This window comes from Cryptomeria japonica, chromosome 10 (assembly GCF_030272615.1).
Source record: "Cryptomeria japonica chromosome 10, Sugi_1.0, whole genome shotgun sequence".
NCBI classification, from domain to species: Eukaryota; Viridiplantae; Streptophyta; class Pinopsida; order Cupressales; family Cupressaceae; genus Cryptomeria; species Cryptomeria japonica.
The window spans coordinates 332,624,410-332,768,588 of record NC_081414.1 but is presented as its reverse complement, the minus strand read 5'-3'; positions in this window follow the sequence as shown (position 1 = coordinate 332,768,588).

Genomic DNA, 144,179 nt, shown 5'->3' with positions numbered 1-144,179 from the left:
GAACCGGACTCCAAAGAAACCGAGTCTGATGAACAACCAAAGAAGGCTAGACAGACCAAGAAGATGAAGAAGAATGAATCGGCAGCATCCACACCAGTAAATATAGATATCTCCTCTTACAAACCTTTGACACATTGTCAAAGAATAGTAAAGAATATTAGGAGAAATTTACTTCATGATTTAATAGATTATTATGATGAATTCAATAGTGAGGAAAAAGATGAAGTACTGCAGGAAATCATTCTTTATTTATGTAAAAATGACTAGTCACCATCAGAGATTAAATCTCAGACATCGGATTCATTATTTAAAGCATTGGATAACAAATGGCGCATTGCCATTGAAAAGGAACAAGAGATTAGGGAGAAATTTTTTGCATAGTACTTCCCCAAACTCTCAAATTCAGAATTGTTTGATGCCTTGGATCAAAATAAAGGTCTCTTCTTCACAAGGAGAAGAAGACTCTGGTTGTTGGAGGGGAGAGTTGATGATGTAGAAAAAGATACACATCAGCACATGGCCCATGCTATCAGCTCTCACAAAGAACGAATGGCCAACCTCCAAGCAGAAAAGGAACCAGTTATTTCCAAACCAGATGAGGTTTTTGATGAGGAAGGAAACTTGGTGGAAGAACCAATCAACACCATAGATGTCGATGCCCTGGATGTAGAAGATGTCACTTAGGACATACCTTCTGAGGGAATTGAATAGGGGCAATAGGCCAATCAAGGTGGTGAACAAGCTATGGACACACAGCAAGAGACAAAAGAATAGGAAGAGAAAAGGATGAAGGATGAAGATGAGAAACATAGGAAAGAGGAAGAGAAGAGAAAAGAGAAAGAGGAGAAATAGAAAGATGAAGTAAAGAAGAAGCAAGAAGATGACAAGAAAAAGAAAAAAGAAGAAGATAAGGAAGAAAAGCGAAAGAAGGAAGAACAGGAGAAGAAAAAGAAGGAAGAGGAAGAGAAGAAGAAAAAGGAAGCAGAGGAGAAGAAGAAGAAGGAAGAGGAAGAACAGAAGAAGAAGGAAGCAGAAGAGAAGAAGAATAAGGAAGAGGAGGAACAAAAGAAGAAGGTAGAAGCAGAGCAGAAGCAGAAAGAAGAAGAAGACAAGAAGAAGATGGAAGAGGAAGAGAAGAAACAGAGAGAGGAGAAAGAAAAGGAAGAGAAGAAGAAGAAAAAGAAGGAAGAAGTAGACAAGACCATTGAAGCAATGAAGACCACACAGATGGAAACTCCTAAGGAAACCGGTAGCCAAGCCAAACCGGCTGCTATCTCAAGCCCCATTGATCTCCAATTTGCAAGTGAGTCTGAGCTTATGCAGAGCATCAAGGTTGCCCAAGAGCGCCTTGAAGGAATTCAAAGGAAAAGAGAACAAGATATTATTTAGGCGGTTGTAGACACACTTACCGGTTTAATCCCCGGTACTAATCTTCATGACACTGATTCATCACTAGCACAACTCAAAATTTTGTGTACTATAGTGGATGATCAGGTACAGAGTCTAGAAGAAGTAGCAGAGGCCAATGTAAAGAAAGAGCACCAAAAGGCTCTTAATGTTGCTCTAGTGAAGAAGTTGAATGAGCTTAGGAATGAACTGCTAAAGGATCAAAAGGACATAAGGAATGCCTTGGATGAGGGAAACTTGCTACTCAGCAAAATCTATCATCCTCATCTGTTCTGTGGTAATGTGCTAGCCAAGAAGCAACAACTTCAAATGGACTTACAGTCCTACTTGGGCACATTCAAGACTCCTTATGACTCCTTTGCAGCATATGGGTAAACCGTTCATTGGTTCCAAATCCAGTTAGCCAAGATGGAGCAAGAGATCAGCATAATGTCTAGGGATTTGCAAGAGCTTCAACTGGTATTACTTCCACGACTGCAAATTCTTCAGAAGTGTTATCTGAACCTGGATGCCCTGACAGTCACACAAGAACTGAGCACAATAGATGCCATGGAGGAACAGGTATCACAGATGCAGACAGAGAAGGAAGTGGCAACCTCCCTACTTGAGTCTTGGTCCCTTTCCATGAAATAATTTTTGTAGGACTATAAAGCGGTTTTTGACAAGTATCATTCATTATTGTCATAAACTCTTATATATATATATATATGGACACAGATTTTTTAGTAGTACTTTGTCATTGTTGGCAAAGGGGGAGAAGTATATCTAGTTTTTGGTTTTAAAATTTTGAAATTTTGATATATCAAGGGAGAAGTATATCAGAGGGAGAAGTATCTATTTTAAAATCTTGATATATGTTGTGCTATATGTTATATGCTCTGATGATTATGCTCTGAATACAAAATTACTATACACTCTATTGATTAAGGGATAGTGTATATGCTTAGGGGGAGCAATTTTGTTAATGACCATTTTTTGTTGTAAAACACTTAGATGTCAAAATTTTATTTTCCTAAGTGTTGCCATCAATGCCAAAGGGGGAGATTGTTGGCATTTTTGATGATTACGTTGTGATTGTCATTGATGGACACACACTTGTATTGAGATCCCCTTTATATGTATGAGCTTGTACTCAACCGGTATTTGTTGCAACCAATATGTTGTATACTAGTCTCTAGACTAGTGATTTTGCAGAATGTGTTTCCCGGTCTGAAGCAGCATGTTGACCCCAAGCGGTTCACAGATCACAAGCAGTACGAGGGAGCAAAGCAGCACAACACATTCTTACCATTCTTCATTTGTGACAAACTAGCAACCGGTATTTTGTATGAACCGGTAATACTCTGTGATGAGTTACCAATCCACCGATTGTTTGATGGTGCGGACACATTGATGGTGATTCTTGTGTCATGTTAATAAGTTTGTCTAGATTCATTGAACCTAGGAAATTGTAATGTAATCCTATTGGACCGACATGAAATCAGATTCCTTTAAAAGGACATCATGTCTAGGGTTTTAAGTTGTTGCTGAAAGGGTTAATGCTGAGCTAGGGTTTGAGGTGGAAGTTGAGTTGTTGTGAGAATGATCTTATTTGAGAAGATCAAGTTGTAACTGTGAGAGAGAGAAGAATGAAGTAATGCTGGAATGCATTAGCTGTGAGCAATACTGGATCTAACCAAGTAGTTTGGGCTATTAGATAGATCAAACACTTGTTGATTACTCACATCTTTGACAAGTCTATAGCCCTTAACCGGGTAGGCCTCAAAGCCTTTGTAAAATCCTCTAACAAGGTGGTTCACACATGTGAATCTAAAATCCTCTAACAAGGTAGTCTTTAATCGGACTTATCTCCGAACAGAGATTGAGATTCCTAATAGGATCTGTTCTGGTGAAGAACATTGTAAGACCTTAACCAGTCTGACCTTAACCGGTCTGGTTTCTATTCTGCAGATAGTGACTTGTGAGTTCCATCTCACTGTGGTTTTTCCCAGTTGGGTTTCCATGTCAAATATCATGTGTTATGGTTGTATTGCTTTTGTGGGTGAATTCTTTATTTGCATTTTGGTTTGCATGTGTGGTAGCCGGTTTGACTGTCAGACTCCTTTACTGGTTTATCTTTAGACTATGTAAGTGTTTTTGTACAGTAGTTTTTGGCATACTAATTCACCCCCCCTCTTAGTATTCATCAGGGAAGTGGTCTCCCAACCCTACCAATTGGTCCAAAATTTCCTCCATGGACTCTCAATCGACCTCCTCTCCGACCAGGTCTCCTACCACCTCCATCTCCTTCCTCATCTCCCTCATCTTCAACCTCTTGAGAAGATCTAAGCTCTCATCTCCATCTCCATCTCCTAATGATAGGATCACTTGAATCATCCTCCTCATCTCCTAGACTGAGAGGAGGGTCTGTTGGATCAGTGATATGAGGAAAAGGGTGTGAAAGAATGTATTGAGCATAATCCACTCTAACCCTGGGATACAAAATGTATAATCTCAAATCATAAGCTACCATAGGAGCAACCAAAAAATTTGCGCATGTTATCTCAAAAGACAAAGAAGATCCCCAATCTTGCCTATCCTTGTATCATCGTGCATACATGGCGACACCAATAGGCATGTGTTGAACGATACCAAACTGTCTCAAAATGCGACCAATCAACTATGGCTCAATAGTGTATGGAGTACAATCGATCAAATATCTACTCTGCAAAATATATGGTAATGTTTGCGCATCCTCCATCCATGACTTACACTCAATATAGGGTCTCCAAATGATGCTATCCAGTGAATCCAAAACCCAGTGCCAATATTCCACCTTATGCAGCTTATGATGAGTAAGGATACCTACATATAAATGATAACTCAATGATGAACCAACAGTACCAAACGGGTACTGAGAGGGGGGGTGAATCAGTACAAACAAAAATACAGTCCAAAATTAGTTTGACAACCAATACTCCAAATGACTGGCAAGCAGTGATACTAGCTGAAATAGAGTGCAACCAGTAAGACCCAGAATAACTAAAACAATCATAAACCGGTCACTCACTAAGCTTTCCTCTTAGCTCAATACTATAGTACCATTACACCCTCATGCATGAACAGGTAAACTATCATCTGATCTTCTCAATAGTTAGTTTAGTGTTTTATAGACAAGCATAAAACACAGAACCATCATATGCTCAATAGGTAATAACAAAGCATCACAAGATAAAAGCATCACACATGACACATATTTTTCACGTGGAAACCCAACTAGGAAAAACCACGGTGGGGATGAATACCCACAAGATGCTTTTTGAACTCTTTAGAAGTCCGCTCTGTTAGGAGCCTTGTCCGGTTAAAGACATTACAATAGGTTCTACTAGGAACTGATCATGTTAGGGATCACCCAGTTAAGGGATGGCTACAATACCCAGTTAAGGGTTAAACCCGTTTGGGGTTACCTTGTTAAAGGATTTCTAGAACTCAATAGCTAAAGGATCTCTAGAGCTCTATAGCTTCTCAGAACTCATTAACTTCGAGTTACCCGGTTAAGGGATTTGAATCAAGCTGGTTAAAGCTACCCTATTACGGGATTTGTATCAAGCCAATTAAGGCTACCCTGCTAAGGGATTTCACAACTATTGAAGTGGTTAAAGATCAACAGGAATTACAATGATCTGGTATTAGCACTCAATGCTAATGCAGATCCATTTTGGCTCCTCTTCACCTTCCGCACATTCACTTTGTAGGTATCTCTTCTCTTCTTTGGTCTAGCAAGAATCACGTATCACTTCCCTTGGATACACACTCACAACTTTTGCCAACAACCTTAGAAAGAAACACAACATCAACCTTATAGGAAACATACAGGTTGGTAGCAAAAACCCTAAACCCTAAACCTATTAGGTTAAGCAATTCAAGCAGTTCAATCCTGACCATTGAATCATACTGCAATAAATGCAACAATCTTGAATCGATCTCAAGACATTCTCCATCATCCATTATCCACCGATTTCATGGCGGCTGATAACCCATCATGCGTTATCATCATTTGACAAACTTCACACATTCCCGAGGTAGATAGGAATAGTCTTCTTCATGCAAGATCCTTCACATGCACAGAGCTTACGTGGCAACACGACCTGTTCTTCATTATACTATTAACTCTTCACACAAAGATCACCGATTGAGTCACATAGGCTTGAGGTACTCCAACCGAAAATCATGAAGTGGAAACTACCTACCAACCGGTAGTCACACAATGCTTCCATGTGTCGGTTCCCATAACTACATGTCAGTTCATCTTGAACAAATATGCCGCTTCACTTTGGCATATATACCAGTTCACACATATGTCAGTTCTCTCTTCTCACATATCACATATGTCGGTTCACTTCATATCACATATTGACATCAATGACAACATACAATATCATTATGTCTTCATACCGGTTCACATAATGCCAACAAACATAACACCCAACAAGAGTCATAAATCTTCACATATTGCCAACAAAAAATAGACATATGTTTGCCTATCACCATGAACTCTATGATGGATAGGCCGAGTAACAACAATGTGCTCCTACACCAGATCTGAAACAGTGTATATCTTATAGACAGACTAGCACTGTCATCAAAGACATCCTGATGAAGATCATGATACAAATGAGCAAGCATGCAAACACCCCACACATATCGAGTCTGATGTTGCATAATGCTCTGTAGAATCTCACCCCAACCAATAACAAAACCTCAAGATCTCCTATCTGGACAGATGAAAGCGCTAACACTTGGAGTAAAAGTGTGAAAACATTTGAATGTGCTAACCTTTTTCACGAAAGCACAAACACTCAAAGCATAAGCGCTAACATAACGAAAGTGCTAACATACATCACAAAAGTGTGAAAAAAACAAACAATTGCGCTAAATTATCAAAAGCGTTAACATAAAATGCATATGCGCAAACATACAAGACAAAAGCGCTAACATAAAATGCATATGCGCAAACATACAAGACAAAAGCGCTAAAACAAAATGGCAAAAATCAAAAAAAAATTAAAATAGCCTAACACGTGCCGATAAACAAGGAAATTTGTACGGAAAGTTGCAAACAAGCTTGGGATAAGATACATACTGGATAACCATACTCAGGAGGTCGTTGATAACATCGTACATGCTCAAATCAATGATTCTTAAATGGGATAACCATTTTACCAGCTCAACAAGAAAAAAAATTCACTCCACAAGCTAACAAGGATGCAAATTAGGATAAAATAAACCTAGGTTAATTTTATAATTACCATTTGAAAGGGTAATTAATGCTTTTAAGTGGGGAAATTTTATTTATTTTTCACAAATGAATTTAATTGAGGGACCTTTTCAATTATCGTGAGATTAATCATTCAAAATTTTCAAACAATTTTACAATCAATCTCCTGAGGGGGCACACAATCAGGATTTTTATCTCCACCAGGCGCATTATCGAGACTTGATTTAATCTTTGAAACAATGTTGTCTCAACATCATTTCAAAGAGGGGGAAAATGTATACACATAAAAATGGCTATGAGCAATTAAATAAATATTTTATATTTATTTAATAATTATTCTTCTATTAAATAGCTAATTTGAAAAGATTGATTTATTTAATTCATTTCATGTCCTTTTATTAATTAATTTAATTTAAACATTTTATTAATTAATTCGTTATATCCCTTTCTTCTAATCAATTAATTAAATATCTAATATTTAATTATTCCTCTATCTACTATTTTATAGTCTCATTCATTAAATATTTTCTAATTATTCAATCCCTTTTCCAACTCACCTTCCATCTCCACTTCATCTTTCCTTTGCCAACTCATCCATCATGTGGCTAAATTAATTCAACAAAATAAAATAAAATAAAATCATTTATTAACCACTTATCTCCAATTTCCAAAGTAAATGAAATATTGTGTGCGTACACATATTTCCTAACTTTCTTCTATATTCTCTCCAACATCCTCATATCTTAGGAGGACTTGAGTCCACTTGTCCTCTCATTCCTACATCTTCTCCAACTGTCCTTTATCCTCTTAGGTCTTCAAATCAGTCAAGGTGAGATGAGTGACACTTGTCTTCTCCTTCCCCCTTTCTCTCAACCTTCAACTTCTTGCGCATAGCCATCCAATTTGCAAGATTCGATCATGACCCTTGATCTTTGCCACCTAAGCTCATGCACTCAAAAATCTATAAAAATAGGTCTCGTGAGCCATTTTGAAACTAATAGAATAATAGCTAATCATATAGTCATTCTAGGAGTCTTTATCTTGCATCTGTGAATTTAAGTTTGAAGCAATTAGCAATTTTAGAATTTCTTTCATAACTTAATACCATGTTAGCTTAAATCATTTGCAAATGCATATCATAGTATCAGTTAACTATTAGTCCATTCTTCATATGTCATCTTGGAAGCTACCAGTGCTTGTCTGAGAGAAAATTACCCGCAACCAAGAATAGTGGAGTTAGGACACAATGAGGTGTAAATCATGGAGGGTATAATCTTGTTTATTTCATTTACTTCATGTTACTTAATTGGTTGAAGTTAAGTTTCCTGTAGCTTTCATTTTTATATTTTATGATGGACTAACAATTTTCAAGACATTTCTTTGGAGTTCAACTTTAACCTCAACACATAATATACAAGATTTTATTTTATTTTAATGAATTTTGGTGTGGTGGCAAATGGCCATTCTTGAGATGTACACCATTAATGTTCCTTGCTATCAAGTTTCCATCCAACTATCATGTCTTGACTACTTTGGACTCATTTATCTCATGAATGTAATATGGTCCTAACCATCAACCTTCAGCTTCCATTGGATTTCAAATTTTTTTGCCATACAACAAAACCAAATACCCCATTATGAATGTCTTCAGTCTCAAGTTTTGGGCATGCCATGCTTTCTACCTCTACCACTCCAATTGATGGTTATACATTGCAATCTATATGAATTGATCTAATTTGTCCAAATATTCCATCCTATGTGTCAAAGAATCATCATCCTCGAACTACAAAGTGAGTGTGGTATGCATATTAGGTATATGAAGTACATTGGTACTATTGCATCCATACCATACATAAACTGAAATGGAGTGAATTTACATGTCCTCTAATATGTAGTGTGGTAGGCTCAAAGTATCGCATTTACTTTTACATCCCAATCTAATCACATCCCCTCATACATCTTAATCAATTCTTTTATGATTATGTTGTTAAGTGCTTCGCTTATCCCATTAACTTGCAAATGATATGGTGAACGCTTACTGTGCACTATCATGAAATCCTAAAGTAGTTCATTGATCATACTTTATTCATAAAATGATTCCCTTGATCACTTACAATACTTAAAGGACATCCATACCTTGCAATTATATTCTCATATAGGAACCTTGTGGTAGTTTTTGTTGTGCAATCCTTTATTGGCTTTACCTTCACTCACATTGACAAATAGTTCACTTTGGTATGATGAATCTTTCCTTTAAATGTCTTTTTGAAGGATCAAACAGCTCATGAAATCTATAGCCCATTTCTCAAATAGATTTTGTGCTAATAATGGTTTTAGTGGAATCTCATCACTTATGGTCGGTCATCCTACTCTTTGGAAAATACTGCAACCTTTTACATACTCTTTGGCATCCTTGTGTAGAATTGGCCACCATAATCCGACAAGTTGTACTATCCTAGATGTGTTGTCTCTATCATTTTTTCCTCCTACCATGTCTTCATGGGTCTCTTTCATAATTGACTATATCTCATTCTTGTACACCACCCTCCCCAAGATATCATCTATTCCTAAATGTTGAAGTTCTCATTCAACCGATGTGTATGGTTCAACCTATGCACTAATGATTTCTTGTCTTGTGGTCAAATTTCTTTGATAAATTATCCTATGGAAAGAAGTATGACAATCCCTTCTATCTTCTCAAGTACTTCCTTCATGTGAAACAAATGTGTTGTGATGCCTTCTATCTCCTTAGGTATTGTCTTCAAGTGAAACAGATGTGTTGCTACTTGGAAAACTAGTCTTGGCATATTTCCCAAGAGAAAAGCCCTTGCACACCTCCTTCTCTTTTATCTTCATCTCAAGAAACCCCGCCACTATTTCTTTGAGCACATTAAGTGCTTCACGGTGAAGATGAACCATCCTCTTATGCCATAATTCTCCTAGCCCTCTACAACTACTCACGAACGCATGTGTTGGATCAAACTATAATTGAAACAAGTTGCCATACCTAACTCCAATCACTTTTGCTACCTTGTAATTCTTAGGATGGATATAGACTTTTACCCCTTCAAAGATCACGATGTAACCCTTGTCCTCCAAAGTAGAAACAAAGATTAAGTTCTTTGTCATGCTAGTCACATACAACACATCCTCCACCAATAGAGGTTTTCCAGAATCCCTCTAAAACTTGATCGCATGCCAACACCAATTACATGGTACTTGGCATTGTCTCCAAGCTCAATATAGAAATCCAACTTCTTCTCCTCCAACTTGGTGAAACATTCTCTGAATCTCATCATGTGGTAAGAATCCCCACTATCAATATACCACACACTATTGGCAATTGAACTTGAGAGACATGCAATGAGTAAAAACTCTTTCTCAAACTATGTTGCAAACTCGTCCACCTTTGTTGTAGCAACAACCTGCTTCTTTTGCTTATCCTTATTTTTCTTACTTGGAGATTGGCTAGCATAGTGACCCATCTTATGGAAGCAATAACACTTTATCTTACTCAAATATTTCATCTTCCCATTCTTGGAAGAAGACCTTCAATTTTCTCTTTATTGAACTTTTGCTTACCCTTGCTTGCAAGAGCAATATTTTCTTCATTTTCAACTTTCTTCATTTGACCTCCTCGATGAGGACTTTCACGGATCTCCTCCTACACAAAATCATCCCAAAGCCTCACCCTATCAGGTAGGTGATCTTCGCCAACAACACACTTGAGAAACACTTCCCAATAAAAAACTATTCAGGGCTATCTTCACCAACTCATCATCAACAATTGTCTCTCCAACAATAGCCAACTCGTCCCTGACATATGTTGACTTGGACAAGTAAGAGGTCACATTCTCGCCCTTGGACATCTTGGTGTTATGCAATTTGTCCTTGAGCATCATCTTACAACTCTGATAGTCACTTTGATAAAGTTTTGTGAGCATATCCCACATTTCATTGGTGGTATCTTTCCTAGATAAATGAGGAATCAAATGATCTCTTACCCCATCAAGGATAATCCTTTGAGCCTTGGCCTCCTCGACTTCATGTATATCTAGGGCAATAGGATCATTTGTTGGTGGAGTCAATTTTGTACTAGCATAGATCCATAACCTGTTCTCCTTGAGAACAAATGTAATATGAGCCTTCCACTGTAAAAAGTTAGACACGTCCTCAAGCATGTCATCATATCAAACACTAGATGTTATTGCAAAAATAAAACCCTTGAAGAAATTGAAAACTAAAATCTGAAAAAACTGTGAGACAAAACCTGGCTTTGTATTTAGATTTTAGAGCTCTAATGCCATGTTAATTTCTATAACCCAATTATAGATTCAACTACTCAACAAATTTCACAGAAAAGAAACAAGAATAATGTTTATCTATCTAATTTGTAACAACCAATACTTTGGGTAAACTAACAGTAATGAATAGCAAAAGAAAATTCATATGAAACCAACCACATGAATAGAATAATAAAATAACACGAATTTACCCAAGAAACCCCAATGTGGGGAAAAACTTGCAAATGTTGGATCTTATGTTCAGTCCCAAGAGTAAAATTACTTTTTCAAATACAATCCTAGATTGCTACAACAATCTTACATATATAGCCCTGCTAATTTTCATCAACATGCAAGAGAAGAGAAACTTTCCTTACATGATGTAAGAGAAAAGCAACTTGCCTTACAACTGGGACTAGTACTCACACATAAAACCGCTCTTGGTGTTAACCTCACAACTCTAGGAAACATTCTATTTACATAATAGAAAACATGTTAATGTTGAACATCCAACTCAAGCTACACTTAGGCAACTTCCACACTCCATACCTTTCAAGCTACATAAAAACCAACAATAATAAGTATTAAATATATTGTTATTGAAATATATATAAACTGAAATTATTCTTATTGGATGACAACTTTTACACAAAGTTAACTCAATATATACCTTATAATCTTTAAACTTTTATAATAACATTAGTAAATGCATTCTCATACAAAACAAATTCTGATATATCAAATCTATTCAATTTTATGTTCATTACACTTGTACACATAAATTGACACTTGTACACATAAATTGACATTTATTTATTTAGATTCTTTAGAAAATGATAATCAATGATTCTTTTAATAAATTTGATACACATGCACCATCATCTATTGCGTCATTTCTCTACATTATCTTTAACTTATTCAAAAATCTACTTTCAGGAAGGGACAATGGAAACAATCATCCAGAGTCTTCTCTTTGAATGATTTTAGTTGCATGAATCTACCTGTAAATCATAAGCCTCCTTCCATCCTTCCTATGATTTGACTGCAACTAACATAACCCAATTCAAATAGCACTTGCACAAATCATGATATTGTCTTCTATTCACTAACATGCCACGACTCCACTTGGATTTGGTTTTTGGCTACCCTTTTATCTTTTCAAGATTCCCAGTAGATATGGCTGTAATTCTGTAAATTTTGTCGTAAGATACAATCAAAATTTTATAGACTATATTACATCAAGGGGAGATTTAAGTATGCTTTTGTAATAATAAATCTAAAAACGGATAGCATGTGTATTGCAGATGATCTAGTGTATCAAACGATAAGTAATTGGAGGGATTGAAGGAATGACAGTAAGATGGTACTCTCAATATGAGCAGCAGATGATGACCCGGTACCTTTCCCTAGTGCATCTATATATTGCTGTCAGGTACTTACTTTCACTTTATTATCTGATTACATGACTTCCTTACGAATAGCATGTGATTTCTTGCTCACCCAATCTTTCAAACTTGTCTGCTAATTTGTACACAAAATGGTACCATGAAAAAGAATTACAAATCTAGAAAATATATTGTTTGTTCCTTTGATTTGTTGTGGTTTAATAGCAATGAGAAGGCAGATCATGAAGATTGAGCATATGAAAATCTCGCAAAAAAGTTGTATGATCATGTAGGGATGTGCCATTTGTGTGGTGTATAGCATCCATCTTTCTATTATGAACTTTAATGGAAACCAAAAAGTCCATTAATAACTTTCACATGTACCAATAGCCACCTACTTTAATAGTTGGACTTTAATTGGAGGAGTGGTGACACTTTATTGGCATCCATAGAGTACGATTATTGAGACATTTGTGCGTAAGTATTGGCTATTTTTGAGGTGGTTGTAGTGCATGATTATTGGAGCATCTTTAAGTATCGACGACATTTTGAAATAACCACTTTTGACCCTTGCCCGTGTAATGGATCCCACAATGTGTGTCATTACTACTCAACAACCATAACAATAGCTATAAGGAGTAAGTCACATGCAATGACAATTAAAAAAATGTTGAAATCCAATGTACCATCTAGGATTCGAAGGTGCACAAAATTAGCTATAATGGTTACTAGTACGCTTCCCCTAACATGATTTATTATTTAAAATGAGGCCAACTTACTTCATAAATGAGGTGGATGTTGAAACGTTATAAATATTACATATATTAAAGATGGTTTTTAATAAATTATTATTATTATATATGTTTATTTTTTAAATTATCAAAACATTAAAATGCATAATGTTTATTTGTTATTTTATTACAAAATATGTTCTCTTATAATTGTTTTTAGTCAAATTTTGAATAGTTGTAATCTTTTTATAAAAGAAATGTATAGGATGATCAACATTTTAAGTAATACAAGTTAATTTAGATAATTGGGTTTCATTTAAATTCGTTTGGTTCATATGATTTTGATCTTTCAAAAATATTAATATCTATTTTAATCAATGCAGTTGCATTTCTTTTCTTCTTGATGACATTAGATTTGTGTGCAAAGAAGCAAAATTGATGTTAATTATTGTGATCAATCTCCTAAGACAAGATGATGTAAATATAAATGGTTTTCTATGATGAAGTAATAATGTTTGTTGTACTAGTGGAATTATTGAGTAAATCTAGATTAAGCTATAAACATTGTGTTAGATACTCTCTAAACTTTTTATCTAATAAATCATGTATGTGGACTATGCTTACTCCTTATGATCATTTCTAATTTAATTGTTAAATTGAGTTAGATGTCATATCTATTTAAGTTCTAGTCAATGAAGGAACAAATTATCAAAAAGGGAGACTCAAGATAAGCTATTATTTTATCGTTCTTTTATTACTTGATTTGTACATACAAATTGGTTGTAATAGTAATATGTTTATGTTATTATCTTGCAATATTGGTCTTTCCTAATTATTATGATACTATAAGGTCAAGATATACATGTCTTGTTGCTTTCAAATAAATCATTATCCAATGAGAACATTAGAAGTTTTAATTTATGCTACATCACAACTACATCATCTCTCAAATCATAATTTTCTTAGGAAATGCACAAAATAGATGTTAAAAATTTATTCATAAATAAGAATCTTCAAAAATGTATTTACATGCCTTACCCTAAAGGGTTAGAACAACCTATAAAATAAATTTTTGTATGTAAACATAGAAAATACCTTTATGATTTAATGAGGTCGTAAATCTTAGTATGAAATAATCAAGAAAATCATCCTTGATCACTTGGATTCTTTATTCTCTTAATAATTTTTTTGTTATACTAAAATATTATCAAAATCCTTATAGTTGTACCAAATTGAATGAGTTAAATCTGTATGAATAATCTTAAATTTTCAATCCATAAAAATACAAATAATATAAATTAAACATCTAAATGGTCAATACACGACATCTATGTCATCTATTAGGTTTGGTTATATCTTAGGACCATTATTATATTGTGGTATCACAAACAAGATACACATGAGATTTTCTTTAAAGGTTAATATACTTGACTATAAGACAACTCTCATTCTTATCAAAGTGGATATTAAGTTTGACCCAAACTATCCATGTGAAATTGCTAAACTTGCTTTGTATAGATAATTATTTAAAATTTAATTTTCCATACCATATCTACACTAAACATTATGAAAATTGTAGAGCTAGAATAATGTCATAAGTGTTGAGTTAGTGGATTCCAATAGAATCCGCTTTCCTTTTCCACTCTATTCTACCTAGCATCTTTTGCTTCTCCATTATATGGTATACCTCCTTTCTAGTGTGACACAAGCCATCATAATAGTGATGGCTAGAATAAAAGTGGTATGCATTGCACATCATGGTCCCAAGTAAGCCTCATATATCTTTTGGCTCTCCTTATGGCTACATGATAATTATATAGGGAATTTGATTCCTTTCTTTTCAACTCATTTGTTAATTCATGCTATATTGATGTAATAAAATCCCAAGACTAACCTTGCTATTTTTTATATGCTATCCACCCTTGAACATAATGTGGATATTCCACCTTGTTTTCATTGCCTCTTTTGAATATCTGGTCTACTAATGAGTATGAACCAAGTATTGAGCATATGGTCTCAGTTGAGATTATGAACTTAAGGGCATTGTCACTAATTTTACCAACTCCATATAATATCTCATTTTATATCCCTTATTGGCTTCATTTTGAATAAAAAAAGATAGTGGTGTGCGCCCTTGGTCTCCTTGTGTTGTGCAACACAGTGCTCGGGTTTGTGACATGGCTTAACCACCTCCTGTGGATTCTATAAGTCTAGTGGTTGTATCGAGCTTTAACAAGTCGATCTTTTGGTGCAACGGTAACCACACTTGTAACAAGTGGTATCAGAGCTTGGTCACAAGGTCAAACCCCTCGCTTGCGTTGGGGGTGGATTTACAAGGTGTGCACCCTTAGTCTCCTTGTGTTGTACAGCGCAACGCTAAGGTTTGTGTCATCGCTTAACTGCCTCCTATGGATTCTATAAGTCTAGTGGTTGTATTAGGCATTAACAGGTTGATATTTTGGTGCAACAACAACCACACTTGTAACAGATTGTGCCATTAACTACAAATCACCTACATAAAGAAATGAATTTATTCTATATTATAAGGCACTACATAGTTTTTTAAGTAGAAATCATAGATAGAACTCTAGAGTTTAGGGATAGATGATTTTAAAACATTGAATATTATCCGGGGGTTAACAAATCTAAAAGGTAGGCCTTTATATAATCACATGAATTAAAAAGTAAGGACTTGTTCTCCTTAAAAAAAGTGAATAAATTTTGCAGGTGTCCTGCAATACATGAGCTGTGGCATCATAGTAGCCATTTGATCTATCTTATTTTTCAACCTTCTTATCTCCCTATCCTTTGCCTATATTTCTTCATCAAAATTTTGATGTAGTTACTCTTTCTCTTCCTTCCATTTTTGTGTTTGTAGCTTTAGTTGTTGTACTTTTTGTCAAAGTTGTTAAGTGATTATTTGATAGGAGAAACTAGGAGAAGTATTAAAATTATATTTTCTCTATTCATTTCTAATGTTTTTCTCTGATTCCTTAGAATCCATCTCTTTTAATCTTTCCAAACTGATATCTTACTATGGGCCAACATCTTGTATCTCAATTTAAACAATAAAATCTTGTCTTCACCTCTTTTGCATATATATTGCTTGTTCTTCCTCATGTTGCCCTTTTAGCTACACAATTTCTTATGATTCATCTTCTTCAAGCCAATCAGGAATTATTTTATCGAAAGAGTTCATGTGATTGTTAAATGAGATTATTGCCCCAGTATGGAGAGGACATTCTCTTTGCACAAACATATCTTCTTTTTCGAAGCTAGTCTCAAAATTAATAATGAGTATATTTTAGCTATAAGATGTAATCATCTTGGATCCCTCTTTGTTTTTAGGCAATGATATTTGCTAGAGGTCTTATAAAGAATCTTCTTCTGTTTAGTTTTCTTTTCACCCCCTTTTGCAAAAAAGGGTATATTATTTTTCCTTTCCTTTTGTATAGGAATAAATTGGGTTCTTTATTTTTCTAACACAAGAGAGAAAATTGACCTACTCTTTCTTTTTCTAACAAAAGGGAATTTAATGGATTTTGTTTCTGTACAACAGGGGCAAGAATTGATTTCTTCTAATTTTTTGATACAAGAGGAGAGTATGGAATTTTTTTTCTTCCTTGTAGGAGAAGAGAAATTCAACTTTGTCTTCTTTGAAATAGGAAAATATTTTTCCTTTTTCTTCTTCTCTAAGATAGAACATGATTTTGGCTTCTTTTTCTTATTTGAAACACCAGAAGCTTATGCCAATTTCTAACTCATTGTCTTAGCTATGGTAGTAGGTTATGGAGTTTAAAGTGACTCATCCTTACTAGGGAAAGATGTATATTTAAAGAGTATGACTACTCAAGGGTTTTATCTTGTGAGGTTTGCAATGAATGAGACATAGAGACTTCAGGTTGGTTACTACTTTGGCCTACCTTAGATATTCTTTGTATGGTATACTTTGAATGTTAAGGCTTACCCTCAAGGTACCGCATTGACATGCTTGACCTTTTTAATTGCTAAAAACTCTTCCCAAAACATGTTTCGAAATTGAATATACAAGCTTCTTTTCACTAGCAACTAAATTAAGAAATGGTGAGAGAGATAAGTATCCTTACCTTTTTTAAATTTGGTACATTAGTTATTCTACCTCTACCATTTTCATTTCTCATATGTAAGAGAATACAAGAATATGAGAGTATGAGAATACGAGTACGAGAATACGTGTACGGGAAGAAGATCACAAGAATATTCCTTTATGGTTAGGGTTATTCTTTGTTAGCCAACTTTGTATGTTGCCCTAAAATTACATGTTATAAGCGGTTGGAATGCATAAGGCATTGTAATTGTTTTGTACTAATTTACTAGATAATAAGAAAAGATTGGACGACTATATTTGGTGGATGTAGCCCATCTTGGGCGAACCACGTTAAATCTCTCTGTTATTTGTATTATGCATTTTTCTTCATCTTTTATGTTTGTATCTGCATATAATTGTTAATTTGTATTTTCTCTGGATCTGGCTAAACCCTAACATTCATCTTCATGCTTGATCGAGACCTATTTATGCCTCCTCCAATGCACCAAACTCCATATTATCATACTTTACCTTGATGGAACCCCTTGTCCTAACCCTAAATTAGGGTAGTCCTCACTAGGATCATGGCGCCATGCCATGGTCCTCCTCAATTGGAACCTAATTTGAACCCTTGGCCCTATCTCAAATTTTAGCAGGAAACTTTTCTCCATGTCAGCATCTGTCAAAAAATTAACATTATTGACGATAGGAAAGTATATAAGGAGGTCTTCCCCTCTCATTTGATCATAAGGCAATAAGGTGGAGATGATCATAAGGCAAGGAGACTACATTCAAGCATTCATCATCAAGCATTCTTCGAGGTTGCATATTGGAGCAACATTACATCATTCATTTGCAAGCATGTGTGTGTGATTAGGGTTTTCTCATGTTCATGCCATTTCATACAACATATGTGATTACATTCAAGAAGCAAAGCATCATTATTAGTCATTGCAGATCTAAGGTATACCTTTTCATTATTTACTTCAATATTTGTAATATTTCATTCAAGGTTGATTCCAAACCGGGGTTTGACCAAAGGCAAACCCTTATTCCCAACATATTTCCCTTTCCTTTTGTGTGGAGGAAGCAGGTGTGTAGTTGTACTTCTAGAATTAATTTTTATTTGCAGACATGAAAAAACCCTTTTCGGCCTACGGAAAGTTCGGAGGACTGATAGGAGGGCAACCTGGTCTGGACACACGGTCCTTGTAACTTTTGGTATATTTTGCAAAGCAGCTCCGAATCATCTCAAACTTCTCAGATCCAGGTGCATGATGAAATCCTGAATTATAGCTCACTGTTTCTGCTTACTTTGTCTTCAATTTCTACACTTATTCAACTTACAAAAAAGGGTCAAACACATTCCACATACAATCAATCTACTTAGTATTCAGTCCTTGTATCATTTAGGATTGGATCTAGTGGATTCATCTCCTCTTTTGAATGTAAAGTCCTTCAAGTGAAAATTGCCTTAGTAATTTCTCCCTTCCATTTGGTGAATTTGCTAAGCTCAGATTTTCCACTTTACATTTTGGTGAACCTGACTCCTTACACCATTAATTCTGATTTTTGTTTTCAGATTTGAGTGTATGCAATTTAAAATTCAAATTTTTCTTTACAAGTTTGATTTCCTTACAAATTTTAAAAATTTAGAGGTTAATTTCACTAAAACCCTAATTTTTAAATTCAAAATTGAGCTTGTGATTTGTTTAGTATGGATAAATTATTTCAGATCTGAGTGTTCTTCAATTTCAAAATTCAAATTTCATCTACAAGTCAAATTTCACAATTAAATTTTAAAATTAAGTGGATAATTTGAAAAACCCTAATTTTAAAATTTTTAAAAATTGAGCTTGTGAGTTATTTAAATTTTGAATTTCCCTCTTCAAATTTGGTTGTTAATTTCAATTCAAATTGAAAATTGCAATCTTGGATCAAATTTCAATTTTCAGTTTAAATTTTATAATTAAGTGGTTAATTAAAAAGACCTCGATTTTTAAATTTAAATTAATTTTTCAATTTCCAAATTCCAATCTTAGATCTATTTCAAATTTAAATTTTCAAATTAAGTGGTTTTTTTCTATAGGACCCTAATTTTTAAATTTAAATTAATATTTCAATTTCCAAATTCCAATCTTAGATCTATTTCAAATTTAAATTTTAAAATTAAGTAGTTCTTTTTACAAGACCCTAATTTTGAATTTAATTTTCTGGTGGACAATTTCAAATTTCAAATTTAAAATTAAGTGGTAAATTAAACAAACCCTAATTTTCAAATTTAAATTAACCTTGTGCATTTCCCAAATTTGCATTGATTCTTTCAACTCCCAAATTTCAACATTTTAAATTTAATTTTAAAATTAAGAGGATCTTATTACAAGGCCCTAATTTTAAATTTAAATTTCTTGTGGACAATTTCAAATTTAAATCTTAAAATTAAGAGGTTAATTAAGAGAGCCCTAATTTTTAAATTTAAACTAATTCTCAAATTCTAACATTTCAATTTTCAATTTTAAAATTAAGAGATTATTTTCACAAGACCCTAATTTTAAAATTCAATCTATTTTGCATAATTTTAATTTTAAATTAAGAGGTTATTCTGATATAATCCTAATTTCAAATTTCAATTTCCTAGGAGGTTCCATAGTTTTTCACAATTGTTTTCTCATCAATTGGCCCACTAAATTGAATAATCATTTTTCTAAAATTTTCCATTATTCAATTATTTTGCAAGTTCCAAATTTCAATTTTCAACTTTCATCTTTCAACTTTCAAATTTCAAATTTCATTTCATATTTTTCAAAATAAAATAAAAAAACAATTTTTTTTCTTTTTTAAATTAGAAAAAAAAATAAAAACAATATGGTTCATTTATTCTAAATCTTCCCAGTTTAATCACCTTCTTCTATTTTCCCAATTAAATACGCAAATTAATTAGTTTGTGTATTTAAATTCCCCCTTTCATTAAATTTGAATTTAAAATTCGAATTTGAGCACATGGATTCTACTCCTAACCACCTAGCCTAACCACATGCTAATCTAACACACTCAATCCAACTAAGAGTTTTACAAATCCTATCCCCTCCAACTTCTTATCCTAACCATCTTTGGAGTGTCTACCCTCTCTTAGAGACACGAGGCACTTATGCCACATGTCTCTTATCTCCATGCCACTTGCCCCTTTGTTGGCATATGGTTGGAGATTCTTTGCCACTTGTCTCCTTAGGAAAGACAAGTGTCCATCTTCTAAACCTCTTTCCAACTTCTTTGATCTTGACCGTTGATTTATCTAGACTGAATCTACACTATTGATTCTTGCCACCTCACCTCTGGTTATGGAAATCATATAAATATCCCCTCTTTTGGCTATGAGAGGACCCTTAGCATTTTGAGCAATTTAGCATTCTAGTAGTCATTTCCAACATTTTCTCAATCATAGCTTAGTATTGTTGCATCATAGCATATTAGCATAATATCATTATAACTACATGGCTTTCATGGTAGCTTAATCATCATGTAGAATGAGCATAGAACTTGCATTATCTTGTAGATCTTAACTTGCATAATCAATGCCCATTTCTTGAGTTGTCAGTTTGTTGAAATCATGCATCTGAGAGCCATCAAATGAACTGACAAAGTCCTCAAGATCAAGGAGTGATGAGACGACATTAGGGAGTGTTTTAATTGTTTTGTTTTGTTTCCTCAATACAATGTTTCATTGAGTATGTGTGATTTTTATGCTTATAAATGGATTGAACACAATATTTTACACACATAAAGCCAAATTTTTTAACAAGATTGTTTGTAAGAAGTTTTCTTGACAGGCTTTCATGAATTTGTAGAATAACATTCTAGAAATAGACATTAGCTCTAACAAAATGCAGAATGGTGCTCTCACCCACCGTTTTAGCATTTACATCAACTAAATGGGCATTCTTCTGATATCTTGCATTGCAATGCAAAGGATTTGCTTCTTAACCTTCACTTTATCTCTATTTTAGCACTTTTGGTGTCTTTTTTAGCATTTCTGGTAGCTATGTTAGCTCTTTTGGTGTCCGTTTTAGCATTTCTGGTAGCTATCTTAGCTCTTTTGGTGTTTGTTTTAGAGTTCTAGTGGCTGATTTAGCTCTTCTGGTGTCTGTTTAAGTGTTTCTTGTAGCTGTTTTAGCTATTCTGGTAGCTGTTTGGCATTTTTGGTAGCTATTTTAGCTTTTCCAATACCTGAACTAGTGTTTTTGGTGCCTAAAATAACATTTTTAATCATTTCTACAACGTTTCTGGTAAATTTAGTAGCATTTTTTGCTAACAAAGCAACATTTCTAGTTGATAGAACAATGTTCTGGGTTTCTAGAACAACATTTTAAGCAAATCATTTAGGATTTTGATGTTATGTTTAGCATTTTTTTGTTCTACCTTTTTCAGACTGTTAGTTTCTAGAATCTGACTTGTGGTTCTTTGTTTTGTAGGTACCTAATTCATTGTCCAACACCAGAGTTATAAAACCTTTCATCACCAAAGATAAAAATATAAACTACTAACATTTTTGGTGCAACTACGAGAGATTGCATTACTTGTTTTTATTAATGTAGGCATCTAGACTAATTAGGAAAGAAAAAGAACCATCATGTCTTGCATGTCTTCGATGATAGGTGACTATGCTCTCACCTTCATGAGGTGATCAGAAAGCCAGAATCACTACTTTCCTTTTGTTAGACAGATCTGATATCGGGAGTAAACTGAGAGGGGGGGGGAATCAGTTTACTATCAGTAATCAGAACTATTGCATATCAAAACCTTTAAACCAGAGCACAAAGAAACCAACACAATAAAGGATAAAACATGAAAGCACAGTACACACAACACCAATATTTTTGACGTGGAAAACTTGGTAAAGGTAAAAACCATGGTGGGAAACCCTACCCACAATCAGATAATACTTGTGCAGTAGTATGTGAAATAATTACAATGGGAATTGCACTTGCAATCAAGCCAACCACCTAGAGCTCACTGCTCATCACAAAAGAGAAGTCTCACTGACTTACAAAACATCAGACTACAATCCAAAAATAATGAACTGTGAAAGTAGCATCTCCTAATAATTGATACAGTTTCGGTTAAGCATAGATGTCTACCCTCCAATACCAAAACCTTCTACCAAATGATATATCATTTTTTCGCACACAAACCTTTCTCTAATAATGTAGACATAACCATCTATCCCACACCTCTTACATATTACATGAATAAGTCACCTATAAATACAGATCATCAACCTTATGATAAGGTCGACTAAACCCTTAGCCCAAAAACCCATAATAACAAAAATTACATTACACGATATCACTAGACCAATATTATGATTTACATTACATAGCATGGACCTAATTCAAATATCCAAACAATTATATCCCTGAAAATTTTGTTAAGACCAAAATCCAGCACATTTTACCAACCAGTAGAAACCCTCGGTGAAGTAACACAAAAAGTCTAATCAGATCCAAATAGGACCACCATAACAACACTCAAGCCAATGCAAAGTCGCCAAAAACTCAAAATACGATGAAGAAGAACCTTCAACATGATAGAAATAGATTTCATAAGCCAGACCAAAATTGTCTAATCAAAACATCAAATATCACTTACTGATAAAGCTAACCGGTACCAGGAAATACTAACCGGGAACATAAGCGATAGTTACCAGAGAACCAAAACATGAACCAATAGAATAATCCAGAATAAGCATCCAAAATTGCATCCAAGGATTTGATCAAACTGGATCAAAATCGAAGCCAAAACCAAGATAAATACCAAGACAAACTGAGATAGGTCCAACCAGGATATAGTGTTGACATCAATGAAAAAACTTAACCAAATCCAACATATTTCCAACAACTTTTAGTAGTGCAATAATCCTTAGCATTCCCGCTTTCCTGAGTAGCCCATAAGGCTGAGTGACAGGGGAATGACCCAAGTGGGAATGACTAAAGCCAAGTTCATCTAACCCACTATAAAATAAATGTGATTTTGATGAAAATCAAAATCAATGGCAATTTTGGGAATAGCTCTCCTCTGTACCTTTGGGTATATAAAATCTTGATTCTCAAGGCTGGAAGACCTCTTAATTGAGTTGATACCCTGATGCGCCAAACAAATGCCCTTATTAGTTCCTTGTTAGTTAGAAGCCACCCTTTTTAGCCTTGGTGCGATAACTTTAGTGTAAGGGGATAGAAGGTTTTTCCCTCAAGACACTCACCATTTGGCTCCTTGGAGTAGAGGCAAGAATCCTCGGCTTTTCATAGGATACTTATAGCCTTCTGAGGAGGGGGTGATTGGGTCATCCTTCCAGTCCTGGAGGCCCCTATCTACCACCTCTCGACAACGGCAAAAATGGACATCCCCTTTTAGGGTGTTTACACTTGCATCATGGAGATTCCAATATGTGGGCTAAGTTATCGTATTGTGACCAATTCCTTAGGATAAATCTGCTTGAAGTGTCTTCTTTGTGCAGAACCTATGGAAATTTGGGCTTTTTGTGAGCCTTTGGAACATACACTTGATGTTTAGATCCTAGGGACAAACAAGACAACTATTTGAAATTCTATCTTTTGTGTTTTTAGACAATAAATCAGACACATATCATCCATTGATAATACAAAAACTTCAAACTCAAGCTTTAAACTATCAAATTTACACTTTACACAGTAGATTAGAGTTCTTGATTCAAACAGTAGAGTTCTCGGTTCAAACAATAGAGTTCTCATTTTAAACATCAGAGTTCTTGGTCCAAACATTAGAGTTTTTGGTTCAAGCATTAGAGTTCTTGGTTCAAACATTAGAGTTCTCAGTCTAAATAGTAGAGTTCTCGGTTCAAATAGTAGAGTTATTGGTCGAAAGAGTAGAGTTCCTGGTCCAAACATTAGAGTTCTTGGTTCCAACAATGGAGTTTCCGGTTCAAACTTTAGCACGTTTGGTCCAAACATTATCTCTTTTGGTCTGAACTTTAGCTCTCTCATGTTTTTATTGGTTACCCCTAAACATCAGTTTTCTGAGTCTTGAAATTAAATCTCCAAGTCAAAACAACCAATTTCTAAATCTAAACTTCACTACTTTAAATTTTAGAGTTCCTGATTTGTAGAATAGCTCTTTCAGTCTAAACAACAATGTTCTTGGTCAAAAAAATAACACTCTCAAGTTGAGAAACAACACTCTATGTTTGAGAAATATCATTTTCAGTCTAGGAATCAACACTATCGGTTTAAACAATAGCGTTCTTGGCCAAAACCGTAGCGTTTTCAGTCTGAGAAATAGCTCTCCTTGTTTGAGAAACAACATTTTTGGTCAATATAATAGCTCTCCTAGTTTGAGAAAGCAACGTTTCTAGTCAAAACAACAACTCTTCTAGTTTGAAAGGAAGTAATTTTGTTAGTCTTAACAACATCTCAGGAACTAGCACTTTCAGGCTAAACATCAGAGTTTTTGGTCAATATAACATCTCTCTTAGTCTAAGAGATAGCGTTCTTGGTCAAAACATTAGCATTTTCATTCTAGAAAACAACTCTTTCAGTCTCAACAACAACATTTTTGGTGAATATAACAACACTTCTGGTAAAAACAATAGCTCTTTTAGTTTGAGAAGTAGCTCTTTCAGTCTGAGAAATAGCTCTTCTAGTCTGAGAAATAACATTTTTAATCAAAAAAGTAGCTCTTTCATTCTGAGAAATAGCTCTTTTGGTTTGAGAAATAGCTCTTTCGGTCAACAAAGTAGCTCTTTCAGTCTAATAAATAGCTCTTTTGGTCTGAGAAGCAACTCTTTTGGTTGATAGCATAGCATCATATTTTTTAACACCTATTTGTTGAACATGCCAAAAATTGTCTTTGGTTAAGTTAAATTCAAGGCTAAACACACTAGGTCTCACAAGTATTCATCTTAAACAAGTTTAAGATCCAAATCTCTCAAGTGCATAATCAAATATCTTTGATAATTTGATCTTTCAGACATACTTTCATATCAGGATTTATCATCCTTCATCACAAGACTACAACACTAGATCAGATTAACCTAGTTCTTTAAACATGATACATCTTTCCTATTGGACTCGATCATATCACAATAAAATTTTGCACTTAAAACCAAGATCAAAAACTTGTAAATTTTCAAATACTTGATGATCATTTCACATCGCTTCAAGAAAAAGAAACTTAATCACAAGATAACCTTGAAAAAGAAGAAACTTAATCAAAAGGCAATCTTGAAAAGAGCCAAATTTCTCTACATAAATCATAAAATCTTGGTGAAACATCGCATGTTTTTACATCATTATTGAAATTATTTGCATGGTAGAGGAAATAAATTTGACAAAGAACCTTTGAGAACACGTGCTATGTAACAAAGATCTGCATTATCACAAAGTCTAAATCAAGGTGGTCAAATTAACTTGTCTTATTTACCTCAAGAATTGATCACCTATTGAGAAGCGTTTTAGAAGAATTAAACCTTTTGAAGCAATTAGACCACTCATATGCTAGTTTTCATGAGAAATCAAAGGAAATTGAAATAACAAGAACAAGGGAAAGCATTCACAATTGATGAAGAGAATCCTTTTTATCACCAATTTGGATCCACTACTCACAACAATAATGATGATTATGAAATATTGGAAGAAATAATCAAAGGAGCGCAGCAAGATCCAAAATTTGGTAAATTCTTGGAAATAATCATTGAAGCAGATAAGGAAAGATATTTTCTCATGTTAGCATGTCAAGGTTCCAAGCTACAAAGTAATTTTGATATCACTAGTATAAAATGAAGTGGAGAGACAAGCGAGACTCGAAATGACACCAATGATACTTGCAATGAAAGAATTCAAAGTGATACTCGCAATGAAAGAACTCAAAGTGATACTCACAATGAACGAACTCAAAATGATACTCGCAATGAATGAACTCAAAGTGATACTCACAATGAACGAACTCAGAATGATACTCATAATGAATGAATTCAAAATAACAATCACAATGAAAGAATTCAAAACAACCAAGATGGTGAAGGGAGGAATAATTTATATAATCCTCTTTTAGCTCTTACTCAATAGATTCAAGCACTCCAAACACAAGTTCAAGACTTACAAGCGGAAACTACAAGAAGATATTCACTGCAAGAGATATGTCCTTATCCATTTGATAGAAATCTAAATATGATACCATTTCCTCCAAATTGTGAAATCCCTAAGTATGACAAATACAATGGTAAGAATGATCCTCAAGATCATGTTAGGGAATTTTTCACAATGAGCATGGAGTCTGCACATGAGGACACATATCTGATGGGACTATTCCCCAAGAGCTTAAGTGGGCAAGCAATAGAGTGGTTTTCCAAGTTACCACTGGTATAAGAACATTTTCAGAATTGGTGGACAAGTTTGTTTCCCAATATTCATATAACATTCAACATGAGATTAATATGCTTCACCTATGTAACACAGAAAAAGAATGGGGAACCTTTTATGACATTCTTAGAAAGGTGGAGAATCTTGTTTGCACGATATCCTCATATGGTTCCTGACAATGAAAAGATGGATATTTTTATCGATAACTTGAATGAATAGATGAGTTATGCACTTAAAATTCAATATCCTCCAAGATTTAACAAAATGGTTGAGAATGGGATCAAAATCAAAGAAGCCTTAGTCAAGAAAGGAGTATTAAAGCTTCAGAGAGAAGCAAATAATTATTCCAACAATACTCATCATAATAATAATAATTGGAAGAGGATAAGACAGAGTTAGTCTCAGATAAATGTGAGAGTAAAGGAGATAAAAAGCCCATAGATAACAAAGAGGAAGGAGATAATTTTAACCTTGTTTTAAACTCTCAAGATCTAGATAAAGAATTAGACTAGTTCCAGGAGGCCCAACGTGATAACATCCTGGGCCAAGGGATATCGGAAATCTCATTAGCTTCCCCGGCAAAAGTAAAGCTAGCCTTTTCGGAGGAACAAGATTCAAAATGGGGAGATGAGGAAGACATCAAAAAGGCATTGGGGAAGAATGAAACAAAGCAGGAGGAAGAAAAAGCAGCAGAGGACAAAAGAAAGAACAAGCAAAAAAAAAAGAATAACAATAACCTCATCAATAGTACCCTGACTAGAAACACCAGAAGTAGGCTTGGGGATGTGGGAGCGCAACACACTTCTCCAGGAAGACATTCAAATGCCAAAAAGAGATCAATGGAAACAAGAAGGAATATAGCAGATGGTACCCAAAGAACCATCTTTGAGGCAGGTATTTCTAAAAATCCATGAAAATCATCTCTTGGAATAGTCGAGGACTGAACAACCCTCACAAACATGATTTAGTTAAAAGTATGATTAGAGATAAAAATCCTAATATTTTTTTGATTCAAGAAACTAAGATGGCAAAAGATAAAGTTGAAAGCCTGAATATGTTAAAAAATGGAGGAGTCAGTGGAGGGAGTTCAGAAGGTGCATCGTGAGGAATTGTTACCTTCTGGAACAAAAACAATGTAGAAGGTGAGGTGATGATTCAAGACAACAACTTGGCCTACATAAGATTTAAGCAACTTAAGAATTGTACCACTTGGGTCCTAACTAACTTATATGCTCCTAAAAATAAGACTAGTAGAAGTGAGATGTGGAGAAATCTTACTGGGTTAAGAAGCAGATTTGCTGAGGACAACTGGATAATTATGGGAGATTTCAACACCCCCTTGAAGGAAAATGAGAAAAAGGGATGGAGTCAAGATAATTTGGATAGTAGATTGGACTTGATGGATTTTATAAACAATAAAGCCATTCATGACATGGAGCTGCAAGGAGTCAAATACACTTGGACTAATAGAAGAAGTGGTGAGAATCTGATTCAGGTTAGACTTGATAGAGATCTCCTTTCCTTAGATTGGTTTAACCTTCATGACTTCTCTTTATCTTCTCACATGAGGGCAGGATCAAATCATTACCCAATAACCTTTATGGCTGAAGTAAAGAATAGAAGGAGACATTTCCCTTATAGATTTGAAAAGATGTGGACTAGACACCCAGATCTGGAAAGTAAGATTAAGGACTAGTGGCAGGTCAGTATTGAAGGAAATGCCATGAACAAAGTGGTCAAAAAGCTGAAGATTGTTAAAGATAATGTTAAGAAGTGGAATAAGGAATGCCTTGGGAATATCTTTACCTCAAAAGCTACAATCCTCTTAGAGCTCAAGGAAATCTAGGATGAGATACAGAATAATGGTTACACTAATATGTCTAGAGATACTGAAGATGTTATTCTTATGAGATATCATGATATTATAGCTAAAGAGGAAACCTACTGAAAAAACAAGAATCAAGAAATGTCTGGTTGAAGGAAGGGGACATGAATACTAAATAATTCCATATGTCCACATTAAGACATAAGGCTATTAACAAAATTATTCAGATTAAAGTGAATGGCAAATGTGTTGTAGAAGATGATTCCATGAGTAGGGCTGTTGTGGACTTTTTCTCCAATTTACTTGCTAAGGATTAGAATTTGGATATACAGGCCCAAAGGGACCTCCTGGACAGTATACGTACCATTTTAGGGGATGATCAGAATGCTCACCTAACTACCATCCCTTCCCATGATGAAATTCTGATAGCTATCAACTCCTTTGAGGGCAACAAGGCCCCAGGTCTAGACGGCTTTCCCATGTTCTTCTTTCAAATGTATTGGCATATTATTGGAGATGATGTAACCAGAGCTGTGAAAGAGTTTTTTGGTGCTACAAATTTTTTGAAAGAAGTTAATGGTACTTTTATTTCTCTTATCCCCAAAAAGATGGGGGCTGACTCAATGGATCTCTTTAGACCTATTAGTCTATGCAACTCTCCTTATAAGATAATCTCCAAGCTTCTTACCTCTAGAATTATTAAGTTGCTCCCCTCCATCATTTCACCTTAGCAAAGAGGTTTTGTCCCGGGTAGACAAATTTTGGATTCAATCATCTCAGTCCATGAAAATATCCACTCTTTGTCTTTCTCTAAAAAAGAAGGTTTTTTTTTAAGCTTGACCTCTCTAAAGCCTATGATAGAGTGGATTGGGATTTAATGATGGATGTTCTCTCTACTTTTGGCTTCAGCTCCAAAAGTGTTAGCCTTATCAGGCAACTTGTCTCTTCGACTTCTTTCTCTATTTTAATGAATGGATCTCCTTCTCCTTTCTTTAAAGCTTCTAGAGGTCTCAGGCTGGGGGGGCCTCTATCCCTAGTTATCTTTATCATTATGGCAGAATGTTTGGGAAAATGCACTGGAAAGCTGGTTGAGAAAAGGGAGTTTTGTGGTTTGAATCCTTCTTCGGTGGATCAAATATGTTCCCATCAGTAGTTTGTTGATGACTCTATAATAATAGGGAAAGCTACAGTGAAGGATTCTAGAAGATTAAAAAAGGCTTTGGATAACTATGGAGATGCCACTAGTCAACTTATAAACTGGTCTAAAAGCTTTGTTTATTTTATCAATACCCTGGAGAGAAGGAGGATCAAAATTAGTAATATTTTGGGTTGTCAAATTGGTAGTCTGCCTGCTTCTTACTTGGGGCTCCCCTTATGCCATGATCCTCTGGATACTTTTTGGGGAGCCTTGGTGGATAAATTCCACAAGAAGCTATCTGGTTGGAAGGGTTCTCTTCTTAGTCAAGCAGGTAAGGTTCAACTGCTGAAATCCACTCTTTAAAGTATTTCTCTCTACACCATCATTCTATTTAGGATTCTTGCTAAGTATGCAGAGGCCATTGAAAAGATTCAGAGATCTTTTTTATGGATAGGGATTGAGGAGAAGAAGAGAATGAACTTGATTTCTTGGGAGAAGGTCTACAAGCCTATAAATAAAGGAGGTTTGGGCCTTAGAAGAATAAGAGACATAAATGAGTTCCTTATGGCCAAGTAGATTTGGAGAGGATATAGAAATCAAGGAGAGTGGAAAATGATATGGGATAACAAATATAAAAGTCAATGTCCGACACTTCAAAGCTTCCTCAAAGTAGAGATTATCCCAATTGGATCCAATATTTGGAAAAATGTCTCTAGAACAAGAGACTTAATTGTCAAACATGCAAAATGGAAATTGGGGAAAGGGAATCTTATCCAGTTTTGGGATGACCCTTGGCTTCTAGAGATCTCTTTGAATGAAAACCTTGAGTGGAACAAATTTCAGAACCAATGCAAGGAAAGATTTGGAACCAAGGTGGAGGATTACTGGAAAGATGGACAGTGGAAGGACTTATCTCAGGTGGACCAGTCTTTGGGTAGTCTAAATAAAGTCATGAACTCTATGGTGAGGGTTGAAGAAGAAGACCATTTAATTTGGAAATTCATAGCTAGTGGTACTTTTATTGTGGCTTCTCTATATAATCAATAGTTCTACAACATGGAAATCCCATGCTAGGCTAAAGCATGGGTGAAAGGCCTCACCCCTAAGATAAATATTTTCTTCTAGACAGCCCTTCAAGATAAAATTCTTACTACTGAGAATATCAGAAAAAGAGGTATTAGTATGCCTAGTTTTTGTATTCTTTGTAAGCAGAATGAGGAGACTATAAATCATATGCTCTTTCATTGCCCTTTCTCTGCTGATATCTGGGGAAGTTGTCTGGATCACTTCAAAGTCAGTTTGGGTTTCCCCAAGCCAATTCAGGAGATTTTCAATTCTTAGCATCATCCTTCAAGAAATAAATCCACAACCTTATTATGGAAAATTGCTTTACCTCACATGTGTTGGGGCATATGGAAAGAGAGAAATGATAGAGTTTTTAGAGAAAAGACTACTAAGGCTAAAATTGTGTTTGAAAAAATAAGAAGATTTATAGTGGAAAATATGAATATCATAGGCGATATTGATAATCCTCAAGATAAGGATGATCAATTTATCTACAAAAAGTGGAGATTAAAGGGTCAAGAGTGCTTTCAGATCAACCCTAGAGAGGGTGTGATATGGATCAGTCTGCCCAAGGGATGGATCAAAATCAATTTTGATGGGGCCTCAAAGGGTAACTCCGGTGTTGCAGGATGTGGAGTGGTCCTAAGTGACAAATGGGAAATATGCAAAATCATAAAATGTATTCCCATAGGAAATCAGACTAATCATGTTGCCGAAGCATTAGCGGCTTACCATGCGATGATCCTTGCCAAGGAAGCTAAATGCACTAAAGTTTGGTGTGAAGGAGACTCATTAAACATAATCAATTTTTTAAATATGAAATTCCCACCTTCTTGGTCAATTAGTAATGCTATTAAAGCAACTAGGAAAATCAGCGAAGAATTTGAAATGTGTGTTTTTACACATGTGTATAGGGAGGCCAACTCCTGCGCTGATTGGGCAACCAACTTGGCTTGCCAATCAGGAGACATCATTACTAATTATGGTGAAATGGAGATTGCAAGTGATATGAAATCCTTGCTTAATCAGGATCGGAGCCAGACAAGGCAACGTGGTACTTTTAATCATTATTTCTAATGCCCCTTCTGCCTTTTTTGATGCATGGTTTTATCGAAGATAATGAGCATTTATATAGGTGTCTTATCATTATTATCTAGCACGGATTCTGGGCATTCTTACAGGGTAACTAAAGAAACCAGAGGAGAGGTTATCAAATTGAGAGAAGGAATTACAAGGAATGTACTAGAAAAATGGGAGGTAACAAGAAAAGATTTGAACCTACTTCTTGCTCTAACTGGAGAAAGAACAAAGAAGTCTGGGATATCCTTCAACAGGAGGGTCTGAATGTTTTCATGGAGAGGCTAAGTGGGAAAGACCCCACAATCACTAGCTATTTCATCAAGAACTGGAAAAATGGCAAAATCCTTATCAGATCCCAGATGATGAATGTTGATGAAGAGGTCATTGCCAAGGCCATAGGGATGACTACTGAGGGAAAGAAATTTTACAAAGACTGAGGCACATTAGATAAAGCAGCAGATAAGTTTCTTGTCATGGACGAAGAGAGGAGAAAGATGATTAAAATCGACAACTCCTACCATGCTCCAAAGAGAATTTGTAAGTCATGGAGGTTTGTTTTATTCGCTTCTATTGCATACATTACCTTAGATGGTAGGTTTACCCAAGCCTACGGGCATCACTTGGTTTTGCTCAACCACTTTCGTCATGGGGAAGAGGTGAGCCTACCCTATTACCTAGCATGCTCAATGGATCATACTATAAAGGAGGTTTAGAAGGACCCTAAAGGTGACCATGCCCTCCACCAGGGGCTTATGGCCCTGGTTTATAAAATGCTTAAGGGTAAGTGCATTGAAAAGCCTATTAAAGGAAAAAATGCAAGAGATGAGACAACGGAGAGTGAAGCTAGCGGATTGAACTTTGAATCAGAGACCGAGGGAGAATCGAAAGAAACTAGCAAAAAAGGGAAGAATAGGGCCAAGATGAGAAGGATTATCGTGGAATCAGAAATGTTGGATCCTGAAACCGAATCCTTTGAGAGAAAATTTGTTAAAAAAAAGAAAGGGAAAGCTACTGGAAGGCAAACTCAAAGGAAGAATACTAAAAAGGGTAACAATTTAGACATTAACCACATTCTGGTTGATTCTAAGGAGGAGACTGAAGAAAACAAGAAGGTTGAGGGTCAGGATAAAGAAGGGGAGGGTAACCCGATGATGGGCAATATTGAGGTCGTGAATACCATAAGTCTACAAAAGGAGGATAAAAGGGATAAAAGTGGCAGTGTTGAAAATGATACTGTTAAAGCCTTCTGTGAGACCATCACTACCATGGTGAAGGATATCAACAGTTTGAAAATAGATACGTAGGCTATCGCAAGAGTTATGGTTGGTGATAAGCCCCTGGTTGAACATGTTAAAGAATTAGTTGTCATTCTGCATAATGCGGAAGCTATTGAATGTATGGTTGGAAAAATTATAGCCACGAAAAAAAAGGTCAATGAGATGGGAGATAGAAAGGAAATGGAAAATAAAATGAATGACTTTAGCAGCAGAATTGACAAGTTGGAACTCAATGTCAAGAAGATTGCAAACCAAAATTTCCAAATCCTCAAATCGTCGGTGGACAACATGAACATCCTTATCAACAGGTTTGAGAACAATGCTGAGAAGGATGGTGATAAAGAGAAGTTGGACAAGAAGGGTCATGAAAGGAAGACCAGAGCTAACACAAAGATCAAGGGCGACATCAAAGGTCATGAGCTGGAGGAACTGAAGACCTTAGGGAACAACATGAAATAAATGGTTGTTCATGCTGAGGAAATTATGAATAGTATTTAGGTCTTTGTTGGTGTCCTAGGTTCTATCTTTTTTCTATCTCTGTGCTTTCCTTTCACTATCTGTTCTGGGTTTTTAATGATATGTTATGTTAGTTGATCCCTTTCCATGGGATCATTTTGTCTTTTTGAAGTGATCAGGCACTTTTTTCTAGCAGTTCTGTTCTCTTGGCTTGTACAAGGTTCGAGTACCTTTCAAATACCTTCTTTTACTTAATCAAAACATTGATAAAATCAATTTTTGGAATAGAAATAGAAACATTGTGAATGATGGGATAGTGGATGCTAATACCATGAAACCCAAGCAATCCATATTCAACTTATCAAGTCATACCTTTACAACCAATCAGGATAATAAGAAACCAAGGTTACCCTTCACCAAATTTTGTAGGAAATTTACACCTATTGGTGAACCACTTGAATCACCATTAAAAACACTTCTTGAAAACAAATTAATTACATTGCCAGAAGTGAGAGATTTTGAACCAAAAGTAAAACCTGCATGGTGGAATGACAATCATTTTTGCAAATATCATCGAAATAAAGGTCATCAAACTAATGATTATCAAAGATTAAAACATGTCATTCAAGATTTGATAGATAATGAGGCAATAACGATAGATGGGCATGCAATAAATGAATCACACAGAGCATTTAAAAATCCACAACCAAATTACGAGAAGGGTGAAACATCAACAACTAGAGATAGCAAGGGCAAGGAGAAGGTGAATTATGCTCACACTTATGATAATATGATCAATGCCATTGTAATCAAAGAAAAATCCCAGCCAGAGCCTGCACACGCTATTACGTGCTATAAAGCTAAGGTCACTTTACCGAGACCCACAACCAATGCACCTTCTACTTCTAGGCAATAGAACATAGTGTATCAATTACAAAAGACCTTGTGCAAATCTCAATATTAGAACTTCTAAAAACATCACCCATGCATAAAGAGATCCTAGAAAAGGCTCTAGTAGATACCATGGTCCCAAAATATTTGGGCATGGATCAATTTCAAACCATGGTGGGACATCTTATAGAACCTTATTTCTTATCCTTCATACAAGATGATGACATGTCTTTACAACATCCACATAATTGTCCTTTGCATATCAAAGTCTCAATCCATAAAACTTGCATAAAACATGTCTTAATAGATGGAGGAGCTAGCCTAAATATTTGTTCATTAAGTCTTGTACGTGCATTAGGATATTCTGAAGATGCAGTTGATCCTAAAAAAAGATAACAATCAAAGCCTATGATGAAGAAGAATATTCCTCCAAAGGTGTTGTAGTGTTTCCAATTAGGGTTGGACCTGCGCAAAAGGATACAATATGTCAAGTGTTGGACATTAATTTGCCTTATAACATACTTCTAGGAAAACCATGGATCCATGACATGCAAGCTATCCCTTCAACTCATCATCAGTGCCTCAAGTTTCCTCATAATGAACAAGAGATCACCATTCCAATAGATTCAAATCCATTTCAATATTGCAATAACTTGAAGCCAGTTCAAGAGATCATTATTCCACATAATAGAGAAGTATCCTCTTCAAATACACCACCTAAGGAAAAGTCATTTGCTTCAAAATTATCAAGATTTGAGAAAAATATGTAATTGAAAGACAAAGGTCTAGGGGAATATTCACTACCCGACCTACCAATCTCTCTAAGATCATATGACAACCCATCAAATGCCAAACAAAAACATGTCTCAGAACCAATTAAAATTCTTGATGGATCATTTGTCAAAGATGGTACCTTAGCTGAGGAGACTGATGACAAGGATGTTTTGAAATGGTTATACAAAGATGAGCTAGAATCCCAACCAGAAGTCAATAATGTCAGTATCCCAGTAGAGAAATATGGAAAAGGATATGATATCATGAGAAAGTGGGATATGGTGGCAGTGGTCATGTGGGCAAAAGAAAATAAGGTGTCTCAGAACCAATACAACCTCCTTCACAACTTCCTAAGGATAAATTAAGATTAGGTTATGTGCAAAATATTATAGATCCACAACAACAAGGACAATCTCACAATCAGAAAGAGGAAGAATATGAGAAACAACAAGAAGAACTGGCCATTCAAAAAGAAGAAGAAACCACTCATAAGCAACAAGAGGAAGTTATCCACAAACAACAACAAGAAGCCACTCACAGACAACAGGAAGAAGCTGAGGAATGGGCTAAAAAGTGAGAAGAGACTACTAATAACCTTTATGAGAAAATCTTAAGATTACAAACTTCTAGTAAAACAGATTCCCATTAGTGGGAATGAGACTCTTACCAATCTGAATATTCCTATGAAGAATTATGTTGTATGTAAAAGATGTAGATGTCAATATAGTCCACTCGTATGTAGAGAATGATGGTATGATGAATCAATAAGGATCCAGACAACTACTGAGAGGGGGGGGGGGGTGAATCAGTAGATGGAAAACTAACTAAGATTTCACCAACCTCAATAACAATCTCACAAGTCAATCTCAAAACTAACTAGTTCAAACACTGAACTGCAAATTGCAATATCACTGTCAAGTATACCGACTGACTGTTGTAACAAAATAATAGTATAACAGCTCTGAAACTCTCAAAACCTTTTAACAAAAACATTCAAATACTTTACTAACAATAGTAAAAGCACATTTCAGATTACTGTTGGTCATCTTATCATATCTAAGTGGATTTAACAGTTAAGCAAATTAACCATAGAAAAGATCACCACAAAAACCATTCACCACTTGACACAATGATTTTGACGTGGAAACCCAAATGGGAAAAACCACAGTGGGGATGAATACCCACAAGTATTCTAAAATCTTCTGAAGCTCGCCCTATTAGGAGCCAAGCCTATTAAAGATTTTACAAAAGTCCTGTTAGGGACCACCCGATTAAGGGATTGACTATAATGCCCTATTAGAAGCAATACCCTGTTAGGACTAACCTCTATAGAGGATTTAAAATCCAAGCTAATGGATCACTTGGTTAGAGGATTTAGATAGCACTAAGCCTATTAGAGCTTACCTAGTTAAGGGATTTGACTATTGTAATTGTTAGAGAATAATAGGGGTTTGCAGATCTAGTGAATAGCACTACTTTGATTGATCAGATCCTTTTCATGATTCTATCTTCCTTCACACATATAGTAGATACACCTTTTGGTTTGACAACCAATTACACTTACACTTAACCAAAATTGCCAACACTACAACAAAACAACTCATCGACCTTATAAGAAAAACAATAGGTTGGTAGCACATCACAAACCTAAGATCTCATAGAGATTACAAACAAATCGGTTTAAGTATGACCATTGGATTACATAGCAATCATTGCACATTATTCAAGGCAATCTCGATCGCTCCTAGATCACCACTTCATCGATTCCTGTAACTCATTACGCAGTTTCTACTTCATACAATGTACTCTCTCATTCCCAAGATAAAACCATTATCTCTTTGTGCTAAAAACTATTTAAAACTCTTCACATACAACATGCATATGTGGCATAATCATTACCATTCATTATTTGATCATAAACCAATAAAACTGACTCACCAAGCTCCATTAGTTAGGGTTTAGCACATCAATAAGTAGGGTTACCGGTTGATCACACTGCTTCTCAAGTAATACCGAATTCCTTCACTATCTCACCTACTGGTTGAAAAACAACATCATAACAACATCATTACCCATTATAATTGGCATCAATGACAACACAATAGTTCATCAATGCAATCTTCATGCAAATGCTAACAATCTCCCCCTTTGGCATTGATGGCAATACAAGTATCAATACCTTTTATTGTGATGATTGAGAGTAATGCACATACACAGGTATAGGAATCCTGGTTTACATTTTACCATGTACTCTCCTTCATTTGAGTCTCCATGTCTTCAGCTGGTAACTAGCTATAGATATTTTCTCTATCAATCATACAATTGTTCTCCCCATAATCATATAGTTCTTCTCCCCCTTTGACAACAATGCCAAAGTGAAAGTAAAACATGAAGTATCATACTTCAATATTCTATATAAACAATCTGCAACTTGATGCTTGATAACTCAATGATGAACAGTGAGTACCAAACCGATACTGAGAGGGGGGGGGGGGGTGAATCAGTACAGGTATAGAAACTTTTCCTGAACCGATTTGATTGCAAATAGTGAACTTGACTGCCAATCACTAACACCGGTCATAAACCAAAATACTACTAGTTAAGCACAATGAGACTGTGAAAGATATAAACCGGAAACACTTATCTTACCATACAACCTACACCCTCATTTCCACATTATCCTTGTGCATAGACAGATAATCTATCAATAGAAATATAATAACTTGCTAGATCAACATGATTCACCACTTGAGAGAAAACAACAAAGCATCACATGAAAAAGGCATCACACATGACACACATATTTTTTATGTGGAAACACAACTGGGAAAAACCACGATGGGGATGAATACCCACAAGCTGTTTTGAACTCTTTAGAAGTCCGCTCTATTAGGAACCAAGTTCAGTTAAAGACTGTTACAACAGATTCTGCTAGGAACCGGTCCTGTTAGGGATCACCTGGTTAAGGGATGGCTAGAATACCCGGTTATGGGTTAAAACCTATTAGAGGTTACCTTGTTAGAGGATTTTATGAACTCAATGGCTTTGAGTCACCCTATTAAAGGATTTATAGAAAGCTGGTTAAAGCTACCCTGTTAAGGGATTTTCCAACTATTGAAGTGGTTAGAGATCAATAGGTATCACAATGATCTAGTAATAGCACTCAATGCCAATGCAGATCCACTTTAGTTCCTTCCTTCCACACACACACTATGCTGGTATCAATCCTCTCAACTAGTTTAGCAAGAATCATGTATCTCTGCACATAGATACACACACAACATTTGCCAACAACCTCAGCATGAAACACCACATTGACCTTATAGGAAACAGATAGGTTGGTAGCATAAACCCTAAACCCTAAACACTTAGGTTGAGAAATTTAGTCAGTTCAGTCCTGACCATTGAACACTTTGCATTTGAATACAACGATCTTGAACAGATCTCAAGACATTCTCCATTGCTTGTTCTTCACCGCTTCTTGGAGGTGATAACCCATCACATGTTCTCCACCGTTTGCAGAGACTTCGCACATTCCTGAGGTAGATAGGATCAATCTCCTTCATGCAAGATCCTTCACGTGCATGAGGCTGGTGTGGCAATACGATCTGATCTCCATTACAATGCTAACTCATCACATAATTCCATCAGTTGAAACACACAGGCTTGAAACACTTCAACCAGAAACCCTGAAGCTAAGACAACCAACCGGTAGTCATACCATATTAAACTGCTTCACCTTTACCACATATACCAGTTCTCATCATTATACTGGTTCACTTTTCCAGTTGCTTAACTTCAATAATCCTGTTCACTCTTCATCATGTTACCGGTTCACTCTTCAGCATATTACCGGTTCTCTTTCAGCATATTATTGGTTCACTTGGACAAGCATACCGCTTCACTTTTTCACACATGCCAGTTCACAACATCATAGCAGTTCTCTTTGTCAGTTGCTTAACTTCAATATACTAGTTCACTCAGCATATTGACATTAATGACAACATACAGTATTAACATGTCATCATGCTCTGTACATATGCCAACAATCTCCCCCTTTGGCATTGATGGCAATATACATATCTCTCTTTCTACATCACATCTTCTCCTTAATGCTACAGATATTTTTTCCACTTCACATCTTATCCCCCTTTGACAACAATGTCAAAGTGGAGGCACAAGCTTCCCTGTTCCACTATGTTGCTCCCCCTAAGGAGTAGCATCCTTCAACACATCAATCCTGAAAAGATATAGCAATGTAAGATCTGACTGATGTGGAGCACAAACCTTTAGATTACCTCTTGAAGGGGTAGCACCTCTAACTCATCTCGTAGATAGGTAAAAGTAGCCTTCGGTAGAGGCTTGGTGAATATGTCTGCTAACTCCTCCTTACTGGAAACATGTTCCAATACCACCTCTTTGTTCTGAACCTTTTCCCTCAAGAAAGGATACTTGAGCTCAAAGTGCTTGGTTCTAGCATGTAAAACTAGATTCTTGGAAATGTTAATTGCACTTGTATTGTCATAGAATATGCTTACCGGTTTAGATACAGGAACTTCGAAACCATTCAATACATGCTTCATCCAAATAGTCTAGGTGTAGTTCATAAAAGCTACAACATACTCCACTTCTACTGTAGACTGAGAGATACAACTCTGCTTTTTACTCATCCATGAGACCAGTCTACCACTAAGAAAGAATGCACCACCAGTTGTGCTCTTCCGGTCATCTACATTACCAGCGCAATCAACATCTGTGAACACTTTCAGGTTGAAATTATTATTGTATGGATACCATAGTCAATAGTTCCCTTCAAATATCTAAGAATCCACTTGACTACTACTAGGTGAGATTCTCTTGGGCTTTTCTGAAACCGAGCAGTAATACCCACTACATGTGCAATGTCCAGTCTGCTATGCACTACATAATGCAACTTACCAATCATTGATTGGTATTCCTTCTCATTTACCAATGCTGAGTCACCCTCTTTTGATAGTTTACAACTGGTCACCATTGGTGTACCAATCGGTTTACTGTCTTCCATGCCAAAGGTCTTCAACACCTCTTTGACATAATTGGACTGAGTAATAAAGATTCCATTTTTCATTTGCTGAATTTGCAGTCCAATGAAGAACTTAATCTCCCCTATGAGTGACATCTCAAACTCCTTTTTAATCTCATCTGCAAAGTCATGACTCATCTTGTCATCTCCACCAAAGATTATGTCATCAATAAATACTTCACAGATCAGAATCTGACCTCCTTCTAAATTCAAGTAGATATTGCTATCTTCACTTGTTCTTTCAAATCCAATCTTCACAAGATGGGAGTGCAAGTGTTCAGACCATGCTCTAGGTGTCTGCTTCAGTCCATAAAAGGCTTAATGTAGCCTACACACCATGTCACTATCTTTTGATAGGGCAAACCCATCTGGTTGCTCTATAAATACCTCCTCTTAAAGTATTCCATTCAAAAATGCAGATTTTTACATCCATTGGGTATACCTTGAATCCTTTAAAAGTTGCATATGCAAGGAGCATATGAACTCCTTCCAATCTTTCTAATAGAGCAAAGGTTTCTCCATAGTCTTCTCCTTCTTCTTGGGCATATCCTTTACATACTAGTCTGGCTTTGTTCCTTACCATTGTGCCATCCTCATTCAACTTATTTCTGAAGACCCATTTGGTTCTAATGACATTTTTATGCTCTAGTCTAGGTACCAAAGACCATGTACCATTCTTCTCTATCTGGTCAAGTTCTTCCTCCATTGCCTTGATCCAGTCTTCATCTTTATGTGCCTCTTTGAATGATTTAGGCTCAAATTCAAAGATCATACATGAACTTTCTCTGACCTTTCTTCTTGTAAGAATTCATGCATCTTTGTCTCCTATGATCTACTTTGGATCATGATTGAGTTTGACATACCTAGGTATGTTCTTAACAGCTTCCTCTTACTTTTCTTCATCATCCTCATCTTCATCCACATCTACTAGTGTAGGATCACAATTGCTGGTACTGGGCTGATTTGCAATCGGTTCCCAGAAGGTTACTACCAGTTCATCTCCTACATGCTCTCTGCCAGTTTCCTCTGATTTCTTAGAGTTTTCATCAACCCTAACATTGATGCTTTCAACAATTCTCTGAGTCATATTGTTGAAACATTTAAGAGATTTGCTCTTAGTGGAATACCCTAGGAATATTCCCTCATCACATTTAGCATCAAACTTGCTCTGATGTTCACTCCTCTTGATATAAAAATTACTACCAAACACTCTGAAGTAGCTTACCACTGGTGTCTTACCAATCCAGTACTCATAAGGAGTCTTATCCTTTCCTTTCTTGATGAGTACCCAGTTCATTGTGTAGACTGCAATCCTCACTGCTTCTCTCCAAAAGGTGTGAATGACCTTTACTTGGATCAACATAGTTCTAGCTGCTTCAACCATAGTCTCGTTGTTTCTCTCTGCTAGGCCATTCTACTATGGAGTCTGGTGGGCAGATAGTTGCCTCTTGATGCCATTCTCTTCACAATATTTGTTGAATTCACCGGAAGTGAATTCCCCTCCTTGATCAATTCTAAGGCATTTGATTCTTCTACCACTTTCCTTTTCTACCAGTGCTCTGAAAGCTTTGAACTTTCCAAAGGCTTTAGACTTGTCCTTCAAGAATGTGACCCACATCATTCTTGAGCAATCATCTATAAGAATCATAAAATACCTATCTCCCTGCACACTCCTAGTTTTCATAGGACCACACAAATCAGTATGCACAAGATCAAGTAAGTTGTCAGGAGTGAAAGATTTACCTTTGAAGGTTGAGGAAGAAATTTTCCCCAGTTGACATTCTCTGCACAAAGGATTTTTCGGTTTGCTTAGCATTGGCAGTCCTCTAACTGCCTTGATCTTACTAGCCTTTACTATGTTATCAAAGTTTACATGGTAGAGTCTCCTATGCCATATCCAACTATCATCAAACTTAGCCATAAGACATGTACTTATATTTGCATTCAGCTGAAATAAGTTACCTTTGGTTTGCATGTTGGTGGCCATCAGTTCACCATTCTTTCCTTTGATTTTGCACACTCCATGTTTGAATTCCAGAGTGAGTTCACTGTCATTCAACTGGGCAACACTCAATAGATTGTGTCTGAGACCTTCCACCCAATACACATTGTCAGCACTGCTCTTTCCATTTAGAGAGATGCATCCTCTGCCTTTGACCATACATGGTGCATCATTACCAAAACAAACCACACCACCATCATACTCTTCCAGAGATATAAACTTGCTCTAGTCACCAATCATATGGTGAGAACAACCACTGTCAATTATTCACTCATTGGAATTATCAAAGTGGGAGACAAGAGCCTTCTTGTCTGACACATCCTCTTTGACTGCAACAAACACAATATCTTCATTTTCCTCATCTTTTGATTCCTCATCTGTGACACCTTCATCAACTGCTACAAAACAGTTTCTTTGGTTTCCTCCTTTGAATTTCTTGAACCTTTCCGGTTTGTCCTTGCTATCACCATTAGGACAGTTTATAGTGATGTGTCCTATTTGGTTACAAGAGAAGCATTTCAAAGGAAGCTTACCTTTGTATTTTCTGGTTCCCTTAGGAAGTCTCTTGGCAAGAAGAGCTTCAAATTCCATCAGGATCTCCTCATCATCCATTTCTCTGCTCTATCTTGGTTCACCATTGGTACTAGCTTCTTTGCCTTTTCTAGATGGTGCAGCAGATGCTCTAAAGGTTGATTCAGTCTTCTGAACATTGCCATCAAAGCTATTTAGCTCATAGCTTGTCAACTTTGCAATGATGGAGTCTAGGCACACCTTAGTCTTATCTATTGACCTTAACTCCTAAATAGCAGCAACCCTTATTGCATAGACCGGTAATAAGGATCTCAAAACTTTGCTAACAACAGTGGAATCTTCCATTTTACCACCTGCACTCTTGATATCTCCAACAATAGTTTAGATTCTTATTCCATATTGTTGAATGGTCTCACCTTCAACCATCCGCATGTCTTCAAACTTCCCTCTAAGGCCTTCTTCCTTAGCTTGTTTTACATGCTCATCACCGCCATAGATATTCTCAAGAGTATCCCATACTTCTTTGGGATTTTCTTTATCCTGGACATCAATAAACTCAATGTCAGATAAACTACTGATTAGGGCTTCCATGACTTGCCCATTCTCCCGAATCTCTCTCTTTTGGTCATCGGTGAGAGTATCGATAGGGATAACATAAACATTCTCAACATAGCTCCACTGTTGAGCACCCATGCTTCTGATGTATATCTTCATTTTGTCCTTTCATATTTTAAACTTATCTCTATTGAATTTCAGACCTTCCCTCTTCATCATTACAATAGGATCTTTCGCTCAAGTAGTTAAGCTTACAACACAGAGGACCTAGAGGACGCTCTGATACCAATTGATAACTCAATGATGAACAGTGAGTACCAAAATGATACTAAGAGGGGGGGGGGGGGGGTGAATCAGTACAGGTATAAAAACTTTTCTTGAACTAGTTTGATTGCAAACAATGAACTTAACTGCCAATCACTAACACCAGTCATAAACCAAAATACTACCAGTTAAGCACAATGAGACTGTGAAATATATAAACCAAAAACACTTATCTTACCATACACCCTACACCCTCATTTCCAAATTATCCTTGTGCATAGACAGGTAATCTATCAACAGAAATATAATAACTTACTAGATCAATATTATTCACCGCTTGATAGAAAACAACAAAGCATCACATGAAAAAGGCATCACACATGACACACATATTTTTCATGTGGAAACCCAACTGGGAAAAACCATGGTGGGGATGAATACCCACAAGTTGTTTTTGAACTCTTTAAAAGTCTGCTATGTTAGGAGCCTATTCCAGTTAAAGACTGTTACAACAGGTTCTGTTAGGAACCGATCCTGTTAGGGATCACTCAGTTAAGGGATGGGTAGAATACCTAGTTAAGGGTTAAACCCTGTTAGAGGTTACCTTGTTAGAGGATTTTATGAACTCAATGGCTTTGAGTCACCCTGTAAAAGGATTTACAGCAAGCTGGTTAAAGCTATCATGTCAAGGGATTTTCCAACTATTGAAGTGGTTAGAGATCAACAGGTATCACAATGATCTGGTAATAGAACTCAATGCCAATGCAAATCCACTTTAGTTCCTTCCTTCTACACACACACTATGCAGGTATCGATCCTCTCAACTGGTTTGGCAAGAATCACGTATCTCTGCACATAGATACACACACAATATTTTCCAACAACCTCAGCATGAAACACCACATCGACCTTATAGGAAACAGATAGGTTGGTAGCATAAACACTAAACCCTAAATACTTAGGTTGAGAAATTTAGTCGGTTCAATCCTAACCATTGAACACTTTGCATTTGAATACAACATTCTTGAATAGATCTCAAGACATTCTCCATCGTTCGTTCTTCACTGCTTCTTGGAGGTGATAACCCATCATGCATTCTCTATCATTTGTAGAGACTTCGCACATTCCTGAGGTAGATACAATCAATCTCTTTCATGCAAGATCCTTCACGTGCATGTGGTTGACGTGGCAACATGATCTGATCTCCATTACAATGCTAACTCATCACACAATGCTATCGGTTGAAACACACAAGCTCGAAACACTTCAACTAGAAACCCTGAAGTTGAGACTACCAACCAGTAGTCATACCATATTAAACCACTTCACCTTTAGCACATATACCGGTTCTCATCATTATACTGGTTCACTTTGCCAGTTGCTTAACTTCAATAATCCTATTCACTCTTCATCATGTTACTGGTTCACTCTTTAGCATATTACCGGTTCTCTTTCAACATATTACCGGTTCACTTGGACAAGCATACCGCTTCCCTTTTTCACATATGTCAGTTTACAACATCATACCAGTTCTCTTTGTCATTTTCTTAACTTCAATATACTAGTTCACTCAGCATATTGACATCAATGACAACATACAATATTAACATGTCGTCATGCTTTGTACATATACCAACAATGCTCCCCCTGTGGAATAACTCCACTCTACACCAATCCCGCTTCAAGATTCTTCAATTAGCTCTGAGATTGATGTATTCCACATCTGCTCAGTTGACCTCATGTAGGGGCACAACCCCTAGATGATCTCTAAGATACTCAAAAGTAATCTTAGGTAGAGGTTTATTAAAGATATCTGTTATCTTCTCCTTAGTAGATACATGCTCCAATAACACATCTTTACTCTGCACTTTCTCTCTCAAGAAATGATATTTTAGATCAATATGCTTGGTTCTAGCATGCAACACCGGGTTATTTGAAATATTTATTGCACTAATGTTGTCATATAAAATCTTTACTAGTTCTATAATCTTCAGCTTGAATCCTTCTAGAATGTGTTTCATCCAGATTGCCTAGGTATAATTCATATACGCTGCAACATATTCAGCTTCAGTAGTGGACTGTGATATACAACTCTGCTTCTTGCTACTCCAAGATATGTCTTCCTCCAAGAAAGAATGTACCACCAGTTGTGCTCTTCCTATCATCAACATTACCTACCCAGTCTGCATCTATATAAACCTTCAAATCAAAGTTACATGCATATGGATACCATAATCCATAGTCAATAGTACCTTTCAAATATCTGAATATCCTTTTAGTTTCTATCAAGTGTGTCTCTTTTGGATTCTTCTAAAATCTGGCAACTAAACCAACTGCATGAGCAATATCTAGTCTGGCATGAACAACATAATGCAATTTCCCTATCATTGATTTGTACTCCTTTTCATCAACAGATGCGGCATCATCCTCCTTAGACAGTTTACAACCTGTAGCCATTGGTGGTCCAACTGGTTTATAGTCACTCATTCCAAATGTCTTCAATACCTCTTTCACATACTTAGACTGTGTGATAAAAATACCACTCTTCATCTGCTGAATTTACAAACCTATGAAGAATTTTTCTCTCCTACTAGAGACATTTCAAATTCACTTTTCATCTCATTTTCAAAGTCATCACTCATGTCATCATTGCCTCCAAATATGATATCATCTACAAACACTTCACTAATCAGTATCTTATCTCCTTCATATTTGAGATATATATTGTTGTCGTCACTGGTTCTCTAAAAACCTATCTTCATCGGGTGTGAATGTAGCCTTTCATACCATTCTCTTGGTGTTTGCTTCAAACCATATAGTGCCTTGTGCAGTTTACACACCATATCCTTTGCATTAGTCAAAGCATAACCATCTGGTTGTTCAATGTATACTTCTTCTTTCAGTATTCCATTTAGAAATGTTGACTTCACATCCATCTGATATACTTTGAATCCCTTATATGCTGCAAATGCAAGTATGTTCCTAGCACCTTCCAATCTAGCAACTGGTGCAAATGTCTCACCATAGTCTTCTCCTTCTTCCTATGCATAACCTTTGCATACCAATCTAGCTTTGTCTCTGACTACTACTCCATCTTCATTCAGTTTATTCTTGAATACCCATTTAGTGCCTATCATATTTTTATTCACTGGTTTGGGTACTAGAGTCCATGTATTGTTCTTCTCAATCTTGTCAAGCTCTTCTTCCATAGCTTTAATCCAGTGATCATCTCTAAATGCTTCCTTAGCAGTTCTAGGATCAATAGTGGAGATCATGCAAGAATTCTCTCTAATTCTTCTTTTGGTTAATACTCTAGTATCTTTATCTCTAATAATCTGGTCAGGATTATGATTGAGTCTCATATACCTTGGAATAACATGATCATTATCTTCATGTTATTCTTCCTCATTATCATCATCTTCTTCTGCAGAATCTACCTATTCCGGTTGAACTGGCACTACAACATTCACTTCACCAGCTTTTGGCTGCACCAGTTCTGGTTCCAAAATCAAAATGTAAGGTTCATCTTCCTTTTTCTCCTCACTGGTTTCTCTTGAAACTTTGGGATACTCATCCACTCAGACATCAACACTCTCAATGATTCTCTTTGTCCTATTGTTGTAACATTTGTAAGCCTTACTCTTGGTGGAGTAACCAAGAAATATGCCTTCATCACTTTTAGCCTCAAACTTGCTAACATAGACACCTCTCTTGGTAAAACATTTACTGCCAAAAATCTTAAAATAAATAACATTAGGTGATCTACCATACCAGTAGTCATAAGGAGTTTTATCCTTACCTCTCTTTACCAATATCTGGTTAATAGTATAGATAGTTGTGCTGACAACTTCTCTCTAGAAATATTTTGCTACACCTCCTTGTATTAGCATCATTCTAGTAGCTACAAGCACTGACCAGTTGCTCCTCTCTGCAATACCATTCCACTATGGTGTCCTTGGAGCAGAAAGTTGCCTCTTAATTCCATTGTCTTCACAATATCTAGTGAATTCCTTTGAAATAAATTCACCACCTTGATCAGTCCTTAGACACTTTATCTTCTTACCACTTTCCTTTTCAGCTAAGGCCCTGAATGCCTTGAACTTACTAAAGGCTTATGTTTTGTCCTTGAAGAACGTGACCCACATCATTCTTGAGAAATCATCAATGAAGATCATAAAATATCTATCACCTTGAATACTTTTAGTCCTTATTGGTCTATAGAGATCTATATGAACCAAATCTAATAAATGTTCTACTGAGAAATATTTGCTCTTAAAAGTTGAGGATGTCATCTTTCCTAACTGATATTCCTTACATAGAGCATTCACCAGTTTTTCCAACTGAGGCAAACCTCTTACTGACTTGGACTTACTGACTTTGAAAATGTTATCAAAATTTATATTAAAAAATCTTTGATGCCAAATCCAACTATCATCTACTTTAGCAATTAAATAGTTGTTGACTTTAGGATTTAGGTGAAATAGGTTACCTTTTTTCTACTTTCCAGTTGCAATTAGTTCACATTTGCTCCAATATATTTTGCACATTCCATTCCTAAATTCTAATGGATAACCTCTGTCATTGAGTTGAGATACACTCAAAAGATTGTGCTTTGATCCTTCAACCCAGTAGACATCATCTGCATTTCTCTTTCCATTAAGAGAAATGGTTCCCTTTCCTTTTACCATGCAGGGTGATTCATTTCCAAATCTCACAACTCCTCCATCAAATTCCTTTAAAGTAAGCAATTTACTTCGGTAACGGGTCATATGGTGTGAACAACCACTATCTATGATCCAATCATTAGAACTATCCATGTGAGAAATTAATGCCTTCTGATCAAATGTCTCCTCTTTAATGGAAACAAAGACAATGTCTTCATTAGCATCTTCCTCAGATTTCTCATCAGTGATACCACCATCAACTACAATGAGACAATATATTTTTCCTTTTCCTTTGTACTTCTTGTACTTCTCATGCATATGCTCATTGTCGCCATTAGGACAATTAGCTACAATGTGTCCAATCTTGTTACATGCAAAACACTTCAAAGGTAGTTTACCTCTGTACTTGCCGGTATGTCTAGGCAACTGCTTGGCCAACAATGCTTCAAGATCAATCAAATTGTCTTCATCATCAACTTCTCTACTGGATCTAGACTCATAACTGTGACTAACATCTTTTCTTTTCCTCATAGGTGGATTAGAAACCGAAGCTCTAAATGTAGATTTAGATTTTTGAGCACTACCATCATAACCATTTAATTCAAATGCAGTAAGTTTACCAATGATGGAGTCATGAGTTACCTTAGTTTTATCAATAGACATTAGCTCCTAAATGGCTGCAACTTGGATATCGTAGATCAATAGAAGGGTTCTCAACACCTTACTAACCACTGTGGCATCCTCCACTTTACCACCAACACTCTTGATCTCACCAACTATCTCCTTGATCCTCTAACCATACTGTTGAATATTCTCACCTTCAACCATCTACATGTCATCAAATTTACCTCTCAGACTCTCTTCTTTGGCAATCTTCACATGCTCATCACCGCTATAGATTTCCTCAAGTTTCTTCCACACATCATAAGCACTCTTCGTACCATGGACATCAACATACTCTAAATCAGACAAAGAACTAATAATGGCCTCTAATGCTTGATTATTTTCTAGTTGCTCTTTCTTTTGATCATCAGACATAAGTGCAACATATTAAGTAACAACATGTTCCCAGTATTGACTGCCTAGACTCTTAATATAGATTTTTATCATATCACTCCATATTTTGTAGTTTTCCCTATTAAACTTTGGACCTTCTTTCTTCATCATGTTCTTCAAGATATTTACCTCAAGTTGTTAGACTTAGACACTAGAGGACCTGAAATGTTCTAATACCAATTGATGGTATGATGAATCAATAAGGATCCGGACAACTACTAAGAGGGGGGGTGAATTAGTAGATGGGAAAATGATTAAGCTTTCACCAACCTCAATAACAATATCACAAGTCAATCTCTGAACTAACTGGTTCAAACACTGAACTACAAATTGCAATATCACTGTCAAGTATACCAGTTGACTGTCATAATAGAATAATAGTATAACAGCTCTGAAACTCTCAAAACCTTTTAACAAAAACATTCAAATACTTTACTAACAATAGTAAAAGCACATTTCAGTTTACTCGCGGTCATCTTATCATATCTAAGTGGATTTAGTAGTTAAGAAAATTAACCATAGCAAGCATAACCACAAAAACCATTCACCACTTGACATAATGATTATGATGTGGAAACCCAAATGGGAAAAACTACAATGGGGATGAATACCCACAAGTATTTTTAACTCTTCTGAAGTTCACCCTGTTAGGAGCCAAGTCTGTTAAAGCTTTCACAAAAAGTCCTGTTAGGGACCACCCGGTTAAGGAATTGACTATAATGCCCTATTAGAAGCAATACCTTGTTAGGAGTAACCTCGGTAGAGGATTTGAGATCCAAGCTAATGGATCACCTGGTTAGAGGATTTATCTATCACTAAGCTTGTTAGATCTTACCCGGTTAAGGAATTTGACTATTGTAATTGTTAGAGAACAATAGGGGTTTGTTGATCTAGTGAATAGCACCACTCTGCTTGATTAGATCCTTTTCATGCTTCTATCATCCTTCACACATACTATAGATACACCTTCTGGTTCGGTAACCAATCACACTTACACTTAACCAAAATTGCCAACACTACAACAAAATAACTCATTGACCTTATAAGCAAAACAATAGGTTGGTAACATATCACAAACCTAAGATCTCATAGAGATTACAAACAAATTAGTTCAAGTATGACCATTGGATTACATAGAAATCATTGCACATTATTCAAGACAACCTCGACCATTCCTAGATCACTGCTTCATCGATTCCTGTAGCTCATCATGTGGTTTCCACTTCATGCAATGTACTCTCTCATTCCCAAGATAAAACCGTTATCTCTATGTGCCAAAAACCATTTGAAACTCTTCACATACAATATACATATGTGGCATAATCATTACCATTCATCATTTTATCATAAACTAGTACAACCGATTTACCAAGCTCCATCAGTTAGGGTTTAGCACATCAATAGGTAGGGTTACCGGTTGATCTCACTACTTCTCAAGTAATACTGATTTCCTTTACTATCTCACCTACTGGTTGCAAAACAACATCATTTCCAGTTATAATTGACATCAATGACAACACAATAGTTTATCAATGCAATCTTCATGCAAATGCCAACAGAGAAAACGTCAAAGTATAGAACACTCTAATGGGAACTACAATATATCGATTTTGACTCCAGCGACGACGACAAGAACTACTTGTTGAAGGTCATTTTGAGGAAAGTAATATCTTGGACCTAGAAATAGTCATTAAAGACTTAGATATTTCTATCATGACTCTTAGTGCTCTTGACATGCAACAATCCGATGATCCCTTACTCTTAGTCTATCCTGAGTTTATTGATTGGGATAATTGTTGGCATATTGGCATAACTAATAGAGATGATTATGTACCAGTAAAGGATGATGATGATATATTGATGGACTATTGGTGATGATATAATTGTGATATGATGCTTTATGATCAGTTATTTGTGTTGTCATTGATGGCAACCATGTTTATTTATGTTTGGTATATCATCTACATTATCTAAGTATAGACTAACTACTAATGGATTGAGTTGGACAACCAAATTGCTAAGTAGTAGTCAACCGGTAAGAAGGAACAAAGAAGAAGATGGTTGTGGTAAAGATTCGTGTTGAGTTAAGTGTTGTGGTTTGGAATGATGACAATATAATGAGTCTATGATAGGTATTGTCTCACAATAAGATGGTTAGTGCAAGATTGATATTCAATAAACCTAAAAACCATTTAAATGAGATATCAAGGAAGATTAAACAAGAACATCATGAAAACAAGACAACATAAATGAAATATACTCATGAAGCTCCCATTGCAAGTAGCTCCTCCTTGTCCTCCTTTCCTCCACGAACTTTGCTAGCTCCAAAGTTTGACAAATGGAGAGTTGGAGAGAGATGGAGTAAATGTGGATTGCTCTCCTTGTGCTCAACAAGGTAAGTGGATTATTGGATTGGATTTGAGTGATGAATTATGAATTTGATAGATTTGAGAGAGGATTAGAAGAGGATGAGAGGAGAATTGAGTAGCATGAGGATGCATGAGAAGTGGATCTGATTGTGAGGATAATTGGCTCCAATTTATAGATTGGAGAAGGCCAATGGAGGGACAAGATTGATTTGATTATGAAGGGTTGAGATTGATTTTAGATAGAAGGCATGGATCAAGGGTGCCTTGGGAAAATAAACAGGAATATAAAATTCTGTTGGAAAAAAGGGGGGAGAAATTTGAATTTCAAACTTGAGTTATTAAAAATTCCAAAATAAGGATGCATTGAGGGATTCAAAAAAAATTGAATTTCTTTGAGAGACTCAATGTTGATGTGACATGAGTGGGAATTAAAAATTGGAGAATAATGATAATCATGGTTATGAGAGAATCTAGAAGAATTAATTAGTCTAAGTGGGATTAGGAAAGGTGATTTGTAGGAATCACATGACTAGGTTAATTAATTAGAATTAATTAACTGAGTGGGTTTAGAGGAAATAATTATTGAGAGGACTTTAGAAGAATAGGGGAATAATTAATCTATTTGATAAATTAATTATTCAACTATAGTGACAGGATTTTTTAAATTAGATTTAATTGATTCTGAGAGGAATAAGGATAACACAATTAAAGTCAATTAATTATGTTGATAGGCTTAAATTAATTAAATATTAATTTTAGGTGTCTACAGGTATCGCATTATGTTTAGAGAACTGGAAGTCTCATTTGTAATTGACTGTTGTATATTTAGTGTAGAGTTTGAGAACTGGTAACAAGATCTTTAATCGATGATGTTTTATGGTTTGGTGGTGGATCTTTTCATGATCTTATCTTAGTGGTGACATGTTAGAATCCATTTGAAGTGATAATATGTTGTTTGAGCATGATCAAGGAATGAATTTCTTGGGAAACAATGAAGTGCTTATAAGAATGTGATAAGGGTTTGGCAGCTTATCAGATCGATGTGCGGTGATGTGCTATGATCATTCAATGACTGTAATTGTCTTGAAATTTGTTGTAATGGTCTGTAATGATTTTTAATGATCTGATATGATCTATGATTTAAATTCAATTTATTTTGAATTTGGTTAGGGTTATGTAACTCACCTAGTTGTAAAGTGTATTTAGGTCACGTTTGAGAAGAGATTTTGTGTTAGTGATCAGAGAAGAAGAGTGTGTCGACCGGATTGAGATGTCTGCACGTGTGAAGCAGATTGGAGCTAAAATGGATTTGTACAAGGAAAGAGAGAGTGTTATGATCAGGTCATTTACATGTTCTCTAATAGTTACAATAGTATTAAAATCCCTTAACCAGGTAGGTCCTAACAGGGCTGATATTGTAAATCCCTTCATCGGGTGGCTCATTAACTTGAGTTTAAATCCTTTAGCAAGGTTACTCATAACAGGATATAGCTCCTAATAGGGTTGACATTAAAATCCCTTCATCGGGTGACTCCTAACAGGGTCTGCTCTTAACCGGGCATTATTGTAAAGCTCCTAACCGGGCTAGGCCTTTAACAAGGCACATTCTAAAAGAGTGCAAATTTTGTGGGTAGAAATTCCTTGTTGAACATAATGTACCACTGAGAGGATGGTTGAATCAGTGGTTCCTAATCTTTTCTCTTTTAAAGAAACCTCATAATATCGATTGTTATCCTAAGCTCTAAACAATCAAACCGGTAAGAAAAAATAGAATATCAAAAGGGACAATCACATAAATGCAACCCACAACACCAAATATCTAACGAAAACCCAATATGGGCAAAACCTCGATGAAAAATATTGTTGGAGACTACTGCTGCAATCCAGCCTCACAAGTGAAATACTAAATTGCAAAGATTTAGGGAACCAACCCAAGGAGCACCAACCCAAGGAACAACAACCCCTACACTAAGCCCTAACTTGGTGATGTATATTGAAATACAATTTTGATATAATTATTGCTTCTTATTGCAAATGAGTTCTGCAACTCTTGATCAAATAGATTACTGCCGGTTGACAATCTTCTCTTCTTTATTGGATCTCACACTACCAGTTATGAGATCACTCTCCCATTCTTGGATTCTCTTCTCTCTCTCTCTCTCTCTCTCTCTCTCTTAGCCTCAACTCACTATGTCACACTTGGATTTCACCTTTCTCAACCACACCTCATTGGTTTGCTCAATTGTTGGACCTGCTATAGTTATACTGGTACTCAATCACTGTTGGTTAAACCCTCTCACCAGTTTTCTTGTTAACTCATTCTGTAGCTTTCTTAGAATAAATTATAAGGGAAATGATTCTTCTCTGCACTCAAGCTCTCTTCAATATTCTTCTTCTCCTCAAGCATCAACCTTTTCTGTTTCGAACCCATCTATTTATAATCATGGATTCCCGCCAAGAACTCATTCAAACATTGTCGTGTTAGGTTTTTCTTTCTCCAACTTGATCCAAATCTAATTTGATTTGATATACTTTTCCAGGGATAATATCTTCATGACATCGATCAATCACTAGCAAAGCTTCACATTCCAATGTGCGTTTTCAAAATCTGGAGGTCTGCACCATGCTTTTCTTCTTTTTTCCGTCATTTGCCATTAATGGCTTCATTGTTTCCTTCAGCAAATAGGTATGAAGATCAAATCTTCTTGCAGGATCAATTCAATTGCTTTGTCATATTGCCTTCCTCGAGCTGCAATCTTCTGGCATCCTTTGTGACATGCGGGTTCCTCATAAAAGCCAACCTGCTTGCAGATTTGTTACATCAATGCACACTCCACCAACCTGTGCAATACCTCCACCTGGTATCTAGCTATCATACTCATCGACATCCACCTTTGCTTGGATTCCTATGTCGGTTTGACTTTCTTTGTCGACCAAGGTAGACTACCAGTTTAGTTTATCTTACTGGTATGACCATCAAACATCCTCTCTATTTTGTTCACCATTTGTTGCACCTTCATAACAAATAAACAACCTTCATCTTGGTTTATGCCTTACCGGTAATCCTTCTTTATCGGTAGATGACACAAGTCATATTTACCGGTAGCCTTCCTTTTGCCTTTCTCTTCTTATACCGGTCACCATTTCTTACTTACTGGTGACTTGGTCAAACTGGTTGAAAGCAATGGCAACTTAATGCCAATAATGCCAACATTCCCACCATGGTTTTTCCCATTTGGGTTTCCACGTAAAAAATCATAGTTTTCATATGGTGGTTGATTTGTTTATGTATAGATTTGATATCTTTACATTGCATGCATGTTGATGAACACATAAATGAGTAGTTTGGTAAATCTCCTTTAAGTGATTGATTGAGTAGTTACCGATATTGGTTATGAACTTTTTTTGAGAAGTACTTTCAGTTTGGTAAAATATTTCAGTTTATTGTTATCACTGATTCACCCTCCCCCTCTCGGTAATAACCAGATCCTCACAATAACAATTGGTATCAAAGCATTAGGTCCTCTTTGTGCAAAAGCTTAACCACTTGAGGTAAAGATCTGAGAAGATGATGAAGAATGAGGGTCCCAAATTGACTAAGGACAACTACAAAATATGGAGTGATAGAATGAAGATTTACATCAAAGGTATGGGTGTTCAATTTTGGCAACATGTTATTACTAAGTATGTACCTCCTACTGGTCCTCTGACAGCAGATCATCTTAAGGAGCAACAGGAAAACATTCAAGCAATGGAAGCTATTGTAAGTACACTTTTTGATATTGAATATATTTATGTCCATAGTTTAGAAACTACTTTTGAAGTTTGGTAGAAGTTAGAATTAATCTATGGTGGTGATAAGCATGTGCAAAAGGCTAAATAAGAAAGCCTTAGAGGAAAGTTTAATGATATGATAATGATGGAAGGAGAAAATATCACTCATTATGGACAAAGGATAAAAGAAGTTGTCAATGGAATCAAAATTGTTGGTGGTACTATAGAAGAAGACATTGTGGTGAGTAAAAATAAATGATTAGAACCTTACTACCTTCCTATGCCATTAGAGTGTCCGCTATTCAAGAGTTGAGGTCAATTAGTAATGAAAAGGTTACCGTTGATTCTTTAATTGGTAAGCTCACTGCTTTTGAGTTGAATAGTTTTGATAATAGTGTACCTAAGACAAAATCTACTTTCAAAGCATCTGTATCTAGTGTACTAGTGAGAAAATGGAAATATATTTTTCATAGTCATGAATGCAGGTCAAGTCATCATGGCAGTAGAAAAGCTAATGTGGATGATAAAGATAATCTAATGGAGTTTGAATCTCTATTAGAAAAAAGACTTCCCAGAGGCACTGGTAAGTACAAAGGCAAGATTCCTCTTAAGTGTTTCTCTTTTAACAAAATAGGACATATAGCTGCAAATTGTCCTAATAGTGATCAAAAGGAAAAGTTTAGAAAATATTAGGGAAAAGGAAAGAAATAGTGTTATGTTGTAGTGGATTAAGGTGCTACTAATGAGGAATCTAAGGATGAAGACAATGAGGAGATTCTTTTTGTTGTTGTTAAGGAAGATCTATCTGATAAGAAGGCTTTAGTATTTCACATTGACAATAGTGATGAATGGATTATTGATGGTGGCTGCTCACACCACATCACCGGTGATAAGAATAATTTTTTTTCTCTTGAAGAATTTGATGATGGTGTAGTAAAATTTGTGAACAATTCACCTTGTATGGTAAAAGGTAAAGGTTCTATCTCTTTGAATGGAAAAAGTAATGTTGAAGGCTTGAAACATAACTTGAGTATTGGTTAGTTTAATGACAAAGGTTATTATCTTGAGTTTAAGAATAGAGTGTGCAAGATCTTAGGATTCAAAGGAGAATTAATTTCTACTGGTAAACAAACTAAGGATAACTTATTCCATCTGAATGCTAGTGTAAACAGTCGTTTGGTTGCTAAGGTTGAAGATAGTTGGTTATAGCATAGAAGGTTTTGTCATGTGAACTTTGATAATGTGGTTAAGGTCAGCAAGTCTAGTATGGTGAGAGATATGCCACAACTTTTTAAACCAAACAATGTGATGTGTAAAGAATGTCAGTTGGGTATGATGACTACATCTTCTTTTAAGAGAATCTTTTTCTTTTGAGCATATTCTAGATTTGGTGCACACTCACTTATGTGGTCCTATGAGGACTAGAAGGTTTTATGGTGACAAGTGTTGGTATTATGGATGACTTCATCATGTGTTTCATTGGTTTTGTCATTGATGTCAACACTTATCTCTCTGGAGGTCTACATTGTTGATTTGACACTTTGGTTATATTGGTTTGTTTTTGAACTGGCACATTGTGGTGCTGACATGGATATTGGCTTATGCACAGTCATCGATATATGTTTCACCGATAGCTCAGGAAGTTGATGATGACTTGTTATCATCTAGAGATCATTTGGTTATGTCGAAGACATGGATTGGATGTTTACATTTGGTGTTTTGCTTATTCGACTAATTAGGTTCACATATTTTCCTTTATCGACAGATAGGTCTAGGTTATGGACCGGTACAAGATATCATGTTCCAGATCAGCACGACACATTTTGGAAATAGTTTATTGATTGAATAATGTGTAAATGTATTGAGACGACATATTGTATTGCATCAAGACTTATTTTTTAATTGTAATATCTTTAGTGAGCTGACCTTATGATGAGGTCTTAGGGTTTTGTATAAATAATTGTAAGATATTAATTGAAGATCACATATGAGTGTGTGCGAATATTGAATATCATTGTGAAGAGAAGATCCTTGTGTGAATCACGCAGATATTATCTAAAGGTTGAAGGAAAGGTTATGAAGGTGTTTGGCACTCATGGTCAGAGCTTAAACCGGTACTAAATCTAGCATTATAGATGCTATACTGAAGCAGTACATTGTTATTGGATTTAACCATCCAATTGTAGTCAGTGTGAGTTCTATTTTGTGATTGAGAAGTGAGCTCTAGGCGGTTGGCCGTTCTGCATGTGCAAACCCCATTATTGTATTCACTTACTATCTGCAATAGTATCATTTGATTGTGGGTAAGGTTTCCCACTATGGTTTTCCCCCTTACAAGGTTTACACGTCAAAATCTTTGTGTCATGTGTTATGGATGTTGTTTCTCTTTCTATTTCATGCATTATGTTATACCGGTACTGCTATAACTGTTAATTTGTTTTACCAACATTAAGTTTGTTTTACCGACACTAAGTTTTAAGTTGGATAAATTGGTTTTGGGGTGTAATTTATTGACAACTGATTCACCCCCCCCTCTTAGTTGTCCTTCCCGGTTCCTAACAACAATCATTTCATGCTATTTACTGATGATATGGGTTACTTTCTTGAAGGAAAAGTCAAAAGCTTTCAACAAGTTCAAGGCATTCGAGGCCTTATTAGAAAATGAAACTGGTAAGAATCTTAAGTGCCTAAGATCTGACCTGGGTAGAGAGTTTACATCAGATGAGTTTGTGAGATATTCTAATGAAAATGGAATAAAGAGGCAGTTATCTTCTCCAAGGACACCATAGTAGAATAGAATTGCAGAAAGGAGAAACATCACTATTATTGAAGCAACAAGGACTATGTTGATACAAAGAGATGTACCTTGTTGGCCATTTGGAGGAATTGATTATGTGTTGCATTGATGTTTTGTCATTCATGTCAACACTAGTTGTTTTGGTTGCTTTACCGGTATCCTTCTAGTCCCGATAGGTTGTTTGGTTTCTGGTTGGATTAGATCGTGATGATTCAGTATACTCTGCTATGCTTTGGCTTTTAGAATTGGCTTCAATCTGCTATTCATGCTACTCAGATTCATGTTCAATCAGTTGGTTTTAATTTGGTGATTGGCTATTATCTTATATGCTGGTAAGCTTGGTTTGTTGATCCAATGAGGATTTCACCGGCAGAGCTTTGTTGAAGATCTTTGATGTTATGCATAAGTGGTGTTGGTGTGCGGCTTCTAGTAGAAATTTAGGATGCTGATGATGATCATGTTCAAGACTTGGTTGATTAGGATCATTGTTTTAGCATGTGTGGACCTAAATTGGGTCTGGGTCTATCTAGGTTTTGCACAAGCTTAATGTAACATGTTGATTGGCCTTCTCGATGTGTTTCCAGACTGTCTTCTATGTTGGATATTATTTGTTTTGTCTCAGGACGACATGTTTTTTATAATTATGTAACTGGTTTATTGTCTGGTGGCCAACCTTATTGTTTATGGTCGAGGGTTTGTATATATGATGTAAGATCTCATTGTAGATTATATATAGGAATGTGGTATAGGAGTGAATAATATAATAATCATTCATGCAAAGGATTTGGTCGATCATTGGTGATCTAGTTGGGTTTATGTAAGAGGATTAAGTCCTCCCGTATTGAGCTTAACCAGAACTGTATTCAGGAATAGGAGATGCTATCATTGCAGTTCATTCTTTCTTACAAATTGTAGTCTGGACTTTTATGTATTCAATGAGACTCCTTTTGTAATGAGCAGTGTGCTCTAGGCTGTTGGCCTTCCTGCAAGTGTAAGCCCCTCATTTGTAATTATATAATTACTGTAGAAGTATTATCTAACTATGGGTAGGCTTCCCACCATGGTTTTTCCCTTTACTAGGTTTTCCACGTACAAATCTTGGTGTCATGTGGATGGTATTTATTCTCTATAAAAGAACAAAGAATATTGTGGAAAGCATCAATGTAAAAGTTGATGAATCCGATGATACTAGCAAATCTCATCCAGCAAATGATGAACAAAAACTTGTGATTATTGAACTGAAAGTGCAGAAAGATGTTGAGTAGAATAGTGCAGAGGAAGATGCTCAATCGGTAGATGAAGAATATGAATATGAAGAACAAGAAGAGGTTATTACACCGGAATAGGTTATACCTAGGTATGTAAGGTTAAATCATTTTGAAGACTAGATAATAGGTGACAAGAATGCTGGAGAGCAGACTAGAAGAAAAATCAGAGAAAGTGCATGTCTTATTTCCATAGTTGAATTGAAGATAGTTAGAGAAGCTCTTAATGATGATGATTGGTTAAATGCAATGAGTGAGGAGCTTGATCAGATTGAGAAAAATAACACTTGGTCACTTGTTTCTATACGTGATGATAAAAATGTGACTGGTACAAAGTGAGTATTTATAAACAAGCTGAATGAAGAAGGAGTAGTTGTTAGAAACAAGGCAAGACTAGTTTGCAAAGGGTATGCACAAGAAGAAGGTGAAGATTATGGAGAAACCTTTGCACCGGTTTCTAGGATTGAAGGTGTTACAGTGCTTCTTGCATTTGCATCTTTTAAAGGTTTTAAAGTTTACCAAATGGATGTAAAGTCAGCATTTCTTAATGGTATTCTTGAAGAGGTGTATATTGAACAACCAAATGGACTTGCATTGTCAGAAGATAACGATATGGTATGCAAACTGCATAAAGCATTATATGGATTAAAGCAAGCACCGAGGGCATGGTATGAAAGACTTCATGCACATCTGATAAAGAGGATTTCAGAGAACCAGTGAGGAGAGCAATATTTATTTGAAGACTGAAGGAGACAAGATGTTGATCGCAGAAGTATTTGTTGATGACATCATATTTGGAGGAAATGATTGTATGTGTATGACTTTTGCATATGAGATGAACAGTTTGAGATGTCTCTAATAGGTGACATAAAAAAATTCATTGGTTTGCAGGTCCAATAGCTAGAAGGTGGATTTTTTATTAGTCAGTCCAAGTATGTGAAGGAAGTGTTAAAGACCTATGGAATGGAAGACTGTAAACTGGTTGGAACACCTATGGTTACAAGTTGCAGATTGTCAAAAGAAGATGATTTACCCTCAGTGGATGAGAAGGAATACAAATCTGTGATTGGGAAACTTCATTATGTTGTTCATAGTAGATCGGATATTGCCCATGCAGTTGGTTTAGTAGCAAGATTTCAGAAGAGACCTAAGGAGACACATATGACAACAATGAAGAGAATATTTAGATATCTTAGAGGAACAATTGACTATGGATTATGGTATGCATACAAAGAAAAAATTTCTTTGCAGGTATTCATTGATGCAGATTGGGTAGGAAATGTGGATAACCAAAAAAGTACAATAGGTGGAGCAATATTTCTAGGAGGAAGACTGGTATCTTGGACCAGGAAGAAACAACCTTGTCTATCCCAATCTACAATAGAAGTAGAGTATGTTGTTGCATCCATGAATTGTACACAAGCAATATGGATGAGACATGTCTTGGAAGGATTCAAGGAGACAATGAAAGAACCAGTGGAATATATTGTGATAACACAAGTGCTATAAACATTTCTAAGAACCCGGTACTGCATGCTATAACTAAACATATTGAATTGAAGTATCATTTTTTGAGAGAAAGAGTGTAGGAAAAGAAAGGTAGGATGGAACATGTGTCCAATAAGGAGAAATTGGATGACATATTCACTAAGCCATTACCTAAGGTAACCTTTGAATATCTCAGAGGCAAGCTATGGGTTATACCCCTACACAAGATCAACTAGGATGCTAGTGATGCATCAATCCAGTGGACTTCTTAAATATCTTTCACTATGGATTGATGAGAAGCGGGCTACTCCTCAGGGGGAGCAACAGAGATGAAGAAAAATAAATGAAGACAAAAGATGCCTTTGCACCTTTGGCATTGTTGTCAAAGGGGGAGAAGAACAATAATAATTGGTATATGAAAAGGAGGAAAAGATCAAGTGAAGCACATATTAGTACAACATGGCATGATGAGTTCCTAGTATTTGTCATCATTTGATTGTTTTGGTGTTGCATTCTTTTAGTGTTTCCATCAATTCCAAAGGGGGAGAATGTTGGCATATTGGCATAACTGATAGAAATGATGATGTACCAATAAAGGATGATATATTGATGGATTGTCGGTGATGATATAATTGTGATATGATGCTTTATGATTAGTTATTTGGGTCATCATTGATGTTGACCATGTTTGTTTATGTTTGGTATATCATCTAATTTATCTAAGTATAGCCTAACCGGTAATGGATTGAGTTGGACAGCAAAACTGCTAAGTAGCAGTCAACCTGTAACCATGAACAAAGAAGGAGATGGTTGCGGTAGAGATCTGTGTTGATTTAAGTGTTATGGTTTGGAATGTATGCTTATGATAATACAATGAGTCTATGACAGGTACCACATTCATGTTTGGAGAACTGAAATTCATGTTTGTAATTGACTGTTGTATATTCAATGTAAATTTTGAGAACCGGTGACAAGATCTTTAACCGGTGATGTTTTATGGTTTGGCAGTGGATCTGTTCATGATCTTATCTTAGTGGTGACATGTTAGAATATGTGTTAAGTGATAAGATTTTGTTTGAGCATGATCAAGGAATTAATTTCTTGGGAAAGAATGAAGTGCTTAGCAGAATGTGATAAGGGTTTGACTGCTTATCAGATTGATATGTGGTGATGTGTTATGATCATTCAATGATGGTAATTGTCTTAAAATTTCTTGTAATGATCTATAATGATTTATAATAATCTGGTATGATCTATGATGTAAATTCAATGTATTTTTAATTTGGTTAGGGTTATGTAACTGAACTAGTTGTAAAGTGTATTTAGGTCGAGTTTGAGAAGAGATTTTGTGTTAGGGATCAAAGAAGAAGAGTGTGCCAAACTAGATTGAGATGTTTGCATGTGTGAAGTAGATTGGAGCTAAAATGGATCTATACAAGCAAACAGAGAGTGTTGTGATCAAGTCATTTACCTGTTTGTTAGGCCCAATATGGAAAGCTAATGTACTAAGAGGGGAGGGGTGAATCAGTACTTCAAAACCTTTTATCAACAATAACTTCACGGTTATGCATAAACCAAAAACTGCTACAACATAACATAGAGCTAAAACAAATAGATAACAATCATACATGATTCACTCCTTAACACATATACTTTGGTTACACAGAAACTCTTGGTTAGAGAGAAAAACTACGGTGGGGATGGCACCCACAACTTCACTACTGCAATAATAAAGAGTGCTCGGTTAGAGCTACATGTTTAGCTATTTCTGATAGCTTACCCTGTTAGGAGTATCAAGATCTTTAGATCTACCTTGCTAAAGGATTTTACAACACTTATTCTAAATGCTGCACCTGGTTAAAGGCTTTACAATTTATAGACTTTGTTAGAGTCTTTTACCCTGTTAAAGGTTTCTCTTACAACTTCAAAATATTACAATAAATAATTACAAATATCTGCAACTTTACATCTGAAATGTTATAGCAGATTCTATGTGCTCAAAGTGAGATTACCTTGCTTATAGCATACCTCGGTAACCCATAAAGTAACTTGGTAAACCCTTCTGTTTACTCTATTCTTTGACTGTTCTTTGAAATCCTTCTCAGTGACCTCTATGTCTCTGTAACAGTCATAACACTCAGTGCTTTCTCCATACACCTCTATATCTCTTCTTTTCTATATATTATCTGATCTCAATCCATGCTATATAAATAGATCTCTTATGTCGGTGATCTGATTCATTGCTTCGATCTTACAAACATGATTTATCGAATGAATAACCATACAAAATATTTCATTGGTTAAATGACCTCAAAATCATACACAATCCTTAAGTGCAATTTCCAATGTGATAACGGTTCTATGTTCCTTGATCTTCTAACACGTTTCCACATGTCTGTCTAGGTTCAATGAATCTGGTAAAACGTTTCACTCGGTGTATATCAACTCGGTGTATCATTATTGTTGCTCGATAGACATGGAATGTTACTCGGTAGATAGCTTGGTATATATTAGGCTCCGTGAATACTTTCTTCTTTAACCGACTGTTCTATGCATATCAACTGAATGTTTCAGTAGAGGTAACCGACTAGAGTATATAGAATGACTTTAGATATAAAACTAATGGCAACTTAATAAGTTGTAACAATCTCCCCTTTTGACATTAGTTGAGATGTTTGACAAAACTGCTTTCAAAGTCATAGCTCAAAAATCTATATACTTGCAAAATTTGACTAAACAGACAGTATATACATTAGTCAATGAAATAGTATATTTAGATATACTCCCCTTATCACTATACTGTACAAAATTCTGATTTTGCATGCTCGGTGATCAATGTTATGTGTTAACTGCTCGGTTCACTGCTATGTTCTCTGTTCCCTATCAAAGTTGACTGTGCATATGAATACTTTGTTCTGCTCAGTATACTCCCCCTGTATACTACATTCCGCTGTATACTTTGATGCTATACTCACTCCCCCTTTTTGACAAACATCAAAACTTAGTTACCATTCGATGGTGGCAACTAGTCAAAAATGGATTTGTACTTTGTCTTTGCATTGGTAAGGGCGATAGAGAGGGCATCCTTAACACTATCCATAAGTGAATTCTGAGCTGTAATGTCAGCTAACAGTGAGATTAGTCCATCTAAGGTGCTTCCCTCTTGCTGAGTGGGTAGGGAGGTAGCTTTGTTGATCTGCTCTTGGATGGATGAAAGATGAGGAATGAATAATGTCTGAAGTGTCATTATGTCCATCCTTATCTTGTGTTCTTCATTCCTTAGTTCCAATTGTTGAGCCATGAGCTGTTGTAGCTTGGTATAAATTTTTTGAATGGAATGTGGCTCAGTGGTCAACTTATTAGAGAGATCGGTGATCTCTTTCTCAATCACTTCAGTTTTATTTTTGATGTCCTTAATGAATAGAGAGAATGTACAGAGTTTTTGAAATAAATAAAGAATGTGCTTGAGTTAAGGGGACAACTCAGCAATAAATATGACAAGTTTAACTTTGCCAATAGTAATAGCTTTCTATACCTCTTCAATCATTTTAGCAGTGAGCTCCTTGTCCTTTAACTTGCTCAAATATTAGGATGCATCTACTCCAGATGTCTCTATCTTAGTTAGGAGTTCATCCAGTTGAATGTAGATGGCGGCATCTTTTGTCACTATTGCTTCAGGTAGCATATAAGTTAAGAGTGCTTTCACCTTCTGAAGTACTTTATTTTTCTTTTGAATAGCCATTTGCTTCTCCTATTTGGCTTTGGCTTTGCATAGTTCACTGAATTCAATGAGTGCTTGCCCTTTTAATTTGGATATATCAACATTGGGCAACACTTTTGTTTAGACAAAACTAATTTGAAACTATGCTTTTTCATCTTCTTTTCTTTACCTTTCATCAGTTGAACTAAAACAATGGCTTGTGAGGCTTGTTGACCTTCGGTAGGTTGCTCGGTAGAGGCAACACTTTGGTCGGTTCCTTTAGCCTCTGATGTAGCCTTTGTTGTGTCCACCAATGCTTCTGAGATTGGGGTCTCAGATGTAACATTTTTCAGTGTTAGAAGGAGCTTGTGAAGATTGTTCCCCAGTGGCCTGAGAAGCAGTTTCTCCTTCTGTAGATTTGTGACCTTATGTCCCTTGTTCAGTATCTTGAGGGGCCTTGGTTGAAGTAGACTAAGTGATTAGAGGATAGGGTTGAACTTGCTCCAAAACTGACTCATTGGATACCAATTTGGTATATGCATTCCCTTCGATCATTTCCTATCCAAGTGCCTCGGTGTCCATGATATCCTCATCTACTTGCATAGTGTCAGTAGGGTCCTTCTCGATGATATCAGGATCTTGCTCAATGACATCAAATATTTCAACTTTAGCTTACTCACCATCATTCTTGATTTGAAAGATTTCCTGCCATTTTTCTATGGTCTCATTCTCTACATCCAAGTAAAGGCCATTCATCAATTTCAGGGCTCTTTGCTTGAGTAGGAATTTTGTGTGGCAGTTTTTCAGATGTTCGGTGATCTCATCTACCGACATGTCTAGGAAAAGATGTACCAGACTTCTTTCTCTCATCTATTTCTCTAAGTCCATGGCATACTTCCACCTATTGTCAATATGCAAATATAATTCATTTGGAAGAGATTTAGATAATTCCAATGGGGCCAATCGAAATTTCAATAGTGTGCAGATGACAGCTTCTTCTATTTGTCTCTTTTCATCATCAGATCTGGATTCATATTTACCATATCTGAATGCTCCAAATCCACCATATTACTTCAGATTAGAACAAAAAATTTCAACACTATGTACATTTACCTTTTTACTCTTGACAATCTGAAATTTACTTGCATCTTCAGATTCAGTGTCACTAGACTCTTTAGCCAAAATGAGTCTCCAAGTAGATTTCTTGTAAGTTTTTGTTACCTTTGGTGCGACAACATTCTTTGGTTTCTTAATCAGTGATGCTGCAAATGATCTTGTGTTAGGTCACTTTTCTGGAGGAGTCGGTGATACATTTGATGTATCTTGTTTCTTTCTTTTCAAAACTTTCCCTTTAGGCAATTCGGTGCTTACTGTTATAGCTGCCTCTTGGGCTTCAGATTCCTCTTCGGTGATGGCTATAGTGCCCTTAATAGGTGTGGAGGAAGAACCTTCTCCAAATTTCTCCGTTAATACCTTGATCATTTTTTTTGCCTTCCTTGTAGCCCTGGGTACTACAATGCTCATTTTTACTTTTTCCTTCACTTCTTCATATGTTCCATACCTCAGCTCAGTAGCATGCCTTGGTAATGTCAGAAAAGCATCTATCTGCTATTGTGTGATGTCAAAATCAATCTCATAACCCATAGGTGGCAAAGATTGAGTTCTCGGTTCCACAACATTAACATAGCAGTAATCAGTGTCCACTTCAAAACATATGTCATCCTTGTATTTCTCTACTAACTTGGGTGGAATTCGGTACCTGTTATGCATCTTCTCTTGAAACTTGCTAAAGTAGTCATCCATAATATCATTAAAATTATCACCTAGCTTCTTGATGAAGTCATTGATTTGATGGGTGATTGGTCGGTGTAACTCCCAAACTACATTACCGACTGATGGAAAGAATTTCTCAAACTAGAAAAACATGCATATTAACAGTGATCCAAACTTCAGAGTGGTAGCCAAGTTGTTCTTCTTCGACTTCCTTATGGTATTGAGATTCTCAAACAGGTTTTTCAACAATACCTCACATAAATCAATTTTCATGCCTTTCTTCACAATTTTATAAGCTAAGTCTACTGCTGCACAGGGTACACTATTTTCCCTTGCTGATTGGAAGAAACAATAACCTATTACCCTAATGGCAAACTTCAGCTTTGCATCTGTTACATTGTTCAGTTTCAGTCCTCTGCAATCAGATTCTACTCCAGTTAAACTGATCAATTCCTTCTATGATATCATTTTCTGAGCTCGGGCATGATCATAAATAGGGTAACCGGTGATCAAATGAATGATTTCCTTGGTGATCTTAAACAATTGCTCTTCTAGCCACATGAAGTCATCATGAACTCTGCTTAGAACAAACTTAACCCATTAGGGTTTGAATACATGAGGATAGGTTAGGGCTTTGGTCAATCCCTTGATTTTGATGTGTTCAAATTTACTATCCAATTTCCAATCGATACACAATTCATCATATGTGTCCTTGATTTCAACATTACCTAGTTCCTCAACATGACACTTAGTGAAGAATCTCACATCCTCGACTAATAAAACTCTATCCGGAATGAGTGAAAAAGCAATTTTGTCATCCGGTTCAAATGCAATTTTGGGAGTTAGAGAGTATTTCAGTGAGGGCTTTTTGATGTTCTCAACAACAACGGGATTCTAGATCTTAGGTGCCATTATAGATTTTAGATAAATATTAACAGAAGATCCTTAGGGTTTGAAAACTTTCAAATGGCAGACACTTTCTACTTAGCAAATAATAACAACTTGATATGATCGGTAAACTATCTTGATAATATGTTGTGATTGATGTAAATACCTTTGAATTTTCTCGGGAGGTGGTTTGATCGCCTTTTATTCACTTTCCTCTACTTTCTTGAAAACTTGGGAAGTGTAAAATGACTACTCAAATAGCTTTAAGTACTGCTCAAATAGCTTTAAGTACACAATATACCTTATCGGGCTTCGTGCAGTTAGGTCAAAAGACATTAAATGCACTCGGTACCACTTCCTTTCTATGCATTTACTGAGTATCCAGTCTTCCTGTATTCACCGACTAGACAAGCTTCCAAAGGACTATATAATATTTCAAATTTTCTAATGCATCATTAACTATGCAGATTTTGAATTAAGTGCATGATAAAATAGGAACTGTTAAGATTTAACCTTTGAGAGAAATGCAGTCCCTTCATACCTTTACCGATTAATTTGGAATAGGTGCACCTAACTCGGTAGGTAAGGTGCTTTCTTCATTTGACACAATTTCCTTCTTTTTCCAAATCATCTATAATTTGCCTTTTATTTCTTCAATATCTCCTCTAGGTTGATCTCTGCAATCTCTAGCCAAATGTCCAATTTTGTGACAATGAAAACATGTCATACCAGGATTTCTCCATGATCTTCAGTTGTTCATTCTAAACCTTATAAAGCAGTTGGCACTTATTTGTCCATATCTTCCACAACATTCACACCATATCCTTGTATTGTAATCCCATGGTACTGCAGAATACTGTTGGTAAGGATCTGTGTGAGTTCGGTAACCTCTAGCATTTTCTTGGTGTGCAGACCACATATAGTTCTTTTGCTTAAGCCAACACTTCTCGGTACTATGTCCATATCTATTGCAGTTTTTACAAAACCCTTTGAATTTTGCCTTCTGATAATTGTTAACAATCTTTGTCCTACATTGATTAGATGTGTGACCATATTTATTGCAATTGTAATAATAACCTTTAGACTTAGTGACATTCGGTTGCTTACCTTTTCTGATTTGGCACAAGTTAGCAGTATGACCTTGATTCCCACAGTAGTTGCAAATAGGCTTCTTTCCTTTGATATTCTTCTTATTTCTAGCTTGCTTTGATGATTCTCCTCTCTCGGTAGAATCTTTTCCTTTGTAACCGAGTCCTACATCTTTGTTGGGTCTTCTTGTATTCAGTTCCTCATCCAACATCTTTGATGTTTCATCATTCATTTTAGATACTAATGCTTCAAGCTGTTGTTTTTCTCTTTCTAGATCTCTTACTTTATCTTCAGCTATCCTTAATGCATCAAGATTCTTAGTCATCTGTGTTCTAAAATGTCCATGTCCTCTTTTCATTGCTTTTAGATGATTGGTCAGTGCTTTGTTCTTTTCTTTTAGTTGTCCAATCATCTCTTCAGTTTCTTCAGATATACTATTCTCCGATGATGTTTTAATTTGTTCCACTAACTCTTGACAGTCCTGCAAATCATCAAATAATCTTCTTCTCACTTTCAATGATTTTTGCATTTGTCTTTGCATGTTTGCAATCACTTGATTAGCATGATCCAACTCTTCTTGTAGATACACTATTCTATGAGATTTTTTGTAGCCTTCCAATGATAAGATCTTTCTCTTTAAGGTGTTAAACCCTTTTCCAAGACTCAAGATTTGATACCAATTGTTAGGCCCAATATGGAAAGCTAATGTACTGAGAGGGGAGGGGTGAATCAGTACTTCAAAACCTTTTATCAACAATAACTTCACTGTTATGCATAAACCAAAAAATGTTACAACATAACATAGAGCTAAAACAAATAGATAACAATCATACATGATTCACTCCATAACACATATATTTTGGTTATGTAGAAACTCTTGGTTAGAGAGAAAAACTGCGATGGGGATGACACCCACAACTTCACTACTGCAACAATAAAGAGTGTTTGGTTAGAGCTACATATTTAGCTATTTCTGATAGCTTACCCTGTTAGGAGTATCAAGATCTTCAGATCTACCTTGCTAAAGGATTTTACAACACTTATTCTAAATGCTACACCTGGTTAAAGGCTTTACAATTTATAGATTTTGTTAGTCTTTTACCCTATTAAAGTTTTCTCTTACAACTTCAAAATATTACAATAAATCATTACAAATATCTACAACTTTACATCTGAAATGTTATAGCAGATTCTATGTGCTCAAAGTGAGATTACCTTGCTTATAGCATACCTTGGTAACCCATAAAGTAACTCGATAAACCCTTATGTTTACTCTGTGTCATGCCCAAAATTTAGGGCAAAAACGGAACAATTTTTTTTTTTAAATCATACTAAATTAATTAACAAGTTCACTCTCACGACAAGCGTTAATGAAATTTCCATTATTAAATTCGAGCTAATTCTGATACGAACTAAGCATCGATAAATTGTTTAATTTTAATTGTGGAAAACTAACCGTTTTAATTTTATCTCCAAGAGATACTCAGTCATTAAGTTTATTAAATTAATCAAGCTAAAGGAAATAGGAGAGGAAAAATTAATTTAATCTCCAATATGACTATATAGTCTAATCAACCTTTTTAAATTTCTCTTTATTACTTGCTCTAAATTATAACCGGAATTATATATATATATATATATATATATATATTTACAATTAGATACTTAATCGAAATCATGATCAAAATTTATATATATATATATATACTTATATAGATATACATATATATATTACATATATGTTAAATATTTTAATTCTAATTCAAAAGCACATTAACTTTCTAAATATTAATCCATAATTTTCCCGAACCCTAATTAGGGTTCTATTTTCTCACATATATATTATCAAAACTAATTAACATATTATTTTTTTTTAAAACCCATTTGCCCTAGCCCCACCCGGGCTAGGGTTTAACCCATATTTTTTTTTACAGGGTAATTTGCTTGCTGGGCCGAAACCCTTGGCGACCATGATTATTTTTTTTTGTGCAGGTCTCGGACGTTTGAAGGCGGGAAGTGCCGTACGCCATTGTGTGGACGCACAGTGGGCGTCGCGGCACCACTGTGTGCCCACATAGTGGGCGCCGCGGCACCACTATGTGCCCACACAGTGGGCGCCGCTAGCGGCTCCTCACTGTGTGGCCACACAGTGGCGGCCGTGGCCGTCCACTGTGTGTACACACAGTGGGAGCCGAAAGCGGCTCCACTGTGTGTGCACATAGTGGGCGCCGCGCGGCCCTCCACTGTGCGTACACACAGTGGGGTTCGCGTGGACCCAAAATAATTTCTTTTTTTTTTAATTAATTTTTTTTTTTTTAAATATATTATATATAAATATATATATTTATATATATATATATATAAATATATATATTTATATATATATATATATATTTATATTTATATTTATATAAATTTATAAACATAGTTTAAAAGGTGAAAATATTCAAATGTATACTTATATATATATTTTTTTAAAGGAAAGAAATGATTTACATGCAACAATTTTAAACTAATATAACAAGGGAAAAAAAAACATTAAGATAATTCAGAAATATATATATATATGTATATATATATATATATATATATATATATATATATATATATATATATATAATAAGTTTTTTTTATCACACTAACTAAAAATACCATTTAGAAAAAACATGATAAGAATTACAATATACTTCTCTAGAAAAGAAGATTCATAGCTTTCTTTCCTTTCCTCTAATAAAATATTTACATAAAACATCTTTTTCCTTTAAAATACTTAAGGTCTTTCATCATAAATAAATTTCTATTTTGCCACAAGTAAAAATATAGATAAAATTTAAATATAAACTATCCCCTTTTTTTTTCATAATACAAGAAGCTTTTGCATGCATCTTTAAATAGCTTTTTTTTTTCCCTAAAAACCAGAAGTAGAAATAAAACAAGCTTTTCTTTTTTTTTAAAACAACTCAAAGATATTCTACCAATTTACAGGATGTTTATTTGTATAGCCACAACAATAAAACTTCAAGTCTATTTTCAATAATTACAACTTGCTTCTCTTTTCTATGAATGAGGCATATTTCTATAACAATTTTAAACAAACATCTGCAACTGAATTTAAGAATCTTCAATAATAATCTTCAGTGTCTTTTTCATGGTTCCTATTCTTTTTCTCCTGTCTTTCCTGCATAATAGATAAACACGAATATGACCACAGAGTGCTCACCTCCCAGCGTAGGCTAACTGGTAGCCACCCCCGAGCTCGGAGAACCAATTCCTAGACGGGTAACAAAGAGGCAAACACATAGAAAGCAATGCATACAGATTTTCCAGACACATTCCCATCTTGGCTTTCACAGCACCACACTTTGGTGATGAACATTTTCATAGGGTGGTAGTGGACCAAATACCCTGAGGAGAACTGCAAGTATGAAATAAATAAGAAGCCACCTCATGGCACAATAATAATATCAAGAATCTCAACCCCTTATTCCTTATGCCCCCCAAAGGCATTCTAGCCTTATATCCCTCCTTATGACCCCCATTGCATAAACAGGCCATGCAGCAAGGGTCACACAAAGATCCCTTGTGATCGCTCTCAAAAGAGAGTCTCTCACTCGAGGGCTGTCACTGCTACCACCCTCAAGATCCTCTTCTCTCCCAAGAGTAAGAGATCTTGAGAAAACTCCCAAAACACAACAATTCATAAAGCAAAAATATCAAAGAGATTTTCTAACACAAACTTTCAAGAACACAGATTTCTTATACCAACAACTTCTAGACATAAACGAGAAGAAGACATTAAAAGTAAAAATTGAAACCAACCTTAATCTGCCCAAAGGTTATTATGATATTTGATGAAGAGTTGCCCAATCCACAAATCTTTCTCTTTCTACCCTTATTCAATTTTCTCTATCCCATAACATTATTTTCTTTACAAATTTTCTTCTGTCTCCAAAAATGGAGAGTGGGTGATTACCCTGCTATTCCCAAAAATCTCCCTTAAGAAGCTCACTCTCTGAGTTCTCACAGGATTCTAAAAAAACCAAAAAGAAGAAAGAAAGCAAAAATGCAAAAAGACTCTCATTCCAAAAGGAAAAATCTTGATTATATTTAACTTCTAATTTTCAATTTTCGCTCAACTCAAAAAAACCAATTTTTAAAGCATTAAAAAGATCATTATAAAGTAGAAACTTGCCTAAAATTACCCCTAACCCCTAGGTATACCTTATGGGCTTTAGGAAACCCTATTAAACTACCCCTAGGTGTTCATTTAACTCATTTTAAACCCCTCTGAAGTTTATTTTCGGGTCAAACATAAGTTGACCACTCCAAATATTATATTCCCAAAGTATTTATGACAACACATTAATTTATTTAAGAAAACTATAATTAAACACTTTCCCACCAAGAGACAAAATAAAACATTTAAATTTAAAGACAAACGTGTCAAGTGACACAAATAAAACATTTTTACAAAAATAAAACATGAAATTGTCTCTTGAGGTTTTTACACAATAAATTTAAATAACACTTAACACTCATGCAGCATATACTGTTACGAATAAAATACAACACAAACGGGGTGTTGTCTCTCCAAAAAGACAAACCCTGGCTTACGAACATACATAACTCTAGGTTTGATTCTCCGTAATTTTCCATGGTCACATGGTAAATTTCCTGCACATCTCAATTTACACATTAGTACTTCCAAATATCCATATATAATATAATTCAATAATATAACAATACACATCATTACTTGCATACAATTTTCATCTGCACAGATTGAATACATCTTTTATCAAACAATTTCACATAAGCAATTTTCATCCCAATTCACATAAACTAAACATACATCATAGTTCTATATTTAGAGTAAAGTCCTGCAAATTCAATAACGACATCTATCATTGCAATATCATTCTATCTAATAATCATGTAGTGTTCTATCTCATAAAGCATTTAAGTAAATCATCAAATCATAGCAATGTTATCCAAATCCTGAAATCATATAAGTTCTAAGTCTCAAAATGCATCAAAATAAAGTATCCATAATAGTCTAAAATATAAAATCCACTGAATGTCAGACTGAGTCGAGGTGAGGCCTCACACTCTGTTCTTTGACTAGTCTCCGAAATCCTTCTCGATGACCTCTATGTCTCTGTAACAATCACAACACTCAGTGCTTTCTCCATACACCTCTATATCTCTTCTTTTCTATATATTATCTGATCTCAATCCATGCTGTATAAATAGATCTCTTATGTTGGTGATCTGATTCATTGCTTTGATCTTACAAACATGATTTATCTAATGAATAACCATACAAAATATTTCATTGGTTAAATGACCTCAAAATCATACACAATCCTTAAGTGCAATTTCCAATGTGATAATGGTTCTATGTTCCTCGATCTTGTAACACGTTTCCACATGTGTGTCTAGGTTCAATGAATCTGGTAAAACATTTCACTCAGTGTATATCAACTCGGTATATCATTATTGTTGCTCGGTAGACATGGAATGTTACTCAGTAGACAGCTCAGTGTATACTGGGCTCTGTGAATACTTTCTTCTTTAACCGATTGTTCTGTGCATACCGACTAAATGTTTCGATAGAGGTAACCGACTAGAGTATATAGAATGACTTTGGATATAAAACTAATGGCAACTTAATAAGTAGTAACACTGTTGTTCCCTAACAGTTACAATAGTATTTAAATCCCTTAATCGAGTAGGTCCTAATAGGCTTGATATAGTAAATCCCTTCACCGGGTGGCTCATTAGCTTGAGTTTAAATCCTTTAGCAAGGTTACTCCTAATAGGGTATAGGTCCTAACATGGCTGAGGTTAAAATCCCTTCACTGGGTGACTCCTAACAAGGTCTTCTCTTAACCGACCATTATTGTAAAGCTCCTAACTGGGCTAGGCCTTTAACATGGCACATTTTGAATGAGTGCAAATTTTGTGGGTACCAATTCCCACCATGATTTTTCCCATTTGGGTTTCCACATGAAAAATCTCAGTATTCATATGGTGGTTGATTTATTTATGTGAGGATTTGATATCTTTACATTGCATACATGTTGATGAACACATGAATGAATAGTTTGGTAAATCTGCTTTAAGTGATTGATTGAGTAGTTACCAGTATTGGTTATGAACTATTTTTTAGGAGTATTTTCAGTTTGGTAAAATATTTCAGTTCATTGTTATCACTGATTCACCCCCCCCCCCCCCACCTCTCAATAATAACTAGATCCTCACAATAACAACAATAAAGGACCCATTCAGATAGAAACCTTTCCTGATGATCATGCCATTTCCTTATACCTTAATGTAGTTGAACCTATAACAACTTCCACCAGTGAATACAGTAACACATCTTCTACTCAAGGGGGTGCCAAATCTCTTAGTCGCAAAAGTGAAAAGAAAAAAAAATATCAAATCTAATGTTGAAAAACTAGTTAATGGTGACATTAGATCAAGAAAAAGTAAAAAGAAGGGACATATCTGATGGTGAAAACCTCCTTGATGTGCCAGAGGATGGGAGATTTGACACCTTGCCTGAGTATTTATAGGAAAGGTCTTCAATACTGATTGAACCAACTAAAGTAGTCAATATTTGAACACCAGATCAGCCAAAGATTATTCATCCAATAGCATTATTATCAGAACAAGAGAAACATGAGTATCTGCCATTCTTCAAAGAAAGGCAAGTCAATTTTGCATGGTCATACATAGATATGCTAGGATTGGATCTGGATCTCATCATGCATCACTTAGACATTTCTCCCGAAGTAAAACTAGTAAAGAAGAATCTTAGAAAGACGCATCTGTTGGCAATTAACGCTCAATTGGTTGGTTTCACTATGTTGTCATTGATGGCAACATGGTATCTTATTTCGGCTTCATATTTTGGTTCAGTTGTGTACCGACACCAACACTGACACCAGTAGGACAAAAGGATTTCTTTGGTTATTGGAAATGCAGGCCGACATGGTTTAGTAAAAGATTGTCGATATTTGAGGTCGGCATCTCTTGGATCTGGCATCCACAATTGGTTTTAATATTTATGCATTTATGTTATTTTTGGCCAACATGTAATTTGATATTGTATATATCTTTGTAAGCCAACATAAGCCATGATAATTTATATAGGGTATATAGGTCAATTATATTAGATCATTTTGATATATTCATGAAATAGGAAATTATAGATATGCGAATGTAATATGATGCGAAATATATCAGAGAGATTATGTATGTGAGGAAATTCATGTAAGGGTTATTTCGGTAAAGGGTTTAGGGTTTTAGACTGGAACAGATAGAGCTTAAACCAGAACTGTATTCAGGCATAGAAGATGTTGTCTTAGCAGTTCAACACTTCTCCGGATTGTAGTCTAAATTTATATGTAGTCAGTGAGGCTCCTTTTTTGATTGAGCAGTGTGCTCTAGGCTGTAAGCCTTCCTGCAAGTGCAGGCCCCTTATATTTTGTAATATCTCTTCATATGGCCAGTGGATTGATATTGTGGGTCACAAATCCCACCATGGTTTTTTCTCATTGAGGTTTTCCATGGATAATTATGTGTGTTCTGGTTCTCATTTATGTGATTGTCTTGTTGGTTTCTTTACTTCTTTCAATTATGTATACCGGTATACCAGTTGGTGTATGCATGTTTTAATAAGGCTAAAATTAAGAGTTCCAGTATAACACTGACTCACCCCCCCTCTCAGTGTTATTGGATTCCAAGAATTGGTATCAGAGCCTTGTGCCTTGGAGGAAATTTAACAACTTGAGGAAGATCCTGAATCCTAAATCCATGGATATGGCTTTGGAGAAGCAACTTGAGATGGCACTTGAAGATTATGATGTTGAAAGGTTGAAGAACTTAAAGCTACAAGATGAATTGAATTCTGCTAAGGAATTCATTCTTGTCCTACATGAGAGGTTATCATTTGTTCAGGCTAGGAGAAAGGAACTTTTGCAAAGTTAGGATGATGAAGAGAGAAATGTACTTAAGGAACAATGTCAGAAATTGAGTCAGGGGAACGTGGTTATGAAAAATGAAATGTAAGTTATAACTATGATGATGTCTAAGGAGATTGAGGACCAAAAGAAAAAGGAAAAAAATATTGTTGTATCCTTGAAGAACAAATTTGAAGAATGTGGTAGGTTGGTTCATAAGTATGATATGTTAAGAATTGATTTAGTACAATCCCAGAGTAATGAACAAGAGCTTGAGACACAAATGATAATTTTGAGAGAAGATCTAACTACTGCAAGTGAGTATAAAAAAAAAATTCAAGATTAGCTCAGGACAACTAGATGAATTATTGAAGAGACAAAGGCAGATTGGAGATTCGAGTGGACTTGGATTTGAGCAAGGACAAAGTTATGGTACTACTAATGAAGATCAAAACCATAATGCACTGGTAAGGCAATTTAATGCTTATAAATTTAATGGTAGATATTTTGTTTGCAATAGATTTTGTCACATGGCTAGACAATGTAGAAACGAAGAAAATCAGAACCCTGATTCTGCTCCTGGTAACTATTCTAAATGCAATAAATATGGTCATAAGACAGAAGATTGTAGAGTGAATGTTAAATGCTATACATGTGGAAATTTTGGACATATGGCTAATCAGTGCAGGTCAAGCAATTCAAAGGAACAATGTTACATGTTATGCATGTAATGAGGTTGGACATATTGCTAAATTCTGTAGAAGCATAAATCCACTAGTTGGTAATGGAGGATCAAATGAGAAAGGGAAAGAGAAGGTTAGTGAAATCTGACAAGATCATACTCAGAGATGGGTTAGGAAGACTGAAGAATAATCATCAGATGGAAATGCACCAGTTACTTTTCTGGTAGAAGAGGTTGCTCCTGCACTAGCAGGTAGCTTATCCGGTAACTGAGGAAAATGCCTTAGGGGTAGGAAAAATTTATTAAGATGTTGCATATGCCCCGGGAAGAGGTTCTGGAAGATGTTCCAGACATTGGAGATGCTTATCCGACATGGATATGTTCTGTTTGAGATCTGGTATCTTTCACCAGTAGTCATTTATGTCAATAGAAGATTAGGGTTTTTCTCGAAGGTTAAAAGGTCGAATTCCCTTCATTATTGATCACCTTGCATTCAGAGTGATTCTAGAGCGATTAAGAATGACTAAGAGTGATCAAAGGCATTCCAGAGAAATCAGATTTCTGCTTGAGCGATTTCACTGGTGTCTGGAGGAATTTGTTGAAGGTTTTCACCGAGAGAAATCAAAAGGTATTTATCTTTAAACATGAAAGCAGGATCATCATATATTCCTATTTTTGTTGTAAACCCGACTGTAGTAGAGGTCAAGGACTGCCCCAGGACAATTTTCAAGTGGTATCCACACATGGCTACCCTGGAAGATTCAGTTGGAGCATTTTACCGTGTTCTAGAGGGGGTTGTCTATGTAGAAGATGTTAGGGAATATATTCAATATCACATTGAGGACTAGGGAAAATCAAAAAGTAAGGGTATGCATATGAGTGAGCTGATGGAAGAATCTAGAAAGATCAAATTGACATACAAACACATTGAAGATTTAGGGTTTACCAACATTCTTGACATTCCATAATTAGAAGATGAGATAATTAGGTATGTTTTGAGAAGAGTACATGTGGAGTTTATCTAGCTATAGACCTTACAAGATCACCAAGGAAGTCATCCGGGCAATCACTGGTTTACCATTGGTTGGGAAAAATCCAGATAAGAAGGTTTCAAATGAATTCATGAACAAAATCACCAGTGCGATATCTGACAGAAGATCTATGAGAGTGAGCACTATTACCAACATGGACATCAGATTCGGTAGCATGATCATCGGGTATAAGGTAACTCAGTCAAACCGACTGAATTTTGTTTCCAATTCATGCATTTTAGTTGCATACAAAATGACGAGAGAGAATGTGAAATTGGATCTATGCGGTTGGATGTTAGATGAGTTGTTAATAAACCTAGGAAATATTAAGGGAGAAAAGAAGGGAACCTTCCAGTATGGCAACTTAATAGTCTGGTTAATGTTATTTTTCATGAATGATACAATCGGTTTTGGTAAAAGGCAATGGGCATTTGACATCCCGATAGGGAGACAATTGAAATAGTCAATTGTTGCTTTAGGAAGTTAGCGAGATGATAAGGTATGGGGATATTTTAAAAGCATTCCAAAAATCTATGAAGTCTAGGGTAAGGATTCCTAAGCATATTGTAGAAAAATATTCAACTGACATATGCTTCATGGTGAAGAAGGATGAAACACTTATGGAAGTAGTTAAGCCCCGAAATATTTAGATTGAGAAAATGGGCTATGAGGTGGATGCATAGATTCTTGATGCCTATGCAAAAATACTGATTGATGCACCTATTGATGAGGCAGAGAAGTCCTGTGGTACTGCACAACAGGAAACACATGAGGGTGAAAAAGAGTTCAACCAGAAGAAGAGAAAGAAGCAAGAAGGAAAAGAAAGCAAATTTGTTGAGAAGGTCTCACAAGATATTAAGGCATTAATTGATGGTGTATCAGAGAAAGGCAGAAAGAGGAAGAATCCAGAAGTACACATTGAACCTATTACAACAAAGTCTGAATCTGAGGATGACACACCATTGGCATTCAAGAGGTTGGTAAGGAAGAAAATAGAGGAAAAAAAGGTTGAAGCTAAAAAGAAACTGGTTAGGAAGGTTACATTAAAATACTGGCACAGAAGCAAGAACCAAAGGCAACACCTTCAGCTACATCCAATATTGCAAAGAGGAAGAAGAAGAATGAGACTGATACAACTATTCAATCTGGTAATGTGGATATCATTCCACCTAAAACTTGTACAGAATTAGTAGATTAAATCACTAAGGATGTCATGTTAAAGAATGTACAATTCTTCTATGATCATTTAGAAGAGGATGAACAAAGAGAGGTAGAGGAAGCAATCTTATTATACTTGGATATTTATAAGAAATCCTTAATAGAAATTGAAAATCAAATACCAACTGAGTTGTATAATATGTTAGATGCTAGAACACTGTCAGCTATGCAAGAAGATAAGCATATTAAAATTCAAGAGCTATTATCTGTTTGTGTTACTATTGCTTGAGATGAAATGGAAAAGACACTTGAGGTGGAAGATAGAAAAGTCTTTAATAGAAAACATAGAATAACTAGTTTGATGCTAGGAAGGGTACATGAAATAATAAAGAAAACAAAAAAAACATGGGTTAAGTTCTTTGGAGAGAACAGAGGATTCTTTACTTCACCAAAATCTAAGACAGACACTTTAGATACCCCGATTGAAGGAAAAGGAAAGCGGATTATGGGTACTTCACCCTCAGTTTTGAAAAATATTAAGATAGTGGAAATCAAGCCCCCAGTTGATACAAATATATAAACAAGTATTGAGATATGGGTTAATACAGAGAGTGAAAATGTTAATGTTGTAGATGATTATAATATTGAGGACAACCCTCCGGATATAAATGTACAGGTTGAGGTTATAGTTCCTATAGAAGAACCAATAGTTACACAGATTGCACCAAGTGATGAATCCACTGGTGCAATTGAGGAAGTCATAAAGGATAAATCATCAAAGGAGAAGAAAGGGGAAACTGATAGAGAACCAGTAGTTGGTCCATCATTGTTGTCAATTGACATCTCACTAGTTGAAAAGAAAAACATAATAGAGATGAGTCCTACTAAACTCATGATGATGGCAACACAAAAACTAATGAAGGAGGGATCTACAAATAAAGGGATTATTGATCAATCAATCACTGTTTTACATATACTAGTCCCAGAGTGCAATATTGACAATGAAGTGAGCCCATCCAGAAAGCTTAAGACAATTACTGAGCATATTTCAAAGGATTTTCAATCCTTACAACAGATTTAAAATCGACAAGCACTGGAGAGGTTCACTCAGGATAAGAGAGCTGCATTTGATCAAGTAATTGAATCTAAGAAGAAGAAGATTGAAGAAAAGCTGAAATTGATAGAAAATTATTTGAAGCAATATACAAATATTTATAGGGTATGTTGTAACACTGATATACTTACAGACACTGATATACTTACAGCTAATGTAGATAATAAGATAAAAGAACTTTGGGAGAAAATTGCATATATAGCTAATTCTATTGATGGACTAACTTCATTGACTACATCCATTGATGGTCAAATTTTGATTTTGGAAAACCAAATTTATGTTCTTGAGAAGGAAAGAGACAAAATTATAAGAAGAGCTAGAAGTTTTAGAGGCTTCGTGAGTCCTCGGTTGGATTCACTCAGTGTACATAAGAAAGAATGTATGGATATGCTGGGAAAGACCACACTGACAGAGGTAAATGAGAAAGAGTCATTTACATATATTTAAAATGGACTTGTATCTATTTTCGGCACTTTCAAAATAGGTTGGGATACCTATCTTGAGCTATTGGAGAAGGCTTATCCAAAAATTTTGAAATTGGTTAAGCTCCGGTAAGATATTTTTGGGATATTCATTGTACAATTTTTTGGATCTTTGACATTCTTTTTAGAATTTTTGATGGCATTAAAAGGGGGAGTGATATAGATGTGAAAAAGAATAGAAGGAGTTATATACATTAGGGGGAGTTATGGAGTTATGGAAATATGGAAATGTGGATTATTTTGCATTAATGAGTATTCAACTCTGGGGGAGCAGGCAGGATGAAACCGACAGATGAAACCTTGACCATTCTTCACATGAGTGTTGCCATTAATGCCAAAGGGGGAGATTGTTGGCAATTGACACTCAATTGGTTGGTTTCACTATGTTTTCATTGATGGCAACATGGTATCTTATTCCGGCTTCATGTTTTGGTTCAGTTGTCTACCAGCCTGGTAGGACAAAAGGATTTCTTTGGTTATTGGCAATGCAAGCTGACATCTCTTGGATCCAGCATCGGCAATTGGTTTTAATATTTATGCATTTATGTTATCAGGTTGACATGTAATTTGATATTGCATATATCTTTGTAAGCCAACATAAGGCATGATAAGTTATATAGGGTATATAGGTCAGTTGGATTAGATCATTTTGATATATTCATGAAATAGGAGATTATGGATATGTGAATGTAATATGATGCGAAATATATCAGAGAGATTATGTATGTGAGGAAATTCATGTAAGGGTTATTTTGGTAAAGGGTAAAGGGTTTCAGACCGAAATAGACAAAGCTTAAAGTAGAACTGTATTCAAGCATAGAAGATGCTATCTTAGTAGTTCAACACTTCTCTGTATTGTAGTCTGGATTTATATGTAGTCAGTGAGGCCCCGTTTGTGATTGAGTAATGTGCTCTAGGTTGTAAGCCTTCTTGCAAGTGCAGGCCCCTTATATTTTGTAATATCTCTTCATATGGCCAATGGATTGATATTGTGGGTCACAAATCCCATCGTAATTTTTTCTCATTGAGGTTTTCCACATATAATTTTGTGTGTTATGGTTCTTACTTATGTGATTGGCTTATTGGTTGCTTTACTTCTTTCAATTCTATATGTACTGGTATACCGGTTGGTGTGCATGTTTTAATAAGGCTTATTAAGAGTTTTGGTATAACACTAATTCACCGCCCCCCTCTTAGTGTTATTGGATTCCAACAACATCCTCATATAGCCATATAGGATTTATCAGACCCATAGGATATATGGAATGGGTATCAAATATAGTTCTTATTTCTAGGCCAGACAAGAGTATTAGGGTATGCACAAATTTTAGAGATCTCAATAAGGTGTGTCCTAAGGATGATTTTCCTTTACCTAATATAGATATCAATGTAGAATTGATAGCTGGACACAAAATTTTATTTCTCATGGATGGTTTCTTAGGCTATAATCAAATAAAAATAGCACCAGAAAATCAAAAGAATACAACCTTCACATGTCCATGGGGTACTTTCTATTGGAATGTAATGCCTTTTGGACTCAAGAACATAGGAGCTACCTACCAAAGGGCAATGATGATATTTTTTCATGATATGATGCATACCTTCATGGAAGATTATGTTGATGATCTATTGGCTAAGTCACATACTAGAGAAGCACACCTGTAAATCCTAGCAAAGATCTTTGACCACTTGGAGAAATACAAAATAAGGTTGAATCCAAAGAAATATGCATTTGGTGTCACATCTGGCAGACTTCTGGGATATGTTGTCTCAATATGAGGTATTGAAATAGATCCAGACAAAGTTAAAGAAATCATGGAAATGGAATCGCCCAAAAACATTAGTCAGCTAAGATCGCTTTAAGGAAGAATTCAGCCCATTAGAAGGTTCATATCCCAACTAGTTGATAGATGTCCTCCTTTCATGATTTGTTGCGTAAAAATGTTCCATTAGGATGGGATGACACATGTGAAGAAGCATTTCATGCAATAAAGGAATATTTGATGAACCCACCTATTATAATGTCACCAATTGAAGGCAAGTCATTATTGTTGTATATATCAACCATTGATATATCATTAGGATCTCTATTATTACAATTGGATCATGAAGGGAAAGAATGAGCTATGTATTACATCAGTAGGACCTTAGTCGGATATGAGCACAGCTACTCATCTATTGAGAAGGGATTCTTAGTGGTAGTTTTTGCATCACAGAAGTTGAGGCACTATATGCTAACCCATTCAGTGAAATATCTTCTTATAAAGGAAGCCTTAACAAGTAGATTGGCAAAATTGGTAATGATCCTGAGTGAGTTTGACATTGAATATATTGACATAAAAGCTATAAAGGAACAAGTGATCACTGACCAATTAGCAGAAGCACCACTCCAAGATGATCATCCAATACATGTTCAATTTCCAGATGCTGACATCCTCACAATCACTAAGAAAACATGGCAGTTATATTTTGATGGTTCTTATACACAACATGGATCGGGAGTAGGCTTGCTATTTATCACACCTCAAGGTCACACCTTCCCAAAAGAATACAAACTAACTTTCCCTGGCACCAATAATATGGCAGAGTATGAGGTATTAGTAACAGGAATCAAGATGGCTTTAGAATGAAATATCACACATTTGCAAGTTTTTGGAGATTCTCAGCTAGTCATCAATCAAGTCAATGATGATTATAAAACCAAAGATAAAAAGCTAATGCCTTACAATAAGATGGTTTGATGACTTTAGAAAGTACTTTGTGGATATTTCTTTTGAGTAGATCCCTAGGAATGACAACAAAAAACTTGATGCCATGGCCACAATTGTCTCTCTACTTCAAACACAAGAAAACCAAGATCGTTATGAATTCCTGGTGGAAGAAATTTTTCACCCTACTTACTATTGTCCTGATTCCTCCCATTATGGTGAAATTTACACCTACTTGAAATACAAAACCCTTCCTCCTGACCTATCAAAGAATCAAAAATGAAATTTTATTCAACAATCCACTCGTTACACCCTTGTTATGGATACTCTATATAGACGAGGTCTAGATGATACTCTCCTAAAATGTCTTGAGCAGGAAGAGTTTGACAAGGCTTTAACTGAAGTTCATAATGGTACTTGTGGTACTCATTGGAGTGGTCTTACTCTTTTGAATAAACTCATACAATTGGGTTACTATTGTCCTACTATGGAAAGAGATTCTTTTCAATTTGCCAAAAAGTGAAAACAATGTCAGGTCCACGACGATCTCATACATGCACTAGCACAAGAGCTTCATACCTTATCAATATCATGGCCATTTTTCAATGGGGCCTGGATCTAGTAGGGAAAATTCATCCACCTTCCTCAAATGGTCATAATTTTATACTCATGTCTACTAATTATTTCATGAAGTGGATTGAAGCAGTGCCACTCACCAATGTCATAGGAAAGAAGATCGCCGCATTCATCTTGAACTACATCATATGTTGCTATGGTATTCCTATGACTATTATAACTGACAATGGGCATGCATTCAAAAATCAAGATGTAAGAGATCTCTGTGAAAATTCCCAAATTCAGCACAGGTTTTCCATGTCGTATTACCCTTAAGGAAATGGGCAGGCAGAAGCATCAAACAAAACAATCTTGAAATTTTTTAAAAAGATAGTTAATGATGTTGGAAAAGACTAGCATGTTCATTTGAACCTTGTTCTATGTTTTGGCAATACGAAGGAATTGATTTTGTGTTGCATTGATGTTTTGTTATTGATGTCAACACTAGTTGTTATGATTGGTTACCGGCAGATAGGTTTTGGTTACCGGTATAAGAACTTGTGTTACCAGTAGAAGGCACTATCATTTGGATACTATCAACATGTTTGATCAATGGAATATGTTTGGTTTGATGTTTTTGGAGTATGTTTTGGTTAGTTGGTATTGACTTGATGATCAGATGCTATCATAAACTCTAGTAGGCCTATATTAGTAAGGGTTTAAGCTTTTACCGACAAAGCTTTTACTTAAAATCTTTGACAGGATGCACAAGTGGTGTTGGTGCGGCTTCTAGATGGAATTCAGGATGTAGAAGGTGATCTTTGTTTGTGCCTCAACTAATTGGAGACATCGCTTTGGCATGGTGGACCCAAACTAGGTCCGGTACCTATCTAGGTTATGGACCGGTATCATGTTACGTGTTCTCTACACGTTACCAGGATGATTTATGGATTGGTTAATGTTGTTTTGGTCTAAAGCCGACATGGCATATCATTGTAATGTGGATGTATGTAATGATCTTATTGTAATATCTTTTAGGTGGCCAACCTAATTGGTTTAGCCCTTAGGGTTTGTATAAATTGATGTATGATCTCATTGTAGATTGTGGTTGTAATGGTCATGGTCATGGAATAAAATATCATATGTGAACGATATTTGGTCGATCATAGGTGATCAAATTGGGTTTATGTAAGAGGTCAAAGGCCTCTGGTATTGAGCTTAACTGAGACCGTAATCAGGCATGGTAGATGCTATCACTGGCAATTCCTTCTTCTGGATTGTTGTCCAATTATATTGAGGTGGTTATAACCTCTTTGTAGTCAGTGAGACTCCTTTGTAATGAGCAGTACACTCTAGGTAGTGTGCCTTCCTGCATGTGTAGGCCCCTTATTGTATCACATACTTTCTACTAAAGTATCATCTGACTGTGGGTAGGATTCCCACTATGGTTTTTCCCTTTATCGAGTTTTCCACGTACAAATCATGGTGTTATGTGGTATGGTTGTATTGTGTTAATTCTTTGTTTCATTCTTAAGTTTTATTGCTTATCGATATCTATTTCTACTATTCTAGTATTCAATGTTTATGTGCTCTGATTAAGGTTATAAAGTGGTTTGATTAATATAATCTATTGATAATTGATTCAACCCCCCCCCCCCCTCTTAGTTTTCCATCGATTATTCTAACAATTGGTATCAGAGCTTTGGTCCTCTTTTGTATAAGCTTAATCGCTTGAGGTAGATCCTATAGCAACTAATACTTCAAATCCATCGATAGCTATTTTTCAGAAGAGAAATCCCTAAGCTTGATGGAACAAACTATGGGATATGGAAAATCCAAATGGAGACTCATCTTAGATGTCTTGGCAAGGATATTTGGGAGATCATTGAGAAAGGTTATACACCTTATGATCTAGCATGTGGCAATCCTGCTCCTGCAGACTTGGACAAGAATATTGAAAATGATTGTAGAGGTAGAGAAGCCCTCTTGTGTGCACTCATTGATCAGCAAATCATGGGATTGACTGATAAATCATCTACAAAGGTTATGTGGGATAAATTACAAACTCTGAATGAAGGTGACCCTACTATCAAAATTGCTAAACTTGATGGTTACCGGGTAAGATATGAGAACTTGAAGATGGAAAATAATGAAATAATTGCTACATTTATGAAAAGAGTAAATGAGATTGTCATGAGAATTCAACGTTGTGGAGGATCTCTTAGTGAAGATGAAATAGTTTCTAAAGTTTTTGAGAGCCCTTCCATCAGCTTACAAGATGAAGGCTACCACAATTAATGAATTGAGAACAATGGCAAACACTTCAGTTAACAAAGACATTCTGATTGGGAAATTATCTACTTTTGAGCTTGAAGAATTTGGACCCTCTGGAGCTGCAAAATATGAACCTGCTTTTCATGCATCATCATCTACCGGCAAAAGTGATTGGAAAGCCCTATATGAAAAAGAATTGGAAGATATGAGGAAAGAAGATGAAGAATTTGAGCAACTTGAAGCCTTATTTTCTAGAAGAGTACCTAAAGGACCGACATGAAGTAAGTTTGAAGGAAAAGCACCTTTTAAATATTTTGCATGTAATAAGATTGGTTATTTTGCATCTAGATGTCTTGAAAGGAATGCTAGATTTGAAGAAAGATTTAAGAAATCAATTTAGCCTAATCAAAACAAATATAGATTCAAGAAAAAAAAACAATGCTACATAGTGGATGAGGAAGGAGTAAGTGATGACTCAGAGGATGAACCAACGGGAGACTCTGCTAGTGGATCTGACAATGGAAAGGAATGGGTGTTCTATGCTTTAAAGGAAGATGAACCAGAACCGGCTATCAAGAATGAAGAAAAGGCCCTGGCAGCAAAAGTTGAAGACAAGGATGAATAGGTAATTGATAGTGGATGCTCACATCATATGACTGGAGATAAAAGAAAATTTCTGTCCCTGCAAGAATACAATGGCAGTCAAGTCAGATTTGGGGATAACAAAGCATGTATGATCAAAGGGAGAGGTACTAATTCTCTAGATGGTAAGCATAATACTGATAATGTCTATTATGTAGAAGGTTTAAAAAATAATATTTTAAGTGTTGGTCAATTGGTGGATAAGGGATTCCAACTTCAGTTTAAAGATAGAAAATGCAAAATCATTAACATAACTAGTTTGGAGATTGCAACTGGTACTCAGACTAGAGACAATATCTTTCACTTGAACACTGGTAATAAGACATGTTTGATTACTCATATTGATGAGAGTTGGTTATGACATAAGAGGTTGTGTGATGTTAATTTTGATTGTATTGTTAAGATCAGTTCAACAAAGGTAGTTAGAGATATACCTAAGATTATAAAGCCTCATAATCTGATATGTAAGGAATGCCAATTGGGAAAGAAAGTTAGAACTTATTTTAAGAGCATGCATGATAAATATAATGGTGTGCTTGATTTGATTCATACTGACTTATGTGGTCCAACAAGGACCAAAAGCTTTCAAGGTGATAGGTACTTCATGCTAATAATTGATGATTATTCTAGAATGATGTGGGTGACTTTTCTAAGGGAGAAGTCTGAAGCTTTTGAGATATTCAAGATCTTCAAAGCAAAGGTGGAAACAAAAACTGGATTGAAAATCAAATGTCTAAGATCAGATCAAGGGGGTGAGTTCACTTCTCATGAATTTAACAGTTATTGTGAGACAAATGGAATTAGGAGACAATTATCTACACCTCGAACTCCTTAGCAGAATGGAGTAGTGGAAAGGAAGAATAGAACCATTTTGGATGCAGCAACAACCATGATGATGGAAGCCAAATTTACTCACATCTACTGGAGAGAAGCAATGAGTACAATAGTCTACACATTCAACAGAGTTCATATCAAAGGTGAAACCGGTAAGACAACTTATGAATTATGGTTTGGACATACACCTACTGTTAAATATTTCAGAATTTTTAGAAGTAAATGTTATATCAAAAGGGATGATTAAATTGGGAAGTTTGATCCTAGATGTGATGAAGGGATATTTCTTGGATATTCAATTTAGAGCAAACAATATAGATGTTATGACAAAAGATTGCAAAAAATTGTGGACAACGCAAATGTGAAAGTGGATGAGCAATATAGAGATCAATCTATATCACAAGACAGGGAACTGACAATGGAAATTATCATAACTGAATAGGAAATGCCTCAACTGGTACAAGACACTGAGATAGTTACATTGGAGCAATAAGAAAATTCAATTGTGACTGATAATCAAAACAGTGAACCTGAAGTTCAGAAGACACCAAGGTATGTAAGATTAAATCATTCTGAAGATCAAATCATTGGAGATAGAAACAAGGGAGTTATGAAAAGAAGACTGGAAAATGAAGAGGTATGTCTTATTTCTCAAATTGAATGGGCATCTATTATTGAAGCTTGTAAAGATAAACATTGGTTAAAGGCTATGGAAGACGAATTAGATCAGATAGAGAAGGATAAGACTTGGACATTAGTTTCCTGGCCTAAAAAGAAGAATGTTATTGGAACTAAATGGGTTTTTAGAAATAAACTAAATGAGGATGGTCAAGTTGTAAGAAATAAGGCTAGACTGGTTTGTAAAAGATATTCTCAAATGGAAGGAATTGATTATGGTGAGACATTTGCACTAGTTTCTAGAATTGAAGCTGTTAGACTATTTCTTACCTATGTAGCATACAAGAACTATAAGGTCTATCAAATGGATGTTAAATGTACATTTTTGAGTGGTGAACTTGAGGAAGAAGTATATATTGAGCAGCCTGATGGATTTTCGCTGACAAATGACAAAGATATGGTTTGCAGGTTAAGGAAAGCATTATATGGATTGAAACAAGCTCCTAGAGCTTAGTATGCAAGGTTGGATAAATATCTTTTGAAGCTTGGTTTTAACAAAGACAATGCTGATAGTAATTTTTATTAAAAGATCACTTATGATGATATTTTGATTATTGAAGTATTTGTTGATGATATCATTTTTGGAGGTGAACATAAATTGTGCATGGAATTCTCTAATAAATTTGAAATGTCTATGATTGGTGAGATGAGATTTTTCTTAGGTTTGCAGATTACTCAAACTAACAAAGGCATCTTTATTTGTCAAACTAAGAATCTAAGGGAATTGTTGAAGAAGTTTGGTATGGAGAATTCCAAACCAGTAAGTACTCCTATGGTGACAAGAGAAATTATCTATCAAAGATACATCTGCATCGGTAAATCTGACAAGGTATAAGTCTATGATTGGTGGCTTATTATATCTAACTCAGACTAGACCGGATATTATGAATGCAGTAAGTATTATTTCAAGATATAAAAGTAATCCTAAAGAAAACCATGAATGTGCAGTAAAGAGGATATTCTAGTATTTGCAAGGAACAACAAAATATGACTTATGGTATTCTAGAGATGATAACTTCACTTTATGTGCATATATAGATTCAGATTGGGCAGGAGATATTGATGAAAGGAAGAGCACTTTTGGTGGAGCTTTCTTTCTTGGAAAGAAATTGGTTTTATGGATCAGCAAAAAATAGTCATGCATTTCTTTATCTACTATAGAAGCTAAATATGTTGTAGCAACAACTAATTGCGCTCAAGTCTTGTGAATGAAGCAAATGTTGAAGGATATCAAGGTAAATTATAGTGAACCAGTAGTTATCTATTGTGATAACTCTGTAGCTATTGACATGTCTAAGAATCTAGTATTTCACTCTAAGACTAAGAATATTTCAATAAAATATAACTTTCTGAAGGACAAGGTGGAAGAAAAGGAAGTCAAATTGGTTTATGTGAACACTAAAGAGCAGATTGCATATATATTCACTAAACCACTGTCTAAGGAATCATTTGAATATTTGAGAGATAGGTTAGGGGTATCTACCCCTCCGGTAGAAACTTAACTGATGGAGTAGAGCATCAGTTCGATATGCATCATTAGCTTTATCTTTTGCTCTGGATTGATGTAGTGGTGCTCCTACTCAGGGGGAGTACTCATCTTTGAGATTCATAGAATTTTGATATCTATGTCATATCTTTGGCATTGATGTCAAAGGGGGAGAGTTATATGTGAAAAATAATGTTTATGGGATTCGGATCAGTTTCAGATTGGACTGCACTCCTTAGGGGGAGTTGCAAGGATTTTTCAGTTTTTCATTATTATATCTTCTATGAGAAATGTTTGCCATTTCTTGGCACTTAGATGTTTTTATTTTTCACATCTAGTGTTGCCACCAATGCCAAAGGGGGAGATTGTTGGCAATATGAAGGAATTGATTATGTGTTGCATTGATGTTTTGTCATTGATGTCAACACTAGCTATTATGGTTGGTTACTCGAAAACACATTTTGGTTACCGGTAGAAGAACTTGTGTTACCGCCGGAAGGGACTATAAGTTGGATACTATCGAGATGTTTGATCAATGAAATATGTTTGGTTTGATATTTCTGGAGTATCTTTTGGTTAGTTGGTATTGACTTGATGATCGGATTCTATCATACACTCTAGTAAGCCTATACCGGTAAGGGTTTAAGGTTTTACTGACATTGCTTTTACTGAGAATCTTTGACAGGATGCACAAGTGGTGTTGGTGCGGCTTCTAGATGGAATTCAGGATGCAGAAGGTGATCTTTGTTCGTGCCTCGACTAATTGGAGACATCGCTTTGGCGTGGGTGACTCAGACTAGGTTTGGTACCTATCTGGGTTATGGACCGATATCATGTTATGTGTTCTCTACATGTTACTAGGATGATTTATGGATTGGTTAATGTTGTTTTCGTCTAAAGCCGACATGGCATATCATCCTAATGTGGATGTATGTAATGATCTTATTGTAATATATTTTAGGTGGTCGACCTAATTGGTTTAGACCTTAGGGTTTGTATAAATTGATGTAAGATCTCATTGTAGATCATGGTTTTAATGGTTGTGGTCGTGGAATGAAATATCATATGCGAAGGAGATTTGGTTGATCATAGGTGATAGAATTGGATTTATGTAAGAGGTCAAAGGCCTCTAGTATTGAGCTTAACCGGGACTGTAATTAGGCATGGTAGATGCTATCATTGGAAGATCATTCTTCTGGATTGTTGTCCAATTATATTGAGGTGGTTATAACCTCTCTATAGTCAGCGAGACTCCTTTGTAATGAAAAGTACACTCTAGGGAGTGTGCCTTCCTGCATGTGCAAGCCTCTTATTGTATCACATACTTTCTATAGAAGTATCATCTGACTGTGGGTAGGCTTCCCACTATGGTTTTTCCCTTTACCAATTTTTCCATGTACAAATCATGGTGTTATGTGGTATGGTTGTATTGTGTTAATTCTCTATTTTATTCTTAAGTTTTATTGCTTACCGGTATCTATTTTTGCTATTTCGGTATTCAATGTTTATGTGCTTGGGTTAAGGTTATAAAGTGGTTTGATTAATATAATTTGTTGACAACTGATTCACCCCCCCTTTCAGTTGTCCACCAGTTATTCTAACACTATGGGCATATCGAACTAGTATCCACACCCCGACATGTGCTATACCATATTCCCTTGTCTACAGGTTTGAACCAATATTACCAGTGGAGGTTGAAATATTGTCTCTCCCTGTGTCACTGAAGTGTCTCATTGCAGATGAGGAACAACAGGTGTCTATGTTACAAGAGCTTGAATTGTTGCAAGAACATTGGTAAAATGTTGCTGATCATTTGAGAGTATACCAACAAAGGATGTCACGTAGCTATAATCATAATGTCAAACCTAGAATGTTTCAAGTTGATGATCTTGTTCTTAAGGTGAATCCATGCAATCAGCAAGATCATGAAAAGAAAGGAAAGTTTGAGCCAAATTGCTTAGGTCCTTTTGTTGTCACAACTGCATATGGACCTGGTTCTTATAAGTTATCAACACCGGAAGAAGATTAGCTCGAGGAACCTATCAATAGAATTCATTTGAAAAAAATTTATACCTGAAATTTTTTTTAAAAAGTAGAAAAGCAGAAAATCCAAAAAAATAAAAAAAGCAGAAAATCCAAAAAAATCAAAAAAGTAGAAAATCCAAAAAAATAAAAAATAAAAGCAAAAAATCCAAAAAAAAAGGAGAAAATATAAAAAAATCAAATATGAGAAAAATGCAATAAAAACAAATGGTGAAAATATGGAAACATGAGCCATTTGTCATCTAGCTTCTCCATCTATTTGGTCACTTATCTTGCATCCATCCATCGCCATTGTACATATCTGCAATAAAGCCTTTTATATCTAACCAAGCATTATTTGTAAATTCCCACCATGGTTGGAACATTGTATATACCAGTGTGTTTCTGGACTAGGGGCAAAATCCTAAACTCAGTCGGTAATAATCTACATTGAGCTTAAACGCATTAGGCAAGCAACTATTAGGCAACATTAGTCATAAGCAAAGATCAAGAAATTCAACATTGGACATGAGTATCAAAATCCAACTTACTATTAAACCAAACACCAAATCAATGGATGATATACTCTGAATCACATTTGAAACACTTTAGCCTGAATGTTCAACTATTGTGTTTTGACTTTTTGTTATCATGCTTAGCGAGTGACTCAAAGATGTCTTGTACTAGAGATACAAGGATGGAGCATGATCTTTTCTTTGTCTGTTGCCTATTAATCATTATTAATATGCAATTTTTTCATTTGACATGATCAATCAAATATCATTGATGACATTTCGGGTTTGCATAGGAGGATGATTAACTTTTGTTTGTTTGCATGCAAGCAATCTCAGGTCATCTTGGTCCATTATACCTTGATGCTTGTCTTAACCTGCAATATCAAAATCTAGGTAAACCAGTACTCAGGTCATCGTGGTTCATTATAGCATCGATTTTTGCACTTGCTTACCACATTTTGAAGGCTCAATGATGATAAAACACATGATCAAAGTGTCTGATTTGATGATAGCACATAATTATTTGCATATTGGCATATTTAGATTAGATTGCATACTACATTCAAGGTGTTGTTCACAAAAAGTGATAAACCCAAGTACACCTGCAATTGATCTATGAAGAACCTCAGGGCTTGGACAACATAACAAGGATATGAATCCTTCTACTCTTCAGGCTCTGCAAAACCTAGGTGGGTGTACCTTTGATGCTTAAAATTAAACCCATTACACACCTATGACAACATCAATAAAGCAGATAGATCTCATAAACAGTTCAAAAACAAGGAGGGTACTATAGATAGGCTAAATCTACATTGACAACTCAACAATGTTTGAATCATGAGATGGAAGGACACTACCATAGAATAGAAAACAAAAGATATTTTGATTTGATTTTAAATTTCTTGTGCAAATAACTTCTAATTGTAACAGATCAATGCCTTCATTTGAGCATAGAGTCAACACAAATGGCCACAAACGGAATCCAAGCTACAAATCAAATTCACTCAAAATATATCCCTATATTAATGCCTGGTATTAATACATTCTGAACTTCAAATCAAAAGATCATACAAATCCAAACATTAATTCAGAATTCCCAATTTCTGCTCATTGAATTTAAATCCTTTATGTAAAGGATGCCTAAGAACAGGAAATACACTCTCCCTTGGAGAAGATAAATTCAAAATCCCTTGAAAACTGAATTTATTGAAATTGAAAAAATGCTTGAAGACAATCCAATGGAAATGTATATATGCCTTGCATATATATGGCCCGCAACTAAGAATTTACAGCTAAACGTATCTATTCCATGACAGAAAGAAAGAGAACATCAACAATTACAACTCATAAAATTAAAATGCACCAGACTGGAACCCCTCTTGGAAATCTCCCTTAGAGAATTTATCAAAAATTGGAACCCTTACCAATGAGAAGAATTGGGAATAAGAAGGAGAAGGAAAAATATCAGAATCCATCAGAACATGCCATGTGTTCCCTTTCTCCAACTGAAATTCATTATCTTCTTCTTTCCCATGGAAACTGCTTCCAAAATATCCCACATTTGTTGAAACTAACTCCATAATTGAATTCCTCATCTCGAGAGCTTTCCGGAAATATATAATACTTCTACATTTGGCCAAAAAGTAAACCCTGGGCGAATTAATCTTAAACAACAGGCCATCATTTAAATTTTTTGAATTTTCTCTATAGTTTCAACTATATCATTTAATTTTAATTTTTCACTCTTTTTTGGCCTGACGCCTTGCCACGTGGTGGTCTCTGATTGGCTCGTAGGGTCCACTGGGTGCCACCTCAGATGACACCTCATCCATCTGCCACGTGTTTGCCACCAAGCTGCTTGCTCATTGCCATGTGTCTGCCACCTATGCGCCACATCATCGCCATTGGACAACCACCTCACTGGGACCCGCCTGCTGGACCTGCCACCTGGCTTTCACCATTTTGCGATAGGTAACTAGCATGCATCTTTGAGCTCCGAAATCACGCGAGCCGTTAGATCTTTCTGGACTTGCTCAATCTTTACCTCGATTTCTGTGCACATGGTTTTTCGCTATTTCGCGAAAGGTATTTGGCATGCATCTTCCCTTCATGAATCTACACGCACCATCGATCCTTTTGGAACATGCTCACTGGTTAAACCGTCTATTTCCTGCAAAACTCGTCTACTTGCCTTGAGATCCGTGCCTGCGTGGGGTCCACTTGTTGCCACTTGTCAGCCTCCTCGATCGCCTTGGAATTTGTGCCCACGCACATGGGGTCCACCTTGGGTGCCCTTAGCACCTTGCATCAAAAGCCTTGAGGCTTTGACATTATAGATGTGTGAAGCCTTAGTTTTAAATATCAAAATATCTCCCTCCACAACCAATGTGGGATAATGCATTATGCCCGGGAATGCATTTTTGAAGTAATTTCTGAGTGTTTTCATGGCTGCCAATGAAATTCGCCTGGAAGTTATTTGCCTTTCTTTCTTGCTGCGTGGGAGAAGGGGATGGAAATTGCATTTGTTTGGAAATTTAATGGCTCTTCATTTACTTTGAAATTCCTATGGGCTCTTTCATTTCCACGCACAGGGGAGGAGGAGCTGCCAATGGGATTTGCCTTTATTAGAAAATGTTTCTGCTAACATTTCACCCAACCACAGCTCACAGTAGGGAGGATGCCTAGCATTTGTTTTAAACTTTTAAAACTTTAATCCCCAAACACCATGTGCCTGGGAGGATGTTGGCTGGAGATCATGGAATTTGGTTATACCATGCTAAAGAGTTTGCTTGAAGTTTCTATTGTTGCTGCTGTTTGCATTTGCCATTGGAAAGATCATGCCTTAGCTTGCCACGTAGAGGAGAGATGGGCAAAGGTTGTGAATCAAACTTTATAGTTGCTAATTGCATTTGTTTGGGAGTTTTAAATTGCACTCCCACCCATCACACACAGCAAGGAGAATGCTGGGAAGGTTGTGGAATTTGGCTTTACACCAGCCAAAGGCATTTGCTGGGAAGTTAAGAATGGCATTTGCTTGGAATTTCACCATGGGGATGCTATATATGAGAGGAAGGAATGGCAATTTTCATTTGCCAGAAAGTTCATGATGCCCTCTTTCAACTTCTATGCTGCCATTGGAGGGAAGACATTGCAATTTAATTGCATTTACTATTCACTATGCTGCCCATTTACCACTTTGCTGAAGGTTCTAATCCATCAATTGGATTTGCTGAGATTTTTTTAATGGCTGCCTAAATCAGTCCATGCATTATTGGGCAATGTGGCATCTCATTGGAAATATGGCCAGCAACATCTAGTTCATCAAACACTTTTTTTTAAAAATGGCTTATACATTTTCATTTCAAATATATATCCATCAATCCATAAACAACAAGTACACTGAAGTCGCCTCTCTCCATCCTACTAGTGAATTACAGTCGAGATGACATTGATATACATTACTCTGAATTAAGACTATTTCGCCATGAAATTAATGCACGGGCATGAGCCAGGTCGGGCCCCAAAGTGGGTTCGACTAAAAAAAATTTTGTTTTCATGCAACTGACCTCTGAAATACCTTAGGAACCTCAAACATACCTCTGGAATCGATCGACACCATTTTCGGATCATAAAATTGAAGTTTACAACTTTCGGGCACTTATGCCACATTTTCGCATTTAATCGCGAAGACGTATTTTTCAAACCGGACAAAACACCTTTCTGGACCTCGCCATCTGACAGGCGTGTACTCTGATATACAAGGATGAACTTTGCCAAACGGTTTTTCAAGATGAGTCTTGAGTGAAGAGATATTAATTTCTGAAAATGCCCAACTGGCTTTGTCAACACTGCGGACCTGATGAAGTCAATGTTCTGGCAACACATGATGCCTTTCTCAAAAATATCAAATGACCTCCGTAGGCCCTCAAATTTGAAACACGAGTACCTTGAAGTACATATTAAATCTTTGAATTCTTATTTCGACCAAAATTCTGACAGGATACAAATGGTGCGCTCACAAAAATGGCCACATTAACTGATATAGCACTGAAAGTGCGGAAGACTGAAAATGATAGTTCAATGAACCCTTTTGCAAACTGACTAAATGGATTGGCAGAGGCTTGAAATTTGAAACGTAGCTCATCATTCATACCAACATTAGCCCAAAATAAACATTCTAGCATGATGCTCACTGAAGCAACTTTTACACTTATGCGAAACAGGGCTCTAACTAGGCGCTGAAATAGGGACTTGTCAAAACATTCAAACTGCAAACAGTTTGAGCTTGGTAAACTGAGCAAATAGATTCATGAAGACTTAAAATTTTGCATGCTGACTCACATTTATACATAAAATTGAATCCATTTTTAAATTCTTCATGACAATCAACAGGGCAAAAGATATAAACACCCAAAGTAGGCTACTCAATAAAATCTGCATTTGTACCTAAAATGCACTTTCAGCTCACCCCTCAAAATGGGTACCTCATAAACTTATCCAAACTAAATTTTGAAAGTTGCACATCATTGAATAGGCCAAATGAAAGATGTAGGACATGTCTTTCAAGCCTTACCCTCTGAAAATCAACTGGCTCCATTTTGCCCTCTCTCTAACTAGGCCATTCAAACTGACTCATTTGGAAATACAAAGCAAAAATGTTGAATTGGGCCTCAAAACTTGACTCAAATTTAATGAGTCCCAAAAAAAGGTGCATACGGGATCAAATTTCATTTTCCAGAGGCTGAGGTCAAGTGATGTTATCTCTTATTAAGTGATTGAGTACATTGGATAACAACAAAAATAAAATCATTCATACTGTATTTTAGGTTATTTTGGAATAAATCATACATTCATTAGATCATACATGTCTTTGCATTGTATTTCATCAACATTAATTTAAGTAATTCATTGATTTCATATTGCACATCATTATAGCATTTCATTTCATATCCATTACATGAAAAATCATAAAAGTAACAAAAAGAAAGCATATCATATAGTTAGCATCTCAAATGCATCACATAGTACATAAAATCATTCATAAAGAATCATTGCATAAATTAATCATATAACATTGTAGCATCATTTCATATTCATTGCATATAGCACCATTGCATCATTATTGTGTAATAGAATTATGGCATTATTCATTTTAAAGAGTATAAACATCTCAAATAGGATCCATCATGCAATCATCAATAAAAACTCATAAATCACAAAATCATATGAGCATACACCGTGTAAATATCACATCATCATAGTAAATATGCATTCATTGCATAATCATATACATCGCTCAACATCGGTACATCCATCATATCATCCATCATATAGAAAGTAAATGCATCCATAATATAAAATTGCATCATACAAGAGTAGGGTGATCAAGTAAGTTGCATCTCATATATCATAAAAAAGAATCAATATCCAATGTACAATGATATCACAAAAACATCAAAGATACATCACAAGAATCATCAATATCTCATCAAGGTGTATAGAATATAATAATAAGGTGTGATATCTCATGTATCAAGAGGGGCAATGCATTGGACTCTTTCTATACCACCTCTTTTCTAAAGTTGTCAACAAACTCCAGTTAATCATATACATATTAGATAGTTCAAATAATTGGAAGACAACTGAGAGGAGGGGGAGGGTGAATCAATTGTCACAAGATTACTGGAACCTTAAGCAATTAAAACTTTAATACCACAACACATAAGATCAATACCAGAATGCATAAACCAATTACCGAAATAACAGATACGTTGGCATATGTGCAGAGTATGATGATATGGTGATATTATATGTTGTCATTGATGTCAATATGTTGAAGTATGAACCGGTATATTGAAGTAAGCAAACTGGCAAGAGAACCGGTATGATGATGTGAACTGGTATATGTGAAAAAGTGAAGCGGTATGTTTGTTCAAGTGAACCGGTATATTGGAATTTGAACCAGCATATGGAAAGTTTTGTATCGGGGTTTCATTTGGTATGACTACTGGTTGGTAGTCTCAACTTCAGGGTTTCTGGTTGATGCATTCCAAGTCTATGTGATTCGATCGATGACATTCTGTGATGAGTTATCATTGCAATGAAGATCAGATCGTGTTGCCACATCAACCTTGTGCGCATGAAGGATTTCCTTGAGGATCTTGCATGAAGAAGATTGATTCTATCTACCTCGGGAATGTGCGAAGTCTCAGTAAATAGTGGAGAGCGCATGATGGGTTATCACCTTCCAAAAGAGGCAAAGACCGAACGATGGAGAATGTCTTGAGATCTATTCAACACTATTTTATTCAATACAATGTGTTTGAACGGTTAGGATTGAACAAACTGTATTGATAACCTAAATGTTTAGGGTTTAGGGTTTATGCCACCGATCTATCTGTTGTCTATAAGGTCGATGATGATTTGCATTATGGAGTTGTTGGCAAATGTTATGTGTGTATCCAAGTGAAGAGATACTTGATTCTTTCCATACTGGAGAAGTGTGTTGATACCTGCAGAGTGTGATTGCAGAAGCAAAGGAACTAAAGTGGATTTTCCTTGGCATTGAGTGTTGTTATCAGATCAGTGTATCACCTATTGACTTTTAACCATTTTAACAGTTGGAAAATCCCTTAACTAGGTAGCTTTAATGGGCTTTCTGTAAATCCTTTAACAGGGTGACTCAAATTCATTGAATTCTTCAAATCCTCTTACGAGGTAACCTTTAGCAAGGTTCTAACCTTTAACCAAGTATTTAGCCATCCCTTAACCGAGTGATCCCTAGCAGGATTGGTTCTTAGCAAAACCTATTGTAAAGTCCTTAACTGGATTAGGCTCCTAACAGAGCGGACTTCAGAAGAGTTCAAAGAACAACTTGTGGGTATTCATCCCCACTGTGGTTTTTCCCAGTTGGGTTTCCACGTGAAAAATTAGTGTGTCATGTGTGATGCTTTTTCATGTGATGATTAGTATTCTATGCTAAGTAGCAATGCATGTTGATCCAGTGGTCTTTATATTTCTAAAGATGTATTAATTGTTTAAGCATATGGGTGAAGTGGAAGTGAGCTATTAGGTTTTGTGAAGATCTAAGTGTTACCGGTTTATGTGTTTCACAGTCCCACTGTGTTTTACCGATAGTGCCCTAGTTTAGATCGATGATCTTGTTTACTAGTTAGTGCAGTCTTTGCAGTCAAAGTGGTTTTAGAAAGTTTTTGTCTATATTGATTCACCCCCCCCTCTCAGTATCTATTGAGTTCTTACTGTTCATCATTATTCATCAAGATATACCAATTAAGCACAAGAAACAATTAGAGAATACATACCATCCACATGACACCAATGTTTGTATGTGGAAAACCCAGTAAAGGGAATAACCATGGTGGGAAGCCTACCCATAGTCAGATAATACTTCTGCAGTAAGTATGTGATTACAAATTGAGGAGCCTACACTTGTAGGAAGGCCAATAGTCTAGAGTACACTACTCATTACAAAATGAGTCTCACTGACTACATAAAAATCCAAACTACAATCTGGAAGAAAGAATGAACTGCAATGATAGCATCTCCTATGCCTGAATAAATTTTTGGTTAAGCTCAATACTAGAGGAATTAGTCCTCTTATATAAACCCAACTTGATCACCAATGATCAAACAAATCCTTTGCATGAATGATTATTACATTATTCGCTCCTATACATCATTTCCCTATCCCTTATATTATCTACAATGAGATCTTACATCATATATATACAAAAACTCAACCATAAACAATCAGGTCGGTCACCAGACAATAAAGCAATATTACATAATTAAAAAACATGTCATCCCAAGACCAAAAAATAATATCCAACACATAAGTCATCCTAGAAACACATCGAGAAGTCCCAACAACATGTTACATTAAGTCAGTCCATAACCTAGATATTATCGGACCCAGTTTAGGTCCACACATGCTAAAGCAATGATCCCAATCAGCCAAGTCTTGAACACGATCACCATCAGCATCCTGAATCTATACTAGAAGTTGCACCAACACCACTTATACATAACATCAAAGATCTTCAACAAAGCTCTGTTAGAGAAACCCTCACCAAATCAACAAACCAAGCTTACCAGCATATAAGATAGAATCCAATCACCAAATCAAAACCAATTGATTGAACATGAATCTAAGTAGCATAAATAGCATATCTAAGACAATTCCAAAAGCCAAAGCATACCATAGTATACAGGATCATCATGATCTAATCCTACTAGAAACTAAACAACTTACTGGGACCAAAAGGATACCAGTAAAGCAGCCAAAATAGCTAGTGTTGACATCAATGACAAAACATCAATGTAACACATAATCAATTCCTCCAAATGGACAACAATCTCCCCCTTTGGCATTGATGACAATACTAGATGTGAAAAACATCCAAGTGCCAAGAAGTGCCAAACAAATCTCCCATAAAAGAATATAGCAATGAAGTTATGATCCAAACTCTCCCTACAGATGATATCATTGTTAAGTTCTGCAAATTTCTCCCCCTAATGTATATATATCCTTAAGTTTATCACATGAATATCTCTCCCCCTTTGACATCAATGCCATTTGACAAAAATATCAAATCAAAAACATAAACCACTGAATCACAAGACTAACTACTCCCCTTGAATAGTAGCATCACCACATCAATCCAGAATAAATAATATCTCTAATAATGCATACTAGACTGATGCCAAATAGCATCAAATAGTTTTCTGCCAGAGGGGCAGAAAACCCTAATTTGTCTCTGAGGTACTCAAATGATTCTTTAGGCAAAGTTTTAGTGAAGATGTCTACAATCTACTCTTTAGTGTTCACATAAACCAGTCTAACTTCATTTTCTTCCACCTTCTCCTTCAAAAAGTTATACTTGATAGATATGTGCTTTATCTTAGAGTGAAATACCAGATTCTTTGATATGTCAATAGTAGTAGACTTATCACAATGAATAACTACCGGTCCATTGCAATGCACTTTTATGTCCTTCGACAATTGCTTCATCCATAGAACTTGTGTACAGTTAGTAGCAGCAGCAACATACTCAGCTTTAGTAGTAGATAAATAAGTACATGATTGTTTCTTGTTGATCCAAGAAATATATTTCTTTCCAAGAAAGAAAGCTCCACTAGAAGTACTTTTTTGGTCATCAACATCACTTGCCCAATCTGCATCTGTACATACACATAAAGTAAATTCGTCATCTTAGGGTACCACAAACCATATTCAAATGTTCCTTGTAAGTATCTAAAATCCTTTTCACCGCACTCTCATGATTTTCTCTAGGATCACTTTGATATCTTGATGCAATGCAAACAACATTCATTATATCTGGTCTAGTCTGAGTCAAATATAGCAAACCTCCGATCATAGACTTGTATCTTGTAGGATTTACCAGTACAGATTCATCTTTCCTTGTCAATTTCTCACTTGTAACCATAGGAGTACTAACCAGTTTAGAATCTTCCATACCAAATTTCTTCAACATCTACCTAGCATAATTAGTTTGATAGATGAAAATACCTTTATTAGTCTGAGTAATCTGCAAACCTAAGAAAAATTTCATTTCCCCAATCATAAACATCTCAAACTCTTTCTCCATATTGTTAGAAAATTTCATGCACAACTTATCTTCACCTCCAAAATAATTGTTATCAACAAAGACCTCAATAATTAGTATATCATCATTAGTGACTTTATAATATAGATTACTGACCGCATTACCTTTAGTGAAACCAAGCTTTAAAATATATGTGTCCAACCTTGCATACCAAGCTCTAGGTACCTGTTTCAATCTATATAAGGCTTTCTTTAACCTGCAAACCATGTTTTTATCATCTAAAAGTGAAAAACCATCAAGTTTCTCAATATAAACTTCCTCATCAAGATCCCCATTCAAAAAGGCACACTTAACATCCATCTGATAAACCTTGTAGTTTTTATGTGCAGCATAGGCAAGAAATAATCTTACAGCTTCAATCCTAGCTACAGGTACAAAAGTTTCACCATAATCAATTCCTTCCTTCTAAGAATATCCTTTACAAACCAATTTAGCTTTGTTCCTTACAAATTGTCCATCTTCATTTAATTTATTCCTAAATACCCATTTAGTTCCAATAACATTCTTATTTTTAGGTTGGGGAACTAAAATCCATGTGTTATTATTCTTTTCTATCTGACCTAATTCTTCTTCCATAGCTTTCATCCAACATTCATCTTTACATTCTTCAATTACTAATACTGGTTTAACTTGAGAAATTAAACATACCTCATTAGCTACCAATATTCTTCTTATCATCACTCCATTGTTCTTATCCTCAATGATCTGATCTTCTAAATGATTCAACCTTACATGCCTAGGAGTCTTCTGACTCTCTAATCCTCTTTCTTGTTCTTCAGTTACTGTTGAATTTTCTAATGTTGTTGGAGTAACTAGTTCAACATTCTATTCCAATAAAGGTGTTACAAGTTTAATTATGATCATTTCCGCTGTCGGTTCTTGCTCATAAATTCTTATTTGGCTTCTATTTTTCTCATCCACCTTGACATTATCGCTCTCCACAATTCTCTGCAATCTCTTGTTATAACATCTATATGATTTTCTTTCATTAGAATAACCAAGAAATATTCCTTCATAACATCTAGGATCAAATTTTCCAATGAAATCATCTCTTCTGATATAACATTTACTACCAAAGATTCTGAAGTACTTAATTGTAGATGTATTGCCAAACCATAATTCATAAGGTATCTTACCTGTTTCCCCTTTGATATGAACTTTGTTGAATGTATAAATTGTTGTGCTCACAACTTCTCTCTAGTAGATATGAGGTAGATTAGCTTCCATCATCATGGTTCTAGTAGCATCCAATATAGTTTTGTTCTTTCTTTCCACAACTCCATTTTGCAGAGGTGTCCGGGGAGCAGAATATTGTCTCCTTATGCCATGCTTCTCACAAAAGTTATTAAAGTCACCGGATGTGAATTCTCCACCATGATCTGACCTTAAGCACTTAATCTTCAATCATGTCTCAATTTCAATTTCAGCTTTAAATATTTAAACTTCTCAAAAGCCTCAGATTTCTCCCTTAGAAAAGTAGCCCATAGCATTCTAGAATTATCATCAATGATTAGCATAAAATATCTATCACCTTGAAAACTTTTGATTCTAGCAGGGCCACACAAATCCATATGAATAAGATCAAGAACATAATTAGTTTTTTCTTGTATACTCTTAAAAGAGATTCTGACATGTTTTCCCATTTGACATTCTTTACATACTGGATTATAGTGCTTCACAATCTTTAACTGCCTTAGTTGAACTGATATTTACCATGCAATCAAAATTCACATGACATAGCCTCTTATGCCAAATCCATCTCTCATCAATTTGTGCAATCAAACATGTTTTCTCACCGGAATTCAAATGAAACATATTACCTTTTGTCTAAGTACCGGTTGCAATCTCCATTCCAGATCTATTAATGATTTTGCATTTTCCATCCTTAATTGTAATTGAAATCCCTTATCTACCAACTATCCTACACTCAAAAGATTATGCCTTAAACCTTGAACATAACAAACATTATCAGTATTGTGCTTACTATCTAATGATATAGTTCATTTTCCTTTGATCATGCATGTTTTTCATCTCCAAATCTAGCGAGACCGCCATCAAATTCTTGCAAAGATAGAAACTTCCTTTTATCTCCAATCATACGATGTGAACATCCACTATAAATTACCCATTCATCCTTATCTTCAATTTTAGCAGCAAGGGCCTTCTCTTCAGGTACATTATCTTCCAGTTATGGATCACCTTCCTTGATAGCCAAGAACACCCATTCCTTTCTATTGCCAGAACCACTAGTAGAGTCTTGTGTCGAATCATCATCAGAATCAGTCACACCTTCCTCATCCACAAAGTAGCGTGATTTATCTTTGTTTTTCCTGTACTTATGCTTGTTCTAATATCTAGGGTTAGGCTTAAAAGATCATCTAGCTCTTTCTTCAAATCTTGAATTCCTTTTAGGACATCTAGATACCAAATGACCTATCTTATTACATGAAAAACATTTAAAAGGTGATTTTCCTTCATACTTACTTCCTACCGGTCCTTTCGGTACTCTTCTAGCAAATAGGGCTTCAAGTTGCTCAAATTCTTCATCTTCTCTCTTCATATCATCCAATTCATTTGAATACAAATCTTTCCAATCTTGCTTGCCGATTGATGATGTAAATGCATGAAAAGAAGGTTCAGACTTCACAGCTCTACAAGGTCCAAATTCTTCAAGCTCAAAAGAAGATAATTTCCCAACCAAGGTATCCCTATTGATAGAAGTATTTGCCATTGTTCTCAATTCATTAGTTGCAGTAGCCTTCATCTTATAAGCTAGTGGTAAAGCTCTCAGAACTTTAGAAACTATTTCATCTCCACTCAGAGATCCACCACAACATTGAATTCCCATGACAATTTCATTTACCCTTTCCATGAATACAATAATCCTTTCATCTTCTTCCATCTTCAAATTTTCATATCTCACCCAGTAACCATCAAGTTTAGCAATCTTAACAGTAGGGTCACCTTCATTAAGAGTCTCCAACTTGTCCCATATAGTCTTTGTTGATGATTTGTAGTTAATCCCATTATTTCCTGATTAGAAAGTGCACACAAGAGGGCTTCTCTAGCTCTACAATCATTCTCAAGCTCCTTATCCAAGTTTGCTAGAGGAGGATTGCCAGATGCCGGATTAAAAGGAGTTACACCATTCTCTTTGATTTCCCAAATTTCCTTACCAAGACATCTCAAATGAGTCTCCATCCAAATCTTCCATACTTTGTTTGTTCCATCAAACCTAGGAATTTCTCTCTGAAAGACAACAGCAGATGAACTAGATGAAATTGAACTATTAGTCGCCATAGGATCTTCCTCAAGCAATTAAGCTTCTGTAGAGAGGACCAGAGCTCTGATACCAATTGTTAGATAGTTCAAATAATTGGAAGACAACTGAGAGGGGGGGGGGGTAATTCAGTTGTCACTAGATTACCAGAACCTTAAGCAATTAAAACTTTAATACCATAACACATAAGATCAATATCAGAATGCATAAACCAATTACCGAAATAATAGATATACAAATTAAGCACAAGCAACAATTAGGGAATAGATACCATCCACATGACACCAAGATTTGTATGTGGAAAACTCGGTAAAGGGAAAAATCATGGTGGGAAACCTAGCCACACTCAGATAATACTTTTGCCGTAAGTATGTGATTACAAATTGAGGGGCTTGCACTTGCAATAAGGCTAATAACCTAGAGCATACTGCTCATTACAAAAGGAATCTCACTGACTACATAAAAATCCAAACTACAATCCGGAAGAAAGAATGAACTGTAATGATAGTATCTCGTATGCCTGAATACAGTTCTGGTTAAGCTCAATACCGGAGGACTTAATCCTCTTACATAAACCCAAATTGATCACCAATGATCGACTAAATCCTCTTCATGAATGATTATTGCATTATTCGCTCCTATACATCCTTTCCTTATCCCTTATATGACCTACAATGAGATCTTACATCATATATATACAAACCCTCGACCATAAACAATCAAGTCGGCCACCAAAAAATAAAGCAATATTACATAAATACAAAACATGTTGGCCTGAGACTAAATAAATAATATCCAACCCATAAGTCATCCCAGAAACACATCGATAAGTCACAACAACACATTACATTAAGCCGGTCCATAACCTAGATAGTATCGGACCCAATTTAGGTCCACACACACTAAAGCAATGATCCCAATCAGCCAACTCTCGAACATGATCACCATCAGCATCCCGAATCTCTACTAGAAGCCACACCAACACCACTTATGCATAACATCAAAGATCTTCAACAAAGCTCTGCCAGCAAAACCCTCACCAGATCAACAAACCAAGCTTACCAACACATAAGATAGCATCCGATCACCAAATCAAAACCAACTAACTCAACATGAATCTGAGTAGCATGAATAGAAGATCTAAGCCACATCCAAAAGCCAAAGCATACCGGAGTATACCATATCATCATGATCTAATCCAACTAGAAACCAAAAAACTTATTGAGACCAAAAGTGTTAGGACTCGAAAGGCAACTGGGAGGGGGGGGGTGGTGAATCAATTGTCTATAAATTAAAACCCAATTATAACTTAATCAAACTTGATACTCAGTACCGTTAAACTAAACTTAATGTCGATTAACAGATTAACAATTAATATCAATACCAGTGAAACTTAATGTATGAAACAAAAAGAGAAACAACATCCACAACACATAACATAGAGGTTGTAATGCCCCACCAGGAAACCTCGAAGGGATATAGTTAAAACACACTCTAGGAGTGAAAATATTTTTTTTAAAAGAGTTTTAAACACAACATGATGATACGATGAGTTATAATATGTTTAGATAACATAGCGGAAGACATAACTAACACCTAAAGGGTTTCCCAATGTGATTACTTATTTAAAAAACTAACTCTACTCATGATCTTTGATCCAATTAAGAGGGTTAACTTAATTTCATGTTATTACTTTAAACCAGGATATAATTTGTTCAGTAAATTAAAATAATAGATAATAGGACGCACTCATCCGTTATGGTTGAAGATGAGTCTAACATGAGGAAATTTTCCCATTGAAGTTAAAAAATAGATAACATATGAATTCATCCATTAAGGTTAGAATATAGATATCTTGATGAGTTCATCCAATTTAGTTAAAATATAGCTAATATGATGAAGTTCATTTATTGAGATTAAAATGTAAATAACTAAATGAGTTCATCCATTTTAGTTAAAATATAGCTATTATGATGAAGTTCATTTATCAAGGTTAAAATGTAAATAACTAAATGAGTTCATCCATTTGAGTTAAAATATAGCTATTATGATGAAGTTCATTTATCAAAGTTAAAATGTAGATAACCAAATGAATTTCATCCATTAGAATTACAATTTAGGTAATATGACGAGTTCATCCAATAATTGTTATCCATTCATTACATTCAATTTTACATTAAACACATGTCATGCATCTTGTTCCATACACACTATAATTTTGTCATAACTAGAGAGATCTTTGCAAGCATACTTATTTTCATTAACATTAACAGAATACATTCCTCCATGATCCAATTGTTGCATTTAAGAGATGACCACATACACACATTATGATAAATCTCATCTAATCCTTTTATACATTCTATCAAAATGTCATCCATACATGCTAACACTAAACATGAAACAAAAGAACAAAAGCATCACATAACACCAAGATGGTATCGGAGTTCACCACTAAAGGGCTACATCTTTGGGTTTTTTCAATGGCAAGACCCCTCTGATCATTAAATAAGTTAAGAATACATAAGTTTCATCTCATTTACAATCCTGCCATTTAGGCGAACATAGCCAATATACAAACGACCACTTTGGTCAATAAAAATATAAATGATCCCTACATAGAAACGGATCAAACTGAACATATTAAAATCAAATACAAAGGTCCATTGCCTAACGACACTCTAACTAGAGACCTGACCAACTAGGGTCAACCACAAATCAACACTCCACACCTGCACAAAGGACAAGACTAGTTATCACGCCATCACAAGGCAACAGCCAAACTAGAGACCGAAGACATAAAAAGGTGCCCCCAATTCAAACAAATGACAGGGTCCAAACAAACATATCAAGGCCTTACCATTACTTAAACAAAAGTGAATACAGAAATTAAACTTGGCATATTACCATTTGTCTATTTCATAATACCGAGGAAGAATATAACTAAACCATTTATTTTACTAAATGAAGATATCATAACTTACCAATTTTCCAATCAATGCATTATTAAATTTCCGTTAATTCTAATAGCATATCATTTAAGTTCAAAAAAAAAAATCCAATGATAAACATTTCATTTTCCAATTACTCCTATACTTTAGTATTCCATTTCTAAATTTCCCAGATGACCTATAACATTCAAATCCAAAAATAATATATTCTTGGATAATATATTATTTTAAACATTACCAAATAATAAATATATTTTATTTCAAAAATTTCCAATTAAATTATTATTCTATCTATTCCCAAAGAGTATTCCCTCATTAAAATAGATACCCAAATTAAATATTAATCATTATATATTTATTAGCCCCTGGATAATAAAATATAAACAATTAATAATTTAATAATACACGATTTCAAATTAAATATTATTTAATATATATATTAATAATAATTTAATAAATCCTAGATTTTGAATTAATTATTAATTAATATATATTTATTAATCCTCGTTAATAAAATATATATTAATAATAATTACTACTAAATAAATAAATAAATTCAAAACTATTAAAATAAACTTTTCATAAAATAAATTTTATTTATTTATTATTATTTTTTTTAAAAAGAACTAAAACAAAAAATGGGGAGCCGTTGCAGGACCCACCTCCCATCACGGGAGTGGTGGACGCCATGCAGCCTCCCCTACAGCCATTGCTCGTAGGGCTCCTGCGGCCGCAAACGCAGGTCACTGTGGAACCCCCCAAAAAAAGAATTAATTAACTAAAACCCCCAAATAAAAAAATAGACTCGAAAATTTTCTAAGACAAATAGAGAATGGATTCAGCCATTCTTAAACAAACATTTTCATTCCCAGGCAACCCATTCTGGCGAAATTTCGCCAACATAACCCCCTCTCAGGGTAGAATTAGTGAATCTACTTAATCTACAAGCATGAACTCCAACTAATTTAACAATCTTTCCACAATACAAAACAATGCAAACCAATTTTTTCAAAGCTAAAACTCAAATTTGAGAACATTCATGGATTTTTAAACTAGGATTTCATGAAGAACAACCAAACACAATTTTTTATTTAACAACGAAATAAAAAGGTAAACAAGAATCCTACCTCTTTTAGCATTCCTGGCAAGATTTTGAAGAAGAGCCCAACCTGCAGCTATAGAAATTATCCCTTCCCAAAATCCCCAATTTTCTCCATCAAAAATATTCTTCCCCCCCCAAAAAAAATCAACAACCCCAAAAATATTTTCCAACCTAGGTTAAATGGAATAAAATTTGACTTAATCTCCTAATTTCGAATTTAAACACTTTTTAAATAAAGAAATGAAAAAATCATTCTTTTCAACTATTCAAATAATCTAACTTGGTATTTTTTTTAATTAAAATTAAAATGCTTCTCTCTCATTTAATTTTAATTTTCTCAATATTAACAAAGCTAACATTTACATTTCACAATATTAATGAGGGTAAAATATTTTAATTAAATTAAATTCCCAAAATCAATCTTTTACACTATATCAAATATATATATAAATTAAACTTGCTTTCTAATAAAAATTGATTTTCTTAAATAATTAAAATTAACCTTTCTATTCCAAAAAGCAAAAAGGGATTAAATTAATTTTATTTCGAATAACTTTAAATCTTCCCTTTTCAAAATGCATAAACTAAATAAATTCACGATTTTAAATTAACCATTAAATTATACTTGCTACAAACATAAATAGAGCGATCTTTTTAATTAATGATTAATCACATAAAAGAAACCTATTTATGTTAATTCCTCAATTACTAATGCATGAATGAACACATTAAATCAAATTAAATACTTAGGATTAAATACTCAATTTTTTTTACCACATGCAAGCCACGCAACCCAAGAAAGCCAACCAAATACACGACCCACAAACCCAAACGAAAAGGGAAAATGACAGACCACAAACAATGCTCACTTGAGCATGACTAGGGTAAGATGAGGGTTTTACAACCACCTAATCCAAATTCTAAGGACGAAAGAGGTATACTCAACCCTGCGAATCTCGATGAAGACGAACCTCGCACCTAGGTGGTATTGTTCCTGCAATCTCCTGCAACCATGAGTCACAAGAATCAGGAGAACAATTAAACCTACGTAAGAATCGATGTGAAAGCACATTAACAGGTATGCACAGTAATCACAATATCTGACTACAACATTATATATTGGTAAATCAACCATCCAAGAAAGCCACATAGAAAAAGTCAACCAAGGTCAAACCAGTTTTATAAAGATGACTAGGGTAGGGGCACTACAAAGGTTTTAATGTGGAAACCCTATAAGGGGAAAAACCACGGTGGGAAACCTTACCCACAATCAGATGATACTACTACAGATAGTATGTGTATACAAATGGGGTCTGCACATGCAGAAAGGCCAACTGCCTAGAGCACACTGCTCAAATGGGAGTCCCAATAACTAGAGTAGGATGGTTAAATCCTAGAATAATGTACTGCTCAAAATAGCATCTCTAATGCTAGATTTAGTACCGGTTAAGCTCTTGATAATCATCTTCAAACCTTCCTTGAACCTTCTCTATGGTCTGCTCATATGATCTTCAATATTCACACATACCATGTTACAATACCATACTATAACCTTATAACCTTATCCTTTTTTTTATCTCACAAATGATATCTTACATATATACAAAACCTAAGACCAAATGTGTAGGTCGGTTCACTAAGAATATTACAATTAAATCAATTACAAATAATTCTAGATGCGATGCATCATGTCGACTCAATACATTTACAATAATATCCAATCAATAAATCATCTCCATAATGTGTCGTGTTGATATGGAATAGATAGTGTGTACCGATCCATAACCTAAACCAATCTACTGGTAATAGCAAATATGTCAACCCAATTAGACCAATAACCAAAACACCAAAACAAGTATCAAAACCATGTCTTTGACATAATCAAGTGATCTCCAGATGATAACAAGTCATCATCAGTGCCGGTGAACCATATAACCTGTCGGTGAACAATATACCAGTGACTGTGCATAAGTAAATGACCTTGTTGGTGAACACAATGTGTCAGTTCAACATAACCAAATATCTCTAGAAGGATAAGTGTTGACATCAATGACAAAACTAATGCAACACATCCATAACACCAACAATCTCCCCCTTTGGCATTGATGGAAACACTAGATGGAAAAACATGTAAGTGCCAAAACAGAGTGCCAAAAACCAAAAACCAACAATCTCCAAAATAGATCAATACCAGAAATCAAAATCAAAATGTAGAGAATATATATCTCTCCCTCTAGGATAATGTTTTCCATAGATCTCTCTCCCCCTTTTAAATCAAATGCCAAAGCAAATAAATACCAGAACATATAACCAACTAATATGACCAATTAATATAGCCAACTACTCCCCCTGAGAAGTATCTCTCCTCCATCAAAGCCAGAAAAAGGTTTCTCTATTAGTTTCTACCGGTTTGATGTCAATCTTCAACTGTCTAAGTTTTTACCGGTGGGGGTATTACCCCAAGCTGCTCTTTGAGATATTCAAAAGTTTCCTTAGGCAAAGGCTTAGTAAAGATATCTGCAGTCTTCTCTTTAGTATTCACATAAACCAATCTTACTTCATTTGCTTCAACATTTTCTTTCAAAAAGTTATATTTGATAGAAACATGCTTAGTCTTAGAGTGAAATACCAGATTCTTTGATATATCAAGTGCTGTTGAATTATCACAATAAATTATTATCTAGGTTCTTTGCATTTTACCTTTATTTCTTTCAACATTTGCTTAATCCATAATACTTGAGTACAATTAGTTGTTCCTGCAACATATTTTGATTCTGTTGTTGATAATGATGTACAACTTTGCTTCTTTCTCAACCATGAAATCAATCTGCTACCAAGAAAGAATGCACTGCTAGTGGTACTCTTTCTGTCATCTACATCTCTTGTCCAATTTGCATCAGTGTATGCACATAAATCAAAAATTTTATCTTTAGGATACCATAAACCAATATTTGTTGTGCCTTGTAGATATCGAAAAATCCTTTTTACTACTGATTCATGATTTTCTTTAGGATTACTCTGAAATCTTGAAAGAATACATATTGCATTCATTATATCAAGTCTTGTTTATGTTAAATGCAGTAAACCTCCAATCATAGATTTGTATCTTGTCAAATTAATAGGAGTCGAATCATCCTTCAATGTCAATTTATCAGTTGTAGTCATAGGAGTACTTACTGGTTTAGAGTTTTCCATACCAAATTTCTTCAGTAGTTCCTTCAAGTATTTTGTTTGACATATGAATATACCTTTATCAATTTGTGAAATATGAAATCCTAAAAAGAATTTTAACTCCCCAATCATAGACATTTCAATTTCTCCCTGCATCTTGTTAGCAAAGTCTTTACACAATCCATCTTTTCCTCCAAAAATGATATCATCAACAAAAACTTCAATAACCAAGATGTCATCATTAGTCACTTTGAAATATAAGTTTCTATCAACATTACCTTTAGGGTAACCAAGCTTCAAAAGATATTTGTCCAGTCTAGCGTACCAAACTCTAGGAGCTTGCTTCAATCCATACAAAGATTTCCTTAATCTACAAACCATATCCTTAATATTTGTCAATGAAAATCCATCAGGCTGTTCAATGTAAACTTCCTCTTCAAGATCACCATTCATAAATGTACATTTTACATCCATCTAATATACTTTATATTTTTTGTGAGTAGCGAATGCAAGAAATAATATGACTGCCTCAATTGTAGCTACCAGTGCAAAGGTTTCATTGTAATCAATTCCCTCTTTCTATGAATATCCTTTACACACTAATTTTGCTTTGTTCCTAATTACCTTACCATCTTCATTAAGTTTATTTCTGAATACCCATTTAATTCCAATTACATTTTTGTCTTTAGGTCGAGGAACTAATGTCCATGTATTTCTTCTTTTCAATTTGTTCTAGTTCATCTTCCATTGCTTTAATCCAATGCTCATCTTGACAAGCTTCAATAACATATGCCGATTCAATTTGAGAAATTAAGCATACCTCTTCATTTTCCAGTCTTCCTCTTGTCATAACACCTCAATACTTATTCCCAATTATCTGATTTTCTGAGTGATTTAGTCTTACATACCTGGGTTTATTCACATGGTGTTGTTCTTCAGTCACTGTGGAATTCTACGATGATGCTGGTGTGACTGGATCCACATTCTGTACCGGTGCACTCTGTATAGGTTCATTTATGATCATCTCAACTACCGGTTCAGAATCTATAGACCTTGAATTTCCTCTAAAGTGTTCATCTATCTTCACATTAGCACTCTCAATGATTTTCTACAATCTTTTATTAAAACATCTCTATGCCTTGCTCTTGGATGAATAACCAACAAATATTCCTTCATCACTTCTAGGATCAACTTTACCAACATACTCATCTCTCCTAATATAGCATTTGCTTCCAAAAATTTTGAAGTATTTAAGAGTAGGAGTATTACCAAACCATAGTTCATAAAGGGGTCTTATTGGTTTCACCTTTGATGTGAACTCTATTGAAAGTGTAAACTATTGTATTCATTGCTTCTCTCCAATACACATGAGGTAGATTTGCTTCCAATATCATGCTTCTAGTTGCTTCCAAAATAGTTATGTTCTTCCTTTCCATAATTCCATTTTTCTGAGGTGTCTGGGGTGCTGATAGTTGTCTTTTGATTCCATTCACTTCACAGAATGTATTAAATTCCTTAGATGTAAATTCTCTTCCTTGATCAGCTCTCAAACATTTGATTTTCTTACCGGTTTCATTCTCTACCATTGCCTTGAATAGTTTGAATTTTCCAAAAGCTTTTGATTTCTCCCTGAGAAAAGTAACCCAAAACATTCTAGAATAATCATCAATAATTAGCATAAAGTATCTATCTCCCTGTAGACTTCTTGTTCTTGCCAGACCACACAAGTCAGTATGAATTAAATCAAGAACATTATTGGATTTCTCATAAATGCTCTTAAAGGTTGTTCTAACTTGCTTTCCCATTTGACATTTCTTACATACCGGATTATGAGGTTTCACAATCTTAGTTAAATCTCTTACTACCTTAGTTGAACTGATCTTTACAATGCAATCAAAATTTACATGACAAAGTCTCTTGTTCCATAACCAACTTTCATCAATATGTGCAATCAAGCATGTCTTATCACTATTGTTCAAATGAAAGATATTACCTTTAGATTGATTACCGGTTGCAATCTTCAATCTAGTACTATTTCTGATTTTGCATTTACCATTCTTGAACTGTAACTGAAATCCCTTTTCAACTAATTGACCAACCCTCAAAAGATTGTGCTTCAAACCTTCAACTTAATAAACATTGTTAGTAATGTGCTTGCCATCCAAAGATATAGTGCCTTTTCCTTTGACTAAACAAGCTTTATCATCCCCAAATATTACTAGACCTCCACTATATTCCTAAAAAGATAAGAATTTACTTTTATCACTGGTCATATGATGTGAACATCTGGAATCTATGATCCATTCATCCTTTTCTTCATTTTTAGTTGTTAGGGCCTGCTCTACCAGTAGAATAGTAGGTGTTAGTTGATGTTCATTTATTGCAACAAAATCCCATCCATTTTCTATCGGTTCTTCATCAGAATCATCAGTAACTCCTTCATCAACATAGTAATAAGATTTGTCTCTGTTCTTCTTAAATCTATATCTTTGATATTCAGGGTTAGGCTTATATGTTCTTTTTGCTTCCTCTTTCATTCTTGTATGTCTGGCAGGATATCTAGATGCCATATGACCAGCTTTATTGCAAGTAAAACATTTGAATGGTGCTTTACCTTCATACTCACTTCCAACTAGACCTTTAGGCATTTTCCTTGCAAATAGTGCTTCATGTTTTTCCAGTTCTTCATTTTCTCTTCTGATATCTTCAAGTTCTTTTGCATAAAGTGCTTTCCAATCAGATTTGTTAGATGATGATGATGATGATGATGTTGCAGATGATGATTCTCTGAAGGCTAAATGTGTCTTAATTGTAGCAACAGGACCAAATTCCTCAAGCTCAAATGCTGAAAGTTTTCCAACCAAGGTATCCCTAGATATTGATGTATTAGGCATTTTTCTCAACTCATTAATAGCAATTGCTTTCATTTTGTATGCCGGTGGAAATTCTCTTAAAACTTTAGAAACAATTTCATCTTCACATAAGGATCCTCCACAACATTGTATTCCTAAAATAATTTCATTAACTCTTTCCATAAAAGCATAAATTCTTTCATCTTCTTCCATTTTCAAATTTTCATACCTAACCTGGAAACATTCCAATTTTGCAATTTTGATAGTGGTATCTCCTTCATTCAATGCCTCCAATTTATCCCAAATATCTTTAGCAATAGATCAGTCTAATAATCCTATAATTTGTTGATAAGATAATGCGCTCAAAAGTGCTTCTCTTGCTTTGCAATCATTTTCTTTATCTTTACCCAATGTTGGTGGATTAGGTTGATTCAGTGTAGGACCAACATAACCATTCTTTTTAACTTCCCATATGTCTCTTGCAATGCAATTCAAATGTATCTCCATCCTGATCTTCCATATACCATAGTTAGTTTCATCAAGTTTAGGACTGTCCTTCCTGAAAATGTTTGTTTCCATAGGATCTCCTCAAACTGTTAGGCTTCTACAAAAATAGGACTTAGCTCTAATACCAATTGTTAGGACCTGGAAGGCAACTGAGAGGGGGGTGAATCAGTTGTCTATAAATTACAACCCAATTATAACTTAATCAAACTTGATACTTAATACCGGTAAACCAAACTTAATGCCGGTTAACAGATTAATAGTTAATATCAATACCGGTGAAACTTAATGTATGAAACAAAAAGAGAAACAACATCCACAACACATAACAAAGAGGTTTTAACGTGGAAACACTGTAAGGGGAAAAACTACGGTGGGAAACCTTACCCACAATTAGATGATTGTACTGCAGATAGTATGTGTATACAAATGGGGTCTACACATGGAGAAAGGCCAACCACCTAGAGTACACTGCTCAAATGGGAGTCGCAATGACTACAGTAGGATGGTTAAATCTTAGAATAATGTACTACTCAAAATAGCATCTCCAATGTTGGATTCAGTACTGGTTAAGCTCTTGATAATCACCTTTAAACCGTCCTTGAAACTTCTCTATGGTTTGCTCATATGATCTTCAATATTCACACATACCATGTTACAATACCATACCATAACCTTACATACCTTATCCTTTTTTTTTATCTCACAAATGAGATCTTACATATATACAAAACCTAAGAACAAATGTGTAGGTCGGCTCACTAAAAATATTACAAATAAGTCTAGATGTGATGCATCATGTCGGCTTAATACATTTACAACAATATCCAATCAATAAATCATCTCCATAATGTGTCGTGTTGATCTAGAATAGATAATGCGTACCGGTCCATAACCTAGACCAATCTATCGGTAACAACAAATATGTCAACCCGATTAGACCAATAACCAAAACACAAAAATAAGTATCCAAACCATGTCTTTGACATAATCAAGTGATCTCCAGATGATAACAAGTCATCATCAGTGCCGGTGAACCATATAACTTGTCTGTGAACAATATACCAGTGACTGTGCATAAGTCACTAACCTTGCTGGTGAACACAATGTGTCAGTTCAACATAACCAAATATCTCTAGAAGGATAAGTGTTGACATCATTGACAAACTAATGCAACACATCCATAATACCAACAAAAAGGATATCGGTAAAGCAGCCAAAACAGCTAGTGTTGACATCAATGACAAAACATCAATGCAATACATAATCAATTCCTCCAAATGATAAACCCCATCAATGAGGATATTCAACATAGATCAATCAAATCAAGATCCGCCTGTGTTATACGTGAGATCAACTACTAGGCTTTTGAGAATCACTCCTGAGACTAGAGAACACCAAGGTTCTCCTATAATCACATCAAATAAATGTATCAGTTTTGATTATCAATCTATCTATCAATCAACCAATCAACCTAATAAGCTTAGGTGAGATTCGATCAATCTCGTTGATCTTTCATTATCGACTCTCATTTATCATGAGGTCATTTTTATCTATCCTATCGACCTATTATTATAATGATAATCAAAATTGATCAACATCTAATCAAATAGGAGAATCTAAATGAAAATTTCATCATGCTAGCATCAAAATGCCAATCTATCTCATCGAAATGCAAAAATTGCACAAGCTAGGGCAATGATGAAAAAAATTTCTTTATCGGGAGATTAATCGAAAAATTTAAAAATCTCTAAAAATCATTAAAAGTTCCAAAAAAGTTTAAAAATCGCGAAAAAAAAATCTTAAAAATTGAAAACTTTTCTGATTTATCTCCCGAGGGGGCATCCTTACATCCATCATCCAATAATCAGTATTTGGGGCATCATATCGAACCAAATTAGTAGCATCAAGCAAATTGTCTTTGAACCGACATGTTGTCACACATTGCTTCAAAGAGGGGGAAAATGTATATGCTAAAATTGGTCTCAAGAATTGAATTAATTAAATATGGAAATATTTAATTAATGACCTTTATTCCTCTACTATATAAATAAATTCAATATTTTATTTATATAGTTCATTTATTCTAATTCTTCCCACTTTAATCACCTTCTTCTATTTTCCCAATTAAATATGCAAATTAATTAGTTTATGTATTTAAATTCCTCCTTTCATTAAATTTGAATTTAAAATTCAAAATTGAGCACATGGCTCCTACTCCTAACCACCTAGCCTAACCACATGATAATCTAACCCACTCAATCCAACTATGGGTTTTACAAATCCTATCCCCTCCAACTTCTTATCCTAACCATCTTTGGAGTGTCTACCCTCTCTTAGAGACATGAGGCACTTATCTCCATGCCACTTGCCCCTTTGTTGGCATATGGTTGGAAATTATTTGCCACTTGTCTTCTTAGGAATGACAAGTGTCCTTCTTCTCAACCTCTTTCCAACTTCCTTGATCTTGAGCATCATTTTATCTAGACAAAATCTCTAGAACACAATATATCATTGAGAGGGGGGGGATGGGGGTGAATCAGTGATATCAAACAATTTCCAACTATATGTGTGCAACCGGTAAAGAAATCAAGACACTAGTAATCAACCACATAAAGAATGCATCTCACAACACCGGATATACAAGGAAAACCCAATGTGGGGAAAACCTCAATGAGAATTTTTGTTGGAGTCTACTGCTCCAACCTAGCCTCACAATGAAACAATAGTTGCAATGTTTAGGGCACCAACCCAAAGAGCACCAACCCAAGGGAGCACCAACCCCTACACTGAGCTCCAACTTAGTGATGCACAATGAATTAACAACTTATTAAAGTGAAAGTACCTTGTTACAAATGAGTTTTGTAACACCTATTCAATTTCTCTCTATCAGTTAAAACTCTTCTTTATTTCATCGGTTCTTTCACTATTAGTTATCAATTCAATCTCTCTAATCCCTTACCAGTCAATCTCCACCTTTGTTGACTTCCTTTGATACTCATCCTACATTATATCACTCTTGGATGCCTTCCTACCAGTTCACCTTAGCTCTTTTATCTACCGGTTAAACCTCTGCAAAACCCACTTACCGGTTACAACTCTTGCTACTAGTTCTCCTTCAGATACTAGCTACAATGCTCTTCTCAATTTGATCTACACTCTATTCGCTTAGGCATAGTCACTTCTCACAACTAGCATCATCTTTTTTATCTTTGATCTACATATTTATTTACTTGCTTTCCCGCCAAAACATAGATTCAAACTTTGGCGCACTTAGGATTTTCTCCACCAACCCAATCCGTATCTGGTCATGTCGAATCTCATCTCCAAGATTGATAGCCTGCAACAATGACACACCAAATGCCAAATCCTTCCTTCGAATGAACATTTTCTATATTTGGAAAACACGACTCATCTTTCTGTCAATCACCATTAATGTTCTAGCAGTTTTCTTCTCCAGGTTGACAAAGAGATCAAATATCATCCATCGATCACCACACAAGAGTCTGATAGACTTATAAGTAACTGAGAGGAGGGGGGGTGAATCAGTGATAGCAAAAACAATAACACTTTAAATGCAGATCGGTAAAAGTAATTAACAAGTTTACTTAAAACTTTGCATGCAATCCAAAGTGTTATAAAAGCATCCACAACAAGTAAAACACCCACCATAACACAAATATTTATTTGTGGAAAACCCAACTGGGAAAAACCACGGTGAGATGGGACTCACAAGTTAACTATCTATCGAAATAGGTAATTGACTGGTTAAGATCTATAAAGTGATCTATTAGGAGAGAATCCTTTTAAAGATCCCAAAGCCCTGTTAGGAGCTATACCTGGTTAAAGGTAGTACCCTATTAGGAGTAACCTCGGTAGAGGATTTCAAACCCAAACTAATGGATCACTTGGTTAGAAGATTTGTACAATGAAGCTTGTTAGAGCTTACGTGGTTAGGGGATTTAATTGTTATAGTGGTTAGAAAACAACAGGTGGTATGATCTAGAAATAGCACATCTCTCTTGTATAGATCCTCTTCTCCTCACTCAATACTGCATCACTGACATAATCTACAACTCCTTCAGTAAATCGCATCAACTCTAACTTATAAAGGTACTTGTATCTTCCATATCAAAATAGCTCATCACAATGTCTTTTTATAGACATTAGATTTCATGTCGGCTCAAGAACCTCAACACAATTTCCTAGGTTTAATGTATCTGGACAATCTTCCATAACAAATCACAGATCACTACCAAAAAATATCGGTTAGAGATAACTCATCACGACCAGTGATAACTCATCACACAATCAGTGAAACCAGCTGGAACACCGATATCGATTGAGTGTTAACCGCTTCCAACCCATAGACTGATTGTCCTTCATTCACCTCCTTGTCGTGTTGTTTTGTATCTCCAAACTAGTGTCAGTGGAATTGACCAAAACCAATTGTCATTCCTGTATAGACCTATTTTCTACATATACCGGTTAGACACCTTCGTACCGATTAGACTTCTCTATACAAATGATACCGATTTGCAATACAAAGACTTAGGAGTAGAACCAGTTTGCCTTAACTAAGATGACTATGACAATGTGAATATATGTGTATGTGTGTGTGTGTGTGTGTGTGTGTGTGCCATCAATGACAACACATAAAGTTATCCATTACAAAAATCATCATCAATCCAACAATCTCCCCCTTTAGCATTGATGGCAACACTTAGAAAATTTTACAACTTTACAACTAAGTGTGCTTACAAAAATGTACATACATATTTCTACTCCCACTTACAAACTCCCCCTTAACAGTATATACAAAATTTTCACATCACATACATATTTCTACTCCCCTTTTGACAACAATGCCAAAATGAAAAGTAAAATACATATATATTACATCAAAATTTGCATCAAAAACTGCATATACATAAATATAAGAGTTTTTCAAGGTGTGTTCACTGCAATTTTTAAGAAAATGTCACTGAAAGTAATCTTCATCTGTGCAAAATCATTATCCCATGTTTCTAATATTTTTTTAGTGATCTCAATAGTTGTCATAACTTGTGCAACAAATTCTTCCATTGCATCCACTATGCTCATCTCCAGGGTAGCCAAAACTGCTTTTGAATCTTTGTATGCCCTTTGAAGGATTTCAACTTTTGGATTCAACAACTTCTTCAGTTATTTCAAGGATCTGAGTCGCTTAGCCTGTTCAAAATCATAAATATCTAATGGATGTTGCAAAGTATCAACCGATTTGTTAAAATCTAAGGCCAAATCCTATAATGGTATGTAAGTATTACATATCCTCTCTAGTTCCTTTTTTGTATCTTCTCACCTCTTCTTTAAATCAAAATAGAAAAATGAAACTTTAGATGTATAGGCCAAAATTTTACCTCTAGTTTCAATAGCAGTTCTAAAAAGATCTTTATTTACTGATAAAACAATCTTGCCTTTATCAATATCTAACATTAATTGCTCTCCCCTCTTCTTCTTGTAATTCTTTTTAGCTAAGGTATGTGCTTCTTCTTAAAGTTATTTTAGTTGGTCAGTAGCATCAGCAACCAACTGTCCAAGCTTTCCAATAGGGGTAGACAAATTGCCAGTGTCAGTCTCTGGTAGGAGACTTGACAGAATGTCAACAATAGTTTGTATAGTTTTTGCTTCTTTTCTCTACTCTTTTAACCTTTTCTTTTGAGCGTGGGACTACATCATTATAGAAATCTCCATTAGTTCATATGTGCACAAATTATCTACATCTATTGGTCCTACTATGCTAATTGAGTCATCATCATCAACAATTGTTTTCTCCTTCTTCATTTCTTTTTCCTCTTCATCCTTTTTCACTCTAGACTTCTTCTCTTCAGTCTATTTCTCTTGTTTCTCTTTCTCTTCATCCTTTTTCTCCAGTTTCTCTTTCTTTGCCTCTATGTCTTCCTCTTGTGTAGATGTAGTGACCAATGGCAGTTGACTTTCAACTTGGTGTCCACTATTCAATGGTGGTTGGACATCCATGCTTGGCTCATTGATCAGTGCTTCAACTGCTTCCTGTGTATCAGTAATGTTCGATTGTTGTTAAGTTTCCTTGATTGGTTCAATGACATTACCAATTGTGTCAACAATGTCCTGGATTTCTTCAGTATCATCTACAAAGAATATAACCGGTGGTGAACTTATGTCATCCTTATTTTTGACAGGATAGACAACATCCGGTGTAATAAACTCTTCAGCATCTAGCTCCGATTGAGCTCTAGTCTTTGTCTGGTCAGGTTTATTTTTTCGATACTTAAATTTCTCATTCATCCTTTGAATGACTTTAGCTATACGGTGAGTATCATCTTCAACAGGTTGAGTCTTTTCTTCCAATAAACTTAGTCTCCTTGTCTTAGAATGAAATTGTCCTTTGAACTTAGTAAGCAATGCAATTAATTCATCTCGAGACAACTCAGGAAATTATTGAATAAAAACTCTATCAATAAAATATTGATCCTGATCTACAACCATTTTCCATTTATTTTCAAGAATAGAATATAAAGAATAAAAAATGTCCTTTTTAATATCATGAAACAACCGATTGTATTGACACATATGGTTGATTACCTCTTGAACAATTTCTTGTTACTGACCTTCATCAAATGAATCAAAATATTCCTTTACATTAGCAAACCGTTTCCTCCCTAATGTGTTTAATGTCCTCTCAAAATCAGTCATTGGTTTGTATGATGTAACATTAATAGGAGTACTTTGCTTTGAAATGTCTCCTATTGGTTTGGATTTCTTACCAGTCAATTTCATCTTCTTTGGTTCTTCTTCAGTGTTAGTTTCTTCAAATTCTGCTTGAAGAATGAGATGTCTACCTCTCTTCTTTATTGAAATCTATTTCTTTTCATATACTTTGGGTACCGATTCCTTTTCTATTTGAATACTTCTTGTCACCCTTGTACCGGTGGTCACAGGAGCTGCTTGCTCAACTTTCTTCTTTTTCTTCTTGGTACCACTAGGTTGAACAGGTGCAATCCTTTCCTAGTAAGTTCCTAGTATTTTCTTCTTTTTATCCTTAGGATATGCCAAAAGGTTGTTGGCATAACCGATTAGTAAGTCATAGTTGACTTCATAGCTCATTTCTTCCATCTCTTCTTCTCTGGGTTCAACAGCCTCCATAAGGCAAAAGTCAGTGGTTACAGTGAAACATATATCTTTTTCAAAGTGTTTCACCACTTCATGAGATAGCCTTAATCTCATGCTCATCTTCTTTTGAAACTCATTAAAATATTTGCTCATGGCAACAGGAAATGTGTGCTTCACAGCCTTAATGCTATTCTTTATTTGGGTTGTAACTGGTATGTCCTTAGACCATTGAATGTCACCAATTCCTAGTATGAAATTTTGAAATAGAAGAATAGACCAATCAAAAGTTGACCATATTTAAACTTTTGACTATTGTCTTTCTCAATTGATTTTAAGTTCAACATCAATTGACTTCTCATTGCCTTGCACAAATCATAATATGTATTCTCTACCATCATTATGTAGGCGGCATGCACAGTAGCAGATGGTACACTGTTCATCCTGCGAGAATGGAATATCCAATAGCCAATAATCATGGTTGAAAATATGATTCCTGGATATGCAATATTGTTGACTGATATAGCACGACCATCAGCAGTGGTCTTTGTCAGTGCAATCACAATCTCTTTTGAAATTGTCCTCAATTTTGGTACTTCACTGGTTTGGCAGAAACCAGTAACTGCATGAATAGATTCCTTGGTGATGGTGTGGGATCTATCAAGATACATGTTCCCACCATGTACACAACTAAGGATAATCCTAACATTCTCTTCCTCAAAATCTTCAAGAAAATATTTTGCCTTATGAAAACCCTTTTCATAAACCCTAATAAATTCGTGTTTGATTTTCTTGCTCTTATCACACAGAGATTTGAGTTGATAATAGATTGCCCATGATCCTAGATCCTTAATTTTACAGTCTATATAACTGGTCAAGTCACCTTTGATCAAAACACCTTGCGAAACTTGAGACAATGCATTATAAGATTATATGTTGTCTGATTCCATAGGCTTCATAGCTTTAGTAGTAATCATACGACTCTCTATTGGTACAGGCAATGATTCCATTCTAGATAATCTTGATTTGAGAGAGAATAACAAAAGAATACCTTATTCCCTTCATTCTGGTAGGGTTTTTGGTTGCTCTCTCGTATGCACACCCGTTTTGCCTTTCCTAATCTTCAAATCCGATTCAACTTTTGATCTGTAGCACAAATACATTCTTAATCAGCTAGCAATGCTCTATTTTGCTCTACAAGTGCTCAAAATGCTTCTTCGAATGCAAATAGGGTAGAAATAAATTAGTAAAACTTTATTTTATAAACTTACCCACTGCATTAGTTACTCAACCGATAGGGTAACAAACCCTAATTACTGCTTAATAAACTCGCCTATACCGATAGGTATATAACCGATTGGTAATCTTTTAGAAAACCAATAGGTAATAATATCAAAAATTCTCATAATACAACTCGAAATGTAAAAATCTCTCACCATACACTCTTCAAGGGGTCCGGAATTAGATTTATCAACATGCTCTCCTTAGGTTTGTTGAAAATATTAGTTCATCAGTGCATGATTCTCCACACTAGGTGAAGGGTTTGATTCTTTTGCTGGCTTGTCCTCACTTTTCTTCTTCCAAATTATGTTCATCTCTGCTCTAGTTTCTTCAACATCAACCTTTTGCTTTCCTTTTTGATCTTCAGAGTGGTTTACCAGTTTGTTCTTCTTGGTTCTACAGAACTTAGCCATGTGTCTCGATTTGTGACAATGATAGAAAGCCATCCCAGATGCTCTCCAAGGTCCTGCATTACCTCTTCTAGTTCTCCTTCTATAGTTCATAGCCACATGTCCATAGTTATTGCAAATTGTGCAAATCACATTTGTTACCTTCTTCATCTCATATGGACTGAACTGGTTGACATAGGTTTTTTTCCAGTTCATGTTTCTCCGGTTGTCATAGGTCCTTCTTTAGTCACCGATAGGTCTTAGATTCATGTGAGGTGCTAGATTGTTCGATCCATATCTGCATTCAACTAATCTATATCTATACATATTGCATGTGTAATAATGACTTTCAAATCTTCTAGACACATATCTAGTGTTAGCGGTATAGCCCATGTTCTCATTAGATCTGCTTCTACACACATTAGTAGTATGTCTAAGTTTGTGACAGATAAAGCAAACAGGTTTGAAAGCTTTCTTATCGGTAGGTTTCTTAGCCTTAGGAGTAGTTTTACCTTTATGCATGTTTCTCTTGGTACCAAAAGATTCTCCTTTCTCAGATGTATTAAATCCTAGTTCAGATATGTCACCTTTCATCCTCTAAGATTGGATCTACTCATCTAGCATGGAGGAACTCTTGTTGAATTTTTCAAGTTTCTCATTAGCCTCGGTAAGCTCTTTGGTAAGATCTTCATTATGCTTTGTAAGGGTCTCTCTAAGAGAAATTTCCATTTCAATATCTAACTTTAATTCTTCCTTCTCTTCCTTCTCCTCATGCCAGTGTTCATGAAAATATGCATTCTCCTGCTTGATCTTAGAAATCTCATGATCTTTCTCTTTGATCAAATTTTCAGCTGCCCTTCTTTCTTCAAGTTCTTGACTCATACGGATTGTTAGGGCTTCAAGTTCTCTCTCGAGGTTTAGCTTTTCACCATTCAGTTTCTCTACTTCTTCAGCCAGTGCATCAATGTTGGTCTTATCCGAAGAACTATTGTCAGAGATCTCCAATAGTTTCTCAAATAGTTCTCTCCTCTTAACTTGTGAAGCTTTGAATCTACCTCTCAAGGTTTCAAGCTCTTCCCTGGTTGCATCAAGCACTCTATCCATCTCTCTATAACTCATATCCCCCATAATGGCTTTAGGGTATCCTTCCAAGTGATTAAGCCTTAAGGAAGTTAGGCTCTGATACCAATTGATAAACTTATAAAGCACTAAGAGGGGGGGTGAAGATCAGTGATAGCAAAAAATATAACACTTTAAACACAAACTGGTAAATACAATTAACCAATTTACTTAAAACTTTGCATGCAATCAAAAGTGTTATAAAATCATCCACAACAAGTAAAACATCCACCATAACACAAGTGTTTATACATGGAAAACCCAACTGGGAAAAACCACGGTGAGATGGGACTCACAAGTTAACTATCTGCAGAAATAGGTAACTAACTGGTTAAGGTCTACAAAGTGCTCTGTTAGGAGAAAATCATGTTAAAGATCCCAAAGCCCTATTAGGAGCTATATGTGGTTAAAGGTATTACCTTGTTAGGAGTAACCTCGGTAGAGAATTTCAAACCCAAACTAATGGATCACCTGGTTAGAGGATTTGTACAATGAAGCTTGTTAGAGCTTACCCGGTTAGGGGATTTAACTATTGTAGTGATTAGGAAACAATAGGTGGTATGATATAGAAATAGCACATCTTGCTTATATAGATCCTCTTCTGCTCACTCAATACTACATCACCAACATACTCTGCAACTCCTTCAATAAATTGCATCAACTCTAACTCATAACAACACTTGTATCTTCTATATCAAAATAGCTCATCACAATGTCTTTTTATAGACATTAGATTTCATGTCGTCTTAAGAACCTCAACACAATTTCCTAGGTTCAGTATATCTGGACAATCTTCCATAGCACATCACAAATCACCGCCAAAAAATATTGGTTAGAGATAACTCATCATACAATCAGTGAAACCGGTTGGAACACCAGTACCGGTTGAGTATTAACCACTTCCAACTCATAGAACTATTGTCCTTCATTCACCTCCTTGTCATTCTCTATTGTATCTCCAAACTAGTGTCAATGGAATTGACCAAAACCAATTGCCATTCCTGCATAGACCAGATGTCTACATATACCAGTTAGACTTCTCTATACAAATGATAGCAATTTGCAATACAAAGACTTAGGAGTAGAACCGGTTTGTCTTAACTAAGATGACTATGACAATGTGAACATATATGTGTGTATATGTGCCATAAATGACAACACATAAAGTTATCCATTACAAAAAATATCATCAAACCAACAGATTCATCCATCTATCTTCATCGAGCTGCAAACTTATGCAACTCACCCATCATTTTTGCAGTCTTCATTTAATGTCGGTTGACTCTTCAATTTCCTTGTTAAAGCACACTTCACTGACTGTTGTATGTTAGACACTTGGTTCCTACGTGGCATCCTTTGTTAGCATCCATCTCAGCTAAGTCCACTCTATCAGTTCAAGCTTGGTCATCAGCCAAAAACATCCTATTGGTCTGCCTTATGCTATCGGTCTTCTACTATCTGTTTATTGGTTGGGACTACACCTTCCTGCATATCGGTTGACATAACTAGTTTATCTCTTTGCTTTCTTGTGTTTTCTTATTGGTGAATATCCATACCGGTAACATCTCCTACTTTCATCCTTCATACACCTTGCATACCGGTAACCATCCATACTAGTGACATGCTATACTTACTGGTTGACATCAATGACAACACAATGCCAACAATATCCCCCTTAGGAATTGATGTCAACACACTCTTCCTTCTTCAACCGGTTCATTCTCCCCCTTTGACAACAATGACAAAGGGCACAAACAATGTCTATTATCTACTAGCATATTGGTTCCTTGTCCATCATTCAATATCTACTCATTTTTTGTCATTCTCCAGTAGAGTAGATCCCAAGACTCTGCATGTACTCAACCAGTACAATCTCCTCATTTGTCAAGTATCCCCCTATGTCCAACATATGGTTCAAAAAACAAAATATATGGTAGTGAAGTCCCCCTAAACCATAGATCTCCATACCTACTTAAGTGCATGAAGTCGGTGACACAACTCCTAACTTGTGTCTCAGATACTCAAATGTGCTTACCGGTAGAGGTTTGTGAATATTTCTGCCACTTGTTCACCTGTAGGGACATACTCTACCTTACCTTCCTGGCCTTCAACCTTCTCTTTGAGAAAATGGTAATTGATGGCAATGTGCTTTGTCCTTGAGTGCATAATCAGTTTCTTTGATATATTGATTGCACTTGAATTATCACACCAAATAGAAATAGGTTCAAATGTTTCTACCTGAATATCCTCAAGGGTATGCTTCATCCACAACACCTGAGAACAACATGTAGTAGCAACAATATATTTTGCTTCAGCGGTAGATAGGGAGATTGAATCCTTCTTCTTGTTGTGCCATGAGACCAATCGGTTACCTAGGAAGAATGCACCACCACTTGGGCTCTTTTGGTCATCAATGCAGCTTGCCCAATTAGTAGCAGTGTAGGCTTGCAAGGTAAAATCCCCTTGCTTAGGATACCATAGTCTATAATCAATCATTCCTTGTATGTACTTGAATATCCTCCTGACTGCATTCACATGTGATTGTTTGGGTGTAGCTTGAAATATAGCCACCATGCATACTACATGCACTATATCCGGTCTAGAAGCTATAAGATATAACAAAGAGCCAATCATGGATCTATATAATGTCTGATCCACTACCGATGATTCATCATCCTTTCTCAACTTGCATCCGGTCACCATGGGAGTACTTACTGGTTTGTTGTCTTCCATTTGGAATTTCTTTAACATGTCTCAGGCATACTTGGTTTGAGAGACAAATATTCCCTTGTATCGTTGTGAAATCTGCAAACCAAGAAAAAATGACAGCTCTCCAAGCATTGACATCTCAAACTCTGACTACATTTGATCAACAAACTCTTTTCACAAGGTATTCTTGTTCCCTCCAAAAATGATGTCATCCACATATACAACCACAATAATCATGTGGTTTCCATCTACTTTAATGCATAGATTACTATTTTCACTTCCCTTTTTGAATCCCTACTCCTTTAGGTACTTATCTAGCCTTGAGTAACATGCTCTTGGATCCTCCTTCAAACCATACAGTGCTTTCTTCAACTGGCACACAAAAGTTTCATCATCATGTAGCAGAAAACCTTCTGGTTGTTCCATGTATACTTCCTCTTCTAAATTTGCATTCTAGAAAGCAAATTTTACATCCATTTGATAGACTTTGTATCCCTTGTAGGCTGAAAGGGCTAGAAACATTCTAATGGCCTCAAGCCTAGAAACCAGTGCAAATATTTCTTCAAAGTATATTCCTTATACTTGAGAGTATCCTTTGCACACTAACCTTTCTTTGTGCCTCACAATATTTCCTTCTTCTTTCATCTTGTTCCAATAGACCCACTTTGTGCCAATAATGATCTTGTCTGTCGGTCTAGGAACTAATTCCCAAGTCTTATTCTTCTCAATTTGCTACAGTTCCTCTTCCATTGCATCCATCCATTTCTAACTTTTTTTGGCCTCAATAAATGTTTTGGGTTCTATTTCAGTCATGAGGCCGAAATTGACGTGTTCATCATTCCAGGCAAGTCTTCTTCTGGTCTGCACACCATCATTCTTATTACCTAAAATCTACTCTTCCGGGTGGCTTTTATGCATATATCGGTCAGGGGACTTGTTTGATGCTTCTTCCAGTTCACTATCAGTCTGAACTTCATCTTTATCATCGGTGTCATCATACTGGTTTACTTGTGCTTGTATTCCTTTATGCATATCTTCATCAACTCTTCCATACACACTCACAATGACTCTTCTTACTCTTTTGTTGTAGCATTTGTAGGCTTTTCTATGAGTTGAGTGACCCAAGAAGATACCTTCATCAATCCTATAATCAAAGCTACCTAATCTATCCACATCTCTCTTGATGAAATATTTACTTCCAAACACTTTGAAGTATTTAACTGATGGCTTCCAGTCATACCATTGTTCATAAGGTGTCATTTTGTTGTTTGTTCTCAGTTGAACCCGATTGAAAGTATATACAATAGTGTGAACTACTTCCTTCCAGTATATATCCTATATGTTTGGCTCATTTAGCATGGTTATTTCCTTCTCCTTGGATTAATTGTTTTTCCTTTCTACAACACCATTTTGTTATGGTGTTCTTGGAGCCAAATACTGTCTTCTTATTCCATGTTTCTCACATTAATCTTCAAACTAATTTTATGTGAACTCTCCACCCTGGCCCGATCTTATAAATTTCAGCTTTCATCCACTTTCCCTCTCAACCATCTTCCAGAAAATCTTGAATCTTTCAAAGGCTTGAGATTTTTCCTGTAGGAAAGTGACCCATGTCATTCTTGAAAAATCATCAATGAGGAGCATGAAGTATCTTTCACCGGCTAGATCTCTTGTTCTAGTTGGTCCACATAGATTAGTATGCACAAGTTCTAGTGGCCTTGAAGTATTATGTTCCTTAGTCTTCATGCTCACCTTAGTCTGCTTTCCTCTTACACAATCATCACAAAATGTGCTTACGGGTTTGATGATTGGTGGTATATTTCTCATAGAGCCCTTTTTTCTCACTGCAATCATATTATCAAAATTTATGTGGCCTAATCTCATGTGTCATAGCCAACTCTCATCCACTTGTCCCATCATACATTGGGACTCAAAGCATTCCTTCATATTGTACACATTTCCATCTGTTCTTTTACCTTCTGCAACAATTTGACCAGTACTCTCTTTTCTTATCTAGTAACCGGTAGAGTAAAAAGTGAATTTGTAACCTTTATCACACATTTGACTTACACTTAGTAAATTGTGATTCAATCCTTCCACATAATACATCATGGGCCTTCAATTTTCCATCTATATTCAGAGTACCTTTTCCTTTTATCTTGATGGAGGATTTGTCTCCAAATCTTACTAAGCCCCCATTCCAATCTTCAAGCTTAATAAATTTCTTTTTGTCACTGGTCATGTGATTGAAACAACCACTATCTACAAACCATAAGCTCCTTCTATCTACATGCAGGGTAGTCTGCACAATCAAACTTGATTCTGCCTTATTCTTGTCCTTTTCAACCCAAACCAGGTTGTCTTCCTTCTTCTTGTCTGTTGCAATTTCACGTTCCGCTTTAACTATCGGTTCCTGATCTGGTACTGACTTCTTTGGCTTAGTTGTCCTGACTTTGCAATGTTTTGCAATGTGCCCAACCTTCTGACAATTATAACATTTTATATTGACATTAAATGATGAATCTTTAAAAAATTTGTAGGAAACTGATTGACTTCTCCTACATTCAAAACTCCTATGACCAAATCCATTGCACTGATAACAAACAACATCCACACCCCAGAGTGCAACAAAGGAATTTCTACTTTCAAAACTAACAGAGGGATTATTCATCAGTTTACAATCAGCAAATCTATGTCCAAACTTATTACACCAGTAGTAATAACCATGGAAATTGAATACATACTAGTCTTGTTGCTTTGGACTAGCAAACCTTTGTCTCAACGAATGTCTTCCTCTCATGTTGTTGATTCTAGTGAATCCTTCACTATCCACCTTGGTCTTTCCTTTATAATTTGCATACCAGTACGATGTGTGAGCCATCCCATTTTGAGCATACCGGTTCACAGGCTGATTTCTTGTAGCCTCGGCATAGGTCTTCTTGTCAGTATCTTTGATGATTAAAAATATTTTCTTCTATTTACTTTTACTTGAGGAATCAAATTGTATCTCCTTATTGGATGTGTCTTGTCTATTTGAACATTGTCCTTCTTCAAATCCTAAACTACCAGTGTCTTTTGAATGCTTTTGTTTGCTCAACATCTTGTCTAAAGCTTCAGTGTTGCCCTCATACTTGCTTCTCATCTTTAATTCATCCTTGCTCTTTTCTAGCTCCTTCCTGAGCCTTACAATTTCTTCTTTCAGATTTTGCTGCTCCTTTTCCTTCTTTATCAAGTCAGAGGATGTAACTTCACATATCCTCTTAGCTTCCTCCAACTAGATTTGTAGATCAGAAAATTATCTTCTTGGATTCCTCCAGAGATTCCTCTAGTTGTTCTTGTTCCTCTACAATAGCATGCTTAACCTTCTTGAGCTCTCTTCTAGTTTTCTTTAACTCCTCAAGTGCACTTATGAGCTCACCTTCTAAATCCACTTCATCTTCCTCATCTTCAACAACCGGTTCATATAGTGCCATAAATAGATTAACTTCTCTTTCATCCTCATGGCAGTCATCTTCTGATGCACTTTCTTCATTAATAGCGTCATCTTCAAATCTATATAGACTTTTCTACTTCCGGTAGCTTCTTCTTTCTTGTCAATAGACCTTCTTCTCTTTATCTTTACCGGAAGACCTGCCAGAGCTTCTTTGTTCATCTCCATCGGTTTCACCATAAGGACATTTTGCAGCAAAGTGTCCTATTTTACCATAGTTAAAGCATTTGACAGGCAGTTTTCCTTTATACTTATCAAATCCTCTTTTGAGCTTTCTTACAAAGTTTGCAATTTCAGTATCTGAGTCTCCACTGATTTTCTATGAGCACTTTCTTCCTTACCCTTTTTGGTGGAGTTGAAGGCAGCTTCTTTCTTGGAAGTTCCTTCACCGGTTGTTCTCATCTCATAAGCAGTTAGAGAGCCAAATAACTCATCGATTGAAAATATTTTTAGATCCTTGGCTTCCTCTATAGTAGAGACCTTAGTGTCATAATTAGATGTGAGTGATCTAGGCACCTTTTTTATAATAACCATCAACAATTTCCTCTCCAAGTCCTCTGATGGTATTCATAGTTTCATCAACGCTATGAAGGTATTCTACAATCTTTTCTTCATCTTTCATCTTCAAGCCTTCAAGCTAACCTCTTAGAGTTTGCAGCTTGGCCTCCTTGACCTTGACATCTCCTTCATATAATCTTTGTAGTTTATCCCAAGTCTCTTTAGCGGATGAGAAGTGCATTACCTTGACAACCTCATTATCTGGTAGCCCACTGAGAATAGCATGTTTATCCTTTGCATTGTTCTCATATTCCTTCTTAGCATCTGGGTCTATGGGAGGAACATTAGGGACAATATACCCATTCTTTACAGACATCCAAACATCTAATCCTAGAGAGGACAGATAGGTTTCCATTCTTTTTCTCCAAAAGGCATAGTTGGTTCCATCAAACATGGGGGCTTTGGAGAAGGAGGACTCATTTCTTGCCATTGTGCTCTTAGACCAAAATCTACCCAAGCTAGAGAAAGATTTAACCAACCAGGAACCTAATGCTCTAATACCAATTGTAGAACACAATATGTCATTGAGAGGGGGGGGTTGATCAGTGATATCAAACAATTTCCAACTATGTGTGTGCAATTGGTAAAGCAATGAAGACACTAGTAATCAACCACACAAAGAATGCATCTCACAACACCAAATATATGAGGAAACCCCAATGTGGTAAAAACCTCGATGAGAAATGTTGTCAGAGTCTATTGTTCCAATTTAGCCTCACAATGAAATAATAGTTACAATGTTTAGGGTACCAACCCCTAATGATTTATGGGCACCAACCCAAGGGAGCACCAGCCCCTACACCAAGCTCCAACTCAATGATGCACAATGAAATAACAACTTTTTAAAGTGAAAGTACCTTGTTACAAATGAGTTTTGTAACACCTATTCAATTTCTCTCTGTCGATTAAAACTCTTCTCTATTTCATCAGTTCTTTCACTACCAGATATCAATTCACTCTCTCTAATCCCTTATCGGTCAATCTTTGCCTTTGCTAACTTCCTCTGATACTCACCCTGCACTCTATCTCTCTCGGATGCCTTCCTACCAGTTCACCTTAGCTCTATTATCTATCGATTAAACCTCTGCAAAACTCCCTTACCAGTTACAACTCTTGCTATTGGTTCTCCTTCAGATACTAGTTGCAATTCTCTTCTCAATCTGATCTGCACTCTATTTTCTCAGGCACACTCACCTCTCGCAATCGGCATCATCTTTTTTATCTTTGATCTGCATATTTATTTACCTGCTTTCCCGCCAAAACATAGATTCAAGCTTTAGCGCACTTAGGGTTTTCTCCACTGACCCAATCCGTATCAGGTCATGTCAAATCTCATCTCCAAGATTGATAGCCTACAACAATGACATACCACATGCCAAATCCTTCCTTCGAATGCATGTTTTCTATATTTGGCAAACATAGCTCATCTTTCTGTCAATCACCATTAATGTTCCAGCAGTTTTCTTCTCCAGGTCGACAAAGAGATCAAATATCATGCATCGATTAGCACACAGGAGTCACCAATCTATCTTCATCAAGGCACAAACTTCTGCAACTCACCTATGATTTTTTTAGACTTCATTTAATGTCGATTGACTCTTCAACTGCCTCATCAAAGCACACTTCATTGACTGTTGTATGTTAGACACTTAGCTCCTACATGGCATCCTTTGTTGACATCCAACTCAGCTAAGTTGACTCTGTCAATTCAAGCTTGGTCACCAACCAAAAATATCCTACCGGTATCTGTCTTATGCTTCTGGTCTTCTACTAGTTCATACATACTCACCAGTGGACCTGTTTACTGGTTGGCCTACACCTCCCTGCATACTAGTTGACATAACTAGTTTATCTCTTTGCTTTCTTATGTTTTCTTACCGGTGAACATCCATACTAGTAACATCTCCTACTTTCATCCTTCATACGCATTGCATACCGGTAACCATCCATACATGTGACATGCTATACTTATCGGTTGACATCAATGACAACACAATGCCAACATAATCTGCACTGTTGATTCTTGCCACCTCACCTCTGGTCATGGAAATCCTATAAATACCCCCTCTTTTGGCTATGAGAGGACCCTTAGCATTTTGAGAAATTTAGGATTCTAGTAGTTATTTCCTTCATTTTCTCAATCATAGCTTAGTATTGTTGCATTATAGCATATTAGCATAATATCATTGTAATTACATGGCTTTCATGATAGCTTAATCATCATGTAGAATTAGCGTAGAACTTGCATTATCTTGTAGATCTTATCTTGCATAATCAATGACCATTTCTTGAGTTGCCACTTTGTTGAAATCATGCATCTGAGAGCCATCAAATGAACCAAAAAAGTCCTCAAGATCAGGGAGCGATGAGACAACATTGGGGAGTGTTTTAATTTTTTTGTTTTGTTTCCTCAATAAAATATTTCATTGAGTATGTGTTATTTTTATGCTTATAAATGGATTGAACACAATATTTTGCACACAGTATGTTTGCATGCTTTATTCAATTTCATTGCAACAATTAGCATTTCTTTTCAAAATGTCAAATTACTCTTTGCAAGATTATCGTTCCTTTGAAAATCCATTTGCTTATAATGACTATCCTTTTGAAGAAGTATATAGTAAAGAAGAACTTGAGGAGGATTTTGATGATTTCCTTTATCCTGAGCCTTCTAAACCATCCTTTTGACAAAGGTTAATCAACATAATGCATAAGCCATTTAGTAGTGAAGATGATGGGTGAAACTCTCGATGACTTCATTCTTCCCTCTAAATCTCCAACAATTCACAAAGATATTATCATACATGATAATATTCTTTATGAACCTTTACCTTCTATTAATCCTATTTATAAAAAATTTAATGTGGTGGACAATCCTCTTTATCAAGCTTTACCTTTTAGAGATGATACCCTAATGAACCATGATAATTCCTCTCCTAAATATTCTCTTGTTCATAAGAATACTTTGGTGAAATAAAAGATTATTAACACTCCTTTTACAAATCTTCCTCTTACGGATAAAGTTTTGAAAATTGATGTTGATCTTTCTCCTAAAAAAGTGTCTTTCCTATAAGAATACCTTAGAGAAAGACGATGATATCATAAGCACCTTCCTTGATGTCACTTTACCTTCCATACATCATATCTCTCCTAGAGAAGAAGTGTTGATGGATATTGATTTACCCTCTCCCAAATTTGGTCCTTCCAATTAGGTAACATTGGTACAAGAAGAGGATGTGAGCTCTTCTTTCAAAGATCTCCCTCATAAAGATGAATCTTTCAAGAATGATGTCTATCCAAAAATGTACCTCCCCCATGAGGATAATTTGGTACAAGAGGATGAAATAATTATCAATTTCCTTAATTCTCTCCCTTCTAGAGATGTATCCTTGGACAAAAAAGAGCCTAATCAAGTCAATACCATTCATGTTTCTAGTTATGAGAAGCCTAAATCCAAGGAACCTCCCAATATCCTAAAATTTGCAAAATACATATGTGAAAGAGATGCTATGGAAAGACAACTAGAACAAAAATATGGTTTTGAAATACATCAATAATTTAAAGCTTGCATCAAAAAGAAAGATTCTAATTTTCTTCTCACTTCTCTTTCTTCTCCCTCTCACCCTAAGAAGGAAATTGATAAGGATCTTGTTGAGAAACTCCATGGTATCTTAGCAAAGGTCTCCCTTTGGGAATTTACTCAAACTTCCCCTTCATACCATAGGTTGATCCAAGAAGCCTTTCAAAAAGTGGTTCCTCATCCTTCTTCTAAACTAAATGATATCACATTCTCACAAGATGAATTATCTTCTATAGAGGTTATAAATAGAGATGATCCCCTTGTGATTATTTCTTGTATTTATAATCAAAACATAAAAGGTAACTTAACTGATAATGGGTCAGCACAATATTTGTCGTGTTGACTTATTAGACAAGATAAGTTGTGATCATTCTTCTATTCAACCCGATCCTCTTTGTGTTAATGGATTTGATAATGTTCCTAGAGAGACGCTTGGTGTAGTCATATTACCTATCAAATTGGGACCTGTGACTTTGCCTACTCCTATTCATTTCATGCCCAACCATCTTAATTATAACCTTCTTCTACAATAAACTGAGAGGGGGGGTGAATCAGTTTACTAATAATAACAACAATTAATTCAATTATAAACCTTAAACCGGAGAACAACCCAATGAAGAATATAACATGAGATCACAACACACATAACACCAATATTTTGATGTGGAAAACCCAGAAAGGGAAAAACCACAGTGGGAAACCCTACCCACAATCAGATGAATACTTTGTAGTAGTAATGTGAATAATTACAAAGGGGTCTACACATGCAGAAAGGCTAACAGCCTAGAGTGCATTGCTTGTCACAAAGGGAAGTCTCATTGACTTACAAAATCATCAGAGTACAATCCAAAAAACAATGAACTATGAAATTAGCATCTACTAATGCCTGATACAGTTCTGGTTAAGCACTGATGTCTGCTCTACAATACAAAACTATTCCAACCTTCACCTAATTGATATGACTTTATTCACACTTAATCCTTTCTCTGATAATGCAAAATTAACCAACCATAACCATTGATCTATCCATATCCAAATTACATGCATAAGTCACCTATAAATGTTGGCAATATGATGGATTTGGTTAAGTGTTGTCATTGATGTCAACATTATATCCCAATTGGATCTTTCCCGGTTAGTCTTGGTGATCTTTTTGTTTCTAGCTGTGATTTTGATCTGGTATGATCAGACCTCTGGAATCAGTTTTGGATCCTTATTCTGATGGTTACATGCTTTCTATATTCTAGTGGTTTCATGGTTTTGTTATCGCTTTTGGTATTTTCGATTACCGGATGGTTTATGCCTTTACTGAATATCTTTTGGCTTTACCAACTTCTGGTGTTCCTGGTTAGCTTTACTAGTATGCTATTTTGGTGACTTAATTAGTGGATTTTGGGTCTGGCTTATGGAATTAGTTTCTTTCATGTTGTTGGTTCTTGATCATATCCTGAACATTTGGTGACTTTGCTTTAGATGGTGTGCTATTATGGTGGTCCTATTTGGATCCAGTTAAACTTTCACTTAGATTTTCTACCGGCAAGTGAGCCGTGTTGGATTTTGGTCTTAGCGGAATCCCCAGTGGATATAATTGTTTGGTTACTTGATTTAGGTCCATGCTATGTAATGTAAATCATAATATTGGTCTGGTGGTATCATATGATGTAATTTTTGTAACTATGGGTTTATGGGTTTAGGGTTTAGTCGACCTTGTCAATAAGGTTGATGATCTGTATTTATAGGTGACCTATTTATGTTAATAGACATGCGATGGTTATGGCTGGTTAAGTCCGCATTATCAAAGAAGGATTTAAGTGTGAATAAATTCATATCATTTAGGTGAAGGTTGGAAAGGTTTTGTATTGCAGAGTAGACATCATTGCTTAACCAGAACTATATCAGACATTAGTAGATGCTACTTTCATAGTTCATTATTTTTTGGATTGTAGTCCAATGATTTTGTAAGTCAATGAGACTTCCCTTTGTGATGAGCAGTGTACTCTTGGATGTTTGCCTTTCTGCATGTACAGACCCCATTGTAATTATTCATAATACTACTACAGAGTATTCATTTGATTGTGGGTAGGGTTTCCCACCGTGGTTTTTCTCTTTTTGGGTTTTCCACGTCAAATATTGATGTTATGTGTGTTGTGCTTTCATCTTATATTCTTCATTGGGTTGTGCTCCATTTTAAGGTTTATAATTGAGTTGATTATTGTTATTGTTAGTAAACTGATTCACCCCCCTCTCATTTTACTATTGGTATCAGTGCATTCCAGTAATTGGTATCAAAGTGAGGTCCTTTCTGTAGAAGCTTAATCACTTGAGGAGATCTAATGGAAACTTCATCTAGGTCTACATTCAATCTTAACTAGAAGGAGAGTATGAGATTTGATGGTACAAATTACAAGATATGGAAGGAGAGAATGAAGATTCATCTTAGATGTCTTGGAGCTGAAGTTTGGGAGATAGTGGAGAAAGGGTATATACCTCATTATCCTAATTCTGGAACACTGATAACTACTGATGAAGAGAAGAGAGCTAAAAATGATGTGAGCGAAAAAGAAGGATTGTTAAGTGCACTATCTGATGAAAAGCTATTGAATGTCATAGAGTTAGAGAATGCTAAGTTCATCTGGACAGAGCTTGAAACTCTTTATGAAGGTGACCAGGCTGTGAAGATTTCTAAACTTGAAGGTTTCTAGGTAAGATATGAAAATTTAAACATGGAAGAAGATGAGAAGATAAGTGCTTTCATGGATAGAGTCAATGAGATTGTCATGGGTATCAAAAGTTGTGGCAGATCTATTAGTGAGGATGAAATAGTGTCAAAAGTTCTAATAGTTCTACCTTCGGCTTACAAGATGAAGGCTACTTCTATCAATGATCTCCGGACAATGTCAAGTACCCCTATGACCAGAGATACACTACTTGGGAAATTGACTGCTTTTGAACTTGAAGAACTTGGAGATCAGAGTGCTGCTAAAACTGAGACTGCATTTAGAGCATCTGCATCTGGTAAATAGAAGATAGATTGGAAAGAGATGTATGCTAAGGATATGGAGGAAATTGAGAAAGAATAAAGAGAGTTTGAAGAGCTGGAAGCCCTTATTGCTAGAAGAATTCCTAAAGGACCAATTGGAAGTAAGTATGAAGGAAAATTCCCTTTTAAATGTTTTTCATGTAGTAAAATTGGTCATTTTGCATCTAGATGTCTTGAAAGAGCTTCTAGGAATCATGAAAGATTTATGAGGAATTAAGAGCCTAATCCTTAATATAAGAGAAGACCTAGCTTTAGTTGGAATAAGGATAAATCATGTTATTATGTTGGTGATGATGATGGTATTTATGATGATGATGATGATTAACTTGTGAGTGGATCTGATAATGGTGCTCCATCTGACAAAGATTGGGTCTTTATTGCTATCAAGGATGATTCTTCGGAATCTGTCATTGAACCAACACTTACTAAGGAAAAGACCTTGGCTACTAAATTTGAAGAAAAGGATGAATGGGTTATAGATAGTGGATCCTCACATCACATGAGTGGTGACAAAAGAAAGTTCTTATCATTGCAAGAATTCGATGGTGGATTGGTCAGATTTGGAGACAACAAGGCATGTAGGATCAAAGTCAAAGGAACAATATCATTGGATGGTAAGACTAATACTAATAATATTTATTATGTTGAAGGATTAAAGCATAATATTTTAAGTGTAGGTCAGATGGTGGATAGAGGATTTCATTTGCAATTCAAGGATGGAAAATGCAAGATCATTAATAAATCTGGATTGGAGATTGCTTCTAGAACTCAAACTAATGGAAATATCTTTCATTTGAACTTTGATGAGAAGGATTGCTTGATTACTCAGATCGATGAAAGTTGGTTATGCCATAAAAGGATGTGTCATGTTAATTTTGATTGCATAGTAAATATCAGTTTAGTATCGGTTGTCAGAGATTTTCCCAAGATTGTTAAACCTCATAATCTAGTATGTAGAGAATGTCAAATGGGTAAGCAAGTTAGAACTTCTTTCAGAAGTGTAAATGATAAATCTAATGAAATTCTTAATCTTATTCATAGTGATTTGTGTGGACCGGCAAGGACTAAAATTTTTCAAGGTGATAGATATTTTATGTTACTTATTGATGACTAATCTAAAATGATGTGGGTGGCATTTTTGAAAGAGAAATTTGAAGCTTTTGAGAAATTCAAAATCTTTAAGGCTATGGTTGAGAATGAGATAGGATTGAACATAAAGTGCTTAATATCAGATCATGACGATGAGTTTACATTTGGTGAGTTCAACAACTTTTGTGAAAGTAATGGTATTAGAAGACAACTTTATGCACCTAGGATCCCACAATAGAACAGACTAGTGGAAAGAAAGAACAAAACAATTTTGGATGCTGCAAGTGTTATTATTTACTAAGTTGTCATTAGTTTTATGTCCAAAGTCATCCTATATACTCTAGTCAGTTAATTCTACTGAAATATTTAGTCGGTAAGCACTAAAGCAGTCAGTTATAGAAGAAAGGAGTCGGAGAGTTAAGTATACACCGAGTTGTCTACCGAGTAACATTCTATGTCTACCGAGCAGCAAAGAAGGTATACCGAGTAATCTGAACCAAGTAGAAATGTGTTACCAAATTCAATGAACCTGGACACATATGTGGAAATGTGTTACAAGAATCAAGGAATAGGGAACCGTTATCACATAGGAAATTGAACTTCAAGATTTTGGATGATTTTGAGGAAGTTTATCCAATGAAACAATTTCTATGTTTATTCATTCGATGAATCTTGTTTGTAAGATCGAAGCATGAACAGATCACTATTCCAAAGATCTATTTATATAGAGTGATTTGAGAATCAAAAAGAGACAGACATGTGTGATAGAAGAGTTAAAAGGAAAATCATAAGAGGAAACATTGAGTTGTGACTGTTACGACTGATAGAGATATTCAGAGGTCACCGAGAAAGTCTTCAGAGAATAGTTTAAGGGATAGAATAAATAGAAGGGTTTACCGAGTTGATTTATAAATTACTGAGGTATGCTATGAGCAAGGTAATTTCATATTGAGCACATAGAATCTACTATAACATTTCAGATGTAAAGTTGCAGATATTTGTAAAGATTTATTGAATCATTTGAGTTATAATAGAAACCTTTAACAAGGTAAAAGACTCTAACAAAGTCTATAAATTGTAAAGCCTTTAACCAGGTGCAACATTTTGTATAAGTGTTGTAAAATCCTTTAGCAAGGTAGATCTAAAGATCTTGATACTCCTAACAGGGTAAGCTATCAGAAATAGCTAAACATGTAGCTCTAACCGAGCAACCTTTATTATTGCAGTAGTGAAGTTGTGGGTGCCATCCCCACTGCATTTTTTCTCTTTAACAAAGAGTTTCTATGTAACCAAAATATTTGTGTTATAGAGTGAATTGTGTATGAATGTTATTTCTATAATTATGTGTTAGCTTTATATTATGAGATCAGCAGTTTACAATTTATATGTTTATCAGTAAGATTGTTTTTGAAGAAAAGTTTTGAAGTACTGATTCATCCCTCCCCTCTCAGTACATTATCTTTCATTGTTGGACCTAACAATTGGTATCAGAGCTTCAATCTTGGAAAAGGGTTTAACAGCCTAAAGAGAAAGATCTTATCAATGGAAGGCTACAAACAATCTCGGAGAATTGTGAATCTTCAAGAAGAATTGGATCATGCTAATCAAGTGATTGTAGATATGCAGAGACAAATGCAAAGATCACTGAAAGTCAGAAGAAGGTTGTCTTATGATTTACAGGACTCACAAGAGTTGGTGGAACAAATTGAAACATCATCTGAGAACAATATATCAGAAGAGACTGAAGAAATGATTGGAGAACTGAAAGAAAAGAACAAATCACTGGTTGAACAGCTGAAAGCAATGAAAAGAGAACATGAGCGTTTCAACACACAGATGACTGAAAATCTTGATGCATTAAGAACAGCTGAGGATAACATAAGAGACATGGAAAGGGAAAAACAACAACTAGAAGCATTGGTGTCTAAAAAGAATGATGAAATCACAAGAATGACTGGAGTTCAACATAATCTTTCTGATCAATTGGGTTATGCACATCATGAAGTAGGATCTTACTCGGTAATGTCAACTATTTATATTGGAGAGAGGCAATCAATACCGTTGTATACACTTTCAATAGAGTGCACATTAAAGGAGATACCAGTAAGACTCCTTATAAACTATGGTTTGGTTATACTCCTACTGTCAGATATTTCAAAAATTTTGGAAGCAAATGTTACACTAGAAGAGATGATGCATTAGGAAAGTTTGATCCTAGAAGTGATAAAGGAATATTTTTGGGTTATTCTACTAAGAGAAAAGCATATAGATGTTATAACAAAATATTGAATAGGATATTGGAAAGCATAAATGTCAAGGTGGATGAGCATGGCAGTAATCAGATCGAAGCATATGATTATGGATTGAAAGATGAATTTATCAGACCTGAACCAGTAATGCAAGAATAAGTTTAGAACAATGAAACTATGACACGGTAGCATCAGAAAATTCAACAGTGAAAAAGGGATAGCAGAATGAGTCAGCAAATCAAGAAAATTCAAAGACTCCCAAGTATGTAAAGCTAAATCATTCTGAAGATCAGTTTATTGGACCAAAGGCAAACCCTATTCCCAAATTTACTTTAGTATTTGAAATATTTCATTCAAGGTTGATTCCAAATCAAGCTTTGACCAAAGGCAAACCCCTATTCCCAACACATTTCTCTTTCCTTCTGTGTGCAGGAAACAAGTGTGCAATTGTACTTCTCGAATTAAGCTTTATTTGTAGAGACGTAAAAACCCTTTTCAACGCGCGGAAAGTTCAGAGGACCGATAGGAGGGTGACCTAGTCCAGACAAATGGTCCTTGCAACTTTTGGTAGATTTCACATAGCAACTCTGAATCATCTCAAACTTCTCAGATCCAAGTGCATGACAAAATCCCAAATCTGTAGCTCACTGTTTTTGCTTACTTTTTCGTCAATTTCAGCACTTTACTTATTCAGCTTACAAAAGAGGGTCAAACACATTCCAAACACAATCAATCTACTTAGTATTCAGTCCTTGTATCATTAGGATTAGACCTAATGGATTCATCTCCTCTTTTGAATGTAAAGTCCTCCAAGTGAAAATTACCTTAGTAATTTCTCCCTTCCATTTGGTGAATTTTCTAAGCTCAAATTTTCCACTTTACAAATATAAGCAAGGGATCTTAAAGAGATGCACAATAAAGTTCAAATTGAACCAATACATATGAGTAAATGGATTAATAAAATGTTAAATAAAAAATATCCATGGTAAAAGAAGATAAATGAGAAATTATAGAAGATATCAAGATGGAAATGGAAATTAACATGGAAGAGAGTAGGTTATAACAAATCCAAGAGAGATAATTGCAACATGGGAGAGGAGAGGCAAGGGGAGCGACAAGCAGGAAATTCAAATTTCAAATCTAGGAATGGTAGATTTCTTGGGGATGGAAGTCTTTCTGCGGGTGGAACTGGTAATCAGGCTGGTTTCCAGGCATCTCAGAGTACTGAAGGGGACAAGGAGACAGTCAAATCGGTGGAAGACAAAGATTCCAAAAATGGGTACCCACATGACAGAGGTAAGGAAAAAAACTTTGCTTTTTGGAGTGAGGTCCCTGGTGAAATCTGGGGTTCCGGAAGTTAAAAATATATCCGATCCTGCGACAGGGGTTGTTGCTATTTTTGTTCTGGATAAGCTGGTGGATCTCACTATGTCTGGATTAGCTATGACCTTAGTTGAAAGGTTTGTTGGTTTTAGGCCTAACATTGATGTTGTTAGGAACTTTATAAGGAGGAAATGGGTTCTCAAAGGTCAAGTGGATGTGGTGGCTTTGCCTAGGGGTTTTTTTACCTTTGCTTTTAATTCTAAAGAAG